Source organism: Equus asinus, chromosome 24 (assembly GCF_041296235.1).
Source record: "Equus asinus isolate D_3611 breed Donkey chromosome 24, EquAss-T2T_v2, whole genome shotgun sequence".
Lineage (NCBI taxonomy): Eukaryota > Metazoa > Chordata > Mammalia > Perissodactyla > Equidae > Equus > Equus asinus.
The window spans coordinates 56,127,629-56,271,807 of NC_091813.1; the positions used below are offsets into that span (position 1 = coordinate 56,127,629).

Consider the following 144,179-nt stretch of genomic DNA (forward strand, 5'->3'; position numbering starts at 1 on the left):
GGACAGTTCTTCAAATCAAAACAAAAGGATGTTAGACAGCAACATGAAAACATGGGAGCACAAAGCTTGCTGATAAAAATAAATAAGTTGATAAATACAGAATATTATAGTACCATGATGGTGGCACAGAAACCACTTTTCCTCTGGGGTGGAACTTAAAAGACAAAAGTATAAAAAATAACTATAACTCTAAGAATGTTAGTGGATACAAAATATGCAAAATGAAATTTGTGACGTCAATAAGATAAAATGTGTGTGGGAGGAGTGAGAATTAAAACGGTAGAGTTTTTATATGTGATTGAAGTTAAGTTGTTATCAGGTGAAAATGGATTGTTATATTCAGAAGATGTTATATGTAAGCTTCATGACAACACAAAGAAAATTCCTAAAAATGATACACAAAAGAAAACGAGAAAGAATTCAAAGCATGCCATTACAGAATATCCCAACATATAAAGGGAGAGAGCAAGAGAGGAAAAGAGGGACAGAAACAGTACAAGACAGACAGAAAATAATTAAAAGAGTGGCAATAGTAAGTGTTCCTTAACAGTAATTATTTTAAATGTAAACGGATTAAATTCTCCAGTCAAAAGACATAGAATGGCTGAATGGATTAAAAAACCCAGATCCAACTATGTGCTGTCTATAAGATACTTACTTTAGATTTAAGAATACACATAGGCTGAAAGTGAAGGTATGGAAAAACATATACCATGCAAATAGTAACCAGAAGACAACAGGGATGGCCATATTTATATCAGAAAAAATTGACATTTAAGTAAAAAACTGTCACAAGAGACAAAAACATTACATAATGATAAAAGGGTCAATTCATCAGGAAAATATGATAATTACAAACGTATATGCACTCAACATCAGAGTGCCCAAATATAAGAAGCAAACATTGACAGAATTGAAGGGAGAAATAGACAGCAACACAATAATAGTAAGAAAAGATTTCAAAGCTCCACTTTCAATAATGGATAGAGTATACACACAGAAGACCAATAAGGAAACTGAACAACATTATAGACCAAATGAATGTAACAGACGTATACAGGTTGTTCCACCCAACAGCAGCAGAATCTACATTTTTCTCAAGCATGCACAGATATTCTCCGGGACAGATCACATATTAGGTCACTAAATAAGTCTTAAAAATTTTAGGACGGAAATCATACCAAGTATCTTTTCCGACCACAATGGAATGAAACCAGATATCAACAGCAGAGGGGAAACTGGAAGACACCCAAATGTGTGGAAATTAGACAAGAAATGGATCAAAGAAGAAATCAAAAGAGAAATTCGAAAATATCTTGAGGCAAATCAAAATGAAAACATAACATATCAAAACTTATGGGATGCGTCCATATGATCCAGCGGTTCCAATTCTGGGTATATATTCAAAAGAGATATTGTTCATAACGGCCAAGATGTGGAAACAACCCAAATGTCCACCAATTTATGAATGGATAAAGAAAATGCATACAATGGAAGATTATTGATCCTTAAAAAATGAGGATTCTTGCCATATGCTATGACATGAATGACCCTTGAGAACATTATGTTAAATGAAATAGGCCAGTCACAGAAGAATAAATACTACATTATCCCACTTACGTGGGATATCTAAAGTAGTCAAACTCACGGAAGCAGAAAGCAGAAAAGCGGTTGCCTATGGCTGTGTGAAGGGAAAGTGGGGAGTAGCTGTTCAACAGGTATAGTTTCAGTCATGCAATATGAAAAAGTTCTAGAGATTTGCTCTATAACCATGTGCATATAGTTAACAATACTGTACAACTAAAAATTTGTTAATAGGGTAGAATTCATGTAATCTGTTTTTTACCACAATAAAAACAGATTAAAAAGATTGAGTTCTGTTAGGAGGAAAGGTGTTAAGATGGACTCTGTGTTGGGTAAACAGCAATGTAGGCTGTACTCTTTTTTTTTTTTTTAAAGATTGGCACCTAGGCTAACAACTGTTGCCAATCTTCCTTTTTTTTTTTTTTTAAGGATTGGCACCTGTGCTAACAACTGTTGCCAATCTTTTTTTTTTCTGTTTTATTTCCCAACCCCCCCACCCCATACATAGTTGTATATCTTAGTTGCAGGTCCTTCTAGTTGTGGGATGTGGGATGCCGCCTCAACGTGGCCTGACGAGCGGTGCCATGTCCGTGCCCAGGATTCAAACCCTGGGCCGCTACAGAGGAGCCCGCAAACTTAACCACTAGGCCACAGAGCTGGCCCGTAGGCTGTACTCTTAAAATAAGATCTTTGATTTCTGAGGAATCAAGACTGTTTCAGCATCAGAGGCTGGGATGCATTAGCCTATAACTGGAACCACAGGTGCTCTAGGATCAGTTTGAACTGACCACATCTCTTATGAACAGAGCCATTGGGAGTTGTTTTTCAGAAAATTTGCCAAGTCATGCAGACAGAGCATGGACAGAAGAGGAGATCTTGACCTGAAATGACATCAGAACCAAAGATTCTTCACCCAAAGAACCAAAGGGCCAGGACATGACTGGAACTTGAAAGTCGGATTCTCCTCAAAGGCAAGGGGTCTGTTGTGTAAGAAGATCCCATGTTAAGATCCCTTCCATACCATACCATCAATGCTTAAAGCCCTCCAATCAAAACCTACCCCATCTGCATTTCCACATACCAGCCCATTCTCCATAACCTCTTAAATTTCTCCATAAACCCTGATTGGAGGAGACAGATCTGAGAGTTTATTCCTCCTGTCTCCTTGCAGATCGATGTCACAATGAGACCTTTTCTTTCCTAAAAAGCTGGTGTTTGTGATTATTGGCTTTTTATGTGCATCAGGTAGAACCCCATCTTTGTGCCATAACATGACCAACCAGAAAAAATATTTATTGTAGGAAAAAGGATAGTACATTATATTAAGCATAATATTATTACCTTATGAAGTACCTACTTTGTGTCAAATATGAAGCTTTTTATTTACCTAATGTAACCCTCACATTAATCCTATTAAAGTAGGTACAGAGGAGAGTGACATCAGCATCACAGCAGAGTGAGCTCTTCCCTCAGACTCTCCCTTCTAAAATAAAGCTAGAGGGACATTCAAACATCAACAGAGGACACACACACAACACAGGAGAGATCTGGGAAATCCATGCAGCCATATGCCTGAAGATGGTGGTGAGGCTGGATCCTCTGCAAGAAGGTGAAGCTGCTCTGTAAGAGCTCCACAGAGAAAGAAGATCCACAGCTAGAGGAGGGGCACAGTTGGGGAGAAATGCTCTGTTCCCTCCCAGTGCTCCAGCCCCACGCTCCAGTCCTACATTTGCTAGGAGAGTGGCATGGTGACAGAGGGGCTGGTTAGAGGGGTGACTCAGCTGGGGAGGGGTGCTCTGGTCCCACCCTGTGCTCCAGCCCTGTGCTCCAGCTGCATGATTATGGGGAGCACAGCATGGAGAGACAACAGTAGCAGGTGGAGCCCTGTGAGCACCCAGAGCACCACACAGAGAGAGAGGCATCAGTTGGGGGGAGGCATGCAGGTATAAGAAAGTTCTCCTTACACTGCCTGGCACTCCAGTCCTGCTATCACCCAGAGCTCCACACAGAGTGAGAAGTGGAGGTTGAGGGAAGCACAGGGGAAGGAGAGCACCCCTCCCTCTGCTCAGTCCTCCAGATCTGCCATTGGCCAGAGCATTGCACAGTGAGAAAAGCAGTCAGTGGCTGGAGCTGGGCATCCCCAGATTGTGCTGAACCCAGAATACACAGTGCCTGATCCTCACCTAGTGGAGGCACGTGGCAGCAGTGACCAGATAATAATGCCATGAGGAGGCAAAAATACACACGATAAATAATATGAGAAAGTATATTAAATCTCCAGACCAGAAGGAAGATGACAAGTACCCAGAAGTCAACCCTGAAGACATAGAAATCCATAACCTAAATGACAAAGAATTCAAAATAGTTATCACAAAAACCTCAATGAGTTACAAGAAAACACAGACAGACAAATCAATGAATTCAGGAGCTTCTTAACAAGAGAGATTGAAACTTTAAAGAAGAACCAGTCAGAATTGTTGGAGATGACAAACACAATGGATGAGATTTAAAAAAGTCTGGACTCCTTAAACAACAAAACTGACAATATGGAACCTGAATTGGCAATTTAGAAGACAATAGTGTTGAAATGCTTCAGAGGGAGGAGAAGAGAGAACTAAGACTAAAAAGAAATGAAGAGGTTCTCAGAAAATTATCTCACTCAATTAGGAAATGCAACATAAGGATTATAGGTATTCAAGAGGGGGAAGAAAAGGCGAATGGAGCAGAAAGCTTCTACAAAGAAATAATAGTGGAGAATTTCCCAAACCTGGGACAGGAGACGGAAATCCACATAAAAGAGGCTACCAGAACTCCCACCTATGTTAACATAAAAAGACCTACTGCAAGGTATATAGTGGTAAAGTTGGCAAAATTCAATGACAAAGAAAAAATATTAAGGGCAGCAAGGCAGAAGAAAATAACTTGCAAAGGAACCCCAATCAGGCTTTCAGCAGATTTCTAAGCAGAAATCTTACAGGTTAGGAGAGAGTGGAATGATATATTCAAAATCCTAAAAGACAAAAACTTCCAGCCAAGATCTTTATCCAGACAAAATCTCCTTCAGATATGGTGGAGAAATAAAAACTTTCCCAGATAAACAAAAGCTAAGGGAGTTCATAGCCACAAGACCCCCACTACAAGAAATCCTTAAGAAGACTGTCATACCTGAAAGAAAAAAAAAAAAAAAAGAAAAAAGGATAAGGGCTACAAAGCCCTGAGCAAGGAGATGAATAGGTATGCAACAATAAAAAATCAGCAGCTCTCTATCAGATCAGGTTGGTAAACAGTTAATTCTTACATCAAGGGCAAAGAAAAGGAAAACATCAAAATAAAAATTATATCATCATCTTAACCACAAACTCACAACACAAGATGGAATAAGATATGACAAAAATAAACTGGAAGGGGAAGAGGAAAGGGATGGAATCAGTATAGTCTAAGGACATAAGAGGCAATCAGAAAATGGACTGTGTCATCTTTGAGACTTTTTATACGAACCTAATGGTAACCACTAAACAAATAATTAGAATAGAGACATATACAATTAACAAGGAGAAAACGAAGAAAACCAACATAGAAAACCACCTAATCAAATCGGTAGCCCAATATACATGGGACAAGAAGCAAAGGATATGCAGAGGGACTGGAAAATGCGCAATAAGATGGCAATATTAAGCCCTCATATATCAAGAATCATGCTAAGTGTAAATGGACTGAATTCTCCAATCAAAAGATGCAGAGTGGCAGGATGGATTAAAGAACAAGACCCAACAGTATGCTTCCTCCAGGAAACACATCTCAGCTCTAAAGACAAACATAGGCTCAGAATGAAGGGATGGAAGACAATACTCCAAGATAATGGCAAACAAAAGAAAACAGATGTTGCCATAATTATATCATACCAAGTAGACTTCCAGATAAAACAGGTAAAGAGACGTAAAGGGGCAGTATTTAATGATAAAAGGGACTCTCCAGGAAGAAGACATAACACTTATAAATATATGTGCACCAAACATAGGAGTACCAAAGCACAGAAAGCAGCTATTAACAAAACTAAAAGGAGACATTACCAACAACACAATAATAGTAGGGGACCTCAACACCCCACTTACTTCAATGGATAGATCATCCAGACAAAAAGTCAACAAGGAGATAGTGTAATTAAATGAAAAACTAAACCAGATGAACTTAATAGATGTATAGAAAGTACTCCATCCAAAAACAGCAGAGTATACATTCTTCTCAAGTGTGCATGGAACATTCTCAAGGATAGACCATATATTGGGAAACAAGGCAAACCTCAACAAATTTAAGAAGATTGAAATCATATATACTATCTTCTCTGACCATAATGCTATGAAGCTAGAAATCACCTACAAGAAAAAAGCTAGGAAAGGAGCAAAAATGTGGAGACTAAACAACGTGCTACTGAACAACCAATGGGTTATCAAAGAAATAAAAGGAGAAATCAATAAATATTTGGAGACAAATGAGAATGAAAACACACCTTACTGACTTATATGGAATGCAGCAAAAGTGGTCCTAAGAGGAAAATTTATAGCAATACATGCCCATGTAAACAAACAAGAGAAAGCTCAAATAAATAATCTTAAACTACACCTAACAGAATTAGAAAAAGAAGAACAAAGCCCAGACTCAGTAGAAGGAGGAAAATAATAAAAATTAGAGCAAAAATAAATGAAATCAAAACAAAAAAGACTGTAAATAGGATCAATGAAAGAAGGAGCTTGTTCTTTGAGAAGATAAACAAAATTGGTAAACCCTTAGCTAGTCTCACTACTAAAAAAAGAGAGAAGGCTCAAACATATAAAATTAGAAATGAATGAGAAGAAATTACAATGGATACCACTGAAATACAAAAAATTGTAAGAGAATATTCTGAAAAACTATATGCCAACAAACTGGACAATCTAGAAGAGATGGATAAATTCTTAGACTCTTACAACCTCCAAAGACTGAATGAAGAAAAATTAGAGAATCTGAATAGACCAATCACAAGCAAAGAGATTGAAAGAGTTATCAAAAATTTCCCCCAAAACAAGAGTCTAGGACCTCATGACTTCTCAGGAAAGTTCTATCAAACATTCAAAGAAGATTTATTACCCATTCTTCTCAACCTATCCCAAAAAAATGAGGAAGTGAAGATGGAAATATTCCTAACACATTCTGTGAGGCCAACATCACCCTGATACCAAAGCCGGATAAAGACAACACAAAGAAGGAAAACTACAGGCCACTATTGCTGATAAGCATAGATGCAAAAATCCTGAACAAAATATTGGCAAACTGGATACAGTAATACATTAAAAAGATCATACACCATGATCAACTGGGATTCATACCAGGGACACAAGGATGGTTCCACATCTGCAAATCCATCAATGCGATTCACCACATTAACAAAATGAGGAACAAAAACCACATGATAATCTCCATAGATGCAGAGAAAGCTTTTGACAAGATCCAACATCCATTCATGATAAAAACTCTCAATAAAATGCGTACAGAAGGAAAGTACCTCAACATGATAAAGCCCATATATGACAAACCTACAGCCAACATCATACTCGATGGGGAAAGACTGAAAGCTATCCCTCTGAGAACAGGAGCAAGACAAGGGTGCTCACTCTCACCACTCTTATTCAACATAGTATTAAAGGTCTTGGCCAGAGCAGTTAGGCAAGAAAAAGAAATAAAAGGAATCCAAATAGGCACTGAAGAAGTGAAACTCTCACTGTTTGCAGATGACATGATTCTATATATAGAAAACCCTAAAGAATCCATAGGAAAACTATTAGAAATAATCAACAACTGCAGTAAAGTTGCAGGGTACAAAGTCAACTTATAAAAATCAGTAGCATTTCTATACTAAAATAATGAACTAACAGAACAAGAACTCAAGAATACAATTCCATTCACAATCGCAACAAAAAGAATAAAATATCTAAGAATAAATCTAACCAAGGAAGTGAAAGCCCTCTACAAAGAAAACTATAAGACATTACTGAAAGAAATCAATAATGACATAAAGAAATGGAAAGATATTCCATGCACATGGATTGGAAGAATAGACATAGTTAAAATGTCCATGCTATCTAAAGCAGTATACAGATTCAATGCAATCCCCATCAGAATACCAATGACATTCTTCATGGAAATAGAACAAAGAATCTTAAAATTCATCTGGGGCAACAAAGGACCCCGAATAGCCAAAGCAAGATTGAAAAACAAAAACAAAGCTGATGGTACTGTAATCCCTGACCTCAAAATATATTCCAAAGCTATAGTAATCAAAACAGCATGGTACTGGTACAAGAACAGGCACACAGATCAATGGAACGGAATTGAAAGCTAAGAAATAAAACCACACATCTATGGACAGCTAATCTTTGACAAAGGAGCCAAGGACATACAATGGAGTAAGGAAAGCCTCTTTAATAAATGGTGCTGGGAAAACTGGACAGCCACAAGCAAAAGAATGAAAGTAGACCATTATCTTTCCCCATGCACAAAAATAGACTCAAAATGAACCAAAGACTTGAAACCATAAAAATTCTGGAAGAGAATATAGGCAGTACGCTCTTTGATATCAGACTTAAAAGGATCTTTTTGAATACCATGTCTACTCAGACAAGGGAAACAAAAGAAAAAATAAAGAAGTAGGACTTCACCAGACTAAAGAGCTTCTGGAAGGCAAAGGAAATCAAGACCAAAATGAAAAAACAACCCACCAACTGGGAGAAAATATTTGCAAATCATATATCCAATAAGGGGTTAATCTCCATAATATGTAAAGAGCTCATGCAAATGAACTACAAAAAATCAAACAACTCAATCAAAAAGTGGGCAGAAGATACGAACAGACATTTTTCCAAAGAAGACATACAGATGGCCAATAGGCACAGGAAAAGATGCTCAATGTCACTAATAATCAGGGAAATGCAAATCAAAACTACACTTAGATACCATCTTACACCCATTAGAATGGCTATAATCACCAAGACAAAAAACAACAAATGTTGGAGAGGTTGTGGAGAAAAGGGAACCCGCATCCTCTGCTGATGGGAATGCAAACTGGGGAAGCCACTGTGGAAAACAGTATGGAGATTTCTCAAAAAGCTTAAAAAAATAGAACTACCACATGACCCAGTGATCTTACTACTGGGTATTTACCCAAAGAACTGGAAATCAACAATTCAAAGTTATGCACCCCCAAGTTCAGTGCAGTATTATTCACAATAGCCAAGATATGGAAGCAACCCAAGTGCCAATCGATGGATGATTGGACAAAGAAGAAGTGGTATATATATGCAATGGAATACTACTCAGCCATAACAAAAGACAAAATCATTCCATTCGCAACCGCTTGGATGAAACTTGAGGACATCATGTTAAGCAAAATAAGCCAGATGGAGAAAGACAAACACCATGCGATTTCACTTATATGTGGAATATAACAAACTCACTGACAAAGAGAATAAATTAGTGGTTGCTGGGAGAAGGGGAGTGGAGGGTGGGCACAAGGGGTGAAGGGGCATACTTATATGGTATATGACAAACAATAATGTACAACTGAAGTCTCACTGTGTTATAAGCTATTATGACCACAATAAAAAATTACTGAGAAAAAAAAGTAGGTATAATTTTGTCCATTTTACTGATACGAAAAGTAAGACTCAGAGAGTTTAAGAGTTTAAGTTGAGTAAACTGGAAAAAGAATTCAAACCCAGGAAGCATAATTACAGAATGCACTTCCTTAGAATATGTGAGAGAAAAGCCAAAGAGGGCTCTTTTATGGGAAAATCTACCTTAGAGTTAGTCTGCCTTAAACTATAGACAAAATCACTATAGCAGCTCCAAAGCAATGAGAACATTAACATTGATTCACAGCATCTTATGTGATGAGGTGAAGGCAAAGGAAAGAACTAGAATCATTAGCAATGACCATATTTTGTCTCTCCTGATGTGGCTTTTAAATTCTTTCCCCCTTTACTATTCAAGTGTGGTGTGCTCTTGATTTCCTGACATAAAAATGTTAATTCTGTTGCCCTTAGTTAATGCAGAAACAATTAGAGACTCAATGTTTCTGTTCTTCTCTTTTAATTTCTGCCACTTTGATAGACACAGAATACAATTAAATGCTTAAAGTGGTGGTCATAAATCATTTAAGGTAGCTAGACACTCTCCATAGAAAGTTCAGCTCTGTGTCTCTTTAAAAGAAATTGAAAAATTGCCTTGATTGGCCAGTACTAGCATTCTCTCCAGGAGACATTTAATCCCTCGCACTATGTGTTGTTCTGTGTCACTATGGGTGGGACAAGCCTGATGTACTACTTCTCTGTTTTTACTTTACATTCCTTTCCTTTCACAGGTGAGGACTGTCACACCTATGCTGTGGTGCAATCATAAAGAATCTGCAGTCAATTTTGTGTCATTCTTCCCTTGTATTGCCATATAAGGGTCTCAGAGTAAAGTAGTTATCCAACAACACGATTCTTAAGGTCAAAGTCTTCATTTTTCTTCTGAATATTATATTAAATTTGTACATCTTGACTTTATTCTCATATTATTTAAAGCAGTATTCTATAACTTCTATTAAAAATCTCAAATTTAAAGTATTCCAAGCCATATTGTATAGAATTGGAAAATAATATATTCATATGGTATTTTCTTATCATTTCTCCTTTCCACACAGTTCTTCTCATTTGTTCAGAACCCATTGTTCTGAGAAGGGATTTTAATTCTTGTTTTTTATGCATAATTTTCCCTCGGACTGTTTTTTTGTTTGATTAGTCCATGGAATAATTTGAATATTCAGTAAACGTTTTTGAAAAGTGAAAGTTTTGTTTATTGAAAAGGGATGTGTTTAAGTAGAATCTCTGAGCCTGAAGATCTGAGAGTTGTAATCTTGGACTTCCTCCAGAATTACTCTGTTGTCAGCATCCGAAAGAACCATTTACTTGAATAATTTGCTGTCTATGCTCCCAAGTGAGTGTTTCAGAATCCTCTTTACTTTCTTTAACTTTTCATTATGGGGACTTTCAAACACACACAAAATAAGAGAGAATAGCATAGCAAAGTCCCACATATCCATAACCCAGCTTCAATAATTGTCAGCATTTTCCCCATTGTTTTCAAACTTTCTACTACTCTTAATTATTTTTTCTAGAATGTTTTAAAGTAAATCCCAGACATCATGTCTTTTTACCAGTAAATTGTTCATTTGCATGGAGTTTTTGTTACAGAGTAAGAGTTGTGCAAGAAAAATATTCAAATGAATGTGACCACCAGAGTTACCCCTCTAGATATGCTCATGCAATAGAGCATGGAAAGGAGCCTCGAGAAGTTTCTAGGTGCCTAGAGTTACAAATCCTGACTCAGACACATATTAACAATGGGATTTCGGTCATGCACATCAACTTCCATGTCCTCCGTTCTCATTTCTAAAGTGGGAATTTAAAAATGTCTTTTACTTCAGAGATAAATACTGGGTTGTTATAAGGATGCCACATATAAAGAATGCAAATTGACTTTGTAAACCTCAAATACAAAGGCACCTTTTATAAAGCCTTGAGCATGTAAGCACCAAATAAATATGTATCAAATGGAAGAAAAAGTATGCAAAAAATGAATTAAAGACATTATCTGTACAAGGTTGCCTGAAAAGTACAAAGTTGAGTCATCTCACCAAATGTTTTGCTCAACTGAAGTTGAGCAGGTAGCTATTTAGGAATAGTAATTGAATATATAGTGTATATAAAGTATATCTTTAGACCATTTGACATTTTAGTCTTATGAATAAAACACCATAAAATTGAGAGACTTTTTCATTTTTGATTTAGGTGCTTTATTATTATGTAGTAATAGCAGGAAAAATGCTGTGTTTTGCACACTACTGCTTAGGTTAAACATCAGATCTTTGCATCTAATTTACAACCTGTGTGTTTAGGGCAAATTGCAGCCTAACATGATGACTGAATGGATCTTCCCACATGGACTCTTGTTGATCATTGGTTGTTTACGGTGACTGCAGCAGCTGACTGTTTGCAAGAAATTATGTTTTCTGTAATGGATTTTTTTAAAAAGTAAGATTATTTTGGACTGGTTAAATTAGGCTCAGTTCAACTAGATACAAAAATACTGAGTTTCGTCTCTTTGGAGAGAATTGTTTTTTGCCTCTGTGAGGGATGAAAAGATGAAAAAGTCATGTGTACTGACCGTTAAGAGTTTGCAATCCTGTCATAAAGAAAAACACACAGAAAAGGGCCTACTGCTAGACAGAATAAAGCATGTGCTTTAATAGAGGAGCAAAGAAGCGAGGACAGAGGAAGGAGCAATTAAATCCGGAGGAAAAGAAGAGTGAGAAAGAAACAAAATGCTGACTAGCGGGTTGCAATTTGTATGCAGAGCCTGAAAAAAATCATATATAAGGTAATATATATTCTTGCCCTGAGAGACCACTAAAAAAAAAAAGTGTGAAACACGAGTGAAGTCTAAAGAAATCAACAATAGTTTTTCCTTTCTTTTTTTATCCACAAGCTCAAAGGAAGTTTGATAATATGTAGAATATTTGTAACTGATAATAGAAAAAAATTTTTGAAATAAGAGAAGTGACGTTATAATCAGCAGTTTCTCTAAACGTGCTATACAACATTGTAGAATTAAGTAGCTTCTATGGGGAAAAAAAATGGCGTAGAATTAAAGTAAGCTTTTTAGTCAAAAGCAGCTGCTCTCATGATTTGCAGAAGGTTCTCTGAATGCACACTACCCAAAAAGCTTTTTCAGCACCATGAAGATTGCTCTTGCTTCATCACACTGCGGTACTCAATTGTCTGTATAAACCCTAAAAGGTTTACAACATCTAGTAAATGGAGCTGATGAGATTTAAGGCCTTTGCTCTTGCCTTTCTAGCACTATGTAGCAAAGTGTAGAACCTGAGGATTTATTTTTTCTGTTTTAAAAGTGCTGTTGGGGGTGGATCTTGAGAATGCTCGTCAGAAGAAAAAAACTTGTAACTATATATGTGACGGATGTTAACTGGACTTGTGGTGACCATTTTGCATCAGATACAAATATAGAATCATTGCATTGTACACCTGAAACTGATATAATATTATGTCAATTATACCTCAATAAAACAATATAAAATAATTAAAAAACCATAGTTGATGAATCAGAAAAAAAATGTCGTTGGGCATCTTTGAATGTATCATAGCAGCACTGGGTGGATGTGTTGTGAAATTCCCATTGCTGTGAAGGGATGGTGAGGGATACAGGGACATTCAACACTTTAAAGGCACATGAGAGATCAGAATTTGCCACTCCAAAATGTGTTCCTTTGGCTTGATTTTTTTTCTTTTTGTGGAAGATTAGCCCTGAGCTAACATCTGCTGCCAATCCTCCTCTTTTTTGCTGAGGAAGACTGGCCCTGAGCTAACATCCATGCCCAACTTCCTCTACTTTCTATGTGGGATGCCTACTACAGCATGGCTTGCCAAGCGGTGCCATGTCTGCACCCGGGATCTGAACCAGCGAACCCTGGGCTGCCAAAGCAGAACGTGCGCACTTAACCACTGTGCCACAGGGCTGGCCCCCTGGCTTGATTATTTTTAAGAATGAAAGACTCAGAAAGAAACTTTGACCTTCCTCCCTACTGCCTAAGAAAAATGTAAGATTGAAGGCTTATCCTGGGAAGGAACTATCACCATAGATAACTTTAGGTGTGGTCGACAGGAAGACATCTAGGAAGGCCCATTTTTATCAAAGTTGTCTCTCTAGTCCTAATGTCCGTAGATGGCCCAGCAAACATTTGTTTGCCAAACATTTGCTTTTCTGTCTCCAGGTAAATTGCCATCCTCCTATTTGAAGTTCCAAACCACTACCCCCAACATCTTCCTTTGTCTTTAGCTGAAGTTGATATTTAAGGTGGTGGCTTCAGCCATTTTGGTGAGTTACTCAGTTTTCCTGGATTTCTCCTGTGTATACATGTTATTAAATATTTTTGATTTTCTCCTGCTATTCTGTCTCATGCCAGTTTCATTCTTAGATCACCAAGAAGAACCTAGAGGGTAGAGCAATATTTTTAACTCCCTTACAGGCACATATTTTATGCTTTTGCCCTGAGGAATGCATACTGCCTGGCTACAGTGGGAGAAGGGGTCTCTTCTGCCCCTTGCACATATGTTCCCCGTAGTGAGATCTTCTTTCTCCTCAGAGAAGCCCTGCACTGCCTCTCTCTGGGGTCAGCAGTGCACAGAGTTTCCTCTTCAGGCCAGCTGGCAGCTAAGTAGAGTGGGGAGTGTATGCAGGCTTCTGTCTGGTGTTTCCTTGGCCACACATTCTTTGGGACTATCCTCAGGTTTCCTGAACTCCACTACAGTGCTGTGTGACATATGGAGCACATCTGTCTCCCCAGCCACCTCCACAGTTCCATTCTCCTAGACAGTGAGGAGAGGATCATGCTTAGTATACAGATGGACTCAATTGATTTCCATTCAGCATGAGCCATGTTTGCGTTAATTGGTACATAATCAATGTCCATTCTACTAAGACTGTCAGTATGATCTTTTGATGAATTGCTTTTAATTTTGCTCTGACAGTTTGTGGATAGATTCTCAAAGGTGATATTACCTTGTTCATCTAAAACTGGATATTCCAGATCTATAGCCAGATGGCAAGGTACTGACATTAAATCATACTGATTTGAAGAAGTATAATGCTAACATTTTGAATTCTCCATGACAGCTTCTGTATTGCTCTAATCAAAGAAGGTAATGCATGAAAAGGTACTAATAAAACATACAGAGTCAGAGAAAAGACCATTCATTTGATAAGTGAATTTCTATGTAAGGTTGAATCATGGTGATTAGGACAGAATTAGCAAGAGTACACTTAAGAGCAGCTCCAGTCACCTTTTACAGTTGAGACCAACTGTTTTCCACTTCAATTTTATTTCAGAATTAAGTTTTCCATTCAGTAGCAAAATTACAAAACAAACCAATTTTTCTGGCAAGTGTGAAAGACATTTCGTCAAACTCTGATGGCTTATAAAGATATATTTTTTCTTTTACTTCCATTTTACGCAACTGAATAGAAGTAAGCAAACCATATTGCTAGTTAAATAGTGTGGGAAACATTTATACTTTACATAGATTCTACCTACATTTAATGTTATTATCTGAGAGGAGGATTTTACATATGAAAGAAATGTTAGAAACCATCTATCTGAACACTCTTACTTTACAAGTGAAGAAAATGCTGTTAAGAGATCTTAAATAACCTAACCTAATAGCACAGCCAGTAAGAATGACATATCTAATATCTGGTTTCTTGACTCCTACTAATGTAATTTCAACCACATAATTTATAAAGCTATTTCTTGTCTGTTTTAAATTGCTGTTATTATAATTTATTTTATATATTTATTTGAGCTTTTGAATTCCCTGAAGAACCCGTTATAGTCTCTAAACCAGAAAACAAAATGATTTTATTTATTAATGCAACATATGTTTATCACATCCCTACAAGACAAAATCCCAACTTTACGGAACTTATGCACTATAGGGGGTGAGATAAAAAAGGAGAAAGCAGGCAATTACACTGGGGCCTGTTGTGTGATATGATAAGGTTATCATACGGTGTTATGAGCAGAGAGGCGGGTGGGTTGTATAATTAGGTTGATTTCAAGTTGAGTCCTGAATGATTAGAAGTTGTTACCAACACAGCGAAGAAAGATGAAGTATGTCCCAGGATTAGGGAACAGCGTGGAACAGTGTGCCAAAGCTCAGAAGCAGGACTGTGCTCTCCTTTTGTTTTCAAGGATGTGCAAAGAGATTGATTTTGCTGAAAAGCTGGGTGAATGACAAGAGAAGTGAGTAGAGAAGTAAGCAAGGGGCAGATATGACTTGCACTTTAAGCTGAGGGAGATAGACATCTGTTGAAGGACCTTAAGGAGGAGATACAGAGTTCATTGTGATTGAAGGGCAGGCACTGGCATCACCGTGGCCAGGGTGACTGTCTTACTCTGTGACTCCCCAGCTTTAAATCACGCAGCAGCTCCCATTCTCCTCAGGACAGGATCTAATCTCCTTACAAAGGTTATAGGATCTATCTCTGTTTCTTCCACCCTGATGCTAAATTTAAGCCATGCCAGAATAGAATGTTTTGTGCTAAGAAGACTGGCCTCCAGGACATTGAAAATGGTGCTTCTTACCTAGGGCACTTCTCTTTCTCTTTGTCTAACCAATACCTACTCACACTTTAGGTTTTAGCCTAAACGTCACTTCCTCCCGGAAACCTTCCCTGAAATCACTCAGTCCCACTCTAAGCTAGTTTTCATCTACTCTGTGTCTTCAAGACCCCCTTGTACTATCACTGTCATATCATCATCATCTTATAATATTATTGCATTAAAAAGCTTGTTCCTAAAAATTTCAATATGAATAATATATGTATGATATTACATGAAATAAGAATAATAAAACCAACACTGATGGAAACAGAAGTTGTGATTTCAGATTTACCTATTTTTCTCTCCATTGGCTATAAACTCTGCTCAGTAAATGTTTGTTGAAAAGATGCACTGGAGTGGTATCAAGCTGGGACAGTGAGACCAACACAAGCTAGTTACAGATGTGATGGAGGGCCTGACCAAGAAAATGGCAATGAGGTTGGCTGGAAGAGGATGGGCGCTAGGGCTATGAAGGAGATAAAGGGAAAGAGTTGGCTGGCTGAGAGATCAGCTGTAAAGGATAATGGCAGAATAGAGGTTGCTCTTCGTGTTCCTGGCTTACTCAATGGCTTAATGGTGGTACCAGTCACTGGAATAGGGAACCCAGAGCCAGAGAATTTATGGAAGGTCAAGATGAAGACTTCACTTGTGCATGTTGCATTTTTAGGCCTGAAAGATCTACAGGTAGAAATATGCTGGAGACTGTGGTAAGGTGGTCCGGAGCTCCTCAGGGTAATTTAGCTAGAGTGATGTGAGGCATTGGTGTGGGAGTGGCAGGGGAAGTATATAGAGTAATAGGAAAGAGCTGAAAATGCAGCCCTGAGGAACACAAAACAGTTTAGGATTGGGAGAAGAATAATGGAACTACAAACATGCAGTGATTTAATAATAATAGCTAACATTTGTTGTGGGCTTACCACATACCATAGACAGTGCCAAGCTCTATATCATTTAATCAATCTGACAATACGATGAAGTCTCTTCTGTCCTTATTTCTCACTTTCCCTTTCATATTTTATAGCTATTGAAGTAATATATGCTTTTACAAAATTCACAGTGATATAAATACATAATTTAGGAGTAACTGTACTATATAACCCATTCCACAAAACAACTTTGGTAAAGTTTAGTGCATATTCTTCAAATTTTTCCTACTCTCTGCATATTTACATTACTATTGATCATTCTTTTCTTTAACGATTGTGTTATTTTTGTGAAACTTAATTTTCCGAGATGATCATGACTGATTTATTTTATATTTTACAATGGCTGCCTGGCATTCCATTGTATGGATACAATAAACAGTCCAAGTAATCTTGCGAAGAGTAATCTTTACAGTGAAGAAAATTAGGCTTACAAGTAAAAATAAGCTTAGGGTAAAATTATCAACAGAAAATGGCTAATAAATGGAAGAAACAGGACTCAAAAGAGAGAAGCAAAATAAATATCAGATCATGGAAGCCTAAAGATGACTAGATAATATGACAAGAAAGATGGGGATTAACAGCGCAAATACTACAGAGATTAAGTAGTATTTAGTAAGTATTTGTTAGCGACAACCATTAATGCTTGATGAGGACAGTTTCAATGGAGCAAGTTAGAGAGCATGATTGAGGGTAAATGGAGGATGACTAAGAGGAGATGAGGACTTTAAACAGCTTTTTCAAAAATTTTTAAGGAGAGGAGAGGAAAGAGGGTGGTAGTTAAAGAGGTTTATGAGATTGAAGGACTCTAAGTGACACCATTTTTTAAATCCAAAGCCATTCTGATAGCTCATGAAAATATTTTCCTTTGATTTGTAATTGGATGAATACAGAACCATCAGAGAGGCCGAGTGATTGTGTACCTAAAGGCAAAAATCATACTAAATAAATGTGCATCACATACCTTGACCCGTATGTAAAGGTCACCAAAGTATGTGTATGAACCACCTCTGATTTCTTCTTCTTTATTAAAAGCTTATTATGGAAGATTTAAGACATAGAAATAGACAGAAAAAATATCATGAGGAAACCTTTATATCCACTATGCATACAAAAAATAAAATAGTGCCAAGTTATTTAAAGTCTCAATGTACTCTTCTTTGATCTTCTCTCAATGACTTCACCTGAACAGTTACCAATATTATAAATTTGGTGATGCCTCTGCCAGAGGTAAAACTTTTTCTAAAAATACATTCTCATTTGGTCCTTTTCGGGGAAGTAAGATGACAGCTAATAGGGATTAGTATAATGTTGATCTACTACTTGATTCTATAAGAAGCGCTCCATTTTGAAAAAGTTTAAAGCATGTTTTTATATAAGTAGTAAAATGAACTTTAGAAAGTGATTTAAGCCACACCAGCTAAGTTAATTTTCACGTAAACCCCACAGCCTGGGCGTTATAGTAAAAGAGAAAGCTTATGAGATGAACTAAAGCTTTTGCTTTGACTGATGCTCCTAATTTCATGCCATTTCCTTATCCTCATGCTGTCTAATATAATATTTTATGCTCAAAATGATTTTTTTTTAAGTTAAGCCTCTTACGCTGAAGCACCAGTCTTCCTGGTGCATTATGCAGTTCATTTGGCAGAAAGGATGTGCTGTTTATAAAAGTGAGTCTTGCAGCAGTCCAAGTCAAGGCATTGGGCTTGTGGTGTGAGATGAGAAGACCATAAGATGGGATGTTATTCCAGAGGCACATCACCAGATATTAATCAAGCTCATTGCTCCTCTATACGGTACTCTTCATCCATCCAATAATTTAAATCCTGGTCACATTAAATTCACTCTATTACCAGAGTATAGCTAATGATTTCCTATGGAGTGTTTGGTCTTGCACAGAGATAGTTTCAATAGCTGATATTTTTCCAACAAAGTAAAATATTTTAACTTTATATTAATAAAGAGATGCAATTATTTTTACAAGATTACTTCCCCCCCTTTTAAAAATCTCAATAACGTTTTGATTTACTGATTATTTTTGGAACAAATATAAAATTCTTAATGTTCTGAAAGGCCTATTTGTTCTTTTTGGAGAAAAATAATCTTTAGTCTCATAATCATGAAACATCAAATAAACATAAACATCCACAGCAGCTCCTTTGAGACAGGCTTAGATCAGATGTTGGGAAGTCAGTATAAATGAGAATTAGTTCTTTTCTTCAAGAAGTCCAAGGATGTCCTTGTGGATGCAAGCAGACACGGTCATGAATGATGTTTTCAGGTCCTTTAAACCACAGCACATTTCAGAGGCTAGGATTATACACAAAAAACACTTAACTCAAACATCCACTGAGTTTCTCTGAACTTCCAACCCTCCAACCCCTCAGTTCCCTTTGTATGAGGCAGAGGAATGTCTTGGAGTCTCTGCCTTACCTCCAAGAGTCAAGGCAATCACATTAAGATAGACCAGATCAGTCCAACGACTGGGCTTCCCAAGCTGCAGATACCCTTAGTGACCTCCTATGGAAGGTCCCTCCTGAATCCACTGCTCAGATTCCCCATCACACCACCCCATAGTCCTGTAGCCTATTCCTCTGCAGACTTTTGGTCACCCATCTGGCAGGTGCAGTGCCGTCAGCAGGCGGCTGGCCGTGTTCACCAGCTCCTTCTTCTATTTTTTCCCTGCCTCCACTTCTGATATGGATAAAATAGGCTCTGTTTTTCACTGTTAAAATTTCTTTCTTCCCTTCTGTAGGAACAAACTTTTCAATTAAACCTGCAAGATAAAGTATAGGATGTCCAGTTACATTTGAATTTAATTAAAAAAATTTTTAGTATGTCTCAAGTATTTCATGGGACATATTTATGCTAAAAAATGTATTTGTTGTTTTTCCAAAATGCAAATTTATCTGAGCATCTATTGTTATCAGGCAATCCTATCTTCAACTGGCATTAGACAGCCCAGACCCCAAGTGACCATTGTGCTTTGGCCCCTGGACGTTAGTCAGGCTCTATCAAGTTTGCATCTCCCTCTGGAAAGCCAGCCCACATCTTTGACTTGAGTTCCACTCAGGCTGTGAGCAGCGAGTAAAGGGTGGCCCTAGAAGAAAGGATATCATATTTAAACGGGATAGTGAGTAAATCCATTTGCATGAAGCAGGAGGTATTTGAAAATTTGGGCTATAAATCATCTTTTTCCTCAATTGTTTCCTATTTTACGAATTATTAAAGTCTTATGAAGTCACTTACTCTTTGATTAATTTTGAAATCATGACACCAGTATTTTATTTCTTCTGTTCCACACTGAATATACAGCAAACTCTTTTGCTATTGTCTTGTAACTTGGATTCCAGAACACTTGAAACTATCTTTAGAGTCCTGTTTTTTGGCTTCTAGAGGATAGCAGGATCAGAAGATAGAAGGAGGATATTATTTTCAGGATTAGTGTTCTAGCAATAGACAGTTGGAAAACTATGATTGGAGAAAATAGTTACTAATAGTGTTTTCTTATTATGATGTTTTGTTCTTATTATGCTTTGCCTTATTGTGAGAGTTCTTCAAACCTTTTTGCATAGTAAGTTGACAGGCATATGCCTCAAAGTTGTTGAGGGGTAGGTAAGTATGTATAGTAAACACATCTCTTAACCTTTTCAACCAAGTAGTGCGAAAATGGACAGCTAACAGTTTGAGCCCACTGCCACTTTTTCAGGGCAGAGCATCCTGGCCTGTGTATTTGGATGACTTTCCATCTGGAAGCCAACAGCAAGCCCTCCATCAGTTTCTTGAAATGTGGGGAGAAATTTGCATAATCCAGTGAATGGAAAACTGAAGGCCTATTCTGGCCTATTCAAGATATATTCTCCCTTGAAAAATAACTTTGGTAGACTCAAGATCAACGTTGGTTGGATAATGGAAGAAAGATAGAGTCAGAAAATCTATTCTCTGAGATGCTTTTGTGGAGGAACCAATGTCTTTTTTTTTTTTTTTTTGAGGAAGATTAGCCCTGAGCTAACTGCTGCCAATCTTCCTCTTTTTGCTGAGGAAGACTGGCCCTGAGCTAACATCTATGCCTATCTTCCTCTACTTTGTATGTGGGATGCCTACCACAGCATGGCTTCCCAAGTGGTGCCATGTCCACACCCGGGATCTGAACCTGCAAACCCCAGGCCACTGAAGCAGAACGTGTGCACTTAACCGCTGCACCACTGGGCTGGCCCCATGATGTCTTCCCTACACAGTGTCAAAGAGAGATATGCTCTTGCCACGATTCTGGAAGCAGTAGGTTGTGGAACCTGGCTGCATGTTAAGCAGTGAAGGTGCAGCCTCCAGTCCTTAGACTAGTGAAAGAATGTTCAGGTTAACACTCATGGTTAACTTCTGGAAAGATTGTCTATTGAGGACTGGTGCCTGGTTTCAGATACAAGGCAATGTTCTAGCCATAAGGAGAGCAACCAGAACTAGCAAAGCAGAACAGCAGGTGCTAGTCAGTATGTAAGGGTCTGGGACATGCTTCATAGCTCAATGCTGCAGACTGGGTCCACCTGTGGGTCAGATATAAGGGAGTTCTGAGGCGCTATTCCTTTCAAAGGGTACAGTTGCTGGCTAAGGCCAGCTTCTGGCACACTATGTCCCAGGGAGTTCGGCAGCTGAAGTGACCGAGGTTGGGGGGAGGTCAGTGAGGCAGCACGACTTGAGCATCTGGAAGTTTCAGTGGTCCACAGAATCTCAGGTTTGGAGCATAATTGTGGAATAGTGTAGATAGAAAATATTAGTTAATGTCAAGGGCTGCATGCTGGCAGCCCAGCCCTGCGCAGTGGGAAAAGGATCAGAATGTCTGGAAGCTGAGTACGCTCTCGAGTTTGCCACAGTCATCAATGCTCCCTGTGGCCTTACACAGGCTGCTTACATTTTAAGATATCCTGCTGCTGGGTCCCTAATGACATTTGAACTTGGAACCTGTGGTTGACACCTTACTTTTGTTTTGATGGATCCAGGAAGCTGGGAAGGACCAGAATCTTCAGAAGCAGCCAACACTGAATTCAGCTCTGAGGCACCAGGTCAATAAGACGCAGAGAAAGTAAGCTGCTAATATTGCTAAAGAGAAAGCTGTCTTCAGAATTGCAGTTATCAATGGTGTCTAATTCTGCAGATGCAGAAACTAACTGAGCTTCACTTCACTTGATGAAGCCAACGCTGGGAGCTCCTAATTACAGGGAGCCGATAGACACACTTTGTAATGATCAGGTGTGAGGTGTATCACGTCGCATTGTTACCATGAAGACTTAAAAGTTCCGATGTTTGGAAATTATTTACCCTCACCCGTATAACTGAGAGTAGGATTCCAGATTGTACTCATAACTCACTCTTCCTTTCTGATATGCTTTTCTGAGTGGAAGAATACTGCATAAGCAAGCTTTTCAGGGATTGCATAAAATCCAAAGGCCTACCTCATCTATGAGTTTATGGGGTGATCTCTAAAAGAGGTTAAGATAACCTGTTTTGAGTTGTTGAGAAAAACTGAGCTCCACCTAAAGGGATGCTAAAAAGATACCTTTTGGTTACAGCATCATTTTGAAAAGCCACAGTATCACTAGTAGTTGTCATTATCCTGAAGGATTCTGTTTGAATTTATAGATCTGTGTCCATCTTAAACTAGAAAACATAACCTTGGCAATATAACCCTGAAAATAAGGCTTTTGCAAAATAAGCCTCTAATAGTTCAGACAATTTATCTCCAATATTGTACAGTGCTGAGCTGAAAATGAAGCAGAGAGTAAAGGACCGAAACTCCATCTGCATCTGTAAACAACCTTTTCCTCAAATTTCACATGAGGATAAGTCTGTGACTTACTAGAATGACTTTTTAAAGCACTCTTTGTGTCACTAAGAATGTCATCTTAATAATCCATCAACACATACACAGCTGGACTGTTTCAAGGCTTTCTTCTACTATATAATCCTCCTTAGCAAGTCAGAAGGTAAACAGTTTGGGAAAAGAAGAAGAATGTCTATAATTGTAACCTGAGAGGAAGTGGAAGTCCAAGGGAAACACTTTCAAAGGATGATTTATCTGCACTGCAAAAGAAATTATAGAAAACCAATTTATAACACATTGAGTCAAATATCAAAGACAACCACTCTCAAGAATCTAAAACACCTTACTTGTATATTATGTGGACTATTCCCACTTACAAAAATTGGCCTATAGGGGCTGGTCCCGTGGCTGAGCAGTTGAGTTCGCGCGCTCCGCTGCAGGTGGCCCAGTGTTTCGTTGGTTCAAGTCCTGGGCGCGGACATGGCACTGCTCATCAGGCCACTCTGAGGCAGCATCCCACGTGCCACAGCTAGAAGGACCCACAAAGAAGAATATACACAATTATGTACTGGGGGGCTTTGGGGAGAAAAAGGAAAAAAAATAAAATAAAAAAAAATTGGCCTATAGATGGAACACATTGGGATTTTTTTTTTAACTTCACAAGCTTTACTTATCTTCCCCTTGTTTTCACAGGTGGACTTTCTGAGCTTAACATGTGCTGAGCATTGGGGCTATAAGGCAGGACAAACATACATTGGGTTTCCATGTACTTATTGTAGAAAATTTGCTTCTAATTCTTGGGAATTTTAGTTAGTTATGTTCCATTAAAACTAACCCAGGTCCTGGGGCTGGCCTGGTGATGTAGTGGTTAAGTTTGCGCACTCCACTTTGGCCCCCTGGGGTTTGCAGGTTTAGAACCCAGGTGTGGACCTACACGCTGCTCATCAAGCCATGCTGTGGCAGTGTCCCACATACAAAATAGAGAACGATTGCTACAGATGTTAGCTCAGCAACAATCTTCTTCCAGCAAAAAGAGGAGCATTGGCAGTGTATGTTAGCTTAAGGCCAATCTTCATCATAAAAAAAAACAAAACAAACCCAGTATTAGATGATTATTAACAGATATGATGCAATACAGGATTGTCAATATATTTGAGAACAAAATCACTCATGAGCAAAGGAGAGAAATTCAAGTTTTGGTAGTTGGTATGAAAACATGTTACAACTGAAATTATATGCCTCAAAACAAGAGCAATGAGGCAGAATTGAATTTGCTCCTATCTACTGATGAAACATCACCAACAGGGTGACGTCTAGTCACAGCCTTGTTCACTTCATCAACGAGGCTGGATAAAACTGCATTCATTTAAGAAATGACAACTCTGGGAAATTCAGCAAAATGGTAGTTTTCCACATGTTTATCTATTGACGTATCTTCACCCTGACAGACTCTTTAGTATCATAAATCAGGGGACTCATTTTAGAGGAGTTAATGTTGCTTATGCCAAAATGCTGCCCTGGGAATGAGCACACGGCTGCTGATTGTGTTAAAAATAGCTGAGGCTCATCTCCATCTATCCAGACCTTCGTCATTCTTTTTACTTACACACACCCACCCACACCCACCTCAAACCTTTTATGGGATGTTTTTTCATGAAGTGGCCCTTAATGGTTATTTTAATCTAATTTCACCAGTACAACTATATTGGAAGTATTGACACATGGAATTAAGTGACCTATGCAAATTATATCCTTTAGGAAAGCTTTCATTAAAGGTAGAGAGCAAATTTACAAAATAAAATATAACTAAAAATTAATTTAATAAAAATCTGTGATATGAAATAATATTGCAATAGGTATATATGCGTTATAAATTTAAATAAAACTTGTCAGACTAATAAAATCTCCTTCTTGATTACATTTACTTTTCCGAAAGAAAGAGGAGAAATACAGTTACCTCCACTGCATCTAATAGGGTCCCTGGGAAGCACTTGTATCATCAGGGGAATAGCTGGATCAATTTCCTCTTACTTCTTTCTGTGAAGGTGTGAAATCATTGGTAACACAATGCTAAGATGAAAGGAGAACTTGTCAACTACTTCTACAACACCTATTCTATACAATGCTTTTAAAGGCAATACCTTCGTTTTAATTTTGAACTTATCTGTAGTACTACTGAGATACGAAGAAAAAGAGAAAAAAATGAAATAAACCTCTGGAGGAAAGAACGTTGCCTAATAACTACCACAATGGGGATTGTGAACTATTATTGTGACAATGGAGATTGTCAAGACATTATTTCAATATTCTCTTAATGGTCCCTTGTGTTGGGGAGACTACTGATCTCCCCATAATTCATGATAAGAGGATTATAAATCCGCTAATTGTGGAAGGAAGAAAATTCTAATGTCTTGGTGCATTTAGATATATTAGGGGCACTGGTCTTTGGGCTCTGAGGGTTAAGTGGAACTTCTAGAAGCAGGTGTAGCGATAAAAAAGCAAACATGAGGGATCCTTGTCGGATTGAAAAGGTTCTGTGTCTTGACTATATCAATGTCAATATCCTTATTGTTGGGAGAAACTGGGCTAAAGGTGCATGAGATCTCTCTATATTCTTTCATAAAACTGTATATTAATCTAAAATCATCTCAAAGAATTTCCAATTTTAAATTTTAATTTAATTAAAAGTAAATCTATAAACATTTTCCTGTATTTTGGGGACCAGCTGTCACTTGTCTGTGAGTGAAACTTTCAGATGATGAAATAAATAAGCACTTGAGAAATAAATACTGAAGGGAAAATTTAGAAATGTGTCCTAAGGTTTAAGTAAATTTTTGTTTTTTTCATGAGCATGTGAGATCCTAGTAGTGGTTTAATAATAGTTAAAGTAAAAAATAGTTATGTTTACCAGACAGAGTTCCTGCTGGTAAAATAATTTCGTGTATCTCTTAATTATACATTCAGATATAGATGTAAAATTATGATCTCCAATACTAAAAAAAATTGTTTATCAGTAGTAAGAAAATTTGGAAACTGGTTTAAACTACTCTTCAGGCTCTTAAGAAAAAAGACTCAGTTTGGATATTTTGGAGATCAATACTCCTGCTGGGGGTGTCTAGAAGTGACAATCCGCAAAAGTAAACCCTGTCTACAGATATCAGAGAGCCAACAACACAAGAATCAGAGGGAAGTAAGAGGGGGTAAGTCCAGCAGTTTTGGCTACTTTTTCCTTAGAGGCATTTTATGGTTGAAGAGAGAGGAGCTTAGAGTTTGAGAGGCTGACCAACACTGGGACTGCTTTGAACGTCTAGGAGATAAGTATCAGAGTCCCAGGCCCACTGAAGGGAAGTATAGTAGAAATATACTTGCTCTCATAGAGACTGCAGCTTACTTGCAGTAATTTCATTTCCTGAAATAGGATTAAGTTAATCTATGGTTCTAGTGCCCTATTGTTCATAAACATTCCCAGGTGCCTGATAGAAAGCATGGTAACAACTCTTTGGGGTAAGAAAATATTATCCTAGACCTTAACTTATTCCTATAAATAATTTTGTAAGTTCAATGACCATGATATAATTTAGAAAAATAGGCAGAAACTGAAGGAGATAAAACAATATAAATGAAAACCAGCAGAAACAATAGACACTATAATAGATGACAGAGCAGATCCCTGGGAACCCAGATATTGGAGATATCAAAGACTTTAAAAATCACCGTTTATTATGTTCAAGGAGATAAAAACTGAGATTGATAATTACAACATAATTGACATATGGTATATATGTGTCTGTGTGTATTAAATAGAAATCCTAGTACTAGAAAATATAAAATTAAGAATTCAATGAAGAGACAGTCAAGAGACAGAACAGTAGATTAACAAGAGTTGAAGAGTGATTTAATGAATTGAAAGTAGATTACACATAAAATATCCAAAAGGAAAGACAAAGAGAAAATTGATGAAAAGCACAGAAGATATGTTAAGAGATAGAGAGGAAACAGTGAGGATATATGACATCCGTGTAATTGGAATTCCAAAAGCAGGGAGAAGGAAAATGGAGCAGAGGCAATATTTGAAGCTACTATGACTTCGATCATTCCAAAATAGATGAGATCCATCAAGAAAGGGTCAAGAAGCCCTATAAATGTCAACTAGGATTTTAAAAAACATATCAAGTAACACAAGAATAAAAGAGTGGTAAAAGAGCAAAGTGATAAAAAGAATAGAGTAGGGGCTGGTTCCGCTTCTCGGCGGCCCAGGATTCGCCAGTTTGGACCCCAGGTGCGGCCATGGCACCGTTTGGCAAAAGCCATGCTGTGGTAGGTGTCCCACATATAAAGTAGAGGAAGATGGGCATGGACGTTAGCTCAGGGCCAGTCTTCCTCAACAAAAAGAGGAGGATTGGCAGTAGTTAGCTCAGGGCTAATTTTCCTCAAAAAAAATAGAATAGAGTAAAATTGCTGAAAACGAAGGACAGGAAGGAAAAATACAATCTGCCAGGGAAAAATAGAGACTGCTTTCAAAGGAATAATGAAAAGATTGATACTTAACTGTACAATAGAAATAATACAAACCAGAAAAAAATGGATTAAAATATTCAGTGGGCTGAAAGAAAATAGGTGCTAATCTATAATCTTATACTTGGCAAAATTATTCTTTAGGAGTGAAAGTAAGATAAAGTGACTTTCAGGTAAGCAAAACAAGTAATTTATACCCCTCAGATTTGTATTAAAGGACTTGTTAAAGGGTTTTCTTCAGGTAAAAGAAAAACAATTCTTTACGGAAACTCAGAGATACAAGAAAGAATAAAGAACAACAAAAAGGATAAATATGGACATAAATCAAGAGCAAAGATTCTCAAACTTTAATGTAAATTACATTACAATCACCTGAAAGTCTGGCGGGAAAACATTGTGAGATCCCACATCAGGATTTCTATTGCGGTATGTCAGGGATGGGAATTAACATTTCTAACAAGTTCCCAAGTGATGCAAATGCTGTTGATCTGGGGCCTACACTTTGAGAACCACAGAGGAATACTGGTTATATAAAAGAGTGATGTCTTGTAGGGTTTAAAATTTATATTGTATTAAAATCCATGCATATATGGACAAGTATTTCGTGACAATGACAGCCCTTCTGTTCGGTAGGAGAAAAAGATAGTCTTTTCAATAAATGTTCTGAGCCAACTGGATACTCATGTGTGAGAAAACAATTACTTGATCCCTTCCTCACACCATGCGCTAAATTCAGTCTCAGGTGGATTGCAGGTTTAAATGTGAAAGGCAAAAATAAAACTTCTAGAAGTTAATGTCAGAGAATATCCGAGTGACTTGTTTAAGATATTCCTGAATAGAACCCAAAAAGCACTGTTTATAGGGGAAAAATTGAACTACATGAAAATTTTAATTTATGTTAATCAAAAGACACTATTAAGACAGTGAAAAGATAAGCCACAGACTGGAAGAAGATTTTGCAACACATGTAACTGACAAGGGGTTCATATTCAGAATCTATAAGGAACTTCTGCAAGTCAATAATAAGAAACTCACTATAAAAATGGGCAAAATTCTTGAAATGACACTTCACACAAAAGACTATGGCCAAAAATTGGCAAAAAAATATGAAAACTTGCTTAACCTCACTAGTAACCATGGAAATGCATATCAAAGCCACCACTTGATACCCCTGTTCAAAATCAGAATGGACAACTCTAAAATGATGGCAATACTAAGAACTTATGAGAATGGGACACAGTGAGAAATCTCATATACTACTAAGGGGAGGGTGAACGCAACCATTTGGAAAATAGTTTAGCATTATTTACTGAATTTGAAGATGTATATCCCGTATGACCTGGTAATTTCATTTCCAGGTATGTCCATGAGCACTGAGAGATGTGTACCAGAATGTTTATACATCATGATTTCATAATAGCTCCAAATGGAAGACAACTCAAATTTCCATCAGCAGTAGAATGGAGAAGCATGTTGCTTATAAAATGGGATTCCATGCATCATCACTGAATATGGATGAACTAACTACATGCAACAACACAGGTGAGTACCACGAACATGACATTGAATGAAAGCAGCCAATCACGAAATTACATCAGAATGATGACATTCATTTAAGTTAAAAAAAAAAAGGAAAAACTAAGTTGTAGTCTATAATTACTTAGTCTGTAGGATTACATTTAAGGAAGTGATTACATTTAAAATGAAGATTGATAGCTTCCTTTGTTGGGAAGGAGAGGCCAGGAGTTAGGAGGGAGAGGCGGGCTTTCTGGGCACTGGCAATGTTCTCTTCCTTAGCCTGGGTGGTTACTTATACAGGTGTTGGCTTTGTAATGTGTCATTGAGCTGCACATCTTGTTTTAGGTCTCTTTATGTATATTTTATTTAACAATAAATGAGATGAAATGTTTTAAAACATAAATTACTTATTCTACCCATTTGAAATACAGCAGTAAACTAATCTGTCCTTTCAGGTTGCTTGAAAATACCTGAAGTCTTTCATTCAATTATTTTTCCAATAATGCCGTAATTAATCCTCTTCTTTCGTTAATTTATTCTCATATTCTAGTTCCTACAGAACTTTGCATTAATTTGGCAAAGTAAATTAATATTGAATGAGAATCAAATGTTCTGAAGTCATTTTGATAAACACCGTGTTAAATTCTTAGATGGCTTTGTATATTTATGTTGGTTTTAGAACTGACTTCAAATGTACAAGTAAAGAGAGACTAACAGTACAATCACTGGAAGAAAGACTCAATAGTCTGTAAACATAATGAAAAATATTTTTATATCTACCTATTGACCTACTCCCAAAACCCCACTGCATGATAGAAGCTATTTATATGATATATTGATATATTAAAATGAACCTTATTTGAGGCAATTCTATTATTGATAAATAATAAAAATATCATTAAATATAGGTCACACCATATAACAGACCAACTAATTTTATTTTACTTTATACATTTCTTTCTAAAAATGTGGTCTAATATTTTCATCTCAGAGAACAAAGTTAAGCAATTGTCTTGTAAGCACCTTGGAGGATCTAAGATTTAACCCTACTTTTTTTTCTTTTTTAAACATTTTATTTTTTTTCTTTTTCTCCCCAAAGCCCCCCAGTACATAGTTGTATATTCTTGGTTGTGGGTCCTTCTAGTTGTGGCATGTGGGACACTGCCTCAGCATGGTTTGATGAGCAGTGCCATGTTGGCTCCCAAGGATCGAACCAACGAAACACTGTGCTGCCTGCAGCGGAGCGCGCACACTTAACCACTCGGCCACGGGGCCAGCCCAGATTTAACCCTACTTTTAAGTTAACAAGTTAGCTGGCCACAGTTTCATGGATGCAGGTAGCAGATGCAAAACTCCTGAGTTAGAGAAGAAAGACTCAGCCGCAGCAGGTGGTCTGAGTATCAGCATATTTTGTGCTGGTTTCCTGAGGCCCAGTTCCCACAAGCCTAAGAGAAGAGGGTCAGGTAGTATTTGCACACACAGTGGGTGGTGTTACAGGAGTAGCTCTGAGTTGAGGGAACCCAAACCCAAATAAGCCTGACTGCTCTTTGCTCAGGAGAGAGACACTATCTCTATCTTGCAAAGCTCTAAGCAAACCTACCCCTCGTTCAGATGGAGGTACTATCTCTAGCTTGCAAGGCTCTTCCATGGTTGTTCACTATACACACGGCCTTGAAAAGATAGTCTGGAAAAGACAGCAGTTAGTGCCTTGCTCAAAAGACATGCATGAGCACGAGAGATCCATGGAGAACTATCTCTCCATATTGCTAATGGATAAAACCTCTTTATACTGTTGAGATAAGACACATTTTCTTCAATTTCTAGAACAGTGGCCAAAACGGAATTTTTCAAAATTTTCTGAAATGGAAACCAAATTATTTAACGGTTAATATTAGATTCAGAATGCTTTTGAGAGTCATAATTACATAAAGTCCTAGAAGGGTCTTCAATATATATAGTGTGTATATGCGATATGCACACATTTACAGAGTTTATTTTCTGCCTCTCCCCCTTAAAATGTAAATTCCTTGAGAATAATGACTATATGTGTGTGGATATGCGTGTGTTTGTGTGTGCGTATGTGGGCGTAATTCATTTTCTTATTCTGGTTCCTACATTACTTTGCATTAATTTAACAAAACAGTATAGGTCTGCCATCCCTCTCTTTCTTTGTCTCTTTCTGTCAACACTATCAACATGAGAACAAAAACAACGTGTGCGCCTGTAACCTGAGGGTTCTATTAGTCCTCAAAGGTGACAATGTTTTCTTATCTTCAAGATCATCTACCCATATAATCGAGGATAATGCCCCGCCTAGCGGGTCTCAGTAAACATTTCTTGCATTGAGTTGACTTGAACTCAGGACCCGGTTCTACAGTCTGTAAACCGAAAGTTGCCCTAGTGACATGCTCAGTAATACATGTTGTGCTTTGAGAATAGAAAACATTCCTTTTCCTCAAATCCATAGATAGTCATCTTAAGCTCAAAGACTCCTGTTCATTTATGATGATTCTAGAATACCGATGAAAAAAAACTGAGGGAAGGATCATATATGTCTCCAGAAATATTTGCTTTATTGTGAGATGAGAAGTGAGTCAAGGAGGACCTATTTTTCCTTCCTCTGAGCACCGTTTATTTTATTTTTTTTTCCGGTGCTCATTTTCATCCTCTTCAAAAGGAATTTAGCAGCCAGAGTTTATGGATGAAATACTATTCATATAAGTTCCTCTGGAAGCTTAATCATCAACACAATGCCTTGGAACCACTCTAGTCTTCTTTTCTAAATTAAACATTTGTGTCAACAACAAACACAGAAAGTACAAAATGTTCCTGTACTCCTTCCACATCAAAATTACCTCCTACGGGAACTAGAAAATGTGTGTCAATGTGAATTACCATCTACAACAGCTACTCGCCTGGCCGCTCAGGGGTCTTGTACACAAAGGGTGAGCGAGGGGCGTGGGGAGGCTACAAGACGTCGCTGCCCCGCCTGGCCAGGCGATGCTCGCCCGACTAGCCTGCCGGGGAGTGGGGACAAGGAGCAGGCTTAACTTGGGGCTCGGGATATTTGAATGCCGCGGAAATTGTCGTTCTACCCCGACGGGTGAGGGAGCGGGGAGCGGAGTGCGTGCGCGAGCTGAGTGAGTGCTTACGTCGCAGCGAGATCTGTGCTGGGATAATTAGAGAGGAGTTGGGCTGTGCCGAGTCCTCTTTTAGCAGCGGCAGCCGGAGCCGCAGCAGCAGCAGCAGCAGCAGCAGCAGCAGCAGCAGCAGCAGTAGCCCGGAGGGGCGCGCCTGAGTCCCGCCACCCGGGCGCGCTCGGGAGAGGCCCGCGTCCCGCTGCAGCCGCCCCGCACGACCCCGGCCCCGGCGGCTCCGGGCGCACAAAGGCGGCGGCCGCCCGCGTGGCCTTCTCCATCCCGGCGTTCGAATCCCGCTCCCTCCATTCTCCTCTCCCGAAGGCGAGAATGGCAGGGCCGGGTGAGGACCTGGGACAGCGGTGGCCCTAGCCGTGCACCCCCACCCCTTCTACTGGGAGAGGCAGCGGGCTGCTTGCGGACGATGTGGCCACGGCTGCTCCCCAGTGCGTCTTCGGCCCGGGTCCCCGCTACTGCCTCTCTTCCCTGCTTGCTCCATCCCACCGAGAGGAGTTGATGCTGCTGCCGCCGACGCCGCTGAAGCCGCGGCTGATGGATGCCGGGGAGTGCCGCATTGCTTAGCGTCCCCGCCTCCGGGTGTGCTGGTAGGAGCCGGTTGCTCTTTCTTCTCTCTTGCTTTGGGGTTATATAGAAAAGGTAGAGACATTTAAATTTTATTCTCCACTCCTCTTCTCACCCCCCCCTTTGAAACGTACATTCCCACCTCTTCTCCCCAACCCCCCAGCCCCAGCGGCAAGTCCCATGAGATAAACGGCTAGAGGGAGGCAGAAGTTGGGGGTGGGGGTTGGGGGAGCCCACGCTGGTGCCAACGCCACCAAAAACCCTTCTGGTGCCTTGTGAGATCACGGTGTATCTAGGAGGGGAGGGGGAAGGTGCGCTCTGTGCAGCATCTCCACCTAATTGGATCATAATCATTTTAAATAAAATCCCACAAATGTCTTAAAAATAGCATATTTGAATAAGTAGAAGGAGAAATAAGCTCCTTTCCCCTCTTCTTTTTTTTCTCTCTCTTTTTTTTCTCTGGCGAAGACGCCCTCTCCCCGCCCTGGAGCTCAGCGCTGAAGAGCCACCTTATTATTAATCAGAATTCCCATCGTTATCCTGGCAGGCGCATCCTTCAGTGGGGACCGCAGAAGCATCACAGAGCTGGGGCTGAGATGTGCGTGGGGGTTGTTTGTGTTACATCTTGGAAGAGAAGAGTACAGTACCAAGATCAGCGCCAACTGTGCTGGGTGCGATTAGGGGTGTTTTGTTAGGGGAGAGAAAGGACAAGAAGAGGAGTGCTGGGTCCGCCAAAGGTCCACATCTCTTTAAAGAAAAGAGAAGAGGGACCCGAAGTGGGGCATTGTTTTTAGCGAGTGGAGAAAGAAGTTTATATAGCCCACAGAAAAGCTGTGGGAAAGCAGGAGCAACAGGGTTTTTGATTGGACACCAAGACAAATAATTTCCTGTAAAGAAGAGGAAGCAGGCAGCTGCGAGATCTGGAGGCCAGAGTGTGGTGGTGGCAAGTGCCAGGTTTGCTGTGGGACGGTCAGCAAAAGGAAGGGAAGGCTCAGGAACAAGCAGAACAATGACTCATTTACAAGCTGGTCTCTCTCCTGAGACTCTGGAGAAAGCTCGCCTGGAGCTCAACGAGAACCCGGACACACTGCACCAGGACATCCAGGAAGTGAGGGATATGGTCATCACCAGGCCAGACATTGGATTTCTGCGCACGGATGATGCCTTCATCTTACGCTTCTTGCGGGCCAGGAAGTTTCATCACTTTGAGGCCTTCCGCCTTCTGGCCCAATACTTTGAGTACCGGCAGCAGAACCTGGATATGTTCAAAAGCTTCAAGGCCACTGACCCTGGCATCAAGCAGGCACTGAAGGATGGCTTCCCAGGGGGCCTGGCCAACCTGGACCACTATGGCAGGAAGATTCTAGTCCTCTTCGCTGCCAACTGGGATCAGAGCAGGTAAATCCTCAATCCAAACTTGCACAAGGGATATTTTTACTTTCCCATTTTCCAAAATTTACCCTGAATAGTCTCATAGTTTTACAGCTTTGATGTTTTTCATTTGGCTGGGAAAAAAGAGAAATTGGAACTAAAAAATGAGTTTTTGGTGGGTGCCCCTGGGAGTGGGAGGAGGGCTTTTATTTTTATCTTTCACACTCTTTCTTCACTAGTACCCAGTTTCTACTGCAGCTGTAAGTGCTTCCTGAACCATATTCTTGTGCTGCAATCATTCAAATTCTAAATAAAGCTGCTAAATTTTTTACCTTTTGAATAAGTCTACTGTTCTGTTGAGAAATGAGTATAAGAATGGAGACAACGTCTCCTCCTTCCTCCTTAAGAAATTCTTAAACTAGATTCATCATCATCATCATCATCATCACCACCACCACCATCATCATCATCTCTCTCCTTAGTACTGAGGTTTTATTTTTAAGAATGCCTGGCATTCAACCAAGATCAAATAGTTTTATAGCTTGGGAACTTTTCTGCTTGGTGATGTGTAGACGAAGGAATAATATCATGAGTGTCACTTCAATGAAAAGGAAGAGTTGTAGCCTCTGTCACTGAGCATGCCTACCGACACTGAAAATAAAGGCTGACTGGTGTGCTTGCTCTACACCTGTCACTGATCTAAAGAATATGTTTCCTGTCTGATGTGATTTTTCATCTTTTGGAAGGAAGTGGAAAATGCTCAGCTATGTGAGTTGGTAGGCTTTATGAGGTCTCTTGCTTTTTAATGGGAGAGAAATAATATTCTTATTTCATCTACGTTATAATGGAAGAATGCAGAGAGTGACCCTTCTGCTGCTTCAATCAGAATTATTTTCTCAGGCTGAAAGAAATAAGAAATCATAAAAGGCTTTTGTGTAGGGTAGTTTCAATTAAGTTCAATGTTAAATATATTTCATGGAGCTTAAAAATGTTACCAGAACTCTGAATCATAAGAAGCTGGTTGTTAAAATATTGGTGTATTTTTAGTTCTGTGAATGGTGACTTTGGATGCATCTGGTTAGTTTAAAGCAGCTCTGGAGCAATTGTAACAGACTTTTACTTTCTTACAGTGAGAAATCTTATAGATCTTATAGCTCTCTAGATAGGCTTCTCAGAGTCTTAGGATCTTAGGATGTAAATTAATGTTTTCACCTGGTTTTTACTCTTTCATTGGTCACATTTTCTCTGTAATTCTAGGTTGAGAACTACTCTGATTAATTTTTAGGCAAATATAAAGACAAACTACTACCTGAAGAATCACAAAGCTAAGAAACTCATAGAGAGAGGCAGCCATTGAGGGGATGGAGTTCTGTTACTTACCTAGGTTAGTTATAGAAATCTTACTCCACTTTTTATCTGGTATCAAAGTTTAAAGGACCATGAAATGCCATCATTTGACCACAGTTTCTCTTTAAAAAGTTTTTATTTTTTTATCTGCCACAAGTACATTGTAAGATCATGCAAACCAATTGTTGTATGTAACAAAATTCAAAAATTTATTCATGAAAGAACCTAATATTCCATATGTCAGTTAGATTGGAACTTTATTGAGCTACAGTGAAATGGGAGCTGTGGAAATTTTATATTTAAACGTGTCTCGAAGTCTGTTAAAGACATGACTAGGGGGGCAGATTGCATTCAGAGAGACATGCATAAATGTCAGACCTATTTTCGTTTATTTCGGTAAGTGAACTAATATTCACACTGATTCATAAACTTAATTAAGATGAAAGTCACTTATAGTTCTCATGTATATGGGAAGTTGATTATTCCAGATTTACTAAGGAAACTATGTTTTAGTTGCCTATCTCATGCTTTTGTATAAAGGATAACTTACTAGTAATCAAAGTCTATCCCCCTGGAAATCTACAATGGGAGGAGATTTATTAATTGCTATACATAAATTTTCATTAAATCTACACAAAATCTTAAATATTAAAATTTTGTGTGTATGAAATTAAAAATGAGAAGCTATGTCCTGTAAAAATACCCTATCAGGACCTATAGACTAACAATTGTGAATTTTATTTCTATGGTTGGAAATGAACAGGTATAATCAAGAAGTTAGAGTGTATCAAGGTCAAAAGGTGTGCAGTTATTAAGAGCTTGTTTAAAATTCAGTTGAGTTTCCTCCTCCTCTATTCTTTAAAAAAAATGTCATTCTTTCCTCCTCCCTACTTTCCCCCCATCCCAGATCTACATAGACCCAATAACAAGGACTAGTGGATAAACAGATCTATCCTCTTGGCATCCTCTGTAAACCTTAATCTTTGGGATACGGGCCTAAGAACTGCCCCGAAACCTGCAAGTCAGCTGCCTTTCTCACAGCACCAGGGTGTCACCAGCCCTTCTCCTACCTTTGGCCTGAGTCCCCTTTCTTCCTCCACTATCCAGAATCAAGTCTTATCTGACCTGACTACTACAAAAGTCTCAGCTATCTTCCCTAGATGTTAAACTTACCATTGCTCTGTTAGGTGGATATGGCACTTGCCAAATTCTCTTGCTCCTCATCCCTCCTCTGTTTTGTGAATCAGATGTCTCCCCTTCCTGCGCTGATCCTCCAGTATAAACAACCTGGGTCTCTGGAGAAGACCGCACATCTGAACAGAATTCTGACCACTTTCCTTGAGTTGGTCAGTGAATTACCTGGTTTTCAACAACTTTTCAAAAAGTAGCATTGTTTCAAAGAAATAAAATAACATTGTTTTAGAGAAACAATAGGTGGGAATGTCCAGGATTACTCAGGGAAATTCCAGAAATGTGGTAGAAGAAAACAAGTTGTTTCCAACTTCCCAAAGGGAAAAGCAAGATTTTTTTTAGTGAATTTTAAAAACTTTTGCAAAAACCTCTGAAATAATCGATCTGTTTAACAAAATAAGACCAAGCCTTACACTATATTTATAATAGCACCCGAGCTTGAGTTAATCCTCAATAAATATTTGAGTTTAATTGAGCTACGCGTTTTTTTTAAAGAAATGAATTCTAATTAGGAAGTTATCTGATACTTTCTCCTATATTAAATTTGTAGGACAGTTTCTGTGCTCCTCAGGAGACTGGAAACAGTAAGTGTGTGTGAGATGGTGACTATAAATAAAATAGTGTCTCTTTCTACTGCAGAGTAGTGCAGGTCAGTTTCAGGTTATTGCAAAGAAATGGACCATTTCCAAAGCCTTTACAAAAGACGTGGAATCTTCAAGCAGATAAAGCTCAAATAATAATATTTACAGTGTACTCACCTTCTAATAAATCTAAAAACCAACAATCGAAATACTGAAATGTTAAAGTGACTCTCAGTGTGGTCTGCGGTTTTTTAAAAAAAGAATAGAACAGGCTCAGATGATTTATTACATTTGTTGAACAGGCTGTACCTTGGAAAAGCTTCAAACAATTTTATCTCCTTGTCTAGCATAATTTGTGAAAATAAAAGTAAATTCCACAAAATTAGAAACGAGTGGATTGTTGTGCTACATCCACGGGATGCGGTAGCCTTCCGTGCATTGCATGCTGTGTTTCTTTCTTGAGTGACAGTGCCCTGCTTAGGACTTGGCAGATACCTCCAAATTGTCCACCTGATTTCAGCACCAGAGTGTGAGGATAACGCACCATGAAGCTAGAAGAAATAACATTACCTTAAGAAAAGGAAGTTTGGAATGAAAGTAGATACGGTCTAGACCCTAGGGCATGAGAGCAGATATCTGAGAAGTTGAAATCCACTGGCACCTTATCATTGGGAGTATTCATGAGTTAAATTTGTGTCACCTGAAACAGAATAATGACATGTAGTCTGATAGCTGGCCTGTAATTTGTCAGTCAGCCTGCAAATTTTACCTTATTAAACTTATAAAGGAGTTCTCCATACTTTAGTACAGGAAGCAACCATTTCTCTGGAATCTGAGTAATAACCATTATAAAACAGTTAAATACAGCTGAACTGAAATGATTCTTGATATAGTGGCAATTCAGAAAGTACAGACCATCTTGCACTATGTTTGGCTTGTCCTAATGGACATTGATTATCACTTACAGTACTGAAGCTCTAGAAGGGTTCTGTAGAAGACTGACTGGTCAGACATTGCTATGGTCCTCTAACTTATCCTGGAATTTGCCTAAAAGACATTGTTTTCAGTTTGTTCCTATTACGTGGATTTTTCATTAAAAAATAAAATATTAAAGAAATGATCACCTATTTGCAGCTTCAGATTGAATTATGATTATGCTCCCATTTATTAAAATAATGTGGGCATTCTCCAGATTAAAATAAGGTTATGATGATTATAGATTAAAATTTTAAAAACAGCCATAGACTATACAGGTTTGCTTTAATCCGAGGCACAATGCTTTACTCTTCTCTAGAACTAAACTAAAATAAGGTAAGACAAAACAAAGTAAAAATGACTAGGAACAGATTAATACAGTCAAGGACAATTAACTAGATAATTAGGGAGAAAAACTCATACTCAGTAATCTTGAAAAAAAAGTTGGCTTAATATTTTTGGCCTGATTTTTCAAGGCTTCTTGTCTCAGTTTATTAAAGTAATAAAATCTTCCTCAGCTTTTTGCTTCACAGTGTTAGATATCTGGGCAGGGTCAGGAATCCTTACCTGCAAAATCCTGGAGGTGTTATTGTGCTGTGTTATGGGTGGATCTTGAGATTAAGTCAAAACTAGCAAAGGCAGGCATGGATTCCATGGGGTTTCTGTCCTAGCAGAGCTTCAGTGTCACTTCTTCATAGGGAGACCCTTAACAAATATTCTGGAAACTGCAGCTTATTCCAAACTATGCCCTTGGTTCATACCATGGAAAATGGGGGATAGAAAAACTTTCCTGAGAAATCTTAGTGGCATATTGGGACAAATCTCTGAAAAAGTAGGACAGTCCCTAAAAACTGGGGCAATTATGCAGTAATTAGTGACATAATCCTGAAATAATAGCAAAGACCAAGAGTGCCAGCCTTCAGGAGGATGTTGATTGAGGCTGGCCTGAACCAGGCTATGTTCACATTTCAAATACGCAACTTTAAACAAAGTTGAAGAGAAGCAAAGGATTTGAGGTCACTACAGGGCACCGAAAGGATGCCTTGAAAGTAGTGTTAAAAGACATTTTAAAACATGACCCAACAGTTACCAAGTTAATAAATTATCCTTAGTAAATTAGTACGTTTCCTCCATCCTGGCAAAAGATTGAGCTCTTTTGCATCACTGAGGGCAGGTACATATATTTCATTAACATAATAAGCGGCACTATTGACATGAGGGAGAGGATGTCCCTGTATGTTGGGTCTTTATAACATCAAGTAACAAACTGAGCAAATGGTACTTGATTCAAATCATTTTTTTTTAAAGTACACTTTAGTTGAGTATTGGCTATGTAAATAGAAATTTAGTAGATGCTAGGGGCAAATAAAGACACATAATACATTCTTTGTACCATCAAGGGACGTACAACCTCTCTGGGAAGCAAAAACATGAAAAGCTTTTAAATAACTACCAGGGACGTTGTAAGTTCTGAATGACGGTACTGTTTGCCAGTGCTGGAAGTTCAAGGCAGAAGTGCAGCTGCTGGCTATCCCGTGCTGTACAGAGAGAGCATCCCTACTTCATTAATGGAATTCAACCTTTTATTGTTCCATTTTAAATAATTAATTAATTACCTCGTTCATTCAGAACACTTTGATATCATGTGTTATGTGCCAGGCACTCTTAAGAACTTCACAAACATTGACTTATTAAATCTTTATCGTGATGATACAGGGCAGGTCCTGTTAATATCCACATTTTTCTGATGATGAAATGGAAGCACAGTGCGGTTAAGTATTTCACCAATGACCATACAACTAGTAAGTGAGTTGGTCAAACTTTTTTTGTGTGTATAGACAGTTACCAACATAAGTCTAGGGAAAAACAATTAAATACAATTCTATTGAAAAATCAAGCTCTGATAATGAAAAAAATTCCATCTATAGTTTAGAAAATCTTGATTAAACATCAGAGTACAGACAGTTAAAAACGGAAAGTTAAGGGGCTGGCCCCGTGGCCGAGTGGTTAAGTTCGCGCGCTCCGCTGCAGGCGGCCCGGTGTTTCGTCAGTTCGAATCCTGGGCGCGGACATGGCACTGCTCGTCGGACCACGCTGAGGCGGCGTCCCACATGCCACAACTAGAAGAACCCACAACGAAGAATACACAACTATGTACCGGGGGGCTTTGGGGAGAAAAAGGAAAAAATAAAATCTTAAAAAAAAAAAAAACAAAAAACGGAAAGTTAAGTTGCTAGAATAAATCTTCTGAAGGCAAAGACTGTAGTAGGCCAACACTTGGCTTTGAGTATTCTGCCCTGAAAAGAAGAGTTGCCTTTCTGATACATTTATATTTTTCCAGCACGGTTCTGTTTTGTTTTATTTTATTTTGGTGGTAGTAGGTGCACTTTTTTCTTTTTTCAAAGAAAGACATTTTTCCTCTAGGTGTTTCATTTCTGATGATTCTCTTGTCCTCACTCACCTACATTCCCACAGCCTCGCTCAGACAGCTCATCTTCTGTGCTCAGGGATACAAGCCAGACAGATGGATGTTCCGGAGTTCATATTTTCTCCAGGATTTGTAGACTTTACCTCTTCCCGTCTTGACTCTTATGAATGTCTTGTTGCTTTTCCTTCACTAAAGCCCCTGCTGGGGCCAGGCTGGACTGTGCCCTGGTACCTGGCGTGGCGCCATGTTGGTATTGATTTCCTGATCTATCTTGTGACACACATTATGCCACTGAGACATGAAAAAACAGAACAGCTATTCATCAAACTCTGTTCTAAGTATAAGGCACCATAGGGAATGGAGAGAAAGACTCGACTTCTCATCTAGGCTCCCTGCTTTACTCCACTGGTGATTCTGGGCAAACTGTTTAAATTCTCTGAGACCCTGAGTCTTCATCTCTAAAATTCTCAGACCTCATCTTTGTCCTCATCTCCAAAGTAATAGGACAAAGTCAGCACAGAGACTATGGGCTTGTTTTGGGATTAAGATAATGCATTTGAAATTGCTTTGGAGATCTTAACTGATTACATAGATAAAGGTTTTATTATTACAACCACTCAGTAATATAAAACACCTAGATGTGCTCATCAGCTTTATCATTAACGATACCCTGAAGCTTTAGTAAAGGTAATTCTTTTCCTTCATCACTCCCCCTAGCACCTTTCTGACAGGAAGTGCTTCAGATGTTAGAAAACTTGACAATGAAAACTGAGGGGCGGGGACAGCCTTAATGAAGAATTTAATAATGGCTGATTGATTTAGTGACAAAGGGAGATTTCCTGCTGTTGTGCTGCTCAATGTGATGCCAAGATGCCAGTTCTTCCCTGTCAGGCTGAAAGAAAGGGTTAGAAGGTAGGAAGAAAATGATCTGTTTGTGATTTCAGTTCCTCTGCACTGATTGTAAATTGTGGTAGAGGATGAGATGCTGTGAACCCCAAGAGAGAAGCACAGGCCGGGTAACCCCGAAAATCCTTACCTAGCCAGAAGAAGCTTCCCTGATCTTGATTGCACGGGTAGTAAATAGGACATATGGGTATCAAAGTCTTCTCCATGTGGTTTTTACAAGTTATGGCAGCTCTAATTTCTTTCAAGAGCAATGGTCTACGTAATCTGGTGTCCCACTTGTGAAATTCCTCACTAGTGTTATTGTTCCTTCTTACTCCATGCTATGCATCATCTTCTCCGAGCTGATTGCAGATTCGGGCTTTACTTGATGCTATTTTGGGAAGCACGAGCCAGAGTCAAGAGCTGCATTAATGTGCTAGTTTGTTATTTATGGCTTTCTTCCAACATACAAGGGAAGAATAGCAATGGTGGAGCTCCTACAATTGCGGTGTAAACCCCAAACACGGATTTGTGTAATACTTATTGTAGTGAACTCTAATTTGTAGATTATAACAGTTAGAAATAATTTCAAAGAGAAGAGTGAAGGTAGGATTCCTTAAGATATAAAGTTCATGAAAAGTTCCTTTTCTTTGAAAGATATTTTACAGACTTTGGCAAAGTCTCACGTAATAGTGTTCGGCTTAGTAATAGCCCGCTGAGCTGCTAATGGTGGTAATGTGACATGTTTGACAACAGAGGACTTGAGTGTTGAGAATGGTTTTGACCTGCCCTTTGAATGTGGTTAGCTAGGATGTTTTTATGTTTCTTTTCTTAAACTTATACATTAATGTGATTTATATAAAGATCATTTAGTTCTCTTCTTAGAACAAGATATTAAATTAAAAACTTGGTTAGATTTACTCTTGAAAACTTTGCAAACCTTTTTTTGTTCATTGATGATCCTGGGATTGGCCTTTATTCTTTTATTCTTATTTTATTCTTGGAAAAATAATATATATATATATATATAAATTTTTCTCTTGATTTGGACACAGTTTTTGAAAACCGTACTTAAAGTGTGTTAATTAAAACAAATTGCCTCTTATTTTCAGCTTTTACTGGTGCCATGGTTTATTCTTACTGTGTACAATACATCATCCTTCCAAAGCCGATTTCAGATTCAAGTTTTACTTAATGCTATTTTAGTATTAATGCTATTTGGTATTCTTAAAGGTACCATAAGAATGAGTATAATGAGAGGAATGTTCTAAGTTGGCCTTTTCTAATTTTTAATTTTCTTTCCCATGATATTATTATAAATTTCAGAAATTAAAATGAATATTTTTTGAGGGGGAGTCTAAATTTTAACCAGAGATACAGCCTTGCTGCTCCAACTTTCCAGTCTTTGTAGGTTTATAGGCTTTTGGTCATAACACTGTATTAGCGCATTATGTTTAAAAAGAAGGTAGGCCAACGCCGAAGTGACAGATAAAGGTATTCAGTCATACACATATCACAGATCTAAAGACAAATAAGAAATAGAGCTCTACAAAAAGTTTTGTTATCTTCTTAAAAGATCTTATTATGTATTCAGGAAGTATTTTGGGATGCCACATTCTTAGGTCTATAAATAGCCTGTATACTTTCCAGAAATTTAAAAAATAATCTCTTGACCCTTGCCTTTTCCAGTAGTAATGAACTATCTAATGCCTATCATTAACCTTTTAAGTAAAACGTACAAACAATATTCTTCAGTTCTGATTATACCTTACCTAGTACATTATGTCTATGGTTACCATTACAACAAAACATATGCTATGTGTGTATTCTAACCACCATTTACTGAACACCTGCTGTATACCTGGCATTATTCAAATATTTTCACTTAGATACTGTCTTTGAATTGAATTCTCTTCCTGCCCCCGACCCCTGCCCCAACCTCCACCACTGCCAGTGAGATAATCATAGGTATTTCTATTTTTTCATACAAGAGAGCTGATCCTTGGAATTATAAATCAACGACATGTCCACAGTTGCACAGCTAATGAGGGAGGGCAGAGATTCCATCATGGAGTCTTCTGACACCATGCCCCAGGCTTGATTAATGCTGGGATCCTAAAGAGATTCTCTTCAAACTACTGATCTTGCAGATGAGAAAATGGGGCCCAGAGAAAGTGAGAAATTGCCTCAAGTTTCGCTGTTAATTATTCCTTCCTTTCTGAACTACTATGTTTTCTCTATTTGCCTCCAAATGTTTTTAGAATTAAAAATAGAACTACTCCCTCATATGTACTCACTGTCTCCTACTGTCTTCCTGGTGAGCCCGTCACTTCCTCTCAATGCCAGTGCTTTCTACTCTTTATCCACCACCCTCCCCATCCCACCTCTTCCCTGAGGTCAGGAATTTTTTGTCTAGCTTTTTCTGGACCTCTTCACCTGAATATCTGAGGAGAAAAAAACTTGAAATGCAGGCTGCCCCAAAATTGAAATTGTTAACATCTTCCATAAATTTGCCGATTCTTCTTAGAATGCTGGCATTCCCTTCTTAGAATAATTATCTCATTTTCCTTCAGTTCTGACTGCGTTATTTCCTTCACTTCTTTGAACATAGGATCTGTATGCTTTTGATTTCGGCATTTTTGAGCTTGACCTCTGTTTGAATTTAGGATCGACTTTTTCAAATGTTTACTTTGTATCTCTTTCTGGGTGTACTACAAACTCTACATTTCCAGCCGTCCCCAACTGTATCCTCCTTTTGCATTATTGATTTTGATTAAAGATTTTACCATTTACTCAGGCTCTGAAGCTAGAATCTGTGTGTCATTCTTTACTCTTTCTTCAATCTTAGTCCCAGCATCTAGCTAAATATCAAATTTTAACAAGTTTAGCTCTGAAATCCTTCACAAATTTGTCTTCTCATCTTCATTCTTACTTCCACTGCTTTCACTTGGGCAGTGTTTTAACCTACAGTTAGTGTCTTTGCACTCTAGTCTAGTCCATTTTACAGGAATGTAAGGAGCATTTATTGGGTTTCTACAACGTGCCAGGCACTGTGCTAAGGAACAAGTAGAAAAAGATGAAGTCTCAACCCCTAAATTTGGATGGCCTGCGTTGTAATAGGTAAATTTTCCCTTTTGTTTTCATTCGTCTCCCTTTCTTTCTGTATGTCTCACATTTTCTTCTTTCTTTTATTTTTATGATACAAACCCAATATAAGTATTTAAAGTCTGTTGACATTCCTAACCAGAGCTGTTCACATATAGTGTTTTTGTTTATTGATGTGACTCCTTCAAAATTCGTTCTCAAATATGAAGATATGAAATGTCAGCATTACTGAAAGCATTCTTGAGGTATTTAAAACTACCATGCCTAGTTTTTAGGGTAATTGATGTGAGACTTTAGAAAATCATAGGAAGACCCAGAGGTAAAGGAAATGGTTGTCAAATATGAAACAAACTGTGTGCTCTGTAGTTCGTTTTGGTAAAGTACACGCATGTTAAATTCTAATATGTCTTCTGAGTACATATAAAGTAAACCTCTTTTTTAAAAAAATTTTTAAACAAAATCATCTCCTTAAGACTCCTGAGGTTTTGTAAAGGGAATTTTAGTGCTGAAAACTATCTATAGTTTCTACAAGAGTGGTTGTCAGATTTAATGCAGTACTTTTCTGTTGCTGGTAGGTACACACTGGTGGATATTTTGCGTGCCATCTTACTTTCTTTAGAAGCCATGATTGAAGATCCCGAGCTTCAAGTGAATGGATTTGTTTTGATCATAGACTGGAGTAACTTCACCTTCAAGCAAGCTTCTAAACTTACCCCAAGCATGCTACGATTGGCTATTGAAGGCCTCCAGGTAAAGGTTTACAAATTACCCAGTTTCTTGGTCTCCCATGTTTGATTTCTCTTATCTAATGTGTTAGAAAAGCAAATATCTGCTTAAAGGATGATAAAAACAAAAGTTTTTAACAATTTTCAAGCACATCCACTAAAACACTAAATGAACAAAGATTATAGAAGAAAAACTGAGGATGTCGGCCTTTTAATAGTCGGGAGTTTGTGATCCTTGACACAAGCCCTCACTATGTCTAAAGATAAATATGGGTTATGACCTGAGATTTTTATCTTGATAATCAGAACAAGCAACACCTTTTGGATTTTACTTACTAGCTATTTAGTCTAGCTTTTGTTTCTCTTTTCTTTCCTGTGGATATTAATTAATTAAATATTTGCTTCATTATTCCATTTAAGTTGGTGAATTTGGGATACGATGGGCAACAAAACTCTTATGTTGCCTAAAAAACTATTGGAAAGTCAATCAATATTTTTTTCCATCTCTAAGGTACAGAATGACTGTTTTGAATTACTTCTCTAGACTTAATTGGGGTTTTTGGTGTTCTTTTTCTTTCTTTTTTTTGTTTTGTGGTGGAAGGGCTGTCACATGGAATCTGTATAGGAATGGTGTATCTTCCTATGAATGACATTTAACTGGTTGGGAAAACCTGCTATTTAGGGGCATGTCATAAACCTACCAATGACGATTTTTTTTTTAACTTTTAGGATGTCCTTCTTCTGCTCTCTCTCTACTTTGCTTCATACTACTTTGTATACAGTATTTATGTAATAAATTTAACCTTTTTAAAAAGGTTTACAAATTAACACTGGAATGATGTTATTCAGTGCTTATTCTCTGCGTGTTCAACATGCATTTTAGAACTTTGCAAGTCAGTGGTTAATTTCTATAATTTTTACCACTGAAAATAGCACTTTAAAAAAAAATAATGAATTCTATCTATGTCATTCATTAGGCCAGGATGTTAGACTTTTTTAAAAAAAGTTGAATAGCCACATTAGTCGGATCTCTGCTCCATGGTAATTTTTGACGGTGTCTAGCGGCATCTAAATTGATGGATGATGACCCCCTAAAAATGGGCCACTTCTCCAGGCAGCAGGACATCTTAGCCAAATTGAACTCACAGTTTGGATTTTGCCTCTGGAGTGAATAAGACACTGATCCTTTTTCTCTGCACAGGTTTTTCCTCATGCAGCCTTCCTGACTTGCTCTTGGTGAGTCAGCCTTGCTCCTGTTTTATCTTGAACAACACCTTTTTTTTAACTCCATAGAGACGGTTAATAAGGTTTGGGAGAGTGCACAAGATAACACATATTTGGAAATATGTATATCATGGAGAATTAGTCCTAATTCTGCCCTATTGCCAGCGGTGTATAAAGTGTTCTTCGCTTTGTAAAGAAAATGTGTTACCACCAACGATGTTACTTAACACAGAAAGGCAACCTAGCCTCTTTCATGTGGGATCCCTATTTAACTGCCTTTTCTCTTTGCAGTAGGGGTAGGCTAGGACTTTAGTTGCACGAAGGCCTGAAGAACTCATATTATTCCTAAGAAACTTAAAAACCCACCTCAGCAATAGACTCAGTACCTTGATATTTGCCAACTTACAAATTTTATGGAGACTTCGAGTAGTAATGTGATAAGTCATTGCAGGAAAAAAAGACAACTTGGATATATCTGAGAGCTTTTCCATTAGCCATGGCCAGTCTCAGAACGTCTTTAAGTGCTAAGTGTCAGCACAACAGGAGCTACAGTCAGATTAAACCTCTGCGCTCCTGTTAGAGAGGGAAGTGATCCCCGCCCTGCAGGGTCCTGTGCTGACTACATGTGGGGGACTGTCTTATCTGTAGTTCCCATAAATGCATCAGTCCCCTTTCCTTTCTCCTGGGATGCAGACTGAGTAAGTAGTGTTAATTCCTTCTCGTGCCAGTTGGGAAGCTACTTAAAAGAAGGTGACCTCTTCCTGAGAATAAATTGGCGTGTTACTAAGCTTTAAACTCAATGTTTTTCTCCACTTCAAATTTATTTTTTAAATGTTCTTTATCTAGCATATCTATGTCTGTGTCCATGTCTATATCTACATCTAAAAACAATGGTAATTCTGAGTAGGAATATAAGGTATACTGAAAATGCTCCACCGTGAAATGCATGATTTCATATTTGGTCTTATATTGAAGTAACATTTTCTGACTTTTCTAATCAAGTCTCTCTTTTACTTTGCACTTACCATTTGAGAAATATTATTGTACATTGACTTCTGTTTCATGCAGAGCATGAATAAACGTTTTTTGAGGTTAACATAAGACCATAAAATGTTTGAAGTAAAGGTATATACACAATTTTATGTCACTAAGCACAACTTCCACCATCACCAAGACCACCAACACCACTGAAATAATAAACCTGCTCCAATTAACCCAGTCAAGGAAATTAAGAGGTGAGAATATTTTTAATAACTCAGTGATAATTTATATCATGCCATAATTATACTATAATATGCTACTTTTATTTAGGCATCATAAAAAATTTTCTAGGAAGTTGAACCAAAAATAAGAAAGGCTACCAATGGGTCTAGTCCCAGAGAGGAAATTTACTTTAATGATGTGTATTGTTAGTGGGATGCATATGCGTTTTGAAGAGGCCCCATCTCTCTTCCTCTTGAGGTGACTGTATAACGTGTCTCTCTGTACACACCAAACCCCTTTTTCTTCAAACAAAAGAGTATTTTGAGTGACCTGGCTAGAAATAGCACCTGACACCTTGGATAAAGAGACATAGATTATTGCTATCAGATGCACCCATGATCACAGTACAAGTTCAAGAGAGAGACAATGCTGCAAGAGTGGAAATAGAATGGGCTTTAGCAGCAGACAGACCTGGGTTTGGATGACAACCCTGCTACACATCAAATACTTGGGCAAATTATTTAACTTGTTTGAATCTCAGTCTATTCATTTATACTAATTTTAAAGGATTATGTTAGAAATGATACATCTTGCACCTAGCAGATGATATTAATGATCAAAGTAATTGATATGAATAAGCTCATTATTCAGGTGCCATTTTTTTGCACATGTGCTGGTTTTCTTACAATTCAGTGACTACCTAGACTACGGAGATTTAAAGCTGATTGACTTTGGGGAGCTGAATAATATTATATTTTGTTGTTAGTGCTCAGATTGTAGATACACAGGTTGCATTTTTTTAAAATCACTTCACTGAGTAAATAGCATCTAAATATATTCATGTTAGATGCCAAATAAAATATTTTTTCCTATTGGAAGCCAAACAGAAAATGAGATTGTTTCACCTGGGGAAAATTACTCCTTGTTTCTTTTGGGAGAAGCTCCAGGCACAATCGGAAAGGTGGTAATTGTGAAGATATTTTTGACCTTGAGAGATGAGCAGGAGGTTGCTAAATGACAAGGACAGGAAGAGCATTTTGGACAGGGAAGCTTTGGGGAGGTGCTTTGAATAAACATACGGCTATAAGGTGTTGAAAGTAAGTGATAAATCTGCTTTGATATGGCTACAGTGAGAAATGAAGTGAGGTGAATGACCAGAGATGAGCCAGGAAAGGCAGGCTGAGACCTGGGTCTATGAGATGGAGGATGGCATGCTATGTGGTTTGGCCTGTTTTTTGCAGACATGGATAAGTTTGGGAGAGGAAGGTGACCTGGTCTCCCCTCTGCCTTGAAACTATCGCTAGGATAGAAGAATGGTCTAGGATCAAAGAAAGGTGTGGTTCGATCTAGAGAACCTCCACACTACCCCAGAGGTAATTCTGTTGATCTCATTTTGTAGGACAGGAAATGAAACTTCAGGGAGTTTGAGACACTTACTCAGATTTTCTCAACTGACATCAAGGCTTGAGTCTAGGTTGTCTGACTCCAAAGACCAATGTCTTTCCTGCATCTTGTTTCTATTGTCTCCAGGCTGTGCCTAAGAAAAAGCAGGTAGACTCAAGTTAGAGTAACTTGCTCTCCCACACCAAAATCCTCACATTTTAATGCAGGTGAAATGTGTTTATTGGAATAGACAGTACAATGCTAACTAAAGAAGTCACAAATGGCTAGCCTGTGGCTTTGCACTTTTTTTGACACTGTATGGCAGAACCATTTTCTTCTTCCCAGTGAGTGGCCTCCTTGAATGATTGCCGGCCTCCTTGAATGATTGCCAGCCTCCTAGTTCCCTGTGATGGAGGCCAGGAGAAAGGCACCTTTATGATAGCCAAGGATAACTTTTATCAGCGCAACCACAAATTGGTAAGCCACTCATGCTATCAGTCCAAGACAATTCTATATACTTTGTAGAACCTTCAAACATTTTTTTTCTTTATTTTCTAGGTAACATTGGTTTATAACATTATATAAATTTAAGGTGTACATCATTATATTTTTATTTCAGTGTAGACTACATCATGTTCATCATCCAGATTTTTTTTTAAATGAAAAGCATCAAATATTTTTACCAACACAGTGTAGTTCCTTGATAGATAATAGGCAACATCAGATATTTTTGTGCAAATAAAGTACTCAGACTTCATTGGAAAGAAAAGAGAAAGAGAAAATTGTCTTGCTGCTTACAGGAAGTTAATTGATTAGGGTAGTCATGGTAACAGGAAACATCTTAGAAAATCAATACAAGATTAAGTGGATGTGACTTGTAGACTCTAAGATAGCTGTCTAGGAAGCCAATTAAAACATGAAATGTTTGGAAATACCTGGACCAGCTTAGACCGTCTGAATTTACAGCGAAGTGATGTGCTTTTAACATATTTTTGGTCACTGTTGCTCTATTTTTATTTCTTCCTCGTAAAATATTGCCATTCTTAAAACTCTTTAGTAATGAAAAACTCAAACTCTCTTATGAATCCAGAATCTCTTATTTGTGAATTTTTTTTTAAACTCACCCTAACCCTACCTGTTTTTTCATTGTCCTTTGGATGTATTTATCTGCTATTCCCTCTTAGCTCTGTCCTGCCGTGCCTCTGTGCTTTTGCTTTCACAATTTCACAGGAATCCCCAAACTCCATCTGCTGAAAAGTACATAATGTAGTCAAGATGTGGCTTGCTGGCAAGGGGTTTGGCTGTAACAAGGAACTGAATAGCTCTGAATTGCTACATTAAGACTCAGATATAGGGCCATCACAAAGTGCCTAAATCAGTGCCAGATATTGTAAGAGCCCTTAGTAAATGGGACTTGTGAAAGAATATGTAATCAATTCACAGTACTTAATGCTGGCCCTTTCTTTTGACTCAAGGGTCCAGTGTTACAAGCAGCCAGTGATCTGCTTGCTGTGAGGGCTCTGGTCATTCATGTGGAAGGCAGAAAGTGCTGCCACTACAAATGCTGGCTCTGACTGTTTGGAAGCCCAGTCCTACATAGGGAATCTTGCCAAAAACAGAGGTCATGCTAATGACTTGGAACATCACAGTCCAAGGCTGGTGGGTGAGGAGCTCCATTAGTTTCAGTTTAGCATTAGTTTACTCAGTCCTCCAAATCCTACCAATTTCTGGCGGCTTTGAACTTGCACATGAGTGTGTGTGTGTGTGTGTGTGTATAGGATGGTTAAAGGAGAATATTAAAAAGGAACTCAGCGAGGTATTAAGTAAATTAGGGCTACGTAATAAAACAAAAGGACTCTGCTTTGCAACAGTGTTCTTTGCAATGGTTGTTAACCTACCAATAGTTTTCAGGCTTATAACACTTCAGACAATAGCAGAAACCTCTCGCATCCAAGCTACCTTGTAAACTTAAGGCAGCGTTATGGTACATTGATGGGAGGGGGCTGAAACAATGCCTGTGTTTTTGAAAATGAACAGGCTCATGAGCTGTATTCATTCAGACAGCCTGGAGGTGGGAGTGCTTATTTCCACATTTTGTATGCACAGGCAGAAACCATACTGAGAAACAGTGACAAGGGCAGTATGTAAAAAAAGTGACATTTTGTTCATCACATGCATAGCTGTTGGAGCTAAGCGTGCTTCCTTTTAGTTGTTACTTAACCTAAAACAAAATGAGTGAAAATTCTAAAGTTGCTTTATTTCATGGTGTGAGAATGAGGTGGTTTTGCTGAGAGGTTTATCCTCCTGAAGTAGGACATTGGAAGTCTTTTAAATGCTGACAGTAGGCATGTAAAAGCTATGTGTAATATCAGTTTAGCAAGCAGGCTAAGGATTATATAACCTTTGATAGTGGGCTTGGTTAATTCTGTGTGATTACATATATACACTCACATACACACATGCACGGCACATATATATCATTATTTTTTCCCACATTAAAATTGCTTTGTATTTCCTTTGATTAGCAGCTAAATCTGTTTAAAAAGTCTAGTTCTAGGAAGCAGGTGTCAACCTTGACAAAAATGAAGAGATGAGTGCTCTAATGTTACTTTACATGTACTTACTGAATTAAAGAATATCAGTAATTACCAATAAAATTTAATACCGCTAGATTTCAAACCCACTAACAAAGACACTGGTTATCATTTTGCTTCAAATAGCCAAATAATTGAAGCAACGAAAGGGGAAGAAGAAAATAACAATCTTTTGGTCTGAGTCATTGAGATAATGATAAATGAATAGGAAGTAATTATCTATAATGAAGAACTGAATGAACCACATGAGCTATTCCGCATTTCACTTTATTGGCTATGTTTAGACGTGTCCTTGACTAGAGAACAAAAAAGATGAGCAAGTGCAAGTTCTCTCTATTCTTTTTAGTTGCAGTGTAAATGCATCTTGATATATCCTTCTCTCCCAGCGGAACTTCACTTTTTCGCTCTTGTCAAATCAAAACTACAAAATGTGAACATCCATTTATCTTTTTAAAAATTAGTTTTGATACAATGGAATACTGTTCAACCTTAAAAAAGAAGGAAATTCTGCCAGTTACTTCAATATGGGTGAAACCTGGAAGACATTAGGCTGAAGGAAGTAAGCCAGGCACAAAAAGACAAATACTGCATGATCTTACTTATATGTGGAACCTAAAAAAGTTGAACTCATGGTGACAGGGAGTAGAATGGTGCTTACCACAGGCTGGGAGGTGAGGCAGATGGGAAGATGCTGTCAAAGGACATAAACTTTCAGTTGTAAGGTGAAGAAGTTCTAGAGACCTAATATATGGCGTGTGACTATAGCTAATGTATTGTATACATGAAATTTGCTAAGAGAGTAGATCTCGTCATGCACACACACTCTCTCTCTCTCACACACAGATAGCTATGTGAGGTGATACACATGTTAATAAGCTTGATTGTTGTAGTCATTTTATAATGTACATGTATACCAAAACTTTATACTGTGCACCTTAAATATATAAAATTTTTATCTGTCCACCACATATCAATAAAGCTGGAAAAAAAGTTAGTTTAGAATCCTGGTGCCATCAGGTTTTCCTATAGATGTCGATAAAATTGGCATCCTTACCTTTCCAATGTCTAATCATTTTGCCTTCATAAATGTAACCTCAGGGACATCTAAATCCAAATCTTTTGAAATCTCAAATTAAAGTGTCATTTATCGTTCTTAAAATTTAAAATTCTGATACCATATTGCCAGAATCTTGGAAGTGAGTGATTCTTCTGTCTCATCTATGGATAGCATTCTTGTTATAGTCTCTTAAAATTGATCTGGGTATTAAAATGCTTTTTATCTTTCATTGTAACTATTTTGAGGATCTGTTTTAGTGGGCTTAGTTTTCTTCACATAAACAGTTAGGGAAGTCACAATAAACTCATAAAAGGAATGCCTCCTTGGATTTATCCTGGGGTATTCTTTGATGCGCAACTAATAACAGTGTATTTCTATAGCTAAAAGTCAACTGTATTTTGAAAGGCTCCAGTCACTCGGAATTTTAAGATGTGGGTGAGTGTGAGGTAGTTATATAAGATAATGATAACTGCTTTAAAAAAAACCCAAAATGTGTGCATTGGCTCAACCATCTCACCATGAAATCAAATAGGTTGTTTTTGATCAGCAGATGGTGCTTCTCCTAGTAAGTCAGTGACCCACGTTCCTTCCACCTTCTTGCCCTGCCATTTTCTCCTTGTGGTTTCCAAGGTTACTTTGCTCAATTCCTTTCCATTTCTCTGTAAAGCAAAAAAGCATGGAGGATCACATATGCTATATTGCTTTGGGTTGGACCTGATAGCAGTGCACGGTGCTTCCTTTTGCATTCTATTGTCCAGAACTCAGTTCAGTGGACACTCATAATGACAAAGAAGGCAAAGAAATGTAGTCTAATTGTGAACCTGGGAAGAAGAGGAATGGTGGACATCTCATACTCTCTTTTACAAAACTTATCCCCTAAAATAACTTTGATTACTCTTCAATCAGCTCTTTATGGAATGTTTCGTTGATGTTTTCTGAAAGTAAAAGGTGATAATTAGTGTTTCAAGGAAGTTTAATTCATACAGTCAGGCACAAAGGAATAAATACATATTTCCTACAATTCACTTTATATACTGACTGCAATCTCTGTACCTGACTGGTTTTGCATAGGTAAGGGGACTGGCAATTTCTATGTACCTGGGTCACTATAGCTCCATCCCTGGAAGAAAGGTAACGCAGCTGTGATTCAGTCACTTCAACTCCAACAAATTATTGTGACTCTCCTAAGATGAGCATTTCCAAACCTGCTGAATTTAAAAGGAGAAAAGATAAGTCATTTTTCCGTAGTCTTAAGACTGTACCCAGGACAGCTATAGTGATGTTGTAGTTGCTTTGCCTTGAAGTTAGAAATCCTCTGTATTTGGGATTTAATTTTCATAAAATGAGAATAAGACAATTTTTGTATGAGATAGCCTAACATGAGAAACTCCAAGAAAAGAATATTAGCTGCTAAAATACCAAAAAGACTTCACTATAAAGTCTGGCTGCGTGGACTTAGAGAATAGAATCACCCAAGCGTTAAGAAGTAGAGTCTACAAGTATCACCATATTGTTAATATTTATCAAGTGCTTAAAATCAGTTGGAGTTTTACTTACTGTTTAGTCATAGGTTGAAAACATGCAAAAGTCAATATAATTTTAGTCAGTACAGAAATTAATAAATAAAAGTAAAAGTTATATCGTCAGTACCTGCTTTTCAGTCATATTGTGGACTATAAGGAATTCACTTTCCTCTTGAAGATATTCTAGGAACGCTTTACTTCATGTTATCATTTTTACCTCTTGTTTATTAGGTCTGTATTAGCACTGTTATCATAGCAATTTAAAAATTTTACTCTTGTGTTATATTAGCTGTTTATTGGATTTCATTTTCTCAAGTCTGAATTCTTTCTCTTTTCTTTCTTTTCCTTGTTTTGATAGATTCCATCTTAATTTTTTTTTCACCTGAAAGAGTACAGGGGTGGTAAAATTGCTGAGCATTTGCATTCTCTAAAATGAGTTTATTCTGTTTTCACTTTTGGTTGATAGTCTTGCTAGATGTAGATATATTAGTTCAAAGTAATTTCCTCTTAGTACTTTGACATCATTATTTAACAGTTGTTAGGCATCTATTATTTATGATGAGAAGCCTGGCTTCAGAAAAATTCTTTTATTTTGTAGGTACCTGGACATTCTCTGTAAAAGATTTTAGGATCTTTCTTCATCTTTGGCATTTACAAGCATGCATCTGGGAACAGATCCGCTTACTTTTCATTTTTATTTTGAGATCATTGTAGATTCTTGTGCAGTTGTAAGAAATAGAACAGAGAGATCTCACATATGTTTCCCTCAATGGTAGTGTCTTGCAAAACTATTGTACAATCTCACAACCAGGATATTAACATTGATATAACAGGGATGATAGTCCTGGCTGGCCACTCAGCCTTCTCTGACATCACACTGGTGGGGGATGGAGTGGCTCATTACAGCCCGGAGAAGGTACAGCTCTAGGCTCCCCTCTCACCCTCTGTTGGTGTGGGTGGAAATGAGGTCACATGTTTTCATTTGTTTGTTTGTTTCTGTGGTTTTTGGTTATAGTAGAGTAATTATTGTCTAAAAGTTTTGTATGTCACTAGTATGCACCTTTCCTTGTTCCTTGTCTAGTGAGAGTGAGAGCAAGCTTTTGTTATGGCTGTTTTTGTCTGTGCCCATTGTAGTTCCCAGTTTCCAGTTTCTTGAGCTCTAAATCTGGGATATAGGAGGCAAAAAGGAACTCTCCACCATATCATTCCTTGGGTCACAAGGTCCCTAGCTGGTCTGCCTTCTCTTCACCTTTCAGAGTCTTATGTTTGTTTTATATATCATGCCCAGGTTTTTGAGTTATTCTTAATGGGAAGAATAAGGAAAAGTATGACTATTCCATCTCCTGGAAGTGGAAGTCAGGACCACGTATATTTTTTGTCCTCCAAAGTTTTATCAAATAATAATTATTATTTAATAATGTTTACCTCATTTAGTTTTCAGTTCTGTTGTACATTTATTATAATTTGTACTGTTTACTGTCATTAAATTTGTGGAGGGAAGTGGGCAAATTGTGCTTATTCTGGCTGCCTTATTTACTTGGAATCTCTTTAACAACTTAAAGCCAATTATTGTCTAGTTTATAGTCACAGGATGATAGAAATGAAGGTCATGAGCCATAATTTTTACCTTTACGTAAGGACTTAGGAGAGAAGTTATTATTCTCCTATGTGGTAATATTTTTTTGTTACTATTATGTTCTTTAACCTAAATCCCCAAAGATTTTTTTTTCTGGAGTGAAATATGGAATACATTTATTTTCAGAAAATCAAAATTCCAAGGACTAGATTCATAATTCTTGGTGCATCACGTAGACAGACCTGAGCTAAGACTCTAAAGCTTATTAAGCCAGCTTTATTTGCAACTGGGTAGTGATTCAGGCAGATAGGCAACTTAATAACCTGATTTCAAAAAAAGACCTTGGAGGGATGCCCCTGGTCAGCCCATTACCTCTCCCAAGATGGCTAAGGAAAGCACATTCTGCCTGACATAGGACAACGATGAGTTGCTACAGAGCTAGCAAACAAACTACACTTAATGTAACTGAGGCCTGCTGATCCAACATGGGGTAGATGATCAGCCTCATAGTGGGTTACTGCATATGCTAAACTTAGAGAAGTAATTCAGTCAGTGAAAGGAGAGTCAAGGCACTCTGCTGTAAAGCGTAAGAGGCTGTTTTCTAGTTTCATAAATATTTAAATCTTTGGAAAGCCTTAACTCAAACAAGAGCTACAATGGCTTTAGTGCTGCATAGAAACTATCAAAGGAAGTTTAGGCTGAATTGAGCAGCACCATGGAGAGCTCCCAGAAAGTCAATTGCTGTGGTTTTTTTCTGCTTTGCAGTTCTGGTTTTCCCTAGTCATCCTGGCCTCTACAGGAAGCCCCCCGTACCTCTCAGAATAGGTTACAATCCCTGCAGAAGTAGAAGTTTCCTCCGTTACCCCTGAGTCTCATAGTTCATGTGTTTGAGTCAATTGAGCCAATTTTCCATGTGGCCTAAGGTGCTCCTTTTAAGATTTCTTTCCCTTCATTATTTAGCTTCTGGTTTTGGAATTGTTTACTGGAAGCTCATGTACTGGCATGGGAATTAGAATTATGCCCTCTCTTTCCTTTCATCTTGGAGGCTTCCTATAATGTTATTTATAACGTAATTTTACAAACTCAGAACATTCTTAAGTTGGATATAGGGTGAGAGAAGCGACACTGATTTGTGTTTAATCATGAGACCATGTAAGGAAGAAAGGCACTATTTACTTCATCCCAGAAAACTTGTGGGAAATCATGTTTTGACTCTGCTTTCTTCATAAACAGTTGTTTGGAGAACGATTGTATAGGATATAGTTGAAAGCAAAATTGTCTCTCCTCTTAACAACTGCTAGAATAGATCAGACTTTAGAATCGAGCATTCCTAGGCTTAAATCTTGTCTCTGCCACATCCAGATTTCAATTTTAGATAGGCTACTTAACTGATCCTGGTCTCTGTTATCACATATAAAAAAGTGGGATTAATACTTTCCACCTGGTATTATTATGAGGAATAAACAAGATAATATATATAAAAGAGATTGACGTGATACCTTGTCAGAGAAGACATTTGGTTAAAGTCAATCTTACCCATACACTTCTTCCATGCCCAGTAATCAAGAAATGAATCTAAGCAAACTTATGTAACACAAAGATTACTCCTTTAGACTGAAATTTGACTGTTATATAATGTAATTAATCAGTATAACTTGACATGTAGTACAAAACTCACCAACGGAAGTTTTATAGGAAGAAATTGTCCTCTTTTTCTGAAAATGGCGCACCTTTTTAAAAACTGTTGGTAATTTTCTCTTAGAAGTTTATAGTCCCTGACTTTGTTCTTCCCGATTGTAAGATAATAGTCAAATATGATTATAACAAGTATTGGTGCTTTATAACATATAGGACTCATTAGTTTATTCCTAGGATGTAACACTCTTGGGAATATCAAATATTTTCTGTTGAAACCACATGAAGACACTTGTACTGACATGATTAGAATGCATATCTTTCTTCACTGTTCTCAACTAGATGACAAGCTTCTCAATGGCAAGAACAACATTCAGTTTGGCTAAACAACTTAACAGCTGCCTGGCAAGGTGGCTCATGTCACTGTTTGGGGTAGACTAAAGTCATATTGTAGCACTGCACTTCTTTTCTCTTTTTTAAACTTAAAATATAGCTGCATGTTCTTTTTTTTTCAAGGTATACTTTTTTGGTGAGGAAGATTGGGCCTGAGCTAACATCTGTTGCCAATACTCTCCCTTTTCTTCATCCCCAAAGCCCCAGTACATAGTTGTGTATCCTATTTGTAAGTCCATAAGTCCTTCTAGTTCTTCTATGTCGGATTCTGTCACAGCATGGCTTGATGAGTGGTGTGTAGGTCCGTGCCCAGGATCCGAACTGGTGAACCCCGGGCCAATGAAGCAGAGCATGCCAAATTAACCACTATGGTACCAGGCTAACCTCTGAACTGCAATTCTTAAAACATTCCCCTGTGGTGAAGTAGGATGGGATACTCTTGGGAGAGCAAACACTGAAGGGTGTAATATCTCAGGCATTTGAGAGATTCATGGGAAATAGCAATCAAAAGGACTATGGGAAAGAGAGCTGATATATTAGAGAAAGTCAGTGAAAGAACTTCCGGAGCAAAGGGGATGATAGGATTGAGAAATAATACTAGCAAAGTAGTGGCATTTAAACATCAGAAGTATGTTGGGTGCAATTATTATCATGAGTGGTAAGGTTGGAGTGGCAGCCATAAGGGCCTGGCCCTCAGGAAGCTATGGATATGGTTACTAAACAGTGTGCTCCTATGAGAAATATAGTTGAGAAGACAATAGGTTTTGCTTATTCAACTGAAAGAAATGAAAAGGAATGAAGGCAACTATTCCAATAAAAGTTAGAATATCATGCCTAGTTTCTTCATCTGAGTCAGTTCTCAGACTCAGAATCTATGACCTGAAGGAGAATATAGTTCTCCATGAAAAAGGATCATGCCCAAATTGTTTCTGTGATGGATGATCTTTCAACTGTTAGGAGTAATGTTTGCAAAGAGTTTTTAATAATATAGGCAATAGTTATGTATGATGTTAAGTAAAATATGTGTGATATAAATAAATGCAAAATAAGATCACATTTATGTTAATAATATGTTAGAAAAAAGAGGAGAAGAAAATGCATTGGAATGTAAGCAATGATTATGTGGGAGCAGTAGGGCTATGGTGAAATTCTCTTTTTGATATGTTTTGCATTTTACACATTTTACCATTGGAAACATAGTATTTTATATCATAAAAACTTTATTTCAAACAGTCATGACATACACTAAAAAATAGAGCAAATTATTTAACAAATAAATATACAATGCACCATGTTAAAAAGGTTAGCTTCTATTTAAAAATAATATTAACATAATTCGATGAGTAAATCAATAGAATCAGGCAGCTGCAGCTGCTCAGCTTAAGAAAATTATGCAGTGCTAACACATATAGCTGTGATTGGTCACATTTGGGTACCACAAAGGAAATTTACAGCGAGACTCAGGGAAGCAGGGTCAGTGTAAATGTAAATATGTTTTGGAGTAAAACATCAGATATGCTTAAAAAAGCATGTTTAATGAAGCTACTAGGCTGATGTATAACCCAAAATATTATGTTGATATACCTCACTTGTACTAACCAGTTTTTGGTAGGAGGAAGGAAGTTGAATTCAGTCAAATAACCATCAATAAGACCTATTTAAAAATATTTTTATATAAATCTGAATAAGACAGGCGTGGATAAATTAGGTAAGAGACAGAAAGGTGGACATAATTTACACCTTATAAAGACAACCATGCTTTTAGACAATACATCTTATTTCTGCCTCTCAGTTATATCTTATGTTATTAAAATCAATTTGATAAATGGCAAAATAAATTTTACAGACAGAAATTGTTTAATAGTTCAGAGGAGGGGGTTATGGTGTATGGACTAAAATGCTAGAAAAGTTTTATGAAAGAGTTGAAAATTGAGCTAGATCTTCAAGAATGACAATCTTTGGGTACGTAGAGAGATACAGGGAGGGAAACAGCAAAGCTAAGATATGGAGGTGAAAATTCATATGCTGCATTTTGGATATGTAAGGAGTCTAGGCAGTCTGATATGAAGGGTTGGTAACAGGTAGGCAAGAAAAATAAACTGCAAAAATCTGATATTTGAAGTCAAAATGGGATGGACTTTGAATTTAAGTTATATTTCATGAAGAATGGAGAATCAGTGACTATTTTGAGTAGGAGAACAAATCATGAAAAATAGCCAATAGAAAGGTTAATGTTACATCATTCGTTTGTTCATGATTTCATGCTACAAATGTGTTGAGTGGGATCATATTAAAGAAAGAAATTGGAAAAGTGGGAAGTTAGGAGACTTTTATAGCCCAGAGATGATGGCAGTCCACATCAACGCAGGCCAAGTGATAATGAAAAGAAGAGGAGGGGACCTGTGTCTATGTCCTTTCCTGTCCACATTTTTTTCTGTCCCCATTGAAATCCTTGTTACCTCTCCCCTTGGTTGTCTCAAAAGACAAATCAGTGGCCCTACCTCCAACCTGGGCCTGTCCAGTCTCTCCTTGATGTGGTGATTACAGCTCTCTTTCTAAAACGTGATCTTATCACCAGACACTCTCCCCCACCTCCCCTCTTTGCTCACGTTCTTCCCTTTGCATAGACAAGAAGGAAGGGCCCTGTCATGCTGTGGAGCCCCGAGCTCATCAGGATTACCTTAAATGAAACAAACTAGAGGTTGTGGTAAGGTAACAGTTTGGGACCTAAATTAGAATGCCATTTAAAGAGATTTTTGAAAAAGTTAAATAAGGTGTCATGCATGGTAAAATCTCTTGTGGAAAAAATTTTCTTGAAAAGGTTTATATTTGCATTTGTTCCAGATCTAATGATAAAATGTATTTCTTACATTAATGTCCTGTGCATTTGCAGAGAAGTACATTGTTTTATATGACTTTTTAATAAAATTAATTTTATTCTAAAATCTGATCAAATGTTGGTAAATTATAAACAACTGTTGGTATACTTGAAATTTTTAGGGGTTATAGATCCGCCGTGAGATATTTCTTTTTCTTGTAGACTTTTTAAACTAAAAACTAAGTGCAAGTGAATGGAAAATTGAGTATTAAAGTATCAGAGAGCATCTGAATGTGATCTTCCTCATCTAACAGGGATGCTGTTTCTTGGCCTTTTATGTGATTCTGTATTGGGCTGTTGGCCATGCCATACAGATCGAAACCATTTTTAGCAGGTGCACAACATAGGAACACATGCTATGTCAGATGCTGTAATAAAAAGCTTAGCATAAACATGTCTAGAATCTGAGAATCTTAGAATCTGAAGCAAACTGACAAGTCACATGGGCCATCTTATGTAAGAATTACTTCTATGGTAGTCTTGAGATGATTATGCAGCTTTTGTTTCTACACATGCAGAGCCTGCTAGTGCACCATTTCACAAGGCAACCCTTTTCATCTTTAAGAGTTTGGCAACAAAGATTTTTCTTCAGTTCAGCTAAAATCTGTCTCTGAATGTTGAACCCAGTTGTCCTTATACCAACTCTTGAACACAGGATTAATGCCACTCCACCTAATATACTGTTTCTACATAACAATATTTCAAAAACATGGAATGGCTGTTCCTTTGAACATTTGAAGCTATCTGATCTTTTTTCATTTTATAATTTTATTCTCCAAATACATATGGCCTGTTCCTCCATCCCTTTCTCTCATGACATAGTTTCTAAATAGTGTATCCTTCTGATTGCCTCCTTCTAAATTCACAACGTTTTGTTAGTTTATCTCCAAGTAGAAAAATAATTACTCCCCTTGTGTTTTGATCTGTGTGGCAAATATTTCCCACTGTTAGAAAAATATACTATTAAATAGCCAAAGGTGATTATAACTTAAAGTTTCGAATGCTCTGAGAAAGTGAAAATAATATACCAAAAGGAAAGAAAGGAAAGGGTAATTATATTTTACTTTGGGAAAGGATTAAGAAAAGAGATATTCATAGAAGACCCTAGAAGGATTTTGAAAGAAGAAAATGCATCGCTGAAAGCGTTCTAGGCTGAGAAACAGTTGGGGGAAAAAACAGAGATGAATATGTAAATAATGCATTTGAGTGTTAGCAGATAGGTTGATTGAGTTGTTTCTTGGCATTCATGCAGAAGCAAAGAAGGAAATAAGTTTGCAAAAGTAATAATAGAAGGGCATGAATTCCACTCTAAAGTTTGAATGTTTTCTGAAGGTGATCAGTCAAGTTTGTGACTTGAGAGGGTAAGTGTATTTTAATGGATGAATCTAGTGGTCCTGTGATAAAGAATGGATTTAACAGAGGGAAACATTGTAAAAGTTGCAACATGCTGTCAGTTAACTTTAAGCATGTCATCAACCGTATGTCTAACAAATACTGCATTATGATGGAATTCATAGGTAGCAAGGAACCTGTGTATTAAAACACAGATTGATGAGGTAGTTTTTGTGAAAAGCACTGTGAGAATAGTTCTCATGGATCATCTTACATGGAGAATGCTGTTAGACATGAAGATGCATAACCCTCACTTAGTGAATGCTCATACTCTCTGCACACTGGGCATTTAGCGAGCCATATGGACAGAGCAGAGTCAGAGCTCCGTCACAGCCCTACAAATGCCAGCTGTCAAAAAAGGCAGGAAGTTAACAGTTTATCACCATCACAATGTTGTCTTTTAATAGCTCATGTCTCCTTTTATGTCGTTTTTTTTCTTAGTTCTTTGAAATAAGCTTTTAAATAGGCTGTTAATAAAAGTGTGTAAATTTCTCTCTTTTCTTGTTCAATTCTATCTGTGCCTGATCCTTGATCTCATCTCTGGTCCTATGGAGCTATTACAAGAGACAGATAAGAGACTGGATTCTTGAATTCATTTTGTAGTGTTTAATCTTTAGTAGAGTCCCAGTTATCCAAGAACCTGATCTCGTACTCTGTTTTAATGTTCTCATTGCTGTAGCAGTGAGAAGCAGGCATGAGTCATTTTGAAGTCAAGCTTATGCCATGTAAAACTGCATGTTTTCAGACTCATATATGAATGCTTGGAAAACTGGTCACTCCCTGCTGGCTAAGCGGAAAGGTCAGCCCTATCTTCAGTAACGTTTTCTCCAGATCTGCTTCCCTTTATCTCTTTCCATAGCTCCAAACTGGACTTTGCTGTCCAGGGAATATTGGAGTGTAACCAAGCTGTGCAGATTCAAGTGACAGCACATACTTTTTTATTCACATTAATATTTGAGACTAAACTTGCTCTGCCAAACTACGTGAAGTAAATCCTAGGGCTTTAAATGTTACTTTATTTGCTATGCATTAGGACAGGGTTGAAATAATTTCGTAAGGACAATCTTAATCCTGCCTGAAAGGTTATCATTTAGTTCATCACAGAGCAGGGGAAGGATGAATTTCTGGGGTTAGGTGTCTTTATTTGGCCGCTTCTGTTTTCACAAGCAAATACCAGTTCTAACTCCAGCTCACACCCCTGCTAAGGAATCTGATGAACTTTTCAGTGACTATTTCCAGAAGATTGTCAGGGAATATCACTCCAGATTCTGCTGCTAAAACACCCAGGGATATATTTGCAGTCCACTAGTTGTACATTTTTTATTGCATTAGTCTCATTATTGAGCCTCTTAGTCTTATTTTTCCTTCTTTTATGCTTAACTCCATTTAAAAATATCATATCAAGTAAGATATTTACCTCATCATAAAAAATAAGAGAGCTTATAATTAAAAGTGAAAGACTTTTTCCCGCTATTTACTGTCAATATCTTATAGTTGTCTTGTCATAGTATTTACTCATGATATTCCTCTATTCATTTAAAAATCATTCTTCTTTTAGCCCAGTCACTTTCTCTTCTAATTAGTCTAATTGCTTTCTAGTTGTGCTGTGTGGCTATCATCCTGGATTGTTTTCCACTAAACTCTTGGTTTAAATCTACCATTTCTCGTTTAACATCCCTACATTTTCCCCCTGGTTTTCATATCTATATTGCCTCTGTTTTACCCACTAGACTTTTATCTCCTTTTCCTTTTCTAAAAGTGCTTTGAAATAATTTATGTGATGATGGTTTTTTTCTCCAGTTCCCTCATTATTTATGGTTTCATTTTAAGAAAATGTTCCTTTCCCATCATTTTTAATGAAGTCTCAGGAGTAAGGGAGACAAATACATGTGCTCAGTCTGTCATTTTAAATCAGAAAATATTCACCTACTTTTAAATAATTTTATGTATCACGGTAAGCCACCAAAATGCTCACCGGTAAAACGTAGAGTATAAAATCTGTATTTCAACTAAAAGGCAAAATCCATGGGTGGCAGGGATGGCGTCTTACTCACCATCACTAAGGGAATGGCAAAAAATGGCGCTTAATAAATGTCTTGTAAATTAATATATCATCAATAACATGTGATTTTCTTATTTGCTAAACTAAGAAAATGATAAAGGCGGATGTTGGTGGAAGAGTGGGTGAAGCAGTGCCACTACTGTAGGAGTGTGTGCAGTATTTTCTTAGTATGATATTTAGCTCTAGTTTAACATTCACATTTTGATCTATTTCTCACTAATGAATAAAATGAATGGACTAAGAAGTAGATTTGAAACTATGGTAGAGTCCATGCTTTATCTTTAAACTTTCTACGCCTCCATTTTCTCCATTATAAAATTAAGACCATGCAATGACAGGCTTGTCCACAAGGCGATGGGCATTATGTAAATCATCAACACCAGGGTTTATTTGTTGTCTGTTGTTTCTTTATCTGTGTCAGAGTTTTAAAAAATTATTTCTTGTATTTTTTCCTGCTAGTTTTCTTGATTTTTAGATATATATTTTTCACTCAGGATTGTGGTTTATCTGTTTCATGTTGACATATTAATCTTTTTCTTTTTTAAAGGAAATATTTCAAACTAATATTATTTGGCTCATGAAATTGAAAGATTTAAAATGACAAGCTAATTTTTCAGCTTTTTCTGGGGAAGGAATTGTTTCCTTAAAAATCAACTTTTATTTACCTTTCAGAGAATCACATAAGGTTATATTTGGAAAATATTTTTAATTTACATCCTTAAAAGAAGCAGACTTTGTTCTTTTTTGTGTCAAATCTATATAGCAGCAATATTAAAGAGAGATAAATATTGGAGTGTTGTACTGATAGAGAGATAGACGGATCAATGGAATAGAACCGAGAACCCAGAAATAGACTTACACAAATATGTCCAACCAATTCTTTTTTTTTTTTAAGATTTTATTTTTTCCCCCCAAAACCCCCCGGTACATAGTTGTATATTCTTCGTTGTGGGTCCTTCTAGTTGTGGCACTCAGGACGCCACCTCAGCGTGGCTGCATGTCCGCGCCCAGGATTCGAACCGACGAAACACTGGGCTGCCTGCAGTGGAGCGCGAACTCAACTACTCAGCCACGGGGCCGGCCCCCCAACCAATTCTTGACAAAATGGTGCTGGAAGTTATTGGACATGCATAGGCAAAGAAATGAACCCCGACTTAAACCTCAAACCTTACCCCAAAATTAACTCAAAATGTATTATAAAAATAAATTTAAAACACAAAGCTATGAAACTTTTAGAAAAAATAGAAGAAAATCTTTAGGATCTAGGGCTAGGCAGAGATTTCTTAGGCTTGATGCCAAAAGTACAATCTATAAAAGAAAAAAATGAATAAATAAGTTGAACCTCGTAAAAATTAAAAAACTTTTTCTCTGTGAAACACTTTGTTTACAGGATGAAAAAAATAAGCTACAAACTGGGAGAAAATATTTGCAAACCATGTATTTGAGAAATAACTTTTATCTAAGATATATAAAAACTCTTAAAAACTCAAGAGTATAAAAAATTATCCAATAATAAAATGAGCAAAATACACAAATAAGCACATTAAAAGATATTCCACATCTTTGCCATTGGGGAATTGCAATTAAAACTACAATGAGATATCATTACAAACCTATCAGAATGGCTAAAATTTAAAAAAGTGAAAATACTAAATGATGGCAAAGAAGCAGAGAAACTGGATGTCTCATACATTGTTGATGGGAATGTAAAATGGTACAGCCACTCTGGAAAACAGTTGGCAGTTTTTAATAAAACTAAACATATGACCATATGATCCAGCAATTGCCCTCTAGAGCATTTATCACAGAGAAAGAAAAACCTATGTTCACACAAAAACCTATACACAAGTATTCTTAGCATAATAGCCCAAAACTGGGAACAACCCAAATGTCCTAAAATGAGTGAATGGTTAAAACTGTGGTGCACTCATACCATGGCATACTACCTAGCAATAAAAAGGGGGAGGGGAACTATTGATTCAACAGTTTTGATGTATATCAAGAACATTATGCTAAATGAGAAAAGACAGTCTCAAAAGGTTGTATACTATATCATTCTACTTATATAAAATTCTCAAGATAACAAAATTATAGAGATGTGCTCAGTCTATTTTAAATCAGAAAATAGTCATCTACTTTTAAATAATTTTACCCATCATCGTAAGCCAGGTTAAGGGTTACCTGAGGTTAGGGATTGGGGTCAGATGGGTTGGGTGTGACTCTGAAGGGGTAGTGTGAGGGAGCCCTGTGGTAATAGAACATTTCTGCATCTTGAATGTGGGGATAGTTAAACAAAGCTACACAGATGATAAAATTGCATAGACACTATGTACATACATACACACTCACAAATGAGTACTTGTAAAACTGGTGTCATCTGAATAGGCTCTGTGGATTGTAGTAATATCAGTTTCCTGGTTTTGATGACTTATGCTAGTAAAGTAGCCTGTTGGAGGCGGCTGGGGGAGGGGTGTGTGCTGATCTCCATGTTCAGCTTTGCAGTTTCTTGTGAGTCTATAATTATTTCAAAATTTAAAACTCAGTGAGTCAATAGATGGATATAGGTACATTCTGAATGGTGAAAAAAGTGAAAATATCAGAGTCTGAATCCCACTGCCAGCATCTTGCCAATATATAGTAAAAACAAAATATTTTTTTGTGTGATTTATTTAAATTAATTTTTTTATTAAGGTTATGAAAGTTAACATCCTTGTGAAATTACAGTTGTACATCATTATTAGTCTTGTTGTAGGTACACCACTTCACCCCTAGTGCCCTCCCCGCAACCCCCTTTCCCCTGGCAACCACCGATCAGTTCTCTTTGTTCATATGTTAACTACCACCTATGAGTGGAGTCATACAGAGTTCATCTTTCTCTGTCTGGCTTATTTCACTCAACATAATACCCTCAAGGTCTATCCATGTTGTTGTGAATGGGACGACTTTGTCCTTTTTTATGGCTGAGTAGTATTCCATTGTATATATATACCACATCTTCTTTATCCAATTCTCAGTTGCTGGGCACTAAGGTTGGTTCCATGACTTGGCTATTGTGAATAATGCTGCGATGAACATAGTGGTGCATGGAACTTTTGGAATTGCTGATTTCAGGTTCTTAGGATAGATACCCACTCGTGGGATGGCTGGGTCATAAGGTATTTCTATTCTTAACTTTTTGAGGAATCTCCATACTGTTTTCCATAGTGGCTGCACCAGTTTGCATTCCCACCAACAGTGTATGAGGGTTCCCTTTTCATCACAGCCTCTCCAACATTTGTCACTCTTGGTTTTGGATATTTTTGCCATTCTAACAGGGGTAAGGTGATATCTTAGTGTAGTTTTGATTTGCATTTCCCTGATGATCAGTGATGATGAGCATCTTTTCATGTGCCCATTGGCCATCTGTATATCTTCTTTGGAGAAATGTCTGTTCATGTCCCCTGCCCATTTTGTAATTGGGTTGTTTGATTTTTTATTGTTGAATTGTGTGAGTTCTTTGTATATTATGGAGATTAACCCTTTGTCGGATAAATAACTTGTGAATATTTTTTCCCAATTAGTGGGCTGTTTTTTTGTTTCAATCCTGTTTTCCCTTGCCTTGAAGAAGCTCTTTAGACTGATGAAGTCCCATTTGTTTATTCTTTCTATTGTTTCCCTCATGTGAGGGGTTATGGTGTCCGAAAAGATTCTTTTGAAGCTGATGTCAAAGAGTGTACTGCCGATATTCTCTTCTAGAAGACTTATTGTTTCAGACCTAATCTTTAGGTCTTTGATCCATTTTGAGTTTATTTTAGTGAATGATGAAAAAGAATGGTCAATTTGCATTCTTTTACATGTGGCTGTCCAGTTTTCCCAGCACCATTTGTTGAAGAGACTTTCTTTCCTCCATTGTAGGCCCTCAGCTCCTTTGTCAAAGATTAGCTGTCCATAGATGTGTGGTTTTATTTCTGGGCTTTCAATTCTGTTCCATTGATCTGTGCATCTGTTTTTGTACCGGTACCATGCTGTTTTGATTACTGTAGCTTTGTAGTATGTTTTGAAGTCAGGGATTGTGATGCCTCCAGCTTTGTTCTTCTTTCTCAGGATTGCTTTAGCAATTTGGGGTCTTTTCTTGCCCCATATGAATTTTAGGATTCTTTGTTCAATTTCTGTAAAAAATGACATTGGAATTCTGATTGGGATGGTGTTGAATCTGTACATTGCTTTAGGTAGTATGGACATTTTAACTATGTTTATTCTTCCAATCCATGTTCATGGAATGTCTTTCCATCTCTTTATGTCGTCGTTGATTTCTTTCAAGAAGGTCTTGTAGTTTTCGTTGTATAGATCTTTCACTTCCTTGGTTAAATTTATCCCAAGGTATTTTATTCTTTTTGTTGTGATCGTGAATGGGATTGAGTTCTTGAGATCTTTTTCTGTTAGTTCATTGTTAGCATATAGAAATGCTACTGATTTATGTATGTTGATTTTATACCCTGCAACTTTGCTGTAGTTGTTGATTGTTTCTAATAGTTTTTCTATGGATTCTTTGGGGTTTTCTATATATAAGATCATGTCGTCTGCAAACAGCGAGAGTTTCACTTCTTCCCTCCCTATTTGGATTCCTTTTATTTCTTTTTCCTGCCAAATTGCTCTGGCCAAAACCTCCAGTACTATGTTGAATAAGAGTGGTGAAAGTGGACACCCTTGTCTTGTTCCTATTCTGAGAGGGATGGGTTTCAGTTTTTGTCCGTTGAGTATGATGTTGGCTGTGGGTTTGTCATATATGGCCTTTATTATGTTGAGGTACTTTCCTTCTATATCTATTTTATTGAGGGTTTTTATCATAAATGGATGTTGGATCTTGTCGAATGCTTTCTCTGCATCTATTGAGATGATCATGTGGTTTTTGTTTCTTGTTTTGTTAATGTAGTGAATCACGTTGATTGACTTGCAGATGTTGAACCATCCCTGTGTCCCTGGTATAAATCCCACTTGATCATGGTGTATAATCTCTTTGATTTATTGCTGTATTCGGTTTGCCAAAATTTTGTTGAGGATTTTTGCATCTATATTCATCAGTGATATTGGCCTGTAGTTTTCCTTCTTTGTGTTGTCCTTGTCAGGTTTGGGGATCAGGGTAACAATAAATATTTTTGAACGAGAAAAAACACTCTTATTATTTCTTTTGCATCATTAAAAGAAATAGGATTTTTTTGCTGCTTTGTTTTGGTTTTGATCATATTTACATGAGAGAATATTAGAGAGATAAAAGCAAAACTCTTCAAAGTAAAATCCACCTCTTTGTTAATATTTACATGTTAAGGAATTTTTTCATGATTTTACATAAATGGGAGGATTATTTCTTCAGTTAATATAAAAACCTTCAAATGGAACTTTCCACTGGAAACACACATGTATACATACATGAACGTGAACACAGATAAGACCCATGTTGAATGAATAGGCGGAGGATGGTTGAAAAAAGGAATATCATCAAGAGCTGATCCAATGACAAATTACATGGATGCGTTGCGGGAAGTGTTGAAGATAAAGCTGTTGGCGAAAAGGGGTAGCTCTCTATGTTTTTGTTTCCCAAATCTCTAGAATCCACCTAAATTGTAATTCACAGTTGAGCCACAGTCTGTTCTAAAGAGTAGAGAGTGAGTTGCTTTTTTTTTTAAAGATTGGCACCTGAGCTAACAACTGCTGCCAATCTTCTTCTTTTTTTTTCTTTCTGCTTTTTCTCCCCAAATTCCCCCAATATGTAGTTGTGTATTTTAGTTGTGGGTCCCTCTAGTTGTGGCACGTGGGATGCCACCTCAGTGTGGCCTGATGAGCAGTGCCATGTCCGCGCCCAGGATCCAAACCAGCGAAACCCTGGGCCGCCGCACGAACTTAACCACTCAGCCACGGGGCTGTCCCGAGAGTGAGTTTCAAAAAATTTTATAGCTCAAAATAACAGCCTAAATATGTCATATACTTCATTGTTTAAAATGACATGCATTACCCTGGTCAGATTCACGTGTTATGTAAAACAGATATGTACCAGCTTTGTCACTAGTTCAAAATTGTTGTGTTCACTTAGGTTTCAAGGGTGAGTGAGGGGCGAGGAATGCAGTCTCCTCTCACTTCCACTCGAGAATTGCAAGGAAGAGGTTGAAGCTGAGGAGATCTCAACCACGGAAACACACAACAAAGCATTTGTTGGAAACATTTCTTTATTTAGAAAATCTGTGCTTTCTTGAGGCTCTTATGCAATTTTATGTGGCTGGGCTGGAATTGTTTTATTATTATATATGCCATGACTGAGATTATGGAAAGAAAGACTGCAGATATGTGTGGTTGCCCTGATGTGAATGGTTGGACAAATAGAGATGCTTGCATATCTCATTCAGGCAAATTGGCAGATGGAAAACTAATATAAACTCTTCAGTATCATTGCAAGATTCAAGAGTGAATGGAGACCTTGAGGGAATGGTAACGCTATGGGGAGGGAGTAAGTACTGTCATTGACATCTCCACTCCAGTGAAGTGCACCATGGTTCAACAATTTGTTGAATATTCCTTCCTAAGAAGCTTTATTTGTAGCAAGACTTTGCAGCAGTGTGAAGGGAAACTTCTAGGGAAGAGCTTTGGATGATTATTACTTGCCAATAAAGTCACAGGGGGTAAAGTAAAGGCAAGAAAAATCCTACTCAGGCCACACAAATTTCCTGATGATTTAATTAGAATCTTCTCAAATTAACCAAAATTGATAAGTATCTATAAGATTTTGTAATAAGCACCAGAAAAGCACAGTAAAATCTTTGAGGCGTTGAATTAGAAGTTTGTTTTTGTAGTTAGAAGTATATTCGTTAAGTGTTTTTGGATTTTTGGAAAGGGGATGATAATCCCAAACTGAATCTTTGCTTTCTTCCTGTTGTAAAACTGACAGATAAGAGAAAATAAGTATTCCCAGATAAGCTAAACCGAAGCATCATCTTCCTTACCCCTGGCCTTGCAGGAGACATCCAGAGGCTAAATAGGAGTTCCCCATCAGCCAGTCAGGTGGAGGGGGCTGCCTCCACGCTGAGCCTCACTCGTGCTGTTGTTCATGTGTGCTTCCGTAGAGGACACGTGCATGAACATCTTTAGACCCTCTCCAGCTATCTTTATAATCCACTGCCTCACAATCCAGATGGACAGTGCACAGTCTTGGACGGAGTTAGTAGAGCTAAAAGTGTTCTGGCAAATGATTGGAAAACGTCACTCTTGTTTCAGTGACCCCTTCTCTCCAACTTCTTACTCAAGCCAGCTCATGATATTGATCTAGAACTTAAATCAGGGAGAAAAATGTATATTAATATTGCTTTAAAATATACAGATTGCTGTAACATTTTTAAATGCCTTTTAACACATTCATGAATCTCAATTTTTTACTGTGTTTCTGTTTTTCTATATGTCTACTCCAGTCTGAGCTCTCCAAACTTGGAGACATCTCCACACGGACTACTGACACTTGAAGTTCAGCATATCACACCTCCCTCAAATAGGAACTTTTTCCTATTTCAGTTTCTAGTACTATCCGTGGGCTCTCAACTAACCAAGATTACAAACTGCTTTCAGCCATTCTCCCTTATGCCCCGTCTGCATCCAGTCATTCACAGTATTTGTCAAGTTAGATAGCCTCTATCTTCCACATATTACTAGCATGTGTATCCTGTTTTCCTTGTATGGTTAACACTTTGATTTGACTTAAATTCAAGCTCTAGTTACCTGCAGAATGCTAATAGCTTTGACCTCATAGCTCCACCTTCGATTTCCCCCTACTTGAAATCAACTAAAATAGGACATTTTGAAAGCCTTCATCAAATGAGCTGGGCAGGTCAAAACATGAAGTCACTGCTTTTTATTCCAAGAAATGTGCGTTAGAGACATGCATGACCCTTATTCCACTCCTGTCTTCATCAGTCCCCAAGTCTTATTCCAGCCTTGTCCCATCCCTAACCCTCACTGCCTCATCCCTGCTGCCCAGTGGTGGTGAGTTGCCCTGATGGGAGGACCTGGTGGATGGATATCTGTGCCACACGTTACTCGGTCACTTAAGGAAAAAAAAACTCTAATGTTTTTAGAATTTTTAACCTGAAATAGGATGTCTCCATATTAAAGTGGTTGAACGAAAACATAAATATTAAAAGGTCAAATTTCATAACAGACTGCGTACCCCTGCTAATATTCCTACAGCACACTTCAATATGCCACTCTCTTCTCAAGAATGCCCAGTGCTAAGATACATACAGACTCTTCTCTGAGACAGCTTGGATGGTCCAGGCAGACTCCAAAACCATCCTCTCAGCCGCACTGCCAACACTTCCTTGCACTTACCTTCAAATCCAGACAAACAGCCCTGGTAACTATGTCTTAAAGGTGGCCCAGTCCTACTCATCTTGTCTCAGATCCTACTGCTCCTTCTCACTGGGACACCGTCTTCTATTCGTTCAATTGCCTCATCTACAACAATGAGATTCGCATCAACACCCCAAGCTTTACTCCAAATTCTTTCCTCATCATTCCAACTTTTCTCCTCCTTCTGTCATTCTTTCTCTCCTTTAAACCTCATAACACCTTGTGGAAATTATCTTTCCTTGTTTTATGTTACTTATTCTCTTTACCAGAATATAAATTCCTTCAGGATAAGGACTGTGCTTCATTCATATTCCTCCTAATTTCCTAGGCTTGAGGAGTTTTCAGTAAATACATGTTCAATTTAATTGATGCTGACGGTGCCATATTGTTGTCTTTGTATTTATTTTTTTAAAGAATAGCTGTAAGTGTGTGTGTGTGTATGGGACATGGTCATTTCAGAATATTTAAAAAATATAAAATATATAAAGAATAAAATAAAAGTCATCTATTATTCTATTACACAGAGTTAACCAGGCTAATATTTTCACGTATTTTTTCAAGTCTTTTTTATATTCATTTTTAAAACAAATTAAAAGTTTTTCCTGATTTATTAACCTATTATATTTTTCTTGTTTTCTGCCATTAAGAATTCTTTGAAAATGCCATTTTAATGGTTCTTTAGTATTATATTTTATCAATACAATATTCATTTATTCACTCTTTTGTTGAAGTAAATTTAAATTGATTCCAATGTTTTCCTTATGCAAAATACTTGCAAAACATTCTTGTACATAAAATTTTGCCCCAATTAATAATAATTTCCTCATCACTGATTTCTAGAACAAGTATTAGGGGACATAGGAGCATGTTTTTAGGTTTCTTTCAGGAATGTTTTAACCAATTTATATTCTCTCAACAGAATATGACGGGTCCTGTCTTACCAAACTCTTGCTGCCTTGAGTTGCATCATTAAGAATAACCTTGACTAGTTTCACACACCCGATGTAGACAGTGTCCTGAAATATCCACTTAAGGACTTCAGCCTAATTCTTTTTATAATGTGCTTTTCTAAGTTCCTCTAGCTGAAGTTCTGCTGCTTAACGCTCCTTTGGCAATCTTGAATATGAGAACATCAGCGCTTCTGAATGTGTGTTACTAAAGTAGTTTAAAAGTCAAGTGGGAGACCTAATCCATCATTGATATACTGGCAGGGTAATAGTAAGGTCTTCCTGCTGGGGCTGACATATAGATTGGAGTTACAAGATACAGGTCATAGAAAATTACTACATATTCTGTTTTGATTAGAAATGGCACAATTATTTGTTACCCTTGCTATGCATTCAGTTTTAATAAAAGGGCCTGACTTAGGAACATGATGATGCAAAATTTTAGTAAAGTAGTAGTTTTCACTTTGTGGTCTCTTCTGCTGCTATGCTTGATTGAAATTGGTACTTCATGGATTGAGAAGAGGTGTGAAAATGGCTTTGTGTTGTGTTCCCCAGGCTGTCTCGCCCCCTGTGTGTACCAGGCACACGCCAGCCATGACTAACTTAAGCCTCGTGTCTTCAAATTAAGGCTCTGTGGCTGTGATTTGCCTCAATCTGTTGTCAACCTTTTCTGACAGAAAAAGTAGCTGGGGAGACCACCATACCTACTTTGCTCACGGAAAAGAAATTTTCTTGCCCATTCAGTCATGTGATAACTAAAACATGTTACAAATTAGTTTCCAGTGTTGGTTTTACTTTAGGAAATATTTTTAGCTAGGTGGAACTCTTTCAAAGAGGAGTATTTTATATAATATCTCAGTTTAAGTTGTCTCTGTTTTACTGCACTCAAGACTCAGACATTGTCCTCCATATGCCAAGTTGATGCCACCGAGTCACCAATGTAATTTGAGAGTTTTATCCAGGTATAGGAATTTATCCATCCTATGACATTAACCTTGTGTTCCAGGGTCCCTCGCAGGGTGAGAAGGGTTGTTTTTGAAGCATAGTTAGCCAGCACCATGTGATTAATTGTGGACAGAGGAAAACAATAACAAAATAATAATTTGTCTGGAAGTGGAATATACCTGAGTTTTTGAAATAGATTAGCCATTTCTCACCCACAAACTTCAGAGGCCCTCATCATATAGTCATAATAATTTGTCTGGAAGTGGAATATACCTGAGTTTTTGAAATAGATTAGCCATTTCTCACCCACAAACTTCAGAGGCCCTCATCATATAGTCATAATGCACTCCAAAAGGCTTTCTCTCTATAATAATCCCTCTGGTCCATTTAGTAATTACATGTGTGTGGCTGGGAGGGAAGGACAAAGATACATTTGCTGACAGAGACACATTCCTCTAATGGGTGAGTGGATTTATCACTGGAACCTAGAAGAAAAGAGGTTATGAATTACTTCAATACATGTGCTCAAAACATAGCAGAAAAAGAAAAAAAAGGAATAATATTGTGCTTTCTCTGTGGAGTCAGCATATAACAGTTATTTACAAGTGATAATCTACTGGTGAAAGAGGGAATGAGGTTATTGTTTGTAGATTTAAATAAGCCAACTATACTGTTATTTAAGATTTTAAAAACAAAATTAAAAATTTGAAAATGTTGGTCTTCATAAAGATTACAACAGTGTAAGAGCATCACAAAACTCATTTTCAAGTGCACAGATGATAATCATGTGCTGTGTTAGATGAGGAAAGGATAACTCCTTGCCTTTCTCTGGGCCGGTAGCTTCATAAACTGGAGTAGCCTTGACCACCACTGTGTTCTGAGTGGCCCGCGAAGATTCTTCCTAGCCCTCTTGAGTGTAAGTTGAAAGACTGTCTCTGTCCAAACAATAAATGCTGACTGTTGAATCACCAAAGCAATGGAGTCAAATCCCTCTGCCTTCAAAATGTTAGTGTGAGACTTGCTTTCCCCACACCACATGTCCACTCACAATTTAAAGGACGTGATTATTCAACACCCTACAATCCTATGGCAAGTCTCCCAGTAATTTGCATTGAGAAGGTAGAACCCTCCAGTGAGTCCCTCTAAGCTTTCTTTTATGTACCCTGTAAGAGAGAAAGAATATCAGGCAACATCATTGCACTTGGGCATCATTTAATTAACCTAAAAAATAAAACCAGAGGACACCCTCAGAGGAAAAACCAAAAAAGAGCAAAGTTAGCACATCACTATAATGGGAACTGAATTTCATAAAAGGAGAGTGACAAGGCAAAGAGAGATTCATTAGGAGACATAGTGTCATGAAATCTTCGTTAGCTGAATATTGATGTATTTTTTTTAATAGAAATGTCAGAAGTGATGTGTATTCGCCTTTGGGTAGAGCATATTCTGTTGACCACCCTTAAGAGAGATTCATGTTGACACGCTTATATTCATGACAATTTAAATGATAGCTGACATTTTGCCAAAGGTCTTAAAACAAACAGATACTGTAAAGTATGCAAATGCAAATCTAAGAACATCAATTTTCAAATTCAAAAAATCACCTATATTTTAGTGCATTTTTAGGTTTAAGATTTTAACATTTGGGAGGGAAAAATCATTTCAAAATAATTCATATCTCAAAAATTTTAAATCTAAAAAGAATTTTATCTATAATGCCACATAATAATGGGAAATTAATATATTTTTATTAATCACTCTTTTAAATGATCCATCATGGTTAATCTGTTTCTTAAAACACTTATTAAAATTAAGGCACTGTTTTCTGAAGAATCATGAAAATTTAAATCTTATCTATGCATATTTTGTTCCAGAGATTGCTCATCAAATAGAAACATTTGCTAAGTGCTTATTTTGAAATACAATGTGATGTATCTTTGAAGGCTAACTTGCTTCCTGTAACAGGAATTGACTATTTTTTTAACCATTCAATTACTTTTTTCTATGATGACAAACTCCTAAGTTTCAAATAAACTGGTTATAGAAAATGTTAATCATTATTGTTCCCCTGCTTATCAGAGCAGTTGCTTATTTTCGTGAAATTTTGTTTCTAGTCAATTCTTTGCATCTAACCAAGTTCCTTATTGTAGGCGTCCCTGGATAGCATGAGGTTTTATGGGCAGTTAGAAGTGAAGAGGATGGAAGTGAAATGTCCTCCTGCATGTACAAGCCCCATTTAAACTCTTCTCTCTGTACCAGGGTCAAGATCCTTTGTTTTCAATCCATTTGCATTCATTTACGTATGGCTCATTACCAGTTATGAGACAGGCACAGAAAAAGACATTCCAATTAGCTGGTAATTAAATAGTTTCCTGGCTGTCTCCTCTCAATTTGGCAGAAGACACTAGTTAGAATGGTTTGGTAAAAATCTTTGTTTCCCTTCTGAAGGCTACTGAATGACTTGGCTGAATCTGTCTGTCCACTATTGATGAAACTAAATATATGGGATGACAACTACAGTTCTGTTCTTTTCAGTTGCAAACACTGCACAGGATGCTAGGGGTAGGGAATGGGAGCAGGGCTTTGGAGCTAAGATAAACATGACTGTCTTCAGGAATCTTAACCTTCTAGAAGATGGGTAGGATGTACAATGTAGGATATTTTAGCTATACAAGTAGCTAAAACAACATTCTAAACGATGGATATAAGGTATACAGATACTATTATACCATGTAGAAAGTATACCCCCAAAAGACATATTTAGGAAAACATAGTGTGATTAGCATATCAAAGCAGAACAATCTTAATAAGTTTAAACATATTTGAAGGAATTTAATGTTGATGCTACTTAAGGAACCAGTAGTACCAAATGCTATAATAATCACCTCTACTTTGTATACCTAGGCACACTCTCAGAGAGGGTGATATTATATATGTTATACTCCTATAAGCCATTATCAAAACCTATTATCATAATTCCAGACTGTTAGGTAGAGTTTCATGTCATCTATATAAAACTTAAATGAAAAAAACTCGAAAGATACCCCAGGATGCTTAGAGCATTGCTTTTGTCTCTGGTTGGTAAGTTTACGAGTGACTTTTTTTTATTATACTTTATTTTTGTTCAAAATTTCTACAATAAGCATGTTTTATATTTATACTAAAAGCATCATAAAAGAATAGCACAATATTTTTGATGCTAGTATGACTTTAGAGATTGAGTTACTGAATTAAAGGTGTAATTTCCAGGTACTAGGTGCTGCAATTTATTACTATATGCACTTTGCCATGGTGTATATAGCAGTTGAAACTAGGTGCTTCAAAAAAGTGCAAGGAAGGGAGAAAAGAAGAACACTTTAAAAAGCCTAATAGATTTAATTCTGAATGGGTGAGTTGCACATACAATTTTGGCTTATGTTCACATTGAGAACATTTCTTAACACAGTTGATAGGTTTAGGAACCCTAGACAGTTCTTGTGAAAAAAGACTAAAGTTGTGGATTTAACTCTCATAGAAAAGTTTATTTTGCTCACATTTATGACTGCAAACTGTACCCTGATTGCACCAGAAATTACATTAATATTTATTATTCTCAAATTTGACAATTTACTTGTAGTAATATTAACACACAATTTTTATGTTTCATCAAAATCAATTAAAGAATTTGACAATATGTTAATAGTTCAGATTCTCTGGTTTTTCTTCTTGAATAGCTAGGCATTTGAGGCAAACATATTTGTGCTACATATATATGAATAATTCAGTTATGTATATAAGATAATATAAATATTTTTACCCCTCTATATAGTGCTTATAGTACCCATGCCTATAGTGTTCACATGCCAATGAGGAAAAGGTCAAGGCTTCACTTTGGTTGACTTCATTTTGCAATTGTTTGCAATAGCAGTAGGGGAGGAAAAATATTTCCTCTACCCACTCTAGGTCATTCTGGCTGGGCTACGAATTAAATTGGCACAAGACAGAATAACAGGAGAAAATCAAACAAAGTTTTATAACATGTATACATGGGAGAAACCCAGGAAAGTCGAGTAACTCGCCAAAATGGCCAAGGCTGCTAGCTTAAATATCATCTTCAGCTAAAGAAAAAGCAGGATGTTGCAGGTAGTGGTTTGAGGCTTCAAAGGGGTGGGAGGCAGTTCACATGGAGATGGAAAAGTAAAAGTTTGGTAGATAAGAATGGGCTTAGCAAGGACCTTCAAAGTCTACCAATACCCAGAGCTATTATGGTGATGGCCTATCTTGGTGACAGGCCTTTTATCTTAAATTCCTTTAGGCAGTCAGGGGGAAAGTCAAAGTTTCTCTTAGAGTCTTTTGTTCTTAAAAATAATCAAGCCAAACAGACACATTTTGAGGTGGCCACTTCTGATCCCCCACACAGTCATCGCTGAGGAAACTCACATATTGCATTCTGGAGGTACTTCCAAATCCATTTCTCCCAAAGAATGATATTTATTTGAATATATGGTCAACAGAGGCTTGGAGAGATGCTGAACTCCACTAGAGCCTTGGTGGGCTAAGATTCCATTAACTGAAGCTTTCAGGCAAGACAATCTGTGAATCAAGCACGAAGTATTCCACTCAAGGAAAAATGAATGGAAGAAGGTGAATTGGCAAAAGCTTTTAGAAGGCAGAAATTCTATAAACTTTCTTCAACCCATCTTGGCTGCACTCTCACTAATTGCAAGGCACTTATTTCATTGTCCACAGGAAAGAGCAGTGTGAACAGCAGAGTCAATGATCAGCATAGTGTATGTTGTTGATTACTATTTTGCACTATATATTTATATTTATATTTAGGGCCAAACTACTATCCATTAAACCACATTATAAAATTACCCCCATGGTCATTTCTATGTCTGTAAAATGGGGGTTGATAGTTAATGTAGTAGCCCGGTACCTAGGAGGTGTGCTCAATGAGTAACAGCTATGGTTAGCCATTAGCTGTCCTATTAAATGTGGTTCTCATTTTGCAGATAAGGAAATTGTGGCTCAGAGAAGATAAATAGTTTACTTAAAGCATAAATATTAGAATCTATTCCATTCATTTCTCTAGTTCTGCTCTGGGGCATATACACACACACACACACACTTGTTTTAGAAATGCTGGGAATATAAAGATGAATCAGGCATGGTCTGGATCAGAGTTCAGTGCACAAAACAGAAATCCCTCTGGATAGTTTAAGGAAAAATGGATTTAAGACTGGGAGTTAGTGCTTAAAACCCCACTGGAAGAGCGGGAGGAATGAATGTTCGGGGAGGACTGCAACTGCTCTCTTGGTTTTGAGGTCGCAACCATGCAGATGTGATACAGAGGTCATGAAACCGCTGCCTCCACCCTCTCACTGCTGCTGTCCCAGAAGCCTCTCATCCTTCAAACTGGCACCTAGAAAGGGGAAGGTGGGGTACAGACGCTGATGCAAACAATCGCCCCTCTAGAGCTTGCTTAGCAGCTGTCACTGAAGCAGGAAGGTGACTGCTGCTTCCCTTTAGTCCTTCAAATCTTGCTCAAGTGCATCACATTGACAGAACTCTCCTATTCAGAATCCCAGCTGTAAGATTCATATGTTCTCGTCTTCCTGCCCTGTTGGGTGAGGCGTGAAGTGAGTGGAAATGGATGCCAGACTCAGCACCAACAGACCATACAGAACACACAATTTCTGTGCTCAAAGAGCTCACAGTTTAGTAGGGAAGGTGGACAAAGAGACAATTTTGGGGTCATGTGGCAAGTGCAGTGATGGACTTAGGCAATGTGCTGGTGATAGCAGAGAGAATAGGCTTTTATGAGAGACCAGTGGGGTAAGAAGTGAGAGAAGGGATCAAAAAGACCTTCCTGGAGTTGATGTTGCCTGAGCTAGGTCTTAAGCGATTAGTAAGAGCAGGTCATACAAAAAAGGGAGAGAGAACTATGCCAGCTGGGAGAGAACAAAGTCAGCAAGCTATAAAACAGCATCTGAACATGAACAGACGTGAAGTGGGTGCTGGGAAGTGACATGGTGCTAAGCAGGTATGTGGAGGGAGTGGGCTTTGGATTTTACTGTGATCACATTCGCCTCATGTGGAGGGTGAATATGAAAGTGCGAAGCTACACAGAGGTGGGGGCGTAAATATTGAAGGACTTGGGACGTGATCAGAAATGAGGGGAGCTCCAGTTTCCAGTTCCACATCTAAGAAGCTTGGAAGTTGCCCCTCTTTTCTAACAAGTAAAAAACTGAACAGACTGAAAAATCAACCCAGATCATCAGAGAGGTGAAGACGCAGGGCAAACCACTGTCACCAAGATTGGAGAGAGAGATGAATACAGAGAGTCTCAGCTTATTGGAACAGAGACTTCTGAGGGGACACCACCCCGGGAGCCACTGCGGGGTAGAACAACCTGAACTGCAGTTGATGAATTGCTGGAGGCTCATTGCGCACAAACAGTGCTGAGAGTGAAAGGTGCCAGGAGGCGCGAGTCATAAGGGGGCCTTCCACACTTTTGTGCGATTGACCTCCATGAGCTCAACTGGGTTCTTACAGTAAATAATTGGAGAAAAACACACTTGTGTTTCTGTCAGGGGGAAGGGAAAAGGAACCATTTTGAAATATGCCAGAGCACTCTGTTCTTAACGAGGCCTGCTCTCAGGAGAAACTAGTTAACCAGAGCCTGACCTACTGGGGAATTGTTAGACCCTAACTGATCAGGAGGTAGGGAAATACCCAACTCTAGCCTTCCACATGGGAGAAGGAAACATCCAATTCCAGGCTACCTGTCCCACCTAAGGGGAGAGAAAATACCTGAGAAACACTTGTGAGTTCACCGTCCAGAGGCACAGGCTCACTTAAGACTGAGACCAAATCATAAGACTACAAAATGCTTTCCCTTCCCCCACACCTTCCCCCTACATCACTAAATGTCTATTTACAACAGTACATTATGTCCGGATATTAAGAAAAAATTGTTGACATACTAAAAAAAAGGCAAAAAACCACACAATTTGAAAAGACAGAGTGAGCATCAGAACTAGACATGGTATGGAGGTTGGAATTATCAGATCAGGAATTTTAAACAACTATGATTAATATGTTAAGGGCTGTAATGGATAAAGTAGACAGCATGCAAGAACACATGGGCAATGTAAGCAGAGATGGAAGTCCTAAGAAAGGACCAAAAAGAAATGTTAGAGATCAAAAACACTGTAACAGAAATGAAGAATGCCTTTGATGGGCTTCTTAGTAGACTGGATATGACTGAGGAAAGAATCTGAGCTTCAGCATGTATCAATAGAAACCTCCCAAACTGAAAGGCAGAGAGAACAACAAAGACTGAAAAAAAAACCCAAAACAGAACAGAGTGTCCAAGGACTGTGGGACAACTACAAAAAGTGTAACATGCGCATAACAGTGATACCACAAGGAGAAGAGAGAAAGGAAATGAGGGGTATCACAGTGAGCAAAGGAAGGAACAAGCATTATGTCCTTGCTGTGGACTTTGATGCCTGAGAGGACAGAGGTGGCATGAAGTCAGAATTTTAAACTAAATCTACTGGATTGCAAAGTCAGTGCTTTCCCTTCTCTTTCACCCTGTCTCAACTGTGATTTGATACTGATCACGTCATTCTATAAATAAAGACGTGCTCAAGAACTCTCCTGCCATCATGTGTAAGTTAAGCATATGTCTGTGCATATTCTTTTTTCAGGATAGAAGAAGCATGGTTTGCATATGATTCTCAAAGTTTAAAAATCACTGAGCTGGGACGTTTGGCTTAATAACTTGACAGCTGGTGTTCATTGAGTTTTGTTCTAGAGATCAAATGCTCACTCAGGAGTATATTTTAAAGGCATACTAAGTATTTCTGCTTCAGGTCGTGCAGCAGGTTAAAAATTCTTTAAAAACTTCCTGCCATGAAACATCAAGGTGTTGGATATATCACAACAAAAATATTTCCAGATGATTTACTGAACTCTGGGGAATATGAGGCAAGTTCCCCCAGAGCCAAGCACACAAAATCTACTGGAAAGAAAGCAGGAGAATAAGTGAAGCCTGGGTGCTTCTGGAGGCATGCCGTGACTGCAGGAACCTAGAGCTTTAGAGAGTAATGATCGCCTGGGGCAGGAGCAGAGCAGGCTGACACACGTTCAGGGCAATGGGGAGCTGGATGTGAGACTATGTTCCTCTAGATGCTACAGCCTTGGGGAAAGCTTGTGCTAGGAAAATCCCTGCTGGCCAGGAAACCTTTAAGGAAACTTCTCTGCCTCTCCCATATCCAGGTGGAAAAATAATAATGGTAATAATAATATTGGTATTGATGATGATGATAATAGTTTTCCTTGATAATCTGAGGCCATAATTGTCTCATATAGATCTTAGATTTGAATATACACTGCACAGTCAGAGAAAATTCAAGATGGGAAATTAAATTAAAGCCAAACCAGGTTGAAAGCACCTCGTGGGAGCTGATATGAATCTTGTCTGGAGAAAGGCATCCTCAAGCCAGCTCCTTTGGGAGCCCCAATGACTAACATTAGCCAAATATAAGCTCACTGTAAACAAGATACCGTGAACGAGATCAGCAGAGACAGCAAACAAATTCAGGCCCTCAAGGACTCAGAAACAAAATACCTATGTATAAAATGGTTATGTTGTTAAACATGTTATTAATGATGGAATTAAACAAAATGAGCAAAGCCCGAGGAATTAGTCAAGTAAAATCACATGAAAAGCTATTTTACCCCCACTAGATTGGCAAAAATTAGAAAGATTGACAAATAAAAATGTGATATGTGGAACAGCTGGAACTTTCCTGCATTACTAGAGAAAGGAGCGGTACAAATTGGGACAATTGCTGTCACCAGTTTTGTGAAGTTGAAGTATATACGCTCTATGACTCAGTGTTAACGCTTTTAGATACCTACCCTCCATCCATATACTCTCGAACATGCACAAGAGACACGTCTAAGAATGAGGTCTGCAGAGCAGCAATGCTGGTAATGGCTAAACAAACAAAAAACCTAGAAAAAAACGTGCATGGACAGGAAAAAATAAATTAATTGTGGTGTACCATACAATGGTATACTATACAGCAGTGACAATGAACTATAGCCACACACAAGGATAAACCTGAAATACAGCGAGCCTCCAAAACAATGTTATGGAACAACAGAAGAATACATTCACTACAATGACATTTTTGTAAAGGTTAAGTACTTAAAAAACAGTGTATTTTAGGGTTACATAGCAAAAATGTAAAATATAAAAATAAATTAAATATAAGAATAGAGTATAATATTTACGATATTTATCAAATAAAACATAAAATATAAGCAAGGGAATTATAAAATTAAATTTAAAAATGTGGGAGATGGTGAAAGTATGAATACAGTGAACTTGGAGGTTACCGAGCATGTTGCATTTCTTAAGCTGAGTGAAGGGCACATGGGGGTTTGTCTTAGCTCTCTCTTTATCGTATATACATTATGTATCTTCTTTTTATGTATAAAAATGTCATAACTTAAAAAGGCTATTTTGCATTTCTGATTCTTTTCTGTTGTAATAACCTCTTGGTGAATAAAAACTACATGTTTATAAAAGAAGTAAGACTGTTATAAAAGACATTTTTACCTTTAGCTGGTCTAATTTATTTTTTAAGTATTGTTGCTTTTTCATAGTGTATTATTCTCAGAGATAGAAATTACTTTGTAAAAAATGCTCATCAGCTCTGAAAATCAATATACAAAACCACTAATTAATTACTAATGCTCTTAAATGTCCCCCAAAAAGCCAAAATATTTTAATGGGGTTGTGCCATGTATGTTTTTGAACAGAGAATCTTGTTCAAGAGAAAATTTAAATTAAAAAAAAAAATTTGCAATTATTTCTGTTCCTTTACTTTTCTTTTGTTCCTGTTCATACTCTAAGTAGAATTCAGAAGAATGTCAATTATTATGTTGCCACTTGAGAAACACTCCAGCGGTATAGTTTTTCAAAAGAAACCTATTGTCAGCTCAGTGTGGAACTTGGAACTAGTAGCAAGAATCAGATCTGTTCACGTGGACTCCATAGCCTACTCAATTGTACTGTCAAATGTTGCAGTTCATTTGGCTTAAGGATTCTCTTTGTATTATGGAGTGGAATTGGGATGCTCCTAGTCATGGGTGGGAAGAAAACAGCTCTCTATAACATTCCAGAGTCACACCTTACACAGATGAGTTCTTCTTAAAGAGGATGCTGGCTTTATGATAGCACCTTTTTCTTCCTGTGGGGCAAGCTCAGAGGGTTTTGATTTTCATTTAACCTAGGAAAACGCGTCTTCAAATTTCTTATGCGACAACTTTAGCTTTTTATTATGCTTAAGCACATTTCCTTTTTTTATGGTTGAAATAAGGACAGGAGAATGTTTATAATAAAGTTGATAAAATAATGAGATAAAGAGAACAAAGTGAGTTTTGATATCTGACAGTGCTCACGTTGTAGATGACTACAGTGAAATTTAGTAAAATATTTTAATTTAAATATGCTTTAATATAAATATAAATATAAATAATGTAAATAAAACACTTATCTAACATAGATTCATTATTTGCCAAGACTCTAATGTCTTTTATTTCTGTTTCTTGGCCTATAATGACTGTTAGCAGTTTACAGTCTTAAAATATGGCACTCCCAAAAAAGCTGAAATTCTTATCAACAACCTATTCTTGAGAAGGATTTGCTTTATTACATATTGCTTCAGTTTCTGTATGAAAGGTACAATCTTTAATGTTGTAAGATTTTTCCTCCTTTCTTCTCCTTAACTATATAGATAATCTCATTTAAGTGGGTGGAATAACACATTTGTAAATACCATATGACGTTCCTTAGAACTTCTCAATGTATTAAAGCTTGTTTCGATTTCTTTTTTCCCTCCACGTTTCTCTAGGATAGTTTCCCAGCGCGGTTCGGAGGAATTCATTTTGTCAATCAACCATGGTACATCCATGCCCTCTACACCGTGATCCGGCCTTTCCTGAAGGAGAAGACTCGGAAAAGGGTATCTGTTTATTTCTTTGTTTTTTATCCTTTCTCCTCCCCCATTCAATGAATTATGATGCATACTGTGCATATAATATCAGCCATGGTAAAATGCACTTCTATGTTGCATTTAAATATTCAACATACAAGGCATTTTAAAATTCTTAGAGACTTTGTGATTAATTCTGAACAGCGTATCTGTAAAAGACGTATTTAAAAGCTAGCTCTCCTGGTTTCCCACAAATGGGGAGAAGATTTTGGCTCATTCATTACATGTTAAAGCATCAGGTTAAAAGTAAACAAAAAAATTATGCCATGTTACTATGTTGTTATAGGTACACTTAATTTCAAGTAAGGGCTAGACAAAAGTTATAGTTTTGTAAGTTGATAAATGGATGTTATTATATCACAATATCTGTTACATTGATTATAGTGAATTTTGTGATATTGAGTATAATTTTGTAGTGATCGTCATGATCGATCACACATTTCAAAAAGAATGCTAATGTGTAGAAACTTTAATATTTCTTCAAACGACAAGTTACTTGAATTCTAAGATTCAGTTTTATCTAACAATGAGGATACTCAAAGTACATACAATAGTCATTTTTTTCTGAGAATAAGATAATTTATATAAAGCAATTTATTTAGTGCAGTGCATGGCACATGGTAAATGCTGAATACATTTATCATTATTAATAATATAGGTTTAAAAATGCATTTAAATACATATTATTTCATGTTTTCCTGCAAACAGCTCTGAAAAGTAAGCTTAGTAGAAAAGGCAAGCATGATCTCCTGTGTCAGAGCTGAGGAGAGTCTCAGGCTGGATTAGTAACTTGTTTCTCATCGACTCAGCTGTAAAGTTGTAAAGCTAATATTTGCATCCAAATGGCTCCACATTTAGAGCTATTTTTATCACTGTGCTGTGACCAATTTTCAAATGATTAGTTCCACAGTAAAATATACTTACTTCTAAATCTGTCCGGAAGATAATTTTCCATGTTTCTCAATGAAGGAGAAGGTACCTTAGGTCTTTCAGTGCCGTAGGAGCCCCACTGTGAGTGTGAAGTGAAAATAATTGTTACGTGTTTGTATCAAACATTAATGAATGGAGAGTTTTCTGTTTATGAATTTTTGAAAATGTTCCAGTTGTTTAAGAGGAAAAATTCCTTAAATGTCTAATTTATATTAGGAATTGTTTCCACCACCGAGAATTAAATTAACTTACATTTTAAAATTCAGAAAAATGTATTGACGTGCCTGGCAAATAGCACCCTCAAACGTTGTTTTATGAAGGGATGATCAGGTGACCCAAAACACCTGCTGGGGCTTTTAGTGCAAATTATGTAGTGAATGCTTCTGTCGCATGCACTCTCTGCCACATGCTGTTCTAAGTACTATGCATATGTTAACTCATTTAATCCTTACAAGGCTTTAAGGTAAGCATTGTTGTTTTTACCCTTTTTAGAAGGGAAAATAAAGCACAGAAGGTTAAGCAGTTTCCTCTAAATCACAGCTAGGAGGCAGTAGAGTGAATATGTGGGTTTACTGGGAAGACCGATACAGGCAGAGGAAATAGCGATGGCAAATGTCCTGAGGTAGAAACATGCCTGGTGCATTTGACAAACAGTAGGGAAGGTAGAAAAGCTGGAGCAGAATGGGCTGTTGGGGAGGACAGTAGGGGACTGGCTAGGAGGGAGCGCGGGCCGGATCACACGGGGCTGGTACACCATCGCGAGGATCTGGAGTTTCAGTCAGAATGAAATGAGAAGCACTTGAAAGACTGAGTTCAGGAGCGACTTGTTCTGACATGATTTTAAGATGCTGCTGCTCTGTTGGAAAAGGCTGAAGAGAGTCAAGTCTAGGAAACAAGGAAAGCTTCAGATTTGGGGTTGTTTGATTGAATTTGACAATTTTGACAATGCCTAGAAGAATGCACAGCCAGCATTTTTCCGTAGGAAGTGAGGTATCTGAACTTTGTCATTTTAATTAAAACTGTAGGCTTGGAAATTTTCACATGAGAAAATAATCATAGGCTAAAACATCTTTAATTTCTACTTATATAATCAATGCACAATGAAAAACTATTATATTCCCTCACTGGTATTCCAAGTGATTCAGCATCACAATTACTCAAACACCTTGTACTACAGATGCTACCAATCTATGTTCTGAAAACTGGGTAGAAGAAAACCTAAGAAGTAGTTGTGAATCTTCTTTCCCAAGCAAGAAATACTTAGTTCTTCATTTTCTTAAATTAAATCTGACTTTGAGTCTCCTACATGCTGGGCTGATGGGAATATCATCCTTAGGTGGTATATAGGTCCCTTCATCTCAAAATCTCATTGGTGTCTGGAATCGTTCATGTAGAGTTGAACTTCCCATCTATCATGGCCACTTCTGATATCCTCATTGTTCAAGCTAGTATTAGTTCCTTAATTAAGGTCTCCTTCTGCTCCCAAGTTGTCTGTGAAAAAAAATCTTTGCTGAAGCTAGAACCCAATGGCTAGGCTTCAACCCACTACCCCAGGGCACTCTTCAGTTGGCCTGTGGATGTGGTCTTACACTCCCCAAGAGCTGACAGGAAACAAGCTTCCCTGCTAGTTGGGACAAATTTCTACTTCTTTCTCAATATGGTGGACTCTCACTTCTACTCCTACTCCTTGCTAATTCTCAAAAACACTTCACCCTCCTCCTTTCCACTCAGGTCTCCTACCATAATCTCTTTAATATTTCAGAAAATAAATAAAAATTGAAGTATTATTCAGGCTAATTTTTAGAATCGTAAGGTACCCTGAGGCAAAGGAGCTCACAAAGACAAGATTTCTTGCATGAAATGGAGGAAGAAAAAAATACATGTGGAGAAGAATATAGTAAAACTTCAATAAATAATGTTACTACACAGAACTAGCTAAAATAAAGGAAAATCAAACAGCAAAAATTTAATAGTTGGGCAATTACAATGCATCGTTATTGCCCAGTGCAAATGTACAATCACATTTAACAGTTCTAGAAAAGAATCTTCATACAATATATATTTTTCAACAAATCTTGGATTAAGAGAAATGATGGTATTATATTTTATGAATCATCAAAGCAGTATGTGCATAATGTAATAAATTATGTAATATGTTAGAAGGTGAGAGGGGCTATAAAGAAACATGATGTAGGAAAGCAGACGGGGCTTTCCAGGTGGGGCAGGGTTGCAGTGTTACAAAGGCTCACCAGGGAAGGCCTTCATGAAAGGGAATTTTCAAGCAAAGACTTGAGGGATATGGGCGAACAAACCATGAGTACATTTGGAGGCAGAAGATACCTCCATTGCAAGCATCCTGAGACAAATGTGTGAACGGCGTGTTTCAGCAGGGGAATGAATAGTAGGAGATGTGTTCCAAGAAGGAGTTCATGGAGGGCCTTATAGGATCTCCTCTAGGAGAAAGGAGAAGCCAATGGGAGCTGTGAGCAGAGGAATACAATCTGACTGATGTGTTGACACTGTCATTCTGGCTGCTGTGTTGAGAATAGAGTGTAAGTGGCAGGAATGGAAGTAGGGAGAGCAGTTAAAACACTAACACAGTCATACAATTTGAAGGGTGAGAGTAGCCTGAGTTAGGATTGTAGGGGTGGAGCTGCTCAGATATTTGGATTCAGGATACATTTTGAAGGTGGCACCAAAATGATTTACTGATAATTTAGATGATGTGAGGAATTAAGGATGAGTCAAAGTTTTGGCCTGAGAAACTAGAAGCATAGTCACACCATCAACTGATGTTGAAAATAAGGAGGAGCTGATTTGGGGGAGAAAATTGTGATTTCAATTTTGTGCATGTTAAGTTCAAGGTGCCCATTGACCATTTAAGCGATGTGACATAGAGAGTGGAAAAGCCAATATGGAGTTCAAAGGAAAGGCCTGGATTCAGGGTCTAAATTTTCAGTGTATGGACAATATTTAAAGCCACTAAGTCTCCTTCAGTCAATGAGATTACCAAAAGGTGAGTATAGTTAGAAAAGAGAATAAACCCAAGAACTAAAGCCTAGAGCTCTCTGATGTTAAGATATTGAGGTAATGAGGAACAGTCAACATAGGAGACTACAAAAAGCATTTGTCAAGGTAGGAGAAAACCGACAGGTCCTGGGAGAAAATGTTTCAATAAGAAGAATCATCTACTCTATCCAGCGCTGCTGAGAGTTCAAGAAAAATAAGCACTGAGAATTGGGCACTGAATTTAGCAATGAGAAGGATATGGACAAAAGCTATTTTTTTAATGCTATGGTGGGAGGCAGAGCCTATTTGGATTGAATTTGGGAAAAATTGGGCAAGAGTATTTGGACAATGACTATAGACAACTCTTGATGAGTTTTGCAGTAAAGGGAAGGAGAGAAATGGGATAATGACTGGATGTGGCAGGAAGGCCGAGAGAGGTTTTCTATATCTGTATTGGGGGGAGGGGAAGAGTAGAGTTGGCATGGTTGGTCTCTGGTGGGAAAGATCCAGCAGAGAGAGGAAATTTGGTGATGCAAGAGAGATAAGAGAGAATTGCTGGGAAATATAATTGAGTAGAGGAGAACATGCATTCTAGTGCACAGGTGGAGGGGCTAGCCTTTGGAGAGTTTATCCTTCCATTGTACTAGGAACGAAGGCAAAGCATATGGACACAGATGCAGGTGGGTGGGTCTCATCTGGTTGCCCTAGTTTTTCAGTGAAAAAAAGCAAGGCAAAAGCTGAAAGTGATGTTGAGGGAGGAGGAAACAGAGCATTAGCCAAGAGAAAGGAAGTAGCGTGCTAGGATTACATTTACTTCTTTAAGGATTTGTTACCATAACTCTTGCATGACTTGAAAGAGAAGGTTTCCTACATGAAGTAAAATCTAATAAAATAAAGGTTATATACCTAATAAAATAAGGGTTTCAGATGCTGGAACTTAACTTTTCCAGGAAAATTCATTTTTTACAAGAAGAACCTAGGAATGTGCGTGTGTGTGTGTGTGTGTGTGTTTTCCTGGGCTGGTGTGCTCTGCAAATAGGAGTGGGAAGGTGTAAAGTTTGCAATTAACTTGATCTACTTTGGGGCGGATGGCGTCTTCCACCTCTGTAGGCCCCACATGATGTATTTCAGGCATGATATTTGCTCTGCCAATTTGGGCCAGTGACATGTTCTCATCCGCTTTTACTCCTCCATAAGTTGTTGAAATTACTTGTTGATTAGTGACTGCCATCCCTCTCATTTTATTTGATGTTGCAGACTTCTCTTTCCTTGTTTTCCTGTATATTTACTTCCGTGGATTCTAAAAGTACAGAAAGAAGAGATGAGCGTGTTAGCCTGTTTGTCTTGAACCTGAAGTGTGAAATTATTTTAAGTCACTTAGAAACTATAATCCTTAAATAAATAATACATAAGTTTACATGAGATGACAACAATGCTATTTCAGAGAAGACTGCTCTGCAGTTTTGAGATTGAAATGAAAGAAGAAGAGGAGATAGCAATATATGGAGAAACAAATCCTGAGTATGTAGCTTGAATGTCTCCAATTTTTGTGTGTGTGTGTGGTGAGGAAGATTTGTCCTGAGCTAACATCCCTTGGCAATCTTCCCTCTTTTTTGCTTGAGGAAGGTTGCTGCTGAGCCAACATCTATGCCAATCTTCCTCTTTTGCACGTGGGATGATGCCACAGCATGGCCTGATGAGCGATGTGCAGGTCTGCACCCAGGATTTGAGCCCGCAAACCCCAGGCTGCTGAAGCAAAGTGCCTGATGCTAACCACGATGCCACCAGATGTCCCCCACTCCAGTTTTTGTTTAAAAAGCCCTATGTAGATAACAATACCAATAATTAATACATACATACAGTTTTACATTTTCAGTCCATTATTCTATTTTTTATTTGAACAATAAGCATGGAATTCTCTGGTAGAGAAAAGGCTGGCGACATTACAGAGCATAAGTCCTTTGGGACACGAACCTTCACTCAACCTGTTGTTATAATGATGCTAATCTACTTTTATTTATATCACACACTTCACATTATAAAGCAGTAATTTAGTGGTTACAGTATTCTTAGTTTTATTGATGATGAAGAGAAAACCATACTGGTGACTGATTTTGGGCTTAATAACTTGGGTTACTTGAGGAGCTGGAGCTGATGAGTCCCTTATGAGAAAGGGGTGCTTTAACAGCATTCATTATGCACATCATCAGCTTTGCACAACTAATACCAGGATCAACATGCCATTGGATTCTGCTCATGTCTCTGACTATGAAGCAGGAAACCAAATTTCTGGTTCCAGCTCTTTAACCCGATAACTATCTGACCTTCTAGAAACTACTTAGAATCTCTGAGCCTCAGGATTTTTATGTGAAATATTAGGATAACAGTACAGCCTTGCCTGTTTCACAGAGCAAGTGAGGGGCTTAAATATTTTAACAGACAGAAAACTCTTGTTTTTGGTCTTCCTATCCTTACTCCTTCCCCCCGGCACTTGGATGGTATTTATTGTCTTCTGTGTGTTCCCCCCCGACCCCTCTTCTTGCATTTATAGATATTTTTGCATGGTAACAACCTGAACAGTCTACACCAACTAATTCATCCTGAGATCCTGCCCTCTGAGTTTGGAGGAATGCTGCCCCCTTATGACATGGGAACATGGGCAAGAACACTGCTGGACCACGAGTATGATGATGACAGTGAATACAACGTGGACTCCTACAGCATGCCTGTGAAGGAAGTGGAAAAGGAGCTCTCCCCCAAGTCCATGAAGAGGTATGCTGGACGTAGCTGGGTAGTGGGCTGGAGCCAGTTATATTTCACCCCTAATATAACTCTAGGTTTTATATGTTTCTGAAGTAGATATTTGGTGAGATTTTAAAACCTTTCATGCCACCACGATTAGATATCTAGGAATTCTGAGTCAAAGATAAAGTCATTTGAGGTAACCCCAACTCAGTGTTGTTCCAAATTCACAGCCTAGCAGGGTCCCTAGAAGTCACCAAATCTAGTGACTTTTTCAAACTATACCCTAGGGGTTCTGGTAGAGTGCCTCAGGCCAAGCAGGTGGGCTGGTGACACTAATCATCTCCACTGCAATGAGAATGACTCTCCTTCTGTCTAAGAAATGTATTAGACTTATATGTAAGATTTCATTTGAAGACAGGGATCCGTAGCAAGCACTCACACACACACACACACACACACACTTCAAAAACTACATTTAAAGCTTATTTTCTCCTTTCGGTGTCTCTGCCAAGTTTCTGTTTAAAGGTCTAGCCATTCCTGGGGCAAGAAATTCTATTTCCCCACAGCTTTAATCTTTATAAAGTACATTGTTGAGTCAGAGTGTGACTCCCTACTTTGACTCTCATGATATTTTTATGCCTGTTTTCTTTCAATCAATTTTAATCAATCTTTCAATATTTATTGGACATATGTTCTGTAATAGGCACTTTCCTAGGTATTTTGGATCCAATCTAAATGAAATGTATGTCCAGCCCTAGTCAGGTGGTGGTGGAGGTGGGGAGTTGCCAGACATGCACAGATGCATGACTGCCTCTGAATTTGCATTGTGTAACGAACCAGAAGATGTGTAATTCAGGCTTCCCCAGGCCACACCAGCCCAGGATTCATTTGGCTAATGTAACAAATATTATTTCTTGGTTCATTTTCCATCACAGAAATATAGGAACCACAGCCCCTGCAAGTCTCTCCCTACCTAACTCAGGGAGGTGCCAAGGGCATCTCCCATGTCATCTCAAACACTTGTCATGCATCCTTCTCCGATGATAGCCTTATGGTCTTTTGGTCATAGCTCTGACTCATGCAGTGGCACCCCTGTTCTTTGAGGCTGTGCTCTTTTTTTTGCTACTGTTGCTGTTGCTGTTTCTGTTGTTGGTGTGTATAATGTCTTTCCCACCTTAGGCTGCTCCACAACTCCTTGGAGAGAATTGAAAGGCCAGAGATATCCCCAGCTTTAATTTCTCCACTAATCAACAAGCTTATGTTTAAACCAAGTTTGCTCTTCTCAACTCCCTTCTTTTGAAACAGGGCTTCTTGATTAGAATTCTGTGCTCTCCTAACCAAAGTGTTTCATGTATGGGATCTCAAAGGGATTTGTTAAGTGCTAAGAGTCGTATTCAAAATGATGTGTATGTGTGTGAATGAATATATGTATTTTGCGTGTTTTTTTCTGGAGAGAAGGCATATATTTCATCAAATTTCCAAAAATGTTTTCTAAAAAAAACAATTAAAATCCAACTGCCTAAGAATAACTTTCTTCTAATAAAAATAATAATCCTAATAATAATAGTTGTTACAATCTATCATTTACCATGTACTTATTATGATTAGGTCCTTCTAGGTACCTTTTTTTGGTGACATTAATTAATTTAATCCTCAAGGAAGCCCTGTTTAAAACATATTGTGTCCCTAAAGTCACATAGTCTTTATGTGGTGGAAGAGTTTTCCAATCGATGAGGTGTAGAGTCTTTCATGTTGTTGACATAAACCTTGTCTACCGTTCCTCGACACAATGACATAGAGCGCCCTCACTCTGGACTGAGCAATATAAGTCTTTGGAGACACCTGTCACAGGTGTTCCCTAGTCTTTTCCTTTCTCAGTTAACAATGCACATTTCCTTTGGCCACTCCTTCTGTGACATGTTCACTAATGTGGTCCCCTCCTATGAGCACATTTCTCTCCATGTCCTCTCCAACCTTAGCTGTACCCACATCACCTGTACTCTGCTTGCCTGCACTCCCCCCCAAATTTCCTCCCTCCTGTCTCTGCCTCCATCCTTCACCCTGCTCCACATGGGAATCCAAAAGATCATTCTAAAATGTAAATCAGATCACTTCACTTATCTGCTTTAAATTTTTTAATGACTGCTGATTATACAATGAATACAATCAATTCCGTATCGTGGCTTACAACGTGCTACATGATCTGATCCTGCCTACCTCTCTCCTGAGTTTATTTACCTTCTCTTTCCTCCCCTGCTTTTCAGGCACAGCGTCCTTCTTTATTCTCCTTCAGCCTCTTCGGCTTGTTCCTATCTAAGGATCTTTACATTTGTTGCCCCTCTGCCTGAAATACTCTCTTCCTTCATCTTCCAGTGGAAAAGGTCACCCCCTCAAAATGGTCTTTTGGTCTTTGTCAATCACCAGGTCTTAATTAGCCCTACTTCCTCTTAATTCCGGTCACTCTCTATCAACCACTGTCTATCAACCATCATTTATTTTTTCGTAGCACTTATCAGACTGTCAAATGACTGATTTTATCTAATTTTATAGCCTCCCCACCCCCAAATGTAAGCTTCGTGGAGACTTTAATGGCTTTATCTATCCTGTTCTCCTCTGATCCTCTGAATCCCCAGTGTCTGGAGGAGGGCCTGGCACCCAGGGGGTGCTCACTAGGTACCAGTTAAATGAATGAAACAGTGATCTGCTCTCTGTCAGTGGCCCCTTTTAAATGCAGTGTTCAGAGTTGAATAGGTGATATCTGACGCTATCACTACTTGCATTTAGGTTTTAGAATTGTGGCTTTGCAGTGTAGACCTCATTGGATTCCTTTGATTGCTGTTATTGTCACTGTCACTGCCACTCCAGCAGCCAAAGCACATTGCTGACTCATATTGAGCTCCCTAAAACTAGTGTCTCTTTAATTATAGATCCATATCCTCATAATTCTCTATTTCTCTTTTTCCTCCAAGCACATTATTTCAATTGATTAAACCATCTTGTTAGATTTGGCTCAGTCTGTTCACCTTTTGAAGTCTTTTTGGATGCTGATTTTCTTCTCCAATTAATTAGGCCATTTTGTCCCCTGCAGACTTGGCTCACAGCACATCGACCTCCCCAGCCCTGAGTTTCTTGTTGCTGCCGTGGGATGATTAGGATTTCAGACGTCCTTTGTTTGGTGTAGGTTTTGTATCATCTGAAGCTTTTATGGTTCTATTTGAAAACTTTCAAAGAACGAGATCAAGAAAGTTGTTTCACTTGATTTTCATCTTCTCTATGTCAGGGAATGGTAATTCCCCATAAAGGATGGGAGGAAATTGTTCCTGGGATCCACCTTGCTCTCCTCTCTTCTGTGTCCTTCTATAGTTTTATGTTATCCTTAGATTGAGAGGGGAAGAAAATCATTCCTTCTCCAAAGAGTTGTAGATAATTCTTCCTTTAGTGAATTTAGCTAGATGTATAGGAAGAAGACTTTGTCCCCCTGTGTAAATTTGTGGAGGGATAGCATAGTCATGTGAAAAGACACAAAGTCGCTAGACTGAGGGTGCCTTAAACTGGGGGAGTATCTTTTACCTTATATCTCCAGTACCTAGGATAGCGCCTGGCATGTGACAGTTGTACGAACAACAATACTAATATCGTTATGGTAATATGAGCTTCAATTTTATGGAATAATATTCGACATCTATTGTTACTACATGCCAGATCCTATCTAATCCTTTGTAAATATTGACTCCTTTGCCTCTCTAAACAACTAATAAGGTAGTACCATCCCCATCCTATTGATGAGGAGACCCAGATACAGAGGCGATAAGTAACTTCCACATGCCGCATAGCTACAAGTATCAATGCTAATATTGGAACACAGGCAACGGTATTCCATAAGTCATTTCCTTAACCATTACCATTTGCTATCTGCCAGAATTTGTGCTGGAGTTTGTGCATGTAGTATTGAATTTGATCCTCAATACATCTGTATGATGTAGATGTTATTTCCCTCATTTTACAGATAAGGGAACAAAATCTTGGAAAGTTTAAATAGCCTCCCCGTGGTCACAGAGCTGGTAAATAGCAGAATTGGAATTGGAATCCACTTAAGTTCAAAATCTAGCCTCTTAAATACTAAGGTATAGCACAACAGTGTAGATGCAAAATAAGTGAAAAAATGATACCTAGATAATTAAATTTAACTTACTGGTTTTTATGAAAAAAATAAAAGTTATTTATTGCAAAGACAGCAGAGGCTGTGTGGAGACGGCTGAGATGTCCTTTGGGTTAATGACAGACACCTCTGTATTGCAGTTGAAACAGACCAATTCATTAACAGTTATGATCCTGCACAAATAACCCTGTTTTATGTAAGAGAAAGAGAAAAAATCTGGACTAAAATAACAGTACACTTGGGGCAATTAAATACCCCCCCCAAAATTCTTCATCAGAAATTATTTCTGCCTGGCTTATTTTATTGAGGAATTGTTCTCCATATGGAGCCAGCATTCATCATCCAACAATTCTGATCTCTCTAGTGCATGACCAAAGCAAACTAGGAACTTAAAACCAGGTTGAATAGTGCACTGTTACTTAAACTATTTCATTAAAATCATCATATCCTCTAATAATTTTTTTAAATCAAGGAACATAAGGATTTAAACGATTGCACGTGTGTATTTATGCTGCGTGTTTTAATAGAACATGATGGCGAATGCTTACGTTGTGTACTTTGTGCTGTCTGAAGAGCTATGCTGTGTACTTATTGAGTATTATTAGGCTATAGCTCAACATTTATATAATAGATTTATCTTTATGAGAATTTTAAAATACATTTTCTGTTAAGAATTTCTTTCTCCACAGGATAAATTGCTTTATCTTTATTACTCTTCATTTTGAATGCTTAATACTGAACTTCTTTCAGTATGGAAACTATTTATTGGATACAAATTAAGATATCGAGATCCTTCTCTGTAACAGACTCTGTGACACATGTGTTTGCAGTAAGGAGAGAAACTGATAAAGTCCTTGTCCATGGAACTTATAGTCTAGTGGGTACCAGCTGTCAAGTTAATGCCTTAGTGCAGGACATTAAATGAGCCTCTGTATGTTTTAGCATGGATTCATCTTGGGAAACCAACTTTTTTAGTTGAGTCTAAGAAAAAACAGTGGTAAAAATCTAATCGCTAAGTGTTTTGTAAAATTGTCTACTGTATTAAAATGTATATTATTCGTGTACTTTTTTGTAAGATAAATTATCATTGCTCCTTCTCTTTCTCTTTTTCTCTCTCTCTCTGGCACATACACACACACACACACGCATTCAACTTTACTGTCTCCTTTCTGATATAGGCGTCTAATACCTATTATTGAGATAAAATAGTGAAAATGACTTAGGAAATAAGATCTCCCTGTGTTAGTGTTCTCACCTTCCTTTTCATTCCCTCTTTAGAAACAAATTTAAGTTTATTTAAATGGAGTCGGTTTATCACTTAGTCCTGTAATTATTTTTGTTTTGATAATTCGTTCCATCACTTCTTTTTTTCATTAGCTGGTGCAGTTGTATTTTAGCTTATAGTCTTTCTTTTCGAAAGTTAATGAAGTCTGCTAAGGGGCATATTGCCACAGCAATAGCCAATTGGCTGGAATGCAGCAGCAGGGGAAAATTCATTACGGAAGAGAATTTTAAAAGGGCAGCTGTTTCCTTAATGCCATAGCTATTAAGATGGCAGCTTCCTGCCACAACAGTCGCATGTTTCATTGACTTTTCTCCTTCCCAGCTAAACCTTGTTTCCTAATGATCAGTTGAGATAGAATTCCCACCTGGTATTGAAGGCGTGTCCAAGGGGTTTTCAAATTGTTTGCTTTCCTAATCATAAATTGCTGCTGCCTAAACAAGAGGAGTTTTTACTTTTTTAAAGGCTTAAAATATTTCACAAAATTTTCAGGAGTAAGATTGATTTATTCAGATGTTCTAGTGGGAAATTTAAGAAAACTCACATTCAAATTTTGATTTTTTTCCTAATGTGATCATTAAAAATAAAAAATGGTCAAAAAATGCACATTCATGTTGAATTTGTTTCATGGAGCCCTTTCAGACAGGAACCGAGGGTTCTATCATTTCCATTTCATTTCTCATAACAGTAATTTCGCTGTCATAATTTCCCCTTTGGAGATGTTCTATTGGAATACTTCTGTCCTATAGTAGAAATTCTCACTCTCAAAGAAAAGACTCGATTGTGAAGCTGAGGACTTAAGCCTATTTTTGCATATTTAGAATCCTTTGCTGCTCATTATTCCCTTTAGAGGCCAGAGGGGATTGTTTCCTCACTCTGATGCAAAACACCACCGTAAGTGTGTCTCTCTCTAAATGTGCAGTCTTCTCAGTTCATAAATTTCTTGACGTAGGGGACGATAATCCGCATTCATGAGAGAAGTAATAATAGAGAAAAGAGAGAAGAGAACATGATTATTTGGTAATAACTCACTGACATTGGCTTTGTCATTTCCAGATCCCAATCAGTAGTGGATCCTACAGTACTAAAACGCATGGATAAAAATGAGGAAGAAAACATGCAACCTTTGCTCTCTCTGGACTGATAACTTCTCTACACTCCCCAGGGATTAGAAATGGAAGGTACTTGTTTTCAGCAACAGGGACAGCACTGTGGAGGAATTACCAGCTGGAAACTTATTTATTCATATTAACGTAGCATAATATATAAGAAGGCATCAGGCTTTCCCATTTGCCTGAACCTCGGGTGCCCTGGTCTGGATTAAAAAAAGTCAATAATTTATTCTGTAAGTGCCAAGTTCTTTGTAAATACAATGTAATGTTCATGTCAAGTTTGTAAATTTTGGTAGTAACTTAAATTGGAAAAGATTGGCTCATGAGTCTTTGCCAGTGATATGAACTATAACGAAAAACAGAAAAGACACATAAACAATCAAAACTAATTAAATGTAGCCCTGTTTCCTATGAAGCCATATTTCAGCTATCATAGTGATTGTTTCACTGTTTTTCTTTGAAACTCTGTCATATTCAAATGTACTTTTAATAGACACAGGGAACTAGATGATTCTAGGAAATTATTATGATAAATGTATTTCCTGTCTAGTGGTTTTCATTTCACAGAAAAATGTGTCCTAGTGACTATCACTGGCCTTGCATTTTGGAGATGAGAAATGGCAGATAAGCTGGTAAACTGAACACTTGAATTCTTCTCTGTTATTTAATTCCTGGAGTCTTGTGAGAAGATATGTTCCCTAAATTAAGATGTGGAATTCTGAAAGAGAGTGGATTCTTTTTAAACTACTGTCTTCACAATGTGTCCTTTATTGAAGACCCTATTATACCCCTGTCTGATGTACTTCAAGGACATTTCCCCCCAAAACTCTTTGACCAACAGAAAGAGAACTCGTACTTGAATAGTATTTTGACAGCTAATTTTGAACATTCAAGTTGCCACGTATGGATAACGGGCTAATTTCTAATTCTTGTGCACTGGTTGAAAAATATATGTATTCACATACACATATATATTTTTACTGAGCTCTAATAAATCCTTGATGTGACAGGCTTATAAAATAAATCATACATATTCAGTGATCTTAGGGATATTATAGATTATTATATGAGATGCTAACTCTGGAAAACCACTTCCACTAAAGTTGATGAAAATGAGGTATAGTGAAACAGACTTTCAGTGAACCTATTTAAGGGAATTTCAATTTAATTTGTAGTGCAATCTTCAATCTGTGCCATTTTAGTGAAATATAGTTTTCTTTCAAAACAACAACAGGTCTTATAGCATAGGCAGTATCAGGTGACTAAGAGTAATATAATTTTTCTCAAATTCAAGTTAATTATCCTCATGATCCTATAAATACACATTTTCTTTTCAGCAAAGGTTGAAAGAACATTTTGCATCCAGAAGATATAAAGAAAGCATCTGAGGACATCTGAGATAGCGTATTATAGTTTAAATCTAGATTTGGAATGCTTATGTTATTTAAAGTTTTTATTTCATAAAAATTCTGCAATTATAGCACACTTAAAAAATCTTACATCAAATTCCAGTGTGAAAAAACGAGATTTTTACTACCTTTTCAGAGTGGTAACTTTTGAGGTTGAGAATTTACCATTAGAATATTCTTTTGAAAGAAAAATATCTCAAGGAATTCTTGGAAAGCAACAGAAATAAAGGCGTGTAGCAGCCTTTGTATACGTTTTAGCCAAAAGCTAAAAAAATTCCAGTTATATTCTACAGCCAAAAATCTTAAAATCAAGATGAGTACATCAATCTGCAGTATCACCAATGAACTGTCTAGTATTTGTAAAAATACATAAATATACATAAATAACATGAATGAAAGACATCTTAAAAATACCAACCTCTAATCAAGTGCAGAATAGTAATGACTGTCAGGTACTCTGCTCCCACCATACGGATGATAGATATTGGAATGAATTAGGGATAGAAAGCCACAGCAACTCTTAAGCGTGTAAGAACCCTAACCTTTGGTGTTCTTACATTTTTGCCTACCTGACCTACATTTTATAGCCTTGGGCTTTATATACTATACAAGCAAGTGTTAGGCAATATGATGCATTGGAATAAAATAGAAACAAAGTACAGAAGGCCAATCAACTTTTCATTCTTGTAAGTTTCTCTTGATATGCACCACTTATTGCCAATTTTCGGAATTCTACCAGCTTGAGATGTCAATTGGCATAGCCAGCTTCTTTCCTCTATCATAAGTCTTGTGTCATATATAAAAATAACTGGGAAGGCATTTTTTGTGTGTATACCTATCTAATTATAAGTATCATTCACACTATCTCCCTACCCAACATTTGGGAACTTTGTGTTGGCATTGCTGCTCGTCTGCTCTTCTTCGAATGAGCAATTGAGAGTTGGCTGGATTGTGTAAAATATTTTTAAATGAATTAACAGATTACAACAATGACGCTTTTTGAAACTGATATGTCTAGTTCAGTCTGTGAGTAAACTAACTTTGCAGTAATGTTTTTGAAGCTGCTTAGTCAAGGGATATTTGGTCAACTTTATGAATTTTCCCCTCAGCACCAGCTAACTAATTAACTAACTAACTAACTAACTGGGAGTTTTTTCTCTCATGTGATTTTCTGTGTCATGTAGCTATGTCTGTTGTTACATAACTTAGCAAATAAGCACCCATATATTTTTTCAATTTAGTTGCAATAGCACATTCCTGCTCCCACACAAACACTAGACGTTTGTCCTAATGAATTTGCCTGCCTGTTTTGAGAGCTATGCTTTGGTTTTTCCTTTGGCTTCTTACCGAAAATATGTAGACATCAAAGAACTGTCATATATGACTTGGAATAGGCCAGTAGTCCACTGTCTTCTTTCCCCTTACCTGCGCTACCTTCTATTTCTTATTTCTTTTCGTTCCTCCATTGTTTCAGGGGCAGCTGCTTCCAAAGCTGGTTTAAAAATAAATAACTTCTCTTATGTTGTCAGTGATATTTGCACACATTGTTGAGTGATATTTAAAAAGGAAGAGATTATCATGAAAATATACTCTAAGAAATATGAAAAAGTGCCTCTTTAAAAATGGAGTATCAGTGATACTAGACAGTGGATTCTACTTGTACTCTCTTCCAAAAAGTAAATACATGCATCTTTGTTATAAGGATAAAATATAGATATTTGAAGAAGGATATCTGAGGCCTTGCTTTGAGCATTCTCATACAGTATTGTCTTTATTGTGTAAGTTCAATGCAGTAACTTGAACACGTGTTATTGATAATTCTGGAGCTATGCTAAAACAATATACAAGTATTAAATAGAGTTTTGCAAGCAAGTTTTTGAAGTGGGCATGCATGTTTTATTTTATTTCAATATTAGTTTGCATAAGTGTAGGCAGAGACATCCTTAAGTCTTTTCATGTAAAATGCTTGCTTACTTTACAGTACTGGTAATTCAGACATTCATAAGCAGGAAAGCCAAACAGTTAGGTTCTCTTTAATATTGTTAACTAGGTCACATTGTTAAATTAGACATTAGAATTTTCTGTAATATTCCTGAGGGAACAGAGGTCCCTCCAATGCATCAAGAAAATAGAGAGTTGTTTAGACATCGGGGAACACATTTATCACTCTTCACAAAAAGAACTCTTGGAGCCATGGCAGTGTGTCTGCAGGAACAGACTTCCTTTCCTCCCACAAACCACCTAAAGGTTTACGGACATATTTATGGTCCTTTAGAGAAGTTCTAGCAAGAAAACCTGCTGGAAGTCTGTGCACTCCTCTCTTGTTTTATCTAAACATGTAACTGGTCTGGTTAGTTAATAATATCTCCTTTGCATCTTATTTTGTGTGTATTTATTAATGATGACTTGAAAAGTTGCCATCAGCCGTGAGGGCATTTCAGGATGATTTTCAACACACAAAATAAAATGAGCAGAGCTCTGGCACAGTATTTGAACTTTCAGATATGGTTTTTACATTTTTTACATCAATAAGCTGATAGACATATATTCTGTTTTATATGTGCGATATAGATATATAGCCTAAAAACAGTGGGTACATTTTAAATGTATCAGGGCATTAGATCATGTAAGTATCAGCAGGTTATATAAAATATATTGGAACAAAAGTAGAAGATTGACTAAATATCCAGGGTGTGTAATTCTCTTCAGTAGTGAAAAGGATTTGTTTTTTGGTTTTGTTTTAGTTGAAAAAACTGCTTTCCAATATGCTATTGGAACTATTTAGCACTACTTACTATTTGAAAGGGGGCAGATAAGTAAAAATACAAAAGGTGGCTTGGCTTTGAAACATTATTATGTCATGATCTTAATGGCTTAGAGAATACAATTTTTTTTCATGAATTCAGGTCATTATTTTGTAAACATCCATATGTTAATCCCACATGTGAAGATAATATTATGAACTCTGTTCTGTGCTGAGTTTGGAAATTTATTCCCCTGGACTGTAAGAAAAAATATAAAATAGCAATTCTGTAGATTGAAACACCCAAGTTGTACTATTTTCTAAAGCAAGAGGAGTGCAAATGATACTGTTGAAATAAGAAAAGTTATTTAAAACCGAATAGGTATAGGACTTACGTACAGTGAACGCACTTTTATAGTAAAGAGTGGGCGTGGTTACAATTTAGAGCGCATCTGATCAGTAGCTGATTTAGTTTTAAGTTTCAATGCAAATATTTTTGTCCTTAATGATATCAATGCCTTTATTCTGTCAAAATTATTTTTCGTGGTGAATGAGGGGGGCCTAAATAAAACTCAAAATAAATTTTAACAAAACTTTTAAGAGTGAACCAATCCTCAACTATTTTGAAAAATCGCAATGGGCTATAATTGGTTTATATTTAACAGAGGTTCAAAGCATTGTCTTGTTTCTAATCCAGTTTTTCAGTTTACTTATTTGTTTGAAAGATAAATAAAACTTTGGAAACCAAGTAGTTTTTGTTTTCAAAACTGTCCAGAAAAAGCAAGATATCCGAGATGTAATTATGCAAGTCCTGGATAAGAATACTAAGTACACTACTGTTTGGCTCAAATATCTTTGACCTTTTGAGGGAGTTGTTTATCCCAATATAATACCATAAATGGTATAATTTTTGAATAAATATACAGTTCTGCTTTAAAAAAGCATTTACTTTGCATACAGTAAATGTTGAATTTGGTAATATTGTATCTGTGGCATCTGTACAATGGAGATTTCTAAAACATCCTCTAAAAATGGACAATAATAATTTTATTTTGAGAGAAATTTTAGTGAGCTATGTAAGTTAGGACATCTGAAATTTTCTGATATTTGATTGTTTGGAGCTTAAAGGGGAAAACACATAACACTTCATCAAAATGACATTTTCAGTGTCCTAAACTTTTAGACAAGCTTTCAAAGGATAGTTTGAATGAAAAAGTCAATTAACTTTTAAGTTACATATAGCAATGGGAATGATCGGTGAATAAAATAGCTAACATTTTCACATTTTTATGTAAAGTTATTTGATTAGACATCAGAGACCAAATTCAGAAATATGAATTACAAAAAATCATTCATTTAAATACATCTTATTAAAAATAATCCCAGTTGAAAATAGTAAGTAAAATAAAAACATTCAGCCTGACTTGAAAAAAATGCTTATTCAATAAATACATCTTTGTATCTTCTGCGAGTTTCTATTCATTATCCTACCTGTGAATGAAAAATCACCTAATGAGGGGAAAAGAGACATTAGAACCTTCTACAATAGACTTTATGACTTTCGTTGGCTTAAATGCAGATGATTTTCTCCTACACAGCTTGTGAGGTTATCAAGAATTGTTATTCACACCTCTTCCTGAAGTCATGTCAGAAAGAGCCCAAGTTTCTAGTAGTGACTGCAGAAGCATCCTGAGTGGAAATAACTCCAGGGAAACCAGAGAATGCATGAAAAAACAGAGATATGGTCTCTGCTTCTTGTCGCTAAAAAGTGCATTAAAGTGTATTGTAAATACAGAAAACTATTTCAAAATGCCAAAGGTTTATGATGTCAAGAATTAAATACTTCGCCAATGAAAAGAGGCCATGGGATGTGATGGTCACGGCTCTGATGTATGATCTATCTTCACACAGCAACAACAACATCTCCAAAAATCCTTATCTCTGAGTATCACTTCTCTCCAAAAATAAAAATAAATATGCTCTCTTCTTCCCTTTTTTCTGACTAGAATCGTAAAAATATCAGACACCATAAACACTTTGTTGCCTTCTAAGAAAAACATGCTATAGTATATACATATATACACAATTCAGTGAGTTGCATAGTATTAAAATATTTACATGCTGATTTGTAAATTCTTACCCAAGTGTTTAAAAATATATCATGATAAGATTTTAGTGCTAGAAAGTTATTGTGTTCTTTGTATCTGGGATTCATGGAGAAGACTAGTAACATCCTTTCCTTTGAATACATATATCTAAGCATTTTTACTTGGATGTCTAATAGACATCTTCCATTTAACATTTACAAAACCAAACTTCTCTTCCTTCACCCTGAACCTCCTTCCCCTCCAGCAATCCCATGCTGGAACCTTCCAGTTCCTAAGGCTTAAAACTTTGGAGCCAACTTCTCTTTCTCTCCAATATTTCTCTCACAACCACATCCAATCATCTAGCTCATACTGTTGGCTCTCCTTCAAAATATATGTATCTACACTCTCATCACTTCTCAAACCATCACTACCTTGGTCAAAGACTTCAACATTTTCCTCCGGGAATATTTTAATAATCTGAAAACTAGTCTCCTTTCTTCTGCCCTTGGCCCCTAGAATCAATTTACAACACGTTAGCAAGAGTAAGAACGGATTATTTCACTCTCTTCAAAACTCTCTGCAAGAGTAGAAACCAAAGTCCTTAAAATGGAGCATGAGGAGAATTGGTATGAAGTTAAGTAAACACCAGTATGGCAGAATAGTGTATTTTCTGATTGGGTTGGCATTTTTGCCTGTACGATGCAAAAGTAATTGTTAAATACTTTAATTTCTTGCTTCTGAAGTCCTACACAAGATACCCTCTCACCCCTGATCTGTGACCTTGACTTTTCTTAGATCTTAGATCATCTCTTAAGATTGTTTCCTCTTCTCTTTGTTCTCTTGTCAAACTGTCATCCTTGCTGTCCCAGGAGCTTGCCGAGCATGCCTCCACCTCAGAAGTTTTGCCCTTTTGCTCCTTCTGCCTCCTTCCCTGATATCCACTTGGTTTATTTCCTCACCTCCTTCAGATCTTTGCTCAAATGTCACCTTCTTAGAGGGAACTCTCTAGACTTACCTATTTAAAATTACGTGGCCCTTTGGTTTTTCATGTTTTCCTTTATTTCTTTTTTTATTTCTATTTTTTTTATTTATTTTATCTATTTGCTTTATTTCTTCTCCATAGCTTTTACCACCTTTTAATACACCATATAGCTTATTTATTTTATTTTATGTTTTCCCCTAATAGAACATGAATTCCACACAGGCAGGGATTTTTGTCTGTCTTGTTTCCTATTGCATTATCAGTGCCTTGAGTAGTGCCTGGAGTTGAGTAGCAAATCCAAAAGGATTGCATGAAGATCTTAATTTTTTTCAGCAAATTATATAATAGACAGGAATATGCATTTAAGGAGAGGTTTTTTTCCTAATGAGAAACATCTTTTTGTTATTTATCTTTGAAGGGGGATTTTTCCCATCTCTGATGATGATGAAATCATGAAACAAGAACTATATCCCTCTTTCCCCGAAATCTAGTCTCTACCCCAGGGCCTAAGTTTGACATTAGTGTTTGAGCTTTATCTTTGGGAGTTTCTCTAAGATCATTGGACCCTATATCATATGCATGACTTACACTTACTCTTGGAGAAACCGCAAGATCCTTCAGATGAAAAGTCATTTTGAGCTCAAAACTATAGTTAATTGTTCTTCATTGTTTTCCTAGTTCATTCCAATTTTTAAAAATTGAGGGAATTTAAAAGACCATTATTCCTCCAATATTTGAAGCCAGATTAAGAGGAAATGTCACTAGAGTTACTTTTACTGGAAAGGAGAAGGAAAAGAAGAAGAGAAGGGAAAGAAATTATGATCACTCTCTCTGAAACAGTTATAAGACGATGAGGGACTTTTTGGTAGTTTTAAGATCTTCCCACGATCTACAAACCTATAGAATACAATCATTTAGTCTATGAACCCTCTTAACAGAAGTCTTATATCAATTGAGTTTTATATTTGATATCTTTACATATCTTTTACTTTGAAAATTTACAGTTCTGACATGACATGAATTACTCACGCTCATATATTCTAACTGGCTTTCCAACTTTTTCCCTCTTCTCTGCATTTGATTTGCAGCTATCATTTTCTGAACCTTACAATCACATTCATTGTCTTTATCCCTATACTTTTATTTCCTACGATTTGGACTGACTTCTCCATAATTTTAATAACCAGATAGCTTAGATATTGGTTCTTGGTGTGATAGGTTTCTGACTTTTATCCCTTAAAGTTTGTATTTGCATTTTTACCAAACTTGGGTTATTCCCTTTCTTCTACTGCACTGTCGTGCCTTTCTCTACACTGTAATGATTCAAGCCCCCAGTTTTATAATTTCCTACCAGACCTGCTACTATGAAGACACTGAAAATAAAGAATTGGCTGGTGGTATTGAAGAGGGAAAAATAACCTGAAGAATAAGGATAGATGTTTGAAAATGTTTTCAAAGACAACCAGTCTTTTAGTGGCTTTGTGATGCATACTATGTAGCATATTGGGAATCAATATAAATCATGTTTGCTGTCAAGTACATAAATATATGGCAATCAGGGTTAATGGATAATTTGGAAAACTCTTCTTCTATGGAGAAGAGACTAAATTGTTCTTAAAGGCAGAATTTTCTTGTGTTTCTTACTATTTGATCCTTGACAGTCTGTGCAGTAGAAGCTATTTGCCTCTGTGACATCCTTTTTTGCCAGTCTTCATGAATGTGTTTAGCAAAACTTCCAAAATAAAGGGTTCAAGCTCAAGTATATACATACATGGAAGATACTGTAATTCAGCCCTTCTATTGAATTTTGTTTCTTTTTAGGAATGAATCCTAGGAATATGTTCCTTAGTAAATTTTATTAATTCTATCCTCTTTTTAATGGATTTAGAAATTTTACGGGTCATTCTTTATTATATTCTTAAAACCATAATATTAACTTTTTATTTAATGTCTATATTATTTCATGTCTTTGTTGATTTCTGAGGATGAATGGAGTTCTGTTAAATGAAATGTCACTAAGTGAAACTTATGATTCAGAAATGGATGTGCACATATGCCCTTTCAATCTTTTTAGCTAAATTCCTGTAAATTTAGAAAACACATCATATCAAATAGCTATCAATAAATTTGTCATTAAAATATGGAGACATATGAAATTGGTGTTAGTATTTGGAAGTAAAAAATGCTTTTAAATGGACTTTAAACATGTGCGGGCATATTATACTATTGTCTTGAATTTATTGTTGATTTAATCAAATATACTTAGTATATTTTCCAAATCACTAGAAGGTCACTTGACTTCTAGAATGATGGAATGAAGATACAAGCCAGCGTCAGTTATAAAGTCTTCCCCTTGAAGTAGTAGAGTGAATTGGATGATGATTTCAGTTTATTTCATTTTCAACATAAACAAATATTTATTGAGCCCTTATGCTGCCCCAGGCACTGTTCTAGGTTCCGGGGATATAGCAGTAAACAAAATAAAGCCCTTGCCCTTCTGAAAGTCACATCCTAGTGGCGAGGACACACACAAAGCAGATAAGCAAAGTTGTGTACTGTCAGGTGGTGCTTTAAGTGTGATAAGACTTACTAGTTTAATTTGTGTGACCTGTGGCACACAGTTTTCTCCTCTGTGAAATGGGACAATAATTGTGTCAACAATATGAGCTAGATTTTGATAATCTAGTCCCTTCCTTTTCATGGAAAATGCAATATTATCTCCACATTTCCATGCTGTTTTGGGGATAGTTGTTAAGTTTCTTTGGTTCCTTCCTTTCTGCTCAGTGCTGGCAGTAGCTGCCAGCGCTGCAGATGCTCAGGGGAAAGGCCTCTCACAATCTGCCTTTTGGGGTCTTCCAGAGGTGGCAGGTCCTGCTGAATTTTGTCCCTTTTAAGGTAAATTCCTTACTGCTTTAATTAATTATACTGAACAATAAACATTGATCTTTGTCAGAAAACATAAAGAACCAAAGATAAAAAATTCTCATTGAACAACTTAATCTTCCCATTTAATCTATTTTCCCTTATCCACAAGCAGAACCTCAAACCCATGGTTTTCCTGGGTAGGTTTGGGTGTATTCTATACCCAAAATACCAAAGTACCATAGTTAAAGGGAGCTCTCACCATGGCGGTTCCAGAAGTGTTCATTTAGGTGGTATTAAAAGGATTATTTCCTGCTGGTTTGTGAAACGTAATGAGAATTTTTCATCTTATAGGGTGTTCATATTATAAAACACCTTGAGAAACTCATCTTAGGAAAGTCTCAAAGTATGGGCAGAGTAGAGAACACCATGAATATTGATTATAACTCATCTAGGAGGAACCATGAGTAAATAAAAGTTTCTCTTATGGGGGCCAGCCCAGTGGCACAGCAGTTAAGTTCGCACGTTCCTCTTCGGTGGCTTGGGGTTCGCGGGTTCAGATCCTGGGTGCGCACATGGGCACCACTTGTCAAGCTATGCTGTGGTCGGTGTCCCACATATGAAGTGGAGGAAGATGAGCACAGATGTTAGCTCAGGGCCAGTCTTCCTCAGCAAAAAGAGGAGGATTGGCAGCAGATTGGTCAGGGCTAATCTTCCTCAAAAAAAAAAATTTTTTTTAAGTTTCTCCTATGAAATAAAGAAAAAAGCAGCAAATAACTTCCATCTTAAGGAAATGTGGAGGTTCTCTATTCTATTCATATAGAAAATCAGTAAAGGAGAGTGTCTCTGTTAGGGACAGCTGGATTCCATGTTAATTAATGAACAGAAAAATTGAGTCTATGTTCACATATTGACTTTCATTAAGGAATATTTCAGACCATCAACAATTGATTCATTAGTTTTATGAAGGAAAAAACAGATAATCTATTAGGGTCACAATAAAGCATCCTCTTTTTGGAAGCAGGAAAGTATAGACACCTGTCGGATTGCCGATTTTTGTGAATTGACTTGTTTATGAAGCCTTTATAAATTTATCTCCCTCATTGATTATATACTGAAGATTTTAGCCAGTCTCTAGAAAAAAGACCAGTGATTTTTACACAACTTATTTACTAAAAGATATTTGAAAGCATTTTTCTAGTGCAAAGAATTTTAAATCTTATTTTGCCACAGTTCTTTTGTCATTTAATGCACATTATAAACATATTTTTACAAAATTTTCTCAAGAATAATAAAACAAACTATACAAATAATTCAAGATTGGAAAAAACTAGAAATATGTAAGTGTACATATTATTAACTTTGAATACTTACAAGGATATTTGGCAATAATTCAATATATTTGATTAATGGAGAGTGACCAGCAGATAATTATTAACTAAATGAAAAAGCAAAAGAAATTTTCTGATTATCCCTCAAGCATGGCCCTCTCACTCCAACCAAAAAGTCCAAATTGCTCATTTTATTAGTATATAAATGGATACCTATAAGATCTGTCTTGCTAGAAGTCACACAGGTAATTATTACTGGAATCAAGGCTCAACCATCCCAGTGATATTGTTGTTGTTTTTAATAACTTCTCCTTTGCTCTCCTAACCCTTTTTCTATTAAACTCTGTTCTGCCTGCATATGACTCCATTTCATTTCTCCATACCATTTACTGTGCTTGGAATTCTCCACTGGTATTACATTAGGTAAACATCTGATAACGCAAAGAGGGCAATACTCAGGAATATTCAAATTAGAAACAGATTGAACATATCCACTATTTCCAGCCTTTCAGGATCTTAGCAATCAATACATGTCGGGTGAGCCCAGTCCTGGGGGAAGATGAAACTTTATCAGGCCTATGTCTCCATGAAACAATAGTCACTCAATGAAGCCAACCATCTGTGTTTAGAAGCACATGTTCCTTGACTTCAAGAAGAAACTGGGATGGGGAGCAGCTCAATACACCTACTAATCTTAGCTCTTGATTATTTTCTTTGCATTTGTCAATGATTTAAGGTGAGCAGAAGGCCAGGATGTTGGAGACTTTGCTATCATGATGGCTGCCAAGCAACTCTGTTGTCTATGGGAGAGCTGTGGTACTCTTTGGGGGAGAGCTTCCCACAGGTTGATTCAGACATTTCCTCTTTTGTATTAACTTACAACCTGTTTTTCTCATAGGAGTTACTAAAGGAATTATATGGACTGGAATCTTTAACAGACTGGATTTTCCCAAATCTTGAAAAGAAATTGGAGAGAAGTGTGGATCTTAATCAATTGGTTAATCTAAGCTTACAAAAATATTTAATTCAATTCACTAAAAGGGAGTAAAAAGGCTGTGCATCAGATTTTACCTGAGATTATCTCAGCATTGCTGTTGTTGTGTTTGGAAAAGGGTGGTTTTGGAGTTACTTGGCCACTATCCTTTTACCTGACTTTTTAACTGCCGTTTTATGGCTTTTAAAATAAGGTGTGAAAACACTGTTTTAGACCTATACTGAGAATATAAATGTTACAAGAATCATATTCTCTTAAAATAATGCATTTAAAAAAATCATGGTATTTATGATACTATTGTATTCTAAGTTGAGAGTGATCTACTTTAAATATGATTTCTCTTTGGAGAAAGAAATTATTATTAAAAACAGCATAGCTCCGTATGTCATACCACATATTATGGTAAATTTCAAATAAAAACAAGAAAACTGTGAAGTCTCAGTAGAAAGCATGAAAGAATGCCTTTATAATCTTGGAGTAAAGGCCTTTATACCCATGATTCAAATTCCAAAAAGTAAAAAAAAAAAAAAGCAAAAAAAAGATACACTTGACTAGATAAAATTCAAAAATTTCTGTATAGGAGAACTCATAAACCAAGTCAAAAAACAAATGACAAACAGAAAATTTTTCAGCTCATATCATAGACGTAGAGTCAAGTTCTCTACTGTATTAAAAGATTTCTAGAAATTGATAAGAAAAGGAAAAATCCAGTAGAAAGATGGGCAGCTGGTATGAACATATGGTTCACAGAAAAGAAAATATAGTGTCTCTAAAAATATGAAAAGATACTATACCATACTTAAAATGAGAAAAATAGAAATTCAAACTGTGGAGTAGTTTGATAACACACTCCTTCTTGAGAAGGCTAAGGGGAAATAAGTTCTCCCTTACGTTGCTTTAAGGATGGAGGATAATGTGACAATATTTATCAAAACTACCAAAGGAAGTGTACTTTGACCCAGCCACTCCTCTTTTGGGAATTTATCATTCAAACAGACTTGCACATATGAGAAGAATTTCATAGGAAACATTCAAATATATTTCCAAGCATATTCATAGGATAATTGCTTGCAAGAACAAAAAGTTAAAAGAAAAAAATTTTAAAAATATATGATTTATTCATGGAAGGGTGCTATACAGATCTGATACAGTCTGCTGAAATAAACCAGAATACTATACAAATCCAAAAAAATGAGGAAACACTTTATGTGCTGAAATATAAATATCTTTAAGGTATATTGTTTGGGGAAAAAAAAGGTACTGAATAATGTAGGGAATATGTTACTTTTAATGTAAAAAAGTGGGGAGGGGAATAAAACTAAATATTGATATCTGCTTATATATTAAGGAAATGCAGAAAAATATAAAGGGATTAATAACATTGGTTGTTGGGGGAGCTGGAAATAGTTGAGACAAGGGTGGAAAGAAAATTTTCACCTTTCTACTTTTTTTATTGTTGAAATTTTGGAATGTATTATTTACTGAAAAATCAAATAAAAATGTTTAAGATTTTTTTTTATCGTCTGAAACCATTTTGACATTGCTAATAGTTAAAAAGTTTGTTGTAAAAAATAGAAGAGCAGAAGGAGTACCCATGTGCCCACCACTCAGCCTAACTTATAGAACATTACTAATAGTTTTAAATCCTCCTTCATATCTCTACACGATGCCCTCAATTACTGCTTAAAGGTAAGTATTCCAAATTATGTTGACTATTAATTTTATTTTCTCTATAGTTTTACCACTTATGTGTATATCTCTAAAAATATATAGCTTTGCAAAGAGTTCATGTAAGATTAGATTATTTCTTCTTTGAATGTTTGGCAGAACTCAGTTAAAATTATCTGAGACTGGTATCTTCCTTATATAAATATTTATACTCTTAATCCCATATCCTCAATGATTTTAGGACTATTGTAATTTTCAGTTTCTAGCTGAGTCAGTTTTAATTATTGTATTTCTTTTTCCAGGAACTTGACCATTTTCAATGAACTTGCGTAAATTTTGTAATAATCTCTATTTTTAAAAATACATCTGCTGCATCTGTATTCATCTCTCTTTCTAATCCTCATATTATTTATATATCTTTTTTTATCAGTATTGCCGTAGGCCTTCTTTAGATAGCTTCATTGAAACTCTATTGTACCTTTGCTTCTTATTTCACTAATTTTACTATATTCTTTTTTATTTACATCTTTCTTTGTGTTAAATTTTGTGAATCTTCTTTTCTTTAATATGAATTCCTAACTTGGGTTCTGAACTACTGATTTTAATTCTTTCCTATTCTCTAATATTAAAATTTTTAAAAGCTATGGATTTTTCCTTTAGGAAATGATTTTTTTCCTCTTTTTGTTTCCAAAATATTTTACATTTTTACCTCTCACATTTAATCCTTGGCCTCTGTGGAAGTGATGTTTGTATGTAGTGAATGGTAGAGATCAAAAATTTCCCTCCCATCACCAGGTATCTAATATTAGTCTTAGGTAGTCCTGACTTCATTTACTGTTCTGTGTTTCAAATGCCCCAGTCTTGTACAGGGCCCCTGCTTTATTTCCTGTACCTTCAGTAACTATCAAACCAAAACTTTAGATGAAACAGGATCAGCAAAAGATCAAGTCAGTGGCTGTCATCAATCTTTGATATCCTTCCTTGGATTCTCACGCCTGTCTTGTATTTATCTTCTGAGGATTTCCCTTATTTTCTTGCCAGTTTAGCATTATTTAATTTTTTCTTTTGAGGAAGGTTGGCCCTGAGCTAACATCTACTTTATATGCCCATCTTCCTCTACTTTATATGTAGGACGCCTGCCACAGCATGGCTTGACAAGCGGTGGGTAGGTCTGCAGCCGGGGTCTGAAGCACAGTGAACACCGGGCCTCGGAAGTGGAACGTGTGAACTTAACCACTGTACCACCGGGCGGCCTCTATATAGTTTTTTTTTTTTTAAATATAGCATTTCTATTTGTTTCGTAGAGGGAGGAATTGTCACGTATCAATAGTACAAGAAGTCTTTCATATTGATTGTCATTATAAGAACTTTGAACTCCAACAGAATAAAAGCATTTGAATAATAAGCCTAATTTAGTTTTTAAGAAATGTATATTCTAGGAACTTTGCTACTCTTTGTAATGTGTTTTTTATTACCAACACTTTTGACATGTGCCTCAGTGCAATTTGTTCCAATATTGTACATTTAAAGAAAGAAAAGAAAATATTATGGGTGTAGGAAGCTAAATACTTATTTGAGAATAAATGTTCTGGATATTGTAGATGCACAATAATTAAGTTATTTCATATTGGTTGGAATTGGCAGTAAGTTTTCTTGGAATCACAATTGCTTAGTCATTTATTTTTCTCTTGCAAATAATTTATATATTGGTCTAGGCAAAAAGCTTTCTGACGTCACTTGCTGCCTATGCACTCTTCTATAATGCTAGACAGGATTTTCTGAGGTCATGGGGACATGGAAAGTGTTGAAAAGGAGTCTGTCATTTCCCATGGATGTTTCTCTTTAAATAACCACCTAGCAAAGATGAAATCCTTTCGGGATTATGGAGGCAATGTTACGGTAATCAAAACAGTAATGTGGGATTCTTTCTGTTTCTAATTTTTCTAGTGTTTAGAACCTTCAGGTTGTCTCTAATATAGTTTCTTAGCAAAATTATTTTACGCCTTTTAGAATGGGTGATCTAGAATCGGATGTGATCTCTCATGAGATCATTATTTATGGACCAATGTAAAACCTACCACAAGTTACTCAGAACCTAAGGTGACTTTTAGATTCCTGCATAGCTCTCTGCAATTGCCTGGACAAAAAGGTTCAAGGTGGGTATTAATAATATGGATTAGAACAACTGGTATATATTAAAAAATCAGGGACAAATGAAAATAAACATGTAAGCCATGAAACCCTAGGATAGTGGTTAGCATTGTGGCCTCTCTGGTCAGACTCTTGTGTTTAAGTCCTTTATGTAAGTTTGCTAAAGCTGCCTTACCAAAATACCACAGACTGGATGGCTTAAACAAGAGAAATTTATTTTCTCACCATTCTGGAGGCTACAAGTCCCAGATCAAGGTGTCTGCATGTTTGGTTCCTTCTGAGGTGTCTCTCCTTGACTTGCAGACAGCTGACTTCTCACTGTGTCCTCAGTCTCTCCTCTGTGCACCCACACCCCTGGTGTTTCTCCATGTCCAAATTTCCCTTTCTTATAAGCGTACCAGTCAGACTGGACTTGAATCCACCCTAACAGCCTCATTTTAAATTAATTACTTCTTTAAAGACCCTATTTCTAAATATAGTCACATTCTTATGTACTGAGGATTAAGGTTACAATATATGAACTTTGGGGAGGACACAGTTCAGACCACAAGATCCTTGGTTCTCATTCACTAGCCATGAATCATCAGGTCGGTTTTTAAAAAAATTTTCCTTGTACTTATTAAGATTGTTGTGATTATGAAAGGATAAGCAACATGCAAAGCACTTAGGATAATGCTTGGTAAATAGCGAATGCTAACTATCAGTGTTAATTATTATAGAATGGAAACTTTGCATTTTTACATTTAGCTGAAAAATTATAAAATATGAAGCATTCTGAAGATATCGAGTAAGTATAGTGGGTTTATAATGTTCACATATTCTACTTCCTTGTTCATCTTCTGTCTAGTTATTCTATCCATTACTGAAAATGGAATGTGAAGACTCTATTATTGTTGAATTGTTTACTTCCTCCTTCAATTCTGCCAGTTTTTACTTCATGCATTTTGGGGCTCTATTATTATGTGCATAAAGGTTTATAACTGGTACGTCTTCTTGATGGATTGACACTTTTATATTATAAACTGATCGTACTGTAGAGGAGAACAGCTATAACAGGAAGTCATAAGCTTGGTTCCTCTTTTGCTCCAAATTTCTTCATCTTTTATATTTGTATGGGTAGTAGTTCTTTCCCAGGCCTTGTAACCCCATTTGAAGAGAGGAGAAACTGCTACGGTGCTTTTGACCAAGGTCTCCTTCCTTATAGACCATCCATCTTTACGTGCTCTTACCACTAATTCATGCGCCATCAATGGAGAATGCAGCTTACCAAGGGCAAATGGGGAGTTGGAAAACAGCAACAGCATCATAAAACTGACTAGAAGCCAGAGGAGATCAAGGCTTTCTAGTTTGAAAATTATGACAAAGAAAATTCTAAAAATACTGATGAATGCTGAAATAATATTGGTCATTATGTTCACTGTCAATATTGTCAGCTATACAGACAATGAAATGATAGACCCATTACTAAAGTCACTAAGACACTGAATTATATTACTTAACTTATTGTTTAATACGTAACTTATTCTACTTTTTAAATGTTCATAATAAATATGGAAGAAGAGAACATATTATGTGCCAAGTAATTTTTTAAGGAAAAGAAGGTATTTTTATTCACACTTCACTGTGACGAAAGTAAAGATTTTGTGAGGATGAGTTCAGAGTAATATAGTGGAAGAAGCAGGATTTTAAAACATGGTTATCTAATGCTCGAGTTATTTCTACTACAACTTTCTGCTAACTAAAGATATCTTGACATTGCCAGAAATTAATTTAATTGGGACATTCTGCTTTTTAAAGAGTCCTGATTCATAGAAATTTTGTAACATAACACGTATTATCATGTGCAGCATATCAGGCATGTCATATATAACATGTATTGTGTACTCCAAACAGATTCATTTTTTATCTGCTATTGAAATTGATTTTGTCATTTTACAGCAATAAATACATTGCTCTCTGTTTTGTTTATTTAGTGTAATGTGGTTTTCACCATTGACATTTGCAAAATGTGTCAATAAAAGGAAGATCTAAGACACAGAAGAGCTCATAAAACAGTGGTGTCTGCGTATGTTGACATACTTTTAGTGCAATGTAGTGACTGATGATGTGACAGTTCTGGTGGGATAATGTCACTATTTCTATGTCAAAGACAAAGGTAAGTGAAAAATATGAGTTAAAAATAAGGATGGACAGTCTCTAAAAGGAGGTTCATATTGGAAGGATGTGTATTATCTCAAGCTACTTGGAAATGATCATCAAGAAATGGCATCTAATGTTCTGATAACTGAGAAAAATGTAGCATGTATTACATGTATTAGAGCTTTCTAAAGATTTATTATTAAGCAAACCATTTTATAAAAGAATAAAAATGTGAGAAACCTATTTCTACTGACTTACTATTCACAAACAAGTGAGCTTGCTTAAGCTACATATGATCTCTATTGGATGAAGAACGGGGACACTGGGAGGATCTCTTGCTCTCTTCTTTCACAGGACAGGTTTGTTGAGTGCAAAGAAAGGCATAACATGAGAAACACTCAAATGCTTACTCTTATCTTTATATCCTTTAATTTTAGAAAATCTCACATTGGCTCAATTTTTCTGATCCAACATTACTCATTCCTTGAGATGACATGGTAAAGAAAAAGATATTGAACAGATTTGGGGGGACACTAATAATTGAAGCAGACTTTTACTTAGTTGATTATATTAACCATATGGCATCTACTGGTTTCTCAAGAGCAAATGGGAACAGGGATTTTGAAAAGAAAAAGAAGGAAAAACAGAGAGATGAGATATGTAAAATAAATTTTGGTTGATTTTTAATTTTTTCCTGGATGGTTTCTCTGGAATGAGAAGTGAGAAATTACATACACTGAATCATTTGATTCTGTCTATAGCCAGATAAGTGATATTAATAGATCAGCTGCAAAACTGCCTAGAGAGAGCTTCTGTATGGGACACCAACATATTATTGATGTAAATTGGAAAAAGTTAAATTGTCCCTGCTCTCATTCCCAAGTGATGGAGATGGAGAAAATTTCTTGTTAGCACAATATCTCAGCTGAATTTTTTTTTTCTGCGATTCACACAACAGCAGAAATTTGGCAGCCAGTCGCAGTTAGTTGAAATTCTGAAAATAAATAATTCATGATGCAGTGCTGTTTATGGGAAATTAATATGAATTTTAAACCCTTTGCTATACCTCCCAAGTTATTTCTGAATAGAAAAATAAGTGCATAAAAATGCTGAAAATAAAATCAAAACTATAGAACGAGAGTTATTATAATTTTTTTTAGAATATAAATCTTGCTTTCCCAATTAAAGTGAATCAGTGAGCAAATCTATTTGATATGTAATATTTATAAATAGAAAAGCAGGTCATCCGCTTATAGCAACACTTATAAGCAACAAGATAACTGGAATGATCACAATATTTTTTAATCCTTTCAAATGCATAGCTGAGCAAGCAAGAAAAAAATAAGGGAAATAAGAAAGTAAAAGTATTGAAGCACTTGAGTTATACTGGGTGGTAGGTTTGTGGAATGGGAGGGGTGGGAAGTGTGGAGGAGGTTGCTGTTCTACTTTGCTTGGGTTTTAAAAGTTTGATGAGGATTTGGTTCCAGGAAAGAGGTGGTGAATTGGAAATAAGATCCTGCAGTAAGCTAGGCCCCCCCAAGGCGTATATTCTCATTAAAAGAGTAGTGTAGCCACTCCATCAGGGAACCCCACCCTCAGAAGGTTCCTTAGAGGTATTAGTCTGGACCCTGGTGGAAAAAATTGTGTCTCCCCTGAGAATTCATTACCATGTGGATCTCAAGTTCCAATTTACACTACGTGAGTGGTTCAGAAAACCTTCATCAAAAATAACATTTGAAATGTAATCTTAGAGGAGGTTGGCTGGTGACATAGTGGTTAAGTTTACACACTCCACTTTAGTGGCCCGGGGTTCACCAGTTTGGATCTGGGTGTGGACCTGTGCACTGCTTATCAAGCCATGCTGTGGCAGGTGTCCCACATATAAAGTAGAGGAAGATGGGCATGGATGTTAGCTCAGGGCCAGTCTTCCTCAGCAAAAACAGGAGGATTGACAGTGGATGTTAGCTCAGGGCTAATCTTCCTTAAAAAGAAAGAAAGAAAGAAAGAAAGAAAGAAAGAAAGAAAGAAAGAAAGAAAGAAATGTAGTCTTAATCGAACTAAAAAGGATCTTTTCAAATACCATATCTTCTCAGACAAGGGAAACAAAAACAAAAAATAAACAAGTGGGAATTCATCAGACTAAAGAGCTTCTGAAATGCAAAAGTAACTAGAATCAAAACGAAGAGACAACATACCAACTGGGAGAAAATATCCGCAAATTATATATCTGACAAAGGGTTAATCTCACACAGCTGAACAATAAGAAAACAAACAACCTGATCAAAAAGTGGGCAGAAGAGATGAACAGACATTTATCCAAAGAAGATATACAGATGGCCAATAAACACATGAAAAGATGTTCAACATCACTAGTCATCAGGGAAATGCAAATCAAAACTACACTAAGATACCACCTTACACCTGTTAAAATGGCTATAATAACTAAGACTAAAAATAACAATTGTTGGAGAGGGTGTGGAGAGAAGGGAACCCTCATACACTTCTGGTGGGAATGCAAACGGGTGCAACCACTATGTAAAATAGTATGGAGATTCCTCAAAACACTAAAAATAGAACTACCATATGACCCAGCCATCCCACTACTGGGTATCCACCCAAAGAACTTGAAATCAACAATCCAAAGTAACATATGTACCCCTATATTCATTGCAGCACCATTCACAATAGCCAAGACATGGAAGCAACCTAAGTGCCCACTGACCAATGACTGGATAAAGAAGATGTGATGTATATATACAATGGAATACTACTCAGCCAGAAGGAAAGACAAATTCATCCCATTTGTAATAACGTGGAAGGACCTAGAGGGAATTATGCTATGTGAAATAAGCCAGTCTGAGAAAGACAAACACCAGACGATTTCACTCATGTGTGGAATATAAACAAGTACTGGGACAAAGAAAACAATTCCGTGTTTACCAGGGGAAGGGGGGTGGGAGGGGCCCAGGGGGTGAAGGCGAGCACTTATGTGGTGACAGTCAAGAAATAATGTACAACTGAAATCTTACATTGATGTAAGCTATTATGAACTCAATAAAAAAAAATGTACTCTTAGATAGCTGTGCCCGTGGTGTGCCTGGCAGAAGCAGAAGCACAACCATTCTGGAGGAACATACCAGATCCACGTTTCCCAGGGTTTCCACATACAAAGAAATCTTGAAGGTAAGTTCATGATAAAAAATTTAACATCCATGAGGAATAAATTTTCCATGAGCAAGAATCATCAGATAAACAGTAGAAAGGGTACCAATTCCCTTAAAATTTCAGATATTAGAACTATCAGATAAGGCTTATAATTAGTGAGCATGCCTACCAATTTGTTTATTCAGTGTTCTTAGAAGATGCACACATCTATTTTTTTTTTTTTTTTTGCATTCAATGGGTTAAGAATTTGAATACGAAAATAAAACTTTAAAATTTTGGAAGAAAATGTAGAGAACAGGAAATTTGAGTTAAAATAACATGATGCAGGGCTAGCCCAGTGGCATAGTGGTTAAGTTCGAGTGCTCTGCTTTGGCAGCTCAGTGTCCAAGGGTTTGGATCCCAGGTGCAGACCTACATAACATTCATCAAGCCATGCTGTGGTGGCGTCCCACATACAAAATAGAGGAAGACTGGCACAGATGTTAGCTCAGGGACAATCTTTCTCAAACAAAAAGAGGAAGATTGGCAACAGATGTTAGCTCAGGGACAATCTTTCTCACCAAAATAAATAAAGAAAGAAATTAAAGTAACATGATGCTAATAAGATCACACACCCAAAGATTGACAAAACTGCAAATATTTTATAATACCAAGTTCTGGTGAGGTTGTTGAGGAGAGTATAATAAGTGCCACCATTTTGGAGGGCAATTCAGCAATACCTTATAAAGTTGGAGATATGAAACCTTTTCACTTTTCGGGGTGTATTCTTGATGGGGTTCAGGACATGCTCATTCAAAATAGGGCACCTTGGCGTATTTATTTTAACATTTATTTTAAACTGAAGGAGTTTGAGAAAACAGTAGCAGAAGAAAGGTCACTCTGACCCTCGCCTTTCTCCCTGAAACAGGTCATATAGCCTTCTTGTGAGAGGTGCCTTGCCTATACCCTGAGGAAAGGAGCATCCTTATCTCTAAGACAGAGGGACCCTAACAATCAGGGCTTGCTGAATTTCCCCAGTTTACTACAGTTACCTCATACTCCTAAACCTGTCATATTTCTCCACAACTGTCCATCTTTATTAAACTTAGCATAAAAACACTTGGGTTTAACCATTTCTTCAGGTCTTTTCATTTGAAGACACCTGTGTCATGTAAAACTTAAATAAATCTGTGTGCCTTTCTTATTAATCTGTCTTTGTCAGTTTAATTTTCAGATCCAGCCAAGGACCCTGACAAGGCCAAGGAAAACCTTTTCCTCCCTCAAAATTTCTAGAGAAACGTCTGAACGTGCACACAAGGAGATAGGTACAAAAGTCCTCCTTCCATGTTGTTTGTAACAGCGAACAAAGTGAAAACAATCTAAATGTCCATCAAGAGAAGAATGAATAGTTACAGTGTGATATGTTCTAATCTGGAATGTTATATAAAACAGCTGGAGCTACATCTATAAAAGAAAATTTGAGATTGATAACTATATTATGATACTATTTATGTGAAATTTAAAAAAAAAGAAAAACAGTAGTCTATTTATATGAAGCAAAAGTATAAAAACATCATACCTGGGGGTGAAAAACACCAAATTCAAAATAATGATTATCCATGGGGAAAGAAAGAAGGAAATGTCATCAAGCAAGGATTCACAGGGGCTTCAAATATATTGGTAATATTATATTTATTTTAAAAGAACTATATTATATTAAAAGAATTCTCTTAGAAGAATTTAAGTTTTTATTAAGTTGGATTAATACATGACTATTCACTTGATTATTCTTTAAATTTTCCTGTATGTTTGAAATATTTCACCATCAAAAAAGGAAAAAAAAGAGGTTTTTTACATCTCACTCACTAAATATTGCTCTGATGATTAAATAGTTTGAGTTAAAAAGTGCCATTTTGTTAACCAGCACAAAGGGCCAACGTGTTTCTGTGTTTCCCAGGCCCTGTATAATTTGATTACATTAGTCTCAGGCCCCACCCGTGGGAAACATCGTGCTCCTTGGAAGCGGCCTATAGAATAATGTACAGCTATTCTACTGTCCGCTCAACAGGGTCAGGGAGGTCAATATTCATCAAATATTTAGTCTGCAAAGCTGCGTTATGGACTGAATTGTGTTCTTTCAAATTTCATATGTTGAAACCCTAACCTCCAATATAATGGTATTTGGTGATAGGACATTTAAAGATGTAATTAAGGTTAATAAATGAAGTCATAAGCATGGGACCCTGATCCAATAGGACTAGTGTTCCTATCAAAAGAGGAAAGGGTGCCGGAGAAAAGACCATGTGGACACACTGAGAAGGAGGCTGTTTGCAAGCCAAGGAGAGAAGCCTTAGGAGAAACCAAACCTGCCAACACCTGGATCTGGGATTTCCAGCCTCCAGAACTCTGAGAAAATAAATTTCCATTGTGGAAGTCACCCAGCTTGTGGTACTTTGTTATAGCAGGCTTAGTAAACTAATACAGCTTTATAGCATGGGCAGATATGAGATTGGAAGCCCAGAAATAAATTGAAGACCAGAAGTAGAAAAGTTATCTATGAAACTGATAGGGCCAAAAGAAGAGCAAATGGCCCCTCCAGGAAAGTTGGTATTCACTTGGTTAAGTCACAGATAGCTCAGAGACATCAAAGTGGGCCACGGCTTTATTCAAACATCAGGTGATTGCCAACATGGTTGAAAACCCAAGTGGAAACTTCATCTGCAGGGAGAAATAGATTTCGGTTCGGCTATTGTATGAATGAGGGCTTTCTTTGCTTTGAGTTTTACTCCATTGTTGTCTTATTTATAACAGATTAGCCTATGAATTCTGGCATATTCTATAGTTTACTGCCAAAATACGTAATTTTAAGTTTATACATGTTTTTAGAAATCACAAACGATAGCAAAACACAAACAAATGAAAGCAAACACCACAACCAGGTTTGAGGTAGGTCTTGGGTTCAATTAATTTCAAATAAGTCAGTGTTTGAGTTTTAAAGTAATATTAGTGTTATTCATTGCTGCCTTTTGCAGACATGAGTAACTTCTTGTCTTTATTTCTTTGGATGATCGGATGTTTTGAGCTGAAAGGGAAAATATGATATCAAGGCTCTTCTGAGGAGGGTTAGGCCAAAGGAATGACTAAATAAAAAGAAATAAATGAAGGTAGTGACAGATAAATGAGCACTGGATTATTACAGAAACAGAGAATGAATATAATACCCTTAATAAGATCTATCAGTTTTTGAGCCTTATCCTGCATCTGATTCTATGTTCTGCTTTTTGTATACTGTATTCCGTTTGATCCGTAAAACTACTCTGTAGCGTAAGAACTAAGATTAGCCAAAATTCTCAAATGAGGAAACTGTGATTTAGTGACATCCATTAATCTACCCAAGGACACATAACTAGTAAGTGTCAGGATCCGAATCCAGTTCTGATTCATAAGCCTAGGTCTTTAACATACCGCTTCCCAAAGGGCAGATGTTACTTTTAAGGAATTATAAAAGTCAACGTGAAGCTTTATATCCTAAATCTCTTGCTCGTTGTCAGCAGTCAGAAAAGAATAGAGCTGAAGGCTGACTCTGCTTCCCCCACCACATCATTTCAGGACACCTTGTACTCTGACGCACGTTTGCTGATGACTCAGAGTGGCCGACATCTCTGTAGCACAGCAATTAGAGTAGAGCATCAGGCCTCTCACAGAGCTCACGTTGGCCCTCAAGGTAGCGTTCACCAATCAGGCCTATCCTTGGAGGACTCCGTAATCAGATTTGGGAAGTTGGAAGGAGGCCAGGCTTTCTATTCAGCAGGAGTGGGCTGAGATTCAGATGTAAATAGAAGAGAAAGTCTGCTGTGGCAGTGGAAAATAACTATGTAGCCCTGGATTGTCGATTTAGCATAAATGCTGCAATGATTCATCACTGAGTTGATAAACATGTTTTCCAAAGTGAAAGGCAGACAGGATGCAGTCCCCAGCTAGATGGGCCTCATTACTGAAAGGTTTATAGAGGGAAGCTGCTCAGCTCACGCCTCCATAATGCTGGGGATGGATTGGTGCTAGAGGCATAGTTTTTGATTTCAATGAAACGTGGGCAGGAGGGAACTCTAGCAGTTTATCACAGAATAGTTTGAGGTGGATGCTTAGCTTTACTTTTTGTAGAGTGACGAAGCTCCAGTGTCATAGTCAGGGCTCCCACTGATAACGGGGATGCAGGAAATGCTCACTGACTCATTGATGTGGTCACCAATGTATTTCTAATCTTCAGGGGTAAAAAAGGACCAGACTCGGAATTCAAAAATACAGCTAGCATTGTTTACTCGGGATCTACGTGGAGAAAGAAATTAGGCCCCGAGCCACCAGGTAAATGCAGGGAAGCTACCACATTGCAGTTATTAACATAGCCAGTTTGCTGTACAGATTCTCTTTTACATGTCGCTACAACCCAAGTTCGCCATCATTACCACCTCTGGCTTTCAAGAATTACCTGTATAATTTGCAGGGGAGAAAGAACCTCCTGCTCACAAGTAACCAAACTTCCAATGTCTATTTGAAAGAGAAAACTGGTAATGTGCACTTGAAAGGAGTTCAGTCACATCTGGAAATAACGAAAAGCAGAGTATTTTTCAGAAGAGGAAAGTGTAGTACACCTTGAAGAACTTTCCAGGGGCCCCGTGGGGGTTCAGGGAAATAAATATTAAGACTTTTTTCTTCATGGAGTTTTCAACTTTTAGAATTTGTGACATGAAATTCTATTGATTATGCATGAACTAATTGCCTTTTCATTACCCAACAGTGTCAGGCAGATTGAAGGTGAATCATTGTTAATTAAATAAATATAAAATTTAGTTGTGAAATAGCCAAGTGGTGTATTGTTTAGATATTTGGCTATAGGTCAAAGGCTTAGAAGAGAGGGTGAGAAAGAAATATAAATCTGACTTATATTCATGATTTAAAATGAATAGAAGGAGATAGAAACACTGAGGAAATGAGGATAAATTTTAACGTGTAGATGGACTAGAGCTGAGTCCTACAAAATTCCAATGTTTAAATATCTAGGTAGTGGAGAAGGAGTTGGCAAGTGTCACTAGAAGAGGCTGCCTGAGAAATTAGAGGAAAAATAGGAGAATGTCCCAGAAAGAGGAAAAGAAAATGGGATGTTCCAAGAACAGTAAGTTGTTGAATCTCCTGAAAAGTCAGACAAGTTTTCCTGTGCTTTAGCCATTTGGGTGGCAGTGGTTTCATTGACAAGAGCAATTTCTTAGAGTGGTAGGGCCAGAAGTAAGAGCGGAGTAAATTGAAGAGAGAGATGAAAGTGAAGAACTAAAGAAAATATTGTAGAAACTCTTCTAAGAGAAGTTGCATAGTTAGATTCATTGAGAACTGTGATTTTCTCATTTGGGTGTGACGATAAAGGACAGGACAGGGGAATTAGTTTCACCTGTAACAAGGTAACGAGTGTTTATGGAACTGAGGCTGTGTAGGGAAAGATGTTAAGACAGAAAGGCTGTTAGGTATAGTAAAAAGGGTAGGGTAGTGAATGGGTGATCCCGATGATTCCTATGAATAACTGCTGCAGGGGTAGAGGGAGGTGCTTGGCAAGAATAGGACATTGCGGTCAGAGTGGGATATCTGAAATGGGTACTATGGGAGTGACTGAGTTTCTTGAGATCGCAGAGTTCAAGTTGTAACTGAGGGAGCAGGTGGCTTAGGGTGAAGTGGAGGAAATCACTAGGAAGCTCAGTGAGCAGAGTCAAGATTGTTGGCTGGTTAATCCATGGGGCTATTGTATTCAGCTGGATGATTACGGCAGCTAAGGTGAGGATGGAGATTGTGCACAGGTGCTAACGTCTTCAAGGAGGACTTGGAGGTTGAAGCAGCAAGAGTGGTGAAGCTGCATGATATGAATCTCAAAGTTCCAGAAAAGGATTTGGATGGAGCTGTTGGAAACCAGGAGGATACTAATCCAACTTCTTAGCCCACTGCTTAAGTACTGGAGGCGTGAGAGGGAAAACAAACAAAAAAGCACCTTGCCTGAGTAGGATAAAGGAGAAATCATGTTTACTGGGAACATCGAGGTTTCAGGTAAGGTAATTTTTGAATAACAGGTAATTAGGAGGCATATCAGTGGCCACTGTGGGAGGTTTGAGAGAGGAGGTTAGAGTGAGAAATTGGGTCAGGAGAAAATATCTTTAGAGCACTGTGGGGATAAGAGTTGAAGAAACAATTGAATGATGTGAGAGGCTTGGACTCTGGGCAGTGACTAATACAAACAGGGAAGAGATATAACATATGCTTGGTCCTGAGCCTGTCCTAGAGGCAGGTGATCTTATGAACTGATGGGATCAGCTGCAGTCTGGAAGCCAGGCCTAGCAATTGCTGTGTAGGACCAGGGTTCTAGTGTATGGCTGTTGTCGGCTGCAGTGCGGATATCAGTGCTTGCAGCAGTAGTCAATGATGCTGGAGTCAAGCGATTCTTCGCTATGGCAAGACTTGGGATCCAATGTTAGCATCAGGTCTAAGTGGGCTCAGCGAAATTTCTGCGTTGTGTGGACATCCCCAAGGATTGGTCAGAATTCTCCATGGCTTCTAAATGGCTGGGAACAAATACATCTTGAGGCAGCCTGAGGGGTCTGACCTCATTTGGCTGTGGTGCTTGTCTCCTAGCATCTCCAGCATCACGTGAGGGAGGTTTCAACAAACACAGGCTTAGCTATGATAAAATATCCCTTTAATTTTATTTATTGCAAAACGCAATTTTTTAAATATACTGAATATAAATTGGAGAGATATTTTTGTTTAATCCCTAGAGCATAAATTTTATTTGAGTTTGAAATCTAGCTGCCTTACTTCTTTAGAGAATGACATGGAGAAAGTTTGCTATCTTTTTTCAGGTTCAGGCTCCCTATCTTAAAATGAGAAAAAAAATTAATCTGTAGGGGCGATCTAAGAAATAAATAGATCTCTGTGTGTGTCTACATGCATACATATATAGCCTTGCATAGATTCTAATGAATATGGCGCAAATATAAGTCCTATTTTAATAGGATGTTATTTGGAGGTGATATGCAAATTATTTAACAATTAGTGAGGCAGACGGGGAGAGGCCACCTGACCAATGAGAATGCATTTTGGCCAGTTTGTGGTACTAAAGCATACCATGATGAGTATCAGTTCTGATGCAAGTGTATTGAAATAGTAAGAGCAGCAGGCAATATTCTATTTTATCATGGCCACGTGGTCTTGTGACTTTACTTACAATGATCTGGCTTCTTATTTTCACCCACTAACTTAGTAATGCCAGAAAATGCAACAGGTGGTTTCCTCTACTGAAAATTAGGGTCATTATTTCAAATGTATGGCATAGTAGTATTTAAGAAGATTTCTAAACTAGTCCTCATAAGTGAAGAAATACTATAACGAACAAGTCAGAATTTCCTAAAACAAGTAACAGCTAAAGCAATTACTCCCTGATATCTTCTTTGGAGAGGTCAGTGTTTTGAGGAGGTGGTGATATTTACTTTCCTAAGATCTCTCTTAAAAATATGCTTATTTCCGTTTATCACAACTTACGTTTTTTTGATGAGTGAGGTAGTATTTGAACATTGGGTTTATCAGACTACTGTGTTATTAGACTTAGAAAAAAAGAGTAACAAGATAGTCCATTTGCAAAATTCAAATTTTATTGTTATGTTGCATTTATGTTTTATATTAAAATAAAAAATTTAGACAAGTTTTTAAAAAATCTAGGTCTTTTCTCTGCCCCCAACCCTATCACATCCAATGAAAAATACCTAGAAAATTGAATGCAAAGTTAAGATTTAGACTTAGGTAAATAATTGTTTCTCGATAGCAGTTTGAGGTATGGAATCAACACATATCTTTATCGTCCCTAGAGATAGTAAAAGGCTTTGAAAGAGTTTCTCTCCAGAGTTTGATAAAAATTTGTTAAGATCTATCCAGAGCATTATTTAATCACAGCACAATTTTCATTTACGTTGTTAAAATAGATATTTGTCAGGAATGTCATAGAGGGATATGTTGATTTATCCTTTTCTATTTGAATCTTTAGGGTCCATGACCCTTGACCTTGAAACAGGAAAGTTTTGTTTCCTCTTTCCAATCTAAGAAAGTATTAATTTTTTCTGGAGTCTAGGATGTCACTCTAAGTTTTGGCCAAAAACTATTTTTATTTTGTCATAATTAAAAAAAATTTGCATGTGGCACTGTAATAAAATTGATTCTTTACTGGGATCTATCAAGTGACTTAAAATAATTTATTGCTGCTGTGATTGAAATGATTTAGTCTAAGAGAAATTGAAGGGATCAAAGCCAGTGTGACAGCTATTGTAAGTCTGTACTCAATAAATATTTAATAAATGGAAAAATAGTTTTTAGTAATAATTGACCATTATTATTTTTAATTTTTTTCTTTGATTGTAAGTACCATTTTAAAAAATGTATTTTATCCAAAATTGTGGGGAAATCACAATACTAAATATGTACAACCAAATCAATCTAGATAACTTGCATGTCGACTCTTGGTCTTGCTTCTGTAAAATAACAAGATTACCGTAGGGCTGAACTCCTTTGACCTCCTTTATGGTTCTTAGAAATTGTTGCATGATTGATTGCTCTGTAGATTATTTAAATAAATACAACCAATGGGCATGCAAAACCCAACTCACTGTTTCCTCTGTGACAAGCTTTCATTTCATTTTAACCCAGCAAGAACATATTGGGCATCTAATATTCGGTGAGCCCCATCTAGTTGCTAGGATAGGAATACGGATAAGAAGCAATTTTAATCCTCGAGGGCCTTACAATCTAGTAAGAGACACAGACACATAGGACAAATTAGTGTCATGCAACATGAAAAGTGGTAGAGTTATAAAGTAAAATGGGAAGACTGATGAGAAAGGGATTTTTTCTGAATAAGATTAGAGAGTTGAAAGTAAAAACAGAATTACAGAAAGCTGCAGGTATGGGGTACTATTTGTGCTACTTCTTGAAACCTGAGAAAACCATTTTCCAGGTAGACTGGTGGACAAACACGTTCCAGACCTAGGGAAAAGCATGGTCAAAGTCATGAACAGAGGGCCTGTGTGTGATATATTTTAGCCATAGTGAGCCCCCGGGAACAGCTATAGGGTGAGATTTTGTAGGGACGGTGTGGAGGTGAGACTGGAAAGGCAAACTGTGATCAGGTAAGTGGAGCTGGTAGTGGGTGGGGGTGGGGAGGTGGGGAGTAGTGGTGTTACCCTTCATGGTACGGAAGGTGGAAAGCAAGCAGAAGCTTTTAAACCAGAAGCTACTAGGATCTGAGTTCAGATGCAGATAAACCATCTTAATCCCTTTACTCTTCCTTTCATTAAATCCCTTTGCTTTTTCCTCTTAGAGAAAATCTGCTTTTCATAAGGCTGTATTTTAGTCAGAATAGCATTTATCTGGCAGTACTGTCAAAGTAGAAAACTAAACATGGGAGAATGGAAAATCAGGAGAGTAATTTATATAATCAGGAATTGAAATGAACATTCAAAGGTCATTGTTCTGCCTTTTGCCTCTTGGAGCTGACAAATGTAGGCACAAAGAGTCAGAGCTGGTACTTTTTTTAACCTTAATGATAATAATATCAAGATTCTTTCACAGCACACAATGCTCCTCATAATTTGGGTCCTGCTTATCAGACAAGTCCATTCTTTGGCAGCGCCATATATGGACCTTTCACTTGAGTCCTTCGTAATCAATTGCAGAACCTGGAATTCACTAGGCTTTCTTCCTTCTATGCCTTTCATATTCCAATTGCTACTTGAGGTAGTCTTTCCTCTGATGCTTTTTTTAACTGGATAATTCATATTTACTCCTCGAGAATCAGCTCAGACATAATCTGCTCCAGGAAGCCTTCCCTGTATATTTTGAGTCTGGGTTAGGCCTCCCCTTTCATTTCCCAATGCAATCCCATGTATATCTTGATATTTCCACTTTTTCCATTGTACTGCAGTTGCCTAACTTTCCCACATGAAACAGCAAGCTTTTGGTAGGCAGGCACTGTGTCCTACCTCTAGATTCTTGATGTCATATGCTTAGAAGATCTCTTAACATTTGTTCAACCTAATGAAGCAAGATGGAATGGAAGAAATGAATAGATTAATTGAACTTGATTCTTAGACAAAGAAAAGTAAGATAAAGGACTCCTCCATAGCCAAGGCCTGGATGGTTCTAAGCCAGTACATATGCGTGGAGCGTAAAGCAAGCAGGTTTCCCAGGCAGTTTCAGATTCAAACATACTGAAGTGCACATAGATAAAATACAAGTATAGGTGTATACATTTCGACAATTCAAAAATTAATGCATCCCTTTTAGAATAGAATCTATTTTTTCTCCTCCAAATTCGGAAACAGGAAGAATAGATAGCTTCCCCTGAGATAGTGAGTTATATGAATCAACTAATATTAGTCCAACTATACCAAACTAATCAGAGCCCAGAGCCTTTGGACCATAAATCCACCACACTTTGAGCTTTTAAAAGCTTGAGACCACGCTTTATTTATTCCCATTACCTAGCACCATATCTGGGATATCGCGTATTCCAAATAACTGGTTGGAAAGGGAAAAGAAAAGGAGAGTGTAAGGATAGTTCAAATACTGCTTCCTGGTTCTCAGCTTTATGAGACTTCAGATCAATATATATCTTTCTGTCTAGTATACTATTTGGAGTTTATCTAGATAATGTGTTAAAAAGCTGATTTTCTTTCTCTTCTGTTAAGCAGATTGGAGGTATTGGGAACTTGAATTTCAATTCAAAAGCAATTAGCAGCATTTTATGAAACAAATATAAGCTTAGTCATTTTGGGGACTGTATAATTTAATAATGTCCCTTCAGAAAAAAATAAACATTTGCATATGTACTTGCTATGCTTTGGTAGATGTTCTCATAAGAAAAATTTTATTACTCTTTATCCCAGATTATAGGATAAAATGATAACTCACTTATTGTCAACTAATTTATAAGTAAAGGTAACATACTCATTTTAAGTTTTGTAATTTTTGAAACATAGTAAGATCTTGTTTTCCTGAAACTTGAAGAGATAATATTCAGGAAATTATTCATTGAATTGGTTTTCCCTATTAATTCATGTTGACTTTTACTATTGCTCTCATGGTCTATTAAATTTGAGGTAGCAGTCATTATTTGATTAAATAATCCAGGAGAGTAAGCAACATCTCATCATAATCCATAAGCACCAATGTTCCTCAAAGTTTTTCTCAGCATAAATATGTGAAATCACTTGAAGTTTTGATCAATGATATTTTGAGGCCAGTCCCTATCTATGCCATTCAACAAAGATTTATGTGGCCATAGGCAGGGTCCTGGGTTCAGGAAGTAAAGACAAAGTCTCTGCTCTCAAGAAGCTTACACTTTTAACATTAGAAAGTTGTCTATAGTCATGTAAACAAGTCAATGGGATAACTTCAGAGATGGATAAATGCTGTGGAGAAAATAAAACAGGAGAGGCAATGGCAAAGAGAGTAGCTTGAGGAAAGAAAGGGCCACTTCAGTTAAGATGGTTAGGGAGAGGCTATCTGAAGAGATGACAACTGAGCTAATTACAGAATGGGCAAACATGAAAATCTGGGAAAAGAAAGGAGTTGGTGCCTTCCAGGCATATGGAACAGCAGGTGCAAAGGCCTTGTTGCAGGGAAAGATTCTGGCCTATTTAGAGATCAGAAAGAAGTCCAGAATTTTTTGGATAACAACTAGTGAGAGAGGTGGAGAACAGTAGATGATAAAATCAGGGAATGTCAGAATTTGGATTTCAGCTGGATGCAATTGAAGGCCATTGAGGGGTTTTAAGACTATGTTAAAAAATACAAGGAGATTCGACTATAAGGCATTAGAAGAGAATTAAAGAGACATCTTAGAGGCTACTGAAGAGGGTTAGGTGAGAGATAATCATAGCTTGCATTAGAAAGTAGCAGCAGAGATGGTGAGAAATGGTAGGTAGGATTTGGGATATATGTTGGATGTAGAGTCAACAGGACTCTTACTTTTCAATTGGGAATGGGATAAAAATCATCATAGATGAGACCTAGGTTGAGACTCGAGCAGATGGTAGTGCCGTCAATCAAGGTGGGAAGGAATGGAAGAAAATCACTTTGAAAGTGATATGAAATCAATAGTTCTCTTCTGACATGTTGAGTTTACAATGGCTATTAGACATCTAAGTAGAGATCGGCAGATAGGTAGAAGTGAGCTCACAGGAGAAACCAGGGCATGAAAATAAAAATTTGGAAATGGTGAGATGAACATTTTTTAAATCATTGACCTTAGATGAAATCTCCTAGAGAGGGAATGTAGATGAAAAAGAGGAGATGAGAGGATCATATCTCTCTCTCCAGTTAAGACAGGAGTTATTGTGCAAGAATACTTCTATTTTGGGCTGAGGTAAAAGAGTAGGTTTGTACAGGTCCACCAGGAAAAACTCCCGTTTGATTAATTTAGAGTCAATTGATTGGAGACTTTAATTATATCTGCAAAATCCCTTTACCTTTTCCATATAGCCTAACTTAATCAAGGAAGTAATATCCTATTCTATCCACAAGCTCCACCCCCACTCAAGAGAGGGAGTTTACAAGGGTGTAATTCTTTGGAGGTCATCTTAGAATTTTGCCTACCTCACTTGGATAAGTAATTTCATTTGGGCTAATCTTTTCTAACCCTAACACTTACCCAAACTGTAAACAAATCAGGAATCGTAAGCTCAAATGCCTACAGCGCCTGGTAGGCTTGTTAATGAATAAAATGAATAGGGAGGGGTAGAGAACGTGGGAAATTAGAAAGCCTCCAGCCTTCTGAATAACCCATCTCTCCTCAACTCTAGCCAATCGTTGCCTTGTAGGAGTTCTGGCCAAATAGTCATATCTGATATTTTCAGATCAGCCAGGAATCCAGATTTGTATATGTGTATGTGTGTGTATATGTCTGAGTATGGAATCTTCTGATTTATATATATTACTAATTAATTCAAATAATAAAGACACTCTGCAGGTCAATACTATGCAGAACAAATAAATATATTTGCAGGTAGAATTGTCCTTGTGCCATTACTTTGTAAATTTTGCTTTAAGTGATTATTTGTGCTATTATTTTTTTAAAAAATACATTTGACCCCTCTAGACCATAAGTGCCTGAGGACTGGATCAAGTCTGTCTCATTCATTTATATACTTCACCGCCTAGCACAGTACATGACACATAATATATAATCAGTACATATTTGTTGACTAGATTAATAAGTGGAAACATTGTGAGCTTTCTCACCAAGGTAGACCTGGATTAGAATTTTGACTCACCAACTGGGCAACTTGATCTTTGACAAATTGCTTAACATTTCTGAACTTTAATGTCATCATTTATAAAATGGGGTTACTAGTAACTACAGTTGTGAGGACTGACTGGAATAACAAGTATAAATTGCTTAGCACAGAGGCTTCTCTTTGTAAGTCAGTTTCTTTTCCTTAAGGATGGCTTATGGATGTGAGTACCATCTACTTTTGTATAGTTTCTATGTTTATAGTAGTGGATGAACTTTATCAAATTCAAATGTTATATAGAAAGCTTACGCATTTTAGTATACATACATAGGAGACGTATATGTGAATAACGTATGTGTGTATATGTATGTGAGTATATTTATATTTGTACATGTGTATATATATGTGTATATATATAGCCAAAATATATACACATATGTATTTTCATATGTCAAAGGCGAATGTGTTTTGGTTAGGGGAAGAATGGAAAAGTATATTTCTTGGGTCTTTGGCAGGGAGAATGGGGATCAGTCAAAGGTATTTTGCCCCAGGTAGGATGAGGGCAGAATGATGTTGTATGCAGCCTCTTTTCTGCCTCCCAGGCAAAAAAGTGTGGAAAAGGAGCTACACCCTATTACCAGCAAATATTTTAAAAGGAAACGAAATCCAATTTGTTTCTAAGTGCCTTATTACACAAATGCTGACAGGAAGGGAAATTCTTATTGTGTGTGGTGGATAAATTAAATTCTAGATTTTAGTATTATGCTTTTTCCAGGCCTAGTTATAAGCATTATTTATAAGCAGATAATCATAGATAGCTTAGAATCCATCATAAAATAGAAAACCTATGTCCTCCTTTAAAATTGTGAATGTTGTAGTTAAAATGATCAGATAAACCTACATTAGCAAAGAAAAGAAAGCCACAAGTAGCAGCCCTGCAGAAGGATCATTCCAGCATTTTGTAAGTATCCAGCGTTATTGTCCTTATTTCATTTTTAAGCTTCTATTGTGTCCACAATGAAAGCTATATTATTTTGTCATACATCAGAAGGAGATGAGAAAGTGCTTCAGGAGATTTGACCCAATTAGTGTTACATTGCTGACCTTTAGTAAAGAATACACCACATGAATTCAAGACTAGGGTTGAAATAGATAGGTTATATATTACATATATTCTAAAGGGTCAAAAGTGTAGAAAATTTTACTTTGTGATTACAAGCAAGTGCATTTTAGGATTTTATAATCTGAATTGTTCACAGCCATAGGGCATCATTTCCATAAACTATTCTTAGGAGAGAAAGACAGGCAAATGAAGCTGAACCATGTAGCAAAATTAACAATATGCATTTGGTAAACTACTTCCTTCTAACTGTATTAATATCACCAAGGCCGATCTCTCCTACTATCTGTAGAAGCAGTTAAAACCTAGAAGAGTAAGTTACTTCCACAGTTGTCCAGTTTGCGTTATTACAAAACTTGTGAAATTATTTTATAAATTACCTCATAAGACATTAACTTGATAGTCATTAACATTGTTACATTGCTATCTGGTGTATTTTTAAAGAAGGAAATTTTAAGTATAGATATAAGCAAAAGAAATCTGGCTATAAAATAGAACTAAGTAAATTTCTTCCTTTTATTTTCCTCAGGGTCGTGACAATTCAAATTTTCCCCCTTGGAAGTACTACACTAGAAATAGGCCATAAAGAAGAATTTTCAGGACATAAAATAGGGCAGATTTGGAATTAAGAGATGCAGCATTCAATAAAGGTGGACCTTATTTTACATAGTGAGTATGTCTCAAAATTATATATGCATGTGAACCAAGTAGGGAATGATTTATGCATATAAGTGGTAGCTAAACTTTTAGTAAGTGCAAATGATATTGCCCAGGGAACATTCTTATCCATTCTGGCTTCAACTAAGATGTCCAAATTTATCCCTTTAATCAATACAAGAAGATGTATCTACAGTGTCCTTTACTTCACTCACAATGGGGCTTAGAAAATATCTTTGGCTGCTTTAAACTATGCACTATTTTGGACTCAAACTCAGGTGGTAAGTCTCTGAAGTTATTTCTGTAGAGTGGCCTATCTGACCCTCACTTCTGCTCTAGTGGCTTGAAAGTCTGGTACCTACTCATTCGCCTGTGTCTTTAGATCAGACCTTCCACCTCTTAGCATTTTTCCATGTGTGCTGTAGATCCTGGCATCCATTGTTCTACTCAAGGACTTTGCTCCAGCAGTTTGCCCTTCTCCTTGCATCATCGTCTTTTCCTTTTTACTGGATCATTCACATCAGCAAACGTTATGGTATAGTTTTCCCCATTTTTCAAAGAAAACAAGCAAAAAAGCTCTCTTGACCTCACATTCCCTTCCAGCTACTTCCCAATTCTTTGCTCTCCTCCATAGCAAACCTCTATAATTCTCTTTTAAAGTATCTGTTTTTTTACCTTGATTGTCTCTTGAACTCTTTCCGGTTTTTTATCTCCACCTCTCTACAAAAGTTACGCTTGACAAGGTCACCAATAACCTCTATGGTAATAAATCCAAATTCCAGTCTTCATCTTTCTAGACTTTTCAGCAGCATTTGAAGTAATCTTTTTCTATTTTTAAGTACTGTCTTGTCTTGTCTTCTGGAATATCATTCTTGTTTACTTTCATTTGCTTTACCTGGATCTGATTCATCTTCACAGCTAAACGCGGCATGCTCCAGATTCACTCCTCGGTTATTGTCTTTTCTGTAACTGCATTTACCCTCCTTCATTCTCAGGATCTTAATGTCATTGAGATGCTGATAACGCTCACATTTATAACTTCAGCCCTGACTTCTCTCCTAAACTATATATTTGTATGTATCCAACTTCCAAATTCCAACTTGATATCTCCTTTAGGATATGCAATAATTATCCCAAATTAGCATATCTTAAATTCTTGATTTCTTGATAATTCAAAATGATTTCTTCTTTGTTCTAAAACAGTAGTCCTCAATTGGGGATAATTTTGTCCCCAAGGGGACATTTGGCAATGTCTGGAGACATTTTTGGGTGTAACAACTTGAGGATGTATGCTATTGGCATCTACAATGCTCAGGATTGTCTCTCACGATAGAGTTAGCAGGCTCAAAGTGTCAACCTTCATTCTTCCCTTCCGCTCATCCTAATATCCCACTCATCAGTACACCTTGTCAACTCTGCTTTCAGAATATATCTGGAATTTCTCCTCAGCCCCAGTGCTATTTCTACAGTCTCTGCCACCATCTCCTCTCACCCAGAATAACTCACCTCCTGTCTCAGCTCATCTCTTCTTTTCTACTAGTACAGATGAAAATTCTACACATTAGCCATAGTGATCCTTTTCAAACAAAGTTAGAGGTTTTCAAAGACTTCTTATCTACCTCAAAATAAAATCCAAAGCTCTTACTTTTATTCACAGCCCATTTTATGTTTGTTTCTTATTTCTGTCTCACTTTGTTAAAATATGAACTCTAAAAGAGAAATGACTATTTTGTTTATTGCAATATTCCAGAGCCTAGAAAAGTATAGTGTACATAGTGGGTACACAATACATATTTATGGACTACAAGGCTAATCTTACCTGATGACCCAACCAGCCAGTAAAGATCTTTTAAGTACCATGTATGAACAATATTATCTGCAGAGCAGGTCATGAGGTTATATCAGAACATCCTTTTTAAATGTTATTTTTTAGCCAAATAGAATGTTGGTAGTCTATGTTAGTCCTCCATTTAAAAAGAATTATGAGAGGCTTATGAAATCTAATTCTGGAGATACTGGTATGGACTATTTTTGTCCTTATCATTCCCATTTCCCTTTCCACACTCTAAATCAGGACCAAATTCTTTCCTGTCTAAATTAGTACAAGATCCTCCTGACCAGACATAAGCTTCATTTTCTTCTTGCTCAATTCACCCTACCCTTTATAAAAACTATATGAAAGTGAACTCCTTGTTTGCCAAATTAAGGAAATTTTTCTCTTTTTGATATTGATGTTATTGAAAATATGGGTTCAAATGATTTTTCCAGTTTCAGTTTTAACTATTCCTTCATACAGATTCTAAATTTCAGCCACTGAGAAATTCTGTGTTAGCTTTTAAGTCCATGTTTCTTTAACTCCATGCCTTCACTTTCCCTGTTCTCTCTAGGCAGAATGATGGAATGCCTCCCTCCCTCACCGCAACATCTCTCCCTTTAATGTTCTATTAAATCCTTGAGTTTCATCTCAAGTGGCATTCTCTCTTATAAACCCTCCCTACCTGCCCTGAGAAAGAATTGGTCTTTCCCTTGAATACATAAAGCTCTATTAGTACCTTCTTCCTGCTCCTATTTTCCTCTACCAGATGTCAAAATTGTTTGCATGTTTGTCTTTTCTCTACTCTGAGATTTGTCTTTTCTCTTCTGCTTAAGGAAGGTGACTGATTTTTTTTTCATTTTATAACTTTTGTAATAGTTGCCAATATATATTTAGACTTAAGATAATCACATATAACATATGTTTTCAATAGCATTGTAAGTTCTTTACAGCCTACAACTGTGTCAGATCTTTTTGCATTATATAAAATATATTTTGAATACCATCTTTCCTAGATCTATAATAAAAGCTAATAAGTAATTATTGAACAAAATTCCATCTAAAAGCTTTTATATTTATTATTAGAATAATTAAATATTACAAATATATTTTTATATTCATGCTGAAGTAAATTTTGAATTTTACTTTTGAAGAAAGATCCAAAACACGTGAGCTTGCTGTCATTATTTCTGAAAACAACTTAAATTTGCACTATCTTTTTGGCACTAGTTTTCCTTTTAACACAGCTAAGCAAACTCCATCCTGGACTCAAAAGTTATCATTATCCTGATGAACTGGATCTGTTTCATCTTTCCCATATCTCCCATTTTCTCTCTCTGCTGGGATAACTTCAGTGTATTTTTTTTTTTTAAGATTTTATTTTTTCCTTTTTCTCCCCAAAGCCCCCTGGTACATAGTTGTATATTCTTGGTGGTGGGTCCTTCTAGTTGTGGCATGTGGGACGCTGCCTCAGCGTGGCTTGATGAGCAGTGCCACGTCCGCACTCCGGATTCGAACCAGTGAAACACTGGGCTGCCTGCGGCAGAGCGCACGAACTTAACCACTCGGCCACGGGGTCAGCCCCTAACTTCTGTGTGTTTTTAAGAATAATTTAAAATGTTTCCTACCTTCCCTGACCTTCCCAATGTAATTCTGATAGGAGACTCTCCCTCCTTGCATCAAAGTAATCATAAAGTGCTATGTTTTCTTATTCTTTGTATCAGATCATCATTGAATTTTTTAAACAGCTAACAAAATTAACATATTACTAAACCAACATGTCACTACTTAAATATATTGTGTTTATGTTTAAAAAGTTGAAACTATATATCGAGCCATGAAAAAGTGTTCTGATTTTCTGTTAAAAAATGGACTAACTTTCATACCAGTCTCAGGGTCTCATTCCTGCCGGAGGGATCGGGCCCCAAGACACATACGCTCACTCTTACATCATCAATCTTTCTCTTTACTGAATATTCTCCACAGAGTATAAACATGCCAAGTTTCTCCTATTCTAAAGAGTACACCACAATATATACATTTGTCTTATAATCATCTAGTTTCTGCCTCTCCTCCTTTCCTTTCACAGCCAAACTTTCTGAAAGAATAGTTAAAACCTCCTGGTCCACTTTCCCAATATTCCTCAAACCAAGGCATTCTGACTTTGGTCCCTGTGATAGTTAATTTTGTCAATTTGGCTAGGTCACAGTACCCAGATATTTGATAAAACATTATTCTAGACATTTCTGTGAAGGTATTTTTTTTTTTTTAGATAAGACGAACAGTTAAATCAGTAGACTTTGAATAAAGCAGACTACTTTCCATAAGGTGGGTGCATCTCATCCAATTAACTGAAGACCATAATGGAAAAAAGACTGACCTCCCAGGGAAGAAAGGGAATTCTGCCGGCAGACTGCCTGCAGACTCAGACTGCAATTCTTCCCTGGGTCTCCAGCCTGCCAGTCCACCCTGCATGTTTCGGGCTTGCTAGCATCCACAATTGTATGATCCAATTCCTTGAAATTTCTGTCTCTATAGATAGATAGCTGTAGATGTAGATATAGATGTGGATGTGGATGTAGATATAAATACACACATATCTTATTGGTTTTGTTTCTCTGGAGAGGCCTGACTAATACAGTCTCTACTTTGCTTCTCAAATTGATCCACTATGGCCACCTACTTCATTCAGACTATTTTAAACTTCTCCTACTCTTTAAATATTTCTAGACCCAGTTATCCTTTGACCTTATATGTTTTCCGTCAAGTCTCATGGCTTCAATAGCCACATGCATGTAGATAGTTGTAAGATTCATCTCAGATCTCTTTTCTCAAACATGTATATCTATTCATATGCTTTGGAGTCAAAAATTGAGCTCTTCAGGGCCGGCCCGTGGTATAGTGGTTAAGTTCACATGCTCTGCTTTGGCAGCCCGGGGTTTGCTGGATTGGATCCTGGGTTCAGACCTATGCATCGCTTGTCAAGACATTCTGTGGCAGGTGTCCCACATGTAAAGTAGAGGAAGATGGGCATGGATGTTAGCTCAGGGCCAGCCTTCCTCAGCAAAAAAAAAGAGAGGAGGATTGGTGGCAGATGTTAGCTCAGGGTTAATCTTCCTCAAAAAAAGAAAAATTGAGATCTTCATCTTTCCTCTCTCCTTGTCCTTTTCTACTTCAAGAAATCCTCTCACCATCCCCTCCAAAACTGAAGTGGGAAACCTGTTCGATGCCCACAACTCTTCATCAACTTCCACTTTCAATCAGATACCAAATTCACTCCATTTTATTAGTGTGTGTATTAGTAGAATTCTAGATTTGTAGTTATTTTGTCTCTTCATTCTAAAGATATCATTCCATTGTTTTCTGGCTCCCATTATTTCTGTTGAAAGGGCAAATGCTATTCTTATTATTTCTCCTTAAAATGCTCAATAATTCTCAGGCTACTTTGAAGATATATATTTTTTTGCCTTTGGTTTTAAGCAGTTTTACTCTGATTTTTTTCTTTTTGTTTAAGGAAGATTAGCCCTGAGCTAACTCCTGCCAATCCTCCTCTTTTTTCTGAGGAAGACTGGCCCTGAGCTAACAGCCATGCCCATCTTCCTCTACTCTACATGTGGGATGCCTGTCACAGCATGGCGTCCCAAGCGGTGCCATGTCTGCACCCGGGATCCGAACCGGCAAACCCCGGGCCACCGAAGTGGAATGTGTGCACTTAACCACTGCGCCACCAGGCTGGCCCCTACTCTGATTCTTTTAAGTAGAGGTTCTTTAAAAAAAACCTGTCAATTTTGAAAAATGTTAGGTCATTACTTCTTCAAATGATTCATCTGCTCCATTCTCTCTCTCTTCCTACAATCCATTAGCATGTGTCTTGGACATTGTCATGAAATCCCGTATGTCTCTTATGCCCTTTTCTATCTATTTTCACTGTTTCATTTTCATGCTTCAGTCTGAATGTTTTCTATTGACCTATTTTCTAATTTAGTATTACATGACTAACAAGCTATTAAACCCATCAACTGAATCCTTAATTTTCTGTTATTGTATTTTTTTGTTTTAGAATTTTATGGCATCTTCTTTATAGATACCAGGTTTCTGTTAAAACTTTCCGCTTTATCCTCCAGTTACCTGAATATATTAATCACATTTATTTTAAATTTTGTGTCTGATGACTCTAAATATTTGTCACTTTGGTCCACGTTCTTCTGTCTAGTCTTTTTCCCCTGTTTTTCTTAACTTGATTTTCCTAATAAATTTTATTGATTTCTAGTGATTGTATGTGAAAAATTTGAGTCCCTGGATGACTTACAATTGATTTTCTTTTAAGTCTTGTAGAAAGCTAGGGGAGATCACATCAATCCAATCTAGATTGAAATGATTAATTTCTAGGCTTTCTGTTTTTGTGTAGATTGCTCTATGTCCAGTTTTCCCTTGCTCCTATAGTGCATCCTTTCAGGTGAGAGTATAGATAGTTCAAGTTTTATAGTTTTCCTCTCAGGAAACTCTTGTATTAAAAAAAAATTTGAAAACTTAGAAGAGTACTAGAAGACAGTTTTCAGAATGATAAGTTGACATTGGCTCTAATGACTATGAACACCTCTGTCTTCCGAAGAAGATAGCAGTGAATGCAAATAGTTTTAGCTAAAGAATCCAGTAGGGGTACTAAATCAAAAGGTTTTTGTTCTTCTCCTGAAGATAAATAAGATTATGTGGTGTTGTGAGCAGAAGAGAAAAGACTTAGAGCAGAAGGTGTGATGGAAAATTTAAGTGAAGGTTAGAGATGAAGATGGTGGAGAGCCTTTATATCCAAAATTGGACGATCACTGTATCTCCCCACGAAAGAGAGATCTCTGGGCCTTGTAGAGCAACTGGCAACTTGTGTAGAGGGTATCTCTCCTCTAGACATGGGCCTGTTATTCTATTTTCATAGAAACATATGCATGTGTGTGTGTGTCTTATCTGCTTAGGGTAGAAAGTAAGCTAAACATACAAAAATTATAGTATTAGACTTGGCTTTATCAATATATAGTATCTATATTGTAGGACTTCAGCGATACTAAGAAAGTTTCTCTGCCCTAAAATATATACATAAGCACTCATGATAATGCTAACTTGCACTTCTAGAAATGTTTTCCTTTGGGAGTTGATTTTTTTGGTGAGCAAGAATCTTTATAATACTACTGGGAGATGTTACTATTGAACACTTGACGTTTTAAGGGGTATTATCTTGCTTTCTTAATTAGTGACAGTTAAGAGAGCCTGCTTTACTGGGACTGGAGAGAAATATGCCTCAGGTAGGGAGTAGAATTATTAGGAAGGAGGAGAAACTGGCAACAATAACTTGATCTATTTCACAAGTTTGCTTAGGGCTGGCTCTGAAAAATGCTGTGTTACTGACACATGGTAATTCTTCAACTTTAAACTACAGTTTTAGAGAGAAGACCATCATATTTCTAAGAAGGAGCCACTCTTGTGTTTACACAGCAGAGATATAGGGCAGGGCCTTCCTTTCTTCTGTAATGCCTTACAGCCTAGTCTCCAACCTTTTGACTCATATTTCTCATACTTCTCACAAAAGGGATGCTTCCCTGGTAAAGGACTACACTGCCACGAACTGTGCCATAATTTCTCTACATTTTGTGTGAGAAAAAGTGACGAATATTAAAGTGCCTGAGATAGATAACATTTTCTCTGATTTGAGCTGAAATTGACTCAATTTCTTTACATAGTCTCATCCTAAGTATTAAGGACTAAGTTATTTCTATAAATTTATTAATGTGATAAGCCATATGTAACAACACATAAGTAGAAACAGTTCGATATATAAAATTTGGAAACTAAGAAATGTTCTCCTATAGAACCATAGAATATGTCATACTGCCCTTCAGCAAACATTGTGTTATGACATAATACATTTAAAATATTTTGAACTTTTTCATACTTTAAACTTTTAAAAGATTAACATTTTCGTTAAAATATGTGTTGCCTTTGACTGCTATTTATGGGTTATTTAGCTACAAATCAATTAGTAGTTGAAGCTGTGAATCCAAGCAATTGGAGTTTCTGGATGTAGCCACAGCCAATCTCTACCACCGTTTCTTCCATCATTTTATTTAGCACAATGAGCTAGACACTGTGCCAAACACTTTAAATGCTTTACTGACATATTATTTAGTCTGTGCAATAATCCTATGGTATAGATCATATATCACCTATTTGAAAGATGAGAAAGATGAGGCCCAGAGAATTGAAGTAAATCACCCAAGGTCACACAGGTAATCAAAAGCAGAGCTAAATTTCTAATCTAGATTTGTTTAACTCTGGCCCATGCTCTTTATACTCTCTTTTACACTGCATTAATTAAATGAGTATCAAATAATTCTTTTGCTTTTTGTACTTTCAAGGGGCTTTTTTTCATCACACAAAGAATAATTTTAAAATAATATGAAAATTCTCTCATAACCGTAAAGAGATAAAAAGAAATTGTTAAAAAATATTTTCTGGGGCCAGCCCAGTGGCACAGCAGTTCACTTCACATGTTCTGCTTCGGTGGCCGGGGGTTTGCTGGTTCAGATCCCGGATGCAGAACTACATACTGCTTGGCAAGCCATGCTGTGGTAAGCGTCTCACATATAAAGTACAGGAAGATGGGCATGGATGTTAGCTCAGGGCCAGTCTTCCTTAGCAAAAAGAGGAGGATTGGCAGCAGATGTTATCTCAGGGCTAATTTTTCTCAAAAAAAAATTTTTCTTAATCAGAATTTTTTTGTTTGACAGAATGAGTTAATAGTCACATTTATTCACTTACAAAGATAAAAGTGGGTGAAGTAGAGAGTAACTTTGAAAAGTGATTTCACCTTTGCTGGTGAAAATATCACCCCTTCTTCTATTCAAAACACTTAATTATTTCTACGTAATTTTACTGAGGAAAGTAATTTTATGAATTTAGTATTCTATAATTAACAGCCAACATTTTTCTCAAGCTGCTAATTTTCCATTAATGAGCAAATGCTCTGCTTGGTTTGCCTTATAAACTGAAGTCTATACTTTTGAGTTAATGAAAATAGCTGATTGCAAACCTGGCAGAAAGTAACATTAGACATCTATTGAAATGATCCATATTAAACACAATTAAATTGCCTGATAATCTGCACCAGTCATCAAGAGTCGTAATATACATAGTTTCTACTCACCAAACAAAATCTTATGGCTTATCCATGGCTTTTTTCTTGCTAACCACTCTCTTTGAAAATCAATAGATTTTTCAATGTGGACTTTAATGTAATGAGGCTGATTCTCATATGTTCTTACTTACTAAAAACTATTTTAGACAATTTTTTGAAAATATTTCTGAATTA

The 144,179-nt window shown here is 37.1% G+C and overlaps 1 protein-coding gene across 2 annotated transcripts; it reads left to right on the forward strand.

Annotated features, from left to right (window-relative positions):
• The first annotated feature begins 31,625 nt into the window (after positions 1 to 31,625).
• CLVS2 (clavesin 2) lies at positions 31,626 to 104,024 on the forward strand. Of its 2 annotated transcripts, none has more exons than XM_014852935.3 (6): positions 31,626 to 32,348; positions 32,794 to 33,723; positions 44,784 to 44,958; positions 85,029 to 85,139; positions 91,660 to 91,880; positions 98,351 to 104,024. In XM_014852935.3, exons 2-6 carry the CDS (start codon positions 33,335 to 33,337, stop codon positions 98,436 to 98,438), a joined length of 984 nt encoding a protein of 327 aa, XP_014708421.1. In that variant the 5' UTR covers positions 31,626 to 32,348; positions 32,794 to 33,334; the 3' UTR covers positions 98,439 to 104,024. The 2 variants fall into 2 exon arrangements, with proteins under 2 accessions (XP_014708421.1, XP_044613386.1); XM_044757451.2 differs by having other exon boundaries at positions 31,809 to 32,400; positions 98,351 to 103,155.
• The last annotated feature ends 40,155 nt before the right edge of the window (positions 104,025 to 144,179 follow it).

What these genes read in the sequence shown, in the direction of transcription:
- CLVS2 (XM_014852935.3), top strand. Translation starts at nt 33,335, where the DNA reads ATGACTCATTTACAAGCTGGTCTCTCTCCTGAGACTCTGGAGAAAGCT. An exon ending in GCCAACTGGGATCAGAGCAG is followed by an intron (nt 33,724 to 44,783) that starts GTAAATCCTCAA and finishes TGTTGCTGGTAG; the next exon opens with GTACACACTGGTGGATATTT. An exon ending in TCCCCCAAGTCCATGAAGAG is followed by an intron (nt 91,881 to 98,350) that starts GTATGCTGGACG and finishes TGTCATTTCCAG; the next exon opens with ATCCCAATCAGTAGTGGATC.